Raw genomic sequence first — 140,533 nt, 5'->3', positions numbered from 1 at the left:
TCCAGACTAGAATATACACCTAAATATGCAATAAAACCATATTAATCTATAGCATACTACTATATGTAATATAATAAACTAGATCATAATTTTAACTGTACCATATTGTATTAGTTGAAACACTACAGTATACTAGAACAGTACTATACTGTACTAATAAATACTAGAATTATCTTTAAATCGACTAAAAATATTAAAAATAAATAAATTATATAATAATATAAATTATATAATAATTAAATTATATAAATGGAATAAATCAGAATAAGGTCAGGTATAAAAAATAAAGTAAAACAAAATACTTTGTAAAGCTGACAAGTCTTTAATCTTAGTTTTATTTATTCTTATTTATTCTTATTTCAGTCTCTAATGCTATGAACAGTCTTACATCAGTCAACAAAACCACACAGTTGTGTTTACATTACATTTTCATTTATGAATGTGGAATTTGGTCAAATATGTAAATAAAAGTGTAATTGCATTTAAGCATTTTCTTTTTTAAATGTTCAGTGAAGCCAAAAAGTAAATTTTTCAATAGAAGTTAAATATGTCTTTGGCACTGAATATATTAATTGATACATTTCTGTATCACACAACACACTATGAGTAAGGTAAGTTGCGATACTAAAATAAACGCAAGGTGGTTTCATGAGCTATTAGATAGTAAAGTATACTTGAATATAATATATGCTTCACTCTAAAATAAATTAAACGGTCTGTGGGTAATATGTTCCTGCTCATGAACTGTTATTAACGTTACGGTAAAACTGTTTACCAAAATAATTTTTTCAAAGGTTGTGGAATCCTATCGCAAGAAGATAATTTAGCAGGTAAATAAATGCGCACTTGATTTAGCTCTGTCTCTACAAGGTAAAGAAAATAGTACTTTGAATTAAAGCAGAGGAACCAGTTATAGTTGCACTGTTTTTTTTTTATCAGCGCTATTCTGGAGAATGACGGAATTGAGAAAGTTGGCTAACGCCGCTAGCTTAGCTAACATGAGTCTCAACACTCACCCATGAGAATTCTCATCTGTTTCTTTCCAAACAGCCTGCTAAAGATCGATGAGATGGTCAGGCCCATGATAAAGGACACAAATCAACTAAAACTACGGGATTAATCCTAATGTCTAAAGTTTTTTCGGTGGGATGCTCGTCGGGTGTCAGGAAGCCCTGTCGGCTCTGCGCTTGCGTGCCACGTCACGGCGGCGGCCGCGTGGAAGAAATGACGAAACGCCGCTTCCGATGAGATTTTTCAGACAAGCAGAAGAAAACAGCGCATCATAAAACAAACAGGTTCACATACTGTTGGAAGTTACTTAATAATAATGATGATGATGTTAATAATAATAAAATTATTATTGATATTTTATAGCAGTGTGGGCTTGTAATATTACATGTTTTAGTTGTAATAAAAGCCTGTCATTATGAAAATCTTGTCAGTCGAAGGTGAACGGATTCAAGATATGACATATTCTTCTGCTATGATTTCGTAAAGTATATATCCTAGCGATGCCAGAATAATTATGCACTGACAAAAATGTTTTCGAATCACATCCAGAAGCTTTAAAGTAAAGCTTAACATTCATCACTTGACTCTTGCAAGAAGTGCAATATCAACGTTTGCAAAATGTACCATTGATCTAGAAAGGTTGGGCTATTGAGGCCAGTGCCAAACTGTATGTTCTAATGTTTATTACAAATGAACAATGTCATTTATTTTGTGAAATGCAAGTTTTTCCGACTGGATGTACATGAACATGAAACGCTCAACCATATTATTCTGTCATAATGCGGTAATCACTGCCATTACATTACAAAAGTACTGGGCTAAGCCAATTTATTTTTGTTTTGTTTTTATCTGTGCATGCTCCCAAGAAGATATTTCGGCATTTTTCATGTTCATGAAACAACAAAATAAGATTAATTGGTCATATCTATGGTGTATTATTAAAATTAGTAATAACATGGTGTATTACTCAATTTTTAATAAACAGCGGTAGCTCTCATATACATGAATACAGATGACCCTAGTGGTGTTTAAAAAGAGAATTCACCCAAAAATAAAAATGTCCTGAAAATTTCTTTATCAGAGTATATCAATGAAAAAGAAGAAAAAAAACTGCATATGACATATCTATTCAGTTTTTATCAGATCTTTATTTTCTCACAGGGGTGGACCTTGTGGCACAGTTTGAACAAGAGTAGGGCTTTTATTTGCCACAGAAGGGAAGTGTACAAGATCAGAAGATCCTGCTCAGGAAATAAGGACCTTATTGGTGTACTGGAGTGTCCTATACAAAATTCTCAACTGAATGCACCTTAATCGCTGATACTAAAGGAGCCAGCTTACATACAGCCATTTGACATGAAAAGAGAAAAGAAACATGGAGCAGACTGAAGAAACATTTCATCCTGGTCCAACCCACAACGTCCATCCCACCTCCAAAAAATCAGGCAAGGTACGATGATCTGTTCAAATGCTTTCAACAAAAAACATTTACTTGCTTATTGTTCAACGGAGGTATTTAACATCAAAGGCGGTTAGAGATCATTAGGCTAATCAATCATATTGCTGTCAATACTTCATGTACCATTTTGTTCCAAAGAATCTGTTGGTGGCAAAGTCTCTGAAACAAGACTTGGGAGGCTTCTGCAACAAAAGTTAATGTGTAGCTTTGTAAAACAACCCCCTAGAATAAAATTAACTGCCATGAAATGGAATGTTCATGAACTGGGGAATCCTGCGACTCACTAGTCAAGTTAGGCAGCACTGCAACAGGGATCTTGGAGTGAGCGTCAACGCACAATGGCTTCTTTCTGGCATTTACTCGCTCTTAAGCTACAACTACCCCAAACTTGCACGAGAGGGACGCCTCGACCTGGAATTCCTCCAGAACTTCCTTTCTGTTGTGCCATAATGCTCTCACAGTTATCAAGTAAACGTGCAATTTAAGCATTATCTTAAAGTCATGAAAACAATCAGATTTTTTAAGGGAAAAAAATTAAAAGAACATTAGTAGGAATAGAGCATAGAAAAAGACAGATAAGATAGATTAGACATGATGCTGAACACTTGATAGCTCCTCCACATACACAAACACACTCACTCACTCAAGTTCTTCAAGAGAGTCTATCAACCCACACACTCCCGTCTTTCTAAAGTTCACACGCATCTCGCCAGTATGAGCAGGCACACTAGTGTTTGGAGAGCTCGTTTGATAACCAGTCCAGTCCTTCATAGAGTCCGGTACCTTGTGTAGCGCAGGTCGCTTGGACATACCACTGTGGAAACAGAAAATGGACAATCAGAAAGCAGTTTCAAATTTAAGCAAGTGGATGTTAGAGTCAGTTGAGTAAGTGTGTGTACCGTTCTACTGCGTAGACTCTGTAGCCCAAGTTTGTCTGTGAGTTCACTGACAGCCATGGCGTTAGGCAGATCCTGTTTGTTTGCGAAAACCAGCAGCACGGCGTCCCTCAGTTCATCTTCCTGCAACTGTATAAATGGAAAAACGTCCATAAATCAAGACATATATACATAACAGTGCTCAACAAGAATGGTCATGAAAAAGTGTGAGCTGTGGGCCACTGATTGCACATTAAACAACTAGTACGTTTAATGATAAAATGTATAAAATAATGCATGTATGGCGATAATACCGCAATACTATTGAGTAATCAATCACAGTGATCAATAACATTAACTAGTACTTTCCGGATGCTAGTCAAATGACTAGTTTCAAAATGACCAGAAAACACACAAGGGTTAAAAGCACAAAGCACAAGCGTCACAAACATATTACATTGACTTTTCTCAAGATTCTTTGAAAAGAAAATCTCCACCCAAAGCATAAATGCAAATGTAAATACATTTTGTAACTTGATCTCCATTCAGGTCACTGACAGGTTTTGAGTGCTATACAGATTTTATGTAATATCCAAAGATTAAACCTGATTAAACTCTGAAAACAGAGCAATTCTTACCATTTTAGAAAGCTCTTCTGCAGATTCTGCCACTCTCTCTCTGTCATTGCTGTCCACCACAAAGATCAGACCCTGAGGACAAAATTTTTTAAAAAAAACGCATGCTTCAAATGAATAACCACCACAAATGAGTTATAAAAGATCACCCCAAGGTGATTTTAAACCAGGATGCTCAAACAACACAGTTCCTGGAACTGATCTATTATAAGTTGCTTTGAATAAATGCAACCAGAAAACAGCTAAGTGGCACTTTGGCCAGCAAAACGTCTTTAAATAAAGACCATACCTGTGTGTTCTGAAAATAGTGTCTCCAGAGAGGACGAATCTTGTCCTGACCGCCGACATCCCACACGGTGAAGCAGATGTTCTTGTATTCAACGGTCTCTACGTTAAAACCTGTCCATGAGCAGAAAAAAAAATGCAGTTTTTAAAGAACACTTTACTCAAGGTGCATCATAACATCAAAATATATTTGACTGGATACAACAAGATTTGTGATACACAAATATCAGCCAGTCCAATTCAATTTGGCTGTTAAGAGATTATCAGCTGATGAATGTGTCAAATTGACCCTTTGGCCCCTCTGTTACTGCAGTTAACTAAGAAACAACGTGAAAGTGCACCTGAAATTCAGTTTTACTATACTGTCGATTATGATAATGTGGCAGACAGTGACAGTTGCTAAGGTAGGATTGGTCAGTGATGTTTTTTAAGGGAATACTTGATATTTTAAATTATTCTGACTTTTTTTTTTTTTTTTTACATGTATTTAATATCCGTGATTTATTTTTATTGTGTATAGTTTCAATTATCAATGCTGAAAACAGTTTCTGAAAGATAATGTAACACCGAGGAATGGAATAAATTACGTTTTAAAATATATAGCACAATAGAAAATTTACTTTCAATTTTTACATTTCACAATACAGTTTTTATTGTAATTTTGGCTAAATGCAACCTTGGTGGGCTTAAGAGACTTTTAAAAATAATAATAATTTAAAAAAAAACTTAATTATTTGACCAGTGTACATGTATATTTGTAAATAATAGTCACACACACAAAAAACGTTGTAAATGCATTGGCATTGACATAGGTCATAAAATTAGAAGATTCACATAAATCACATATTAAGATTTAATATGGAGCTCTTTACATTGTGAAGGAGTGAGTAGAAACTGGAGATCAATCATAGTGATGGTGTAATCTCACCTATAGTAGGAATAGTGGTCACAATTTCTCCCAGCTTCAGCTTGTAAAGTATTGTGGTTTTACCAGCAGCGTCCAAACCCACTGAGAAATAAATAAAAAAACATGTCAGAAAATACCTTTAGCTGTCAAATCCATTACAGACGTGAAATGTTATCTATTCATGCAAGCTCTACCTGAAGCTAGCAAGCTAACATTAGCCGCTACCCAAGAAATAATCACATTCATAGTTGAATTTCAGTGTTTAAGTTAATGTTAAAAAAGCAACTTATAAATAATTTCATCTAACACTCAAATATTATCCCTTTTGTCTTAAAAATTAATATTTACCACAGACGTACGTCAAAAAGACAGTGTAATGTGCTTGAAACACTCACCCATCAGTATTCTCATCTGTTTCTTCCCGAAAAGCCTCCCAAAGAGCGACGAGATGGTCAGACCCATGATGATTCAAAAGAAAACCCTAAACCCGAACAATAACCGAAACAGTTAAGAAAATGTATTTTAATGAATATTCTGTCTCTTTGTGCTCAGTGTCTCGCGGTCGTCTGACGCGTTGCCACGTAAGAAGAGGAGCCACCGTGGAAGACTTGGCATCACTTCCTGCTGCGATCACAATCCGGGAAGTGATGTCATAATTATTCATAACCTCCGCTATTTTCTAAAACGCCCACTTGCTTTTTATTGTCCGATAACAGCCTGCATTTAACATTATGATCAGTTCGGTAAAATGAAATCCCCTTATTCATGCCGCAACTGAATGTACTGGACAATCTTGTGTATTTATTTTAATCTTTTTTTTCTTCTTTTTTTTGTTATTAAATAAAAACAAACGTATAAATTCATAACAGAAATACATGTAACCTACTGTATTCTTTTGTTTATTTATTCATTAATATTGTTGTTGTTGTTGTTATATCAAATGAAAAACATACATATTTTTCATGGGTATTTTTTTATTATTTTTTTTTTTTTTTTTATTGTTGGTTTTCATTTTACAACAATCAAGGTGATGTGAAATTATGAGTTTTAGGTATTGTATTGTTGTACAAATTAGCTTTATAGCCTTTTCCCTGTTAAATGAATAAGAAAAAAACTGTTAACAATTAAATTATGATTTTTATAATGTTTATTAATGTCCCTTTCACCCACTATTTTTATATTATTTCGAAACTGACAGATCTATGTAGCAAATTAGGCAATGCTTAAATATATTTCTGTTTTATTTTTCTTCCTAATAGCCTAATAATGTGTGCAGTATTTGCACTAGGCAAAAATTATTTCTCTCAAACTGTTGTAAATTCATTTTTGACCAGTCGAGGGCATTGTATACTCATTTTAGTGACCGTGATGACTCAGTAAATTTGGGTCCAGACTCCGAGTTATTTGCAAGACCTCAACAACAACACACACACACACACACACATTCAGGTTATAGAGCAGGGAATTTCAAAGTCTCACTCAAAGGTCCAAATCTGAATATTCATAATGGGTTATCAACAATTGGTTATTACAAAACGTGTTTTAATAAACATACATAACATGAAAATACGCAGTAAAAAAATAAAATAAATAATAATAATAATAAAGCTCCATTTGCATTCAGTAGTAGTAGTAGCCTAGTAGTAGCCTAATTCATAATACATGGCTCAAAAAGTACCTTCTCAAAACAGTTCTGAAGCATGCTTTATGTTTATGTTTGCTGACAGACACCAGTGCTTCCCACAGACTTGCAAATGCAAATAAAAAATAATAATAAAAAAAATTAACGAATGATATATAAGTTTAACCTGCGTTTATAAATGTAGGAAATATAATTAGTGCTTTATATATATATATATATATATATATATATATATATATATATATATATATATAAAGTAGCAATCTAAAGGTGTTTATTTAAGAATGATGTATGTTAATCTGCTAATATTTATTATGAAGTGTTATCAAGGAGGTCGAGTTTTATGTTGTAGGCTATCTCCAAGGTGAAACATACCACACAACATCTGAACAAGCTCTGTAAGGTAAAATACACACAGTTCTACCCGCAAATACAGGGCTATATGAAAGAAATGAGAGGAGCGCAGGTGAGCCGACAGACGTCACGTGACCAGAGGTTCAAGTCCAGGTGAGAGCGGGAGTCAGTCAGACAGCTTCTGTACACGACAGAACACACGCAGCACACAACAACGAGCTGGCATGTAGTTCACGAAATAAATCTCTTCATCATGAATTCAAGCGGTGGACTGAATGAAGATAAGGTAATCAATCATTTCACAATTCATTATTCTTCTGAAGTCAACGAGAACACAATTTAAAAAGGCATATCTCATTATTTGCCATTGCACTGCAGATAGAGGTACTTTCATGACTGTCAAACTTCGACTTGATGGCGTCATTTATTATTAAAATACAGCATAAACTTCACATATTAATGTTATTTATTTATTTTTTAATTTTTTTATCTTGATTGCTTACACAGACTACTATTTTATCTTGGATATACGTCTCGACGTTGAGTTTAAGGTAAGAAATACTTTTCTCGATTAATTCGACTGCTGTGCGATCCAACATTGTTTGTTTTACTGTGAGCGCTTGCGATCTGTTGCTTTAATGGAACACAAAGAGAAACCATTATTTGCAGCTGAAGTTATGCATTTCATTTGAGAGTTATTAACCCGCCTAACTCGCAGTGTGACTTATAAAAAGTGAAGTAAGGATTTTAGGAATTTACCTGTGACATAATAGGAAAACACTTGGGGCAACCCAGTCTGTCTCCTGCAGGCTCCGTTGTGTTGAATTGTAAAAATCGTAGTAATTTAAAAGGAAATGTAAACATAGGCTACTATAATATTAATATTTGATGGGATAATTGATAATTTTTGCTATCATAAAACAATGATATTTAAAAGACAGTATATTACATATAATTATAAAACAGACATGTTGTTTGAAGTAAAAATATTAATTGTCTTTATAATTTACTGAAACAATGAGTCAGTATTTGTACAAATTGTATTTACAGTTAAAATTATGTTTAATATTGTTAAAAGAGGAGTCTATTTAAATTTAACACGGCACAAACAATCACATTAACATTTATAAGTTACTTTATTTTTGTTCTTATTCTTCCAAATGAATTGTTTCCTGTGGCATTTCATGTTGTTTATGGCAATATTGTGTCTTGTCTGTTAACAGATTTGTGACCAACCACAGCAATGTTTTTAATAAATGACTAATAAATTTAACCAGTGTGATTAATGTGGTAACATCAAAAATAATTGATGTTATTTAAGTCAAAAGGCCTATATGTAAAAACTTCCTTAAGATTGTTTCCGCAGCCTACTTGCCAATTTTTCACAGTGTAAGAGAAAAGGACAGGACAGAGACAGCGAAAGTAGAATTCTTAACTTGTGTCTCATGTGTGGTTGTTGTTCATAACATTTATCACATTGCTGCACTCAGTGTTAGCTGTATAGAATCTGGTTTAAGTATTTTAACCACTTTTTCTTTCTGTTGCAGTCTGATAGGTAGTTGTTCTGTCATTGTGGTCTCCATCATAAAGAGAAGGCATCTCAATGAACAGGTGAGTCTCGCAGACAGAGAAGAGAAAGAAATGCCTTATATAAATATAGAATCTAAAATTGGAGGGAGGGGGCGATTCAAACTTTATTTATTTTTATTTTTTTAGGACATCAAGCTACTAGCTGAAATAAACTTTTTTCTAATTTTTTGGTTCATGTACATTTTGTTTTAAGGGAAAAGCATGGTTTTAGATAGTTTCAGTTAGCTATAATAACCCTGATCTGTATGCAATAGTGAAATTCCATCTTGGGGAACAAATCTGATCAGGCCACCACGCTGTAAAAAGTGAAAAAGTGTTATTTTATACAGCTGTTTTGCCTGTATTTTGCTCTTGATTGCATTGTGTTTTGGGGTTAACAGAAATGTGCTTAGAAATACTTGATAATAAAACTACTTGCAAAAAAAATACCAGTACATTTTTTCAACAATGCATCCTCTTATCAGGCACATAAAATGCCTACTTGAATATTTCCATCAGATAATCTGAATTTTTGAGTGGACAAACCAACTGCAATGAGGCAGAATTTGATGGATCTACATTCCCCAACATTTAGAGTACATACATTCCCCACTATTGATGTAAAAGTCAACAGTGATGGTCAATATTGGCTAACTGTGGGCCAGTGCACTCAGGTATAGGCTGAGAATGAAAACTAAATATTATTGTCACTGCATTCAGCTCTCTCCTTCAGATTCTTTGCAAAGTTCACCAAAACATTCTCACTGAATGCAGCATGTTCTTCATGTTTTAATGTTTCTCTATCATTGTTCTTGTGTTACAGGCAAAGCCTCTTCTTCAGCTGGCACTGGCAGATTTCCTGGCATCGCTTGTTTTGATGATCACCGCCATTATTAATTTACCCCATGAAATCTGGTCGTTCAGTGGAGCGATGTGCAACTACGGATTGCCTTTATCTTTGGTGAGAAATCGCTGACACTGAAACATGAAATCAGTCCTAGCTGTTAGTTATCTAATCAACACGATTTAGGATAACCTGCAATAAAAGTCTGAAAGCAATTGTCAACATCTCAAACCGCTTCTGAGGATATTCACACTACATGCGCATATTCAGTGTGCAAAAACAAATATCTCTAAGGTGTATGACACACAATGCCCTGTACCATGCATTTGCTGAATAATGGCCTTGTTATGCAATGACTTCCGTGAGAGGCTAAAAAATGAACATCTCTGTAACAGTGAGACGTTGGTGAAGAGTTGCACACAAGATGTTTATTCAGTCCTTTTAGATTTTTTGCATTATTGTGTGTCGCCATAAAACAGTTGAAGGGCCACATGCATGCACATATTGTACAGAACACTGAGTCATGCTCTGCCCTGTAAAACCCTCATTTGACACTGAGCTGACACAGTAGTACAGTAAAAACATAAGTGTATTATTTACAGGAGGAAACCCACTGAGAGGTCACCACAGTAAAGGAACTGTTTATTAATACGGCTTAAAACACAGTCAGATGTTTGGGCACATATTATGAAATCTCATTTTTATATACACTACTAGACTAACACGGATGTATTTTTTATACTCAACAAGGCTATATTTATTTGTTTAAAACTGAAGTAAACAGCTGAAATATTATTACAATTTAAAAAGTGTTCTCTATTTTAATCTACTTTCAAATGGAATTCATTCCTCTAATACAAAGCTGAATTTTCAGCATTATTACTCCAGTCTTTGGTGTCACATGATCCTTCAGAAATCATTCTAAAATGCTAATTTGCTGCTTATTATAATCTTTAATGAGTAGAAAGTGTAAATAAACAGCATTTATTTGAAATGGAAATATTTTGTAACGTTATAAATCAATTTACTGTGACTTCTGATCATTTTAGTGCGTCTTTGCTTAAAAATATAAAATCATATTTACTCCAAACATTTGAGTGGTAGTATATATTTCATGTACATAATCTATTAATAATATATAATCTACATGTATATAAGACTGAATAAAATTTTATTGTTATATATTAAATATACATCAAATATTTAAATATTTTGGCAGAATTCTACAGGTATTCATGCACATTTCATTTTGTCAAAATGAATTTGAAGCAATGCAGCAAAAGCCTTTAAATTGAAATGTCAAACATTTTTTGTGTCCAAACACTTCACTGTGGAGCTGTGAGGAACTGCAGTAGTTTAAGCATTAACTCTCTGTGTCTCCTCAGGCCTTCTACTGCGTCTCGTTTCTGCTTGTCATCATTTATGCCTGTGAGTCAGCACATGCGTTTCAGGGATGGAGGGAAAAACCAGTGCAGGAAGCCTTGGAAACCCAGGTGAGCAGGGTTTCTGCTCATAAACATTCACTCTCCGTCACTGTCTCTGTCACTGATATATATATAAATCAAATCAGTGTCACTATTACCTAACATAACAGCAGGTATGAATGCTTGTTGACGTAGCAGTTTGGCAAAGTCTGAGACCTGTCAGGCTGTGCCACATTCCTCCCGTATTTTCTTTAGTCTCATACAATTATCTCTGTTCGGTGCATTTCGTAGAAATACCCCTAGAGTTGTTTCTTTCTTGACTGAACCCTTGAGATCACTAAAATCACTTAATATAACCTAATGTATTTCAGTCTTATTAAATAATAAATTCAACTCAAAACCTGTTCATTTCGATCAGTGAAATTACCAACTAGAACTAAAAACATAAAAAAACATATTTCTTTTATTTAAAATAACATTTTATTTTATTTCTGCTAGTCTCCAACATTTCTAAAATGTTGTTCTAGTTTATTTTTAAGTAAAGTAAAAATAAATAAAATTACTATATAAACTATATAAGAATATTTTAGAAAATAGAAAAAGTACTAAAAAACACTGATTTGGGTGATACCACATTTTAAAGTTACCTATAACAAAACAATTTTACAGTAAATGCTTAAGACATTAAGATGGAAAAAAATTGTGGAAATTTGGTGTTACAATATACACTACAGTTCAAATGATTGTAGTCAGGACATTTAATTTTTACATTTTTTTGAAAGTGATGAATACTTTTATTCAGCAAGGATGTGTTTAATGGGCAAGTGACAGTAAAGAGTCATATTATTAGAAAATATTTTAATTTTAAATAAAAACTTTTCTTTTTAACTTTTTATTCATAAACAAATCCAGAAAAAAGTGTGTTTCCAAAACACACACACACAAAAAAAACCTTGAAGCAGCACAACACTTATAATAAATCATATTATAATAATTTCTGAAGGATCATGTGACTCTGAAGACTGGAGTATTGATGCTGAAAATTCAGCTTTGAGCACAACTTTGAGCAAATTACATTTTAAAATATATTAAAACAGAAAACCAATATTAGAAATTGAAATAAAATCTCACAATATTATTCCTGTATTTTTGATCAAATAAATAAAGCCTTGAGGACCACAAGAGTTAAAAACATGTTAAAAACATAAAAAAATCTTTCTGATTCCAAACTTTTGAACGACAGTGTGTGTGTATATATATATATATATATAGATAGATAGATAGATAGATAGATAGATAGATAGATAGATATATTTAGATACAATATACATGAATATACACATGCATATATCTGTTTTCCTACTTATATTGTCCTATTTTTTTCTTGCATTCATTCAGTTAGCACAGTTAACACTCAGAAGGAGGAGGTTTTGTCTGATCTATGTCATTGCGTGGTGAGTAGTTCCAGTTTGCTTTCATTAATGCATTTAAATGATTTATGTAAAACTGTAAATATGATAAAGTAATGCTTTGCAGTGATTTTATTGCATTGTTTATGTAATGATCTGTATGTTTACTTATTATTGCTTTAGGTTTGTACCAATAATTGGATACTTTGTCTACATTCGTACCGTCCATTACATGGAAGCTACTGTTACACCAGCACAGATACCAACCGTCAGCAGTGGGCCCACCCCCAGGTTCTGCAACAGGTACAAAAAAAGAGTGTCGCTTCTGTATGTGAGCATCTGTATGTACATATCTGTGTCGTTTTACTTCATTCTCGTCTGATTTCTCTTGCAGCTGCATTCTCTTCCTGCATCTCATAAATGACTCTTGCATAACAGTGGTAAGAAAAGATTACAGGCCCCATCAAACCAGTTCAGCTAAATCATCTCTGAAGCTGTTCCCATCATGCTGTCTTTTGTCCAACAGGATGCAGCTCATGCTAAGTTCATTCAAATTTTCACACTGAGCAGTGTGTTGACGGTCATCATCGTCTGCACAGTGAGTGCACACAAGTTTATGAATAATACTAATCGCATCATTTGACACATATTTCATCAGTGTTAGTTACCATAAAATCCATAGGGGCTGCATGTCATGTTTGAAATAAATACCACATGGTTTGATATTTTAGAATAAATACTTTTGGTCACTGTAGGTGTTTTATGTAAAGAATCTCCTGTAATACGCTTCTCTCATCCTGTAGGTGGTGTACTGTAAGTTAGAGAGCTCTTATAGGCGCTATGAGAACACAAGTCTGATCACAAGGATACAGAGACATCCAGGTGGGATTTGGCCTTCGGCTCGATATATGATCCTTGTTATCATTTTCTGCTGGGCACCAGGTCAGTACAATAACACAAACATGTTCTCAAATGCCACACATATGCCTATATTTGCCTAAAAGTTTGTAATATTTTTATTGTACTAAATGATGTTGAATTTTTTTCAGCTCTGCTTCTCATCTGTCTGTCTTTCGCACAACCTAGGATAAAACATCTCTTCCCTCTCTATGTCATACAGGTAAAGCATGTTTTCTAAAGCAGAACATATGTTAAATAGTAATAAATGATGTACTATTTATGTAAGATTAAATATTAGTAATGCATCTTTTAATTAACTCTTTCTGTAGGCAGAAAAAAGTTGTTGTCGTTATCAATGAGTCACTGAATTGTGTACTCAACCAATTTAGTTAAAAAATGCTGATTCATTCAGGATCTAAATGAGTGATTTCTATATAAGTAAGTTGTTGAACTGTTCACTCAACCAATTTGTTCAAAAATGCTGATTGGTAAAGGATCGAAACAAGGGACTTTCTTTATGAGTAAGTGATTGAATTGTCAGTCAACTGATTCATTTAAAAACACTGATTAATTCAGGAATTAATCGAGTGACTGTATGAGTGAGTCACTGAATCATTCATTCAGTTGATTCATTCAAAAACTGGTTCATTCACTGGCCGAATGAGTGAGTCATTGAATTATTCACTTAACCAATTTGTCCAAAAAAAAAATAGATGTATTCTGAAATGAAGAGGGACTGACTGTACGAGTGACTCATTGATTCATAAACCTTTGATTTGTATCAAAGCAAAAAAACATACAATATTGTGTCTAAAATATATAGTAGTTATTTAATATAAACTTCTTGTATAAGATAGTTTGAGACTGATAGAAAACATATATAATATTTTCTCCCATGTGCTGCTGTACAGGCGCTGTCAGTGTCACTCCAGGGTTTTCTGAACAGTATCGTTTACGCATGGAGACGACGTAATTTCAGAGACGCCGTGCTGGGAGAACGTCTGCCTCTCATGGACTATTCTAAAACCTTCTTTGACCAATCATTAAATGAGCCATCATGAGATCACAGAAATCATGTACATGTGTGTAAAAACATAAGTTTTCTTTTACAAATATGTTTGCTTAAATGTTTTCTATTTATTTTTATAAATATATTTGTGATAACCGTTGATAGAAAATGTTATATATTTTGCTGCCCGCTGAACAGTAGTCTACTTAAAATTTATAAAACAATAGTTTAGATTATTAGTCTCGAAAAGACAAATTATTAGTTGATTATTTTCAAACCATATACAAGAGTGATATATAGTAACTGTATATTTGATATATAAGATGTTAAACTGCAGTTTTGTTCAATAAATATCTGTGTACAGCCATTAGCCAGTATTTCTAGTTCTTGCCTGAACACTTGACTGAAATGTTGCGGATTCATTTCTTACCTAACAATGACAAAGCAAAGTGTGCAACCGAGCGGTGCTAGTAAAATGTGTCCTGTGTGATATCATAAAGTTCTTCAGTGCAGGACAGGATGATCATGTCACATGTTGAGTCCACAGCATGAACCATCCTTTGCTTTCAGGTTTCACTCAATCCGATCCAAAACTGAAAGAATAATGAATAAAATCCAGATATATTTCAGTTGTGGTTGATCAGCCATAATGTGTTTAATGCAGCATTGCAAGGGCCATAAAATTGTAACGAGTGGAAAAACACAGGATCATGTGGTCTATTACATAAACGTTATATAATTTGTTGATATCAAAAGTGATAGCAAAATTGCTTCATAAAAACATCATCAAGCAGGCTAACTTTTTAAGTGGCAGATCCAAAGCCTCTCATAGATCATATTTACATGAATAAGGATTTAAACAGAATTATATTTTGTATTTGGCAGCCATGCTTGGTATTAAATGTATAAAACCTGAATGTTTATCAATCAAAATACAGTTTTAAGACACCTTTAAGCAAAGCATTTGGCTGTCTATATTGTTGAAAATAATGACAAATTACTGTTTTAGTGATCATTTGATTACAAAAACTAGTATGCACATAAAGTGTATTTATATGGGACCAGCCCTGGGATTTCCCTTTAGCAACTTCCTGACTCAAACAATGAAACTGACCTAATTTCACAAAGTTTGTCTGCGTTATTTCTAGATTTTATTGAAGAAATATGCTCAAATGAGGAAAGCATAGTATTTTAACTGTAGCATCATTATGACTTATTCACAGCAGCAGATTTATCTAATCAGTAAAAGCTTTAAACTTCAGATGACTGTTTCTGTAAAAAAACACTGGAACAAAGCATCTTTTAATGAATCACAAACACAGCCATTTTTACAGTCAAAAGACAATAAATCTATGCATTAAGGGTCTCATATACTGTATGTTTATTTATGTTCATTTTTACAGTCTATCCTGTCAAATATATGCTACTGTAATAAAAACAGTAAAAATGTGCATGTGTAACACAGGGCTCAGTGAGGCATGAAGAAAACAACTGGAGATTCACTGAATTTAAAATAAAACTCCACGTGACATCTAAAGTGTGACATGACAAACCATGCATGAATGGTCAAGATGACACTAACATGAGGGCTTCAGAATAAAAGCACATGAACATCTGAATTGTGTTAGAGAGAACCAAACGAGCGGGAAAGGGCATGGAATTTCTGTACAGTTTAATTTATGACAAAAGTTATTATGTCTACAGTCATAATATGGTCATAAAAAGTCCTTTGGCTGCACAGTGATGTCAGACAAAATCATTTATGTGGGCAGTTTCATGTGCATGTGAAAAAATCATTGAAGAAATTACTATTACACCCCAGTTTTCTGGTTACATATTTACTGTGTTTCTTTTATTATAAAATAATTGGCATTTTACATCATTAAAAAAATAAATGTCTAAGGGCTGTTTTTATTTGAAGAACTTCATACTACAATAAAAATTAATTAAACATTAAGGATTAAATTACAAACTAGAGCATGTGCTATATTGTGCATACAGTATGCAATATAAACATGCAAATACAGATCACATTATAGCATTACCTTGGGTTCCTTGTTGCTGTATAAAGAAGTTTTTTTTTTTTTATAAAAAATGTTAATGATATAAATAATATATATATATATATATATATATATATATATATATATATATATATATATATATATATATATATATATATATTTATTTATTTATTTATTTATTTATATATTCTATACTATATATATATTTGTTTTTCTTGTATTTAAAAGTTAATTCATTTTGTTGTGTTTTTTTTTTGGGGGGGGGGGGGTCATTTTTATTATGGTTTATGTCTATTTTTGAATAATTTTTATTTAAGGTTTACTTATTTTAGTACAAGTTGAACTAAATGAAAATAAGAAATAATTGCTTTGGCAACTAGCTGAAATTAATCTTATTTTTTATTTCAGTTAAATTTCCATTTTTTTTTCAGTTAATGTTTCAGTATAAAAAAATGGTTTAATGGTTGTGGTTTTAGTTTTGGTTTTAATTTACTTTAATAACCCTGTTTCAAGGGGCGGCAAAAAGGAGGTACTGAGAAAGACAAGAAAACCGTTGAAATAAAATAGTAAAATAATAAAAGAAATTCAAACATTTACAGCTATGTATTATATTATATCATTGAATTATATGACTTCCGCTCCACTCGAGAGTCCATATGAGGGAGCTCTGTTGGTCAAATAAAAAAAATAATAGCGAAAGTAGTCATTTCTGTTAAAAGATGATATTTATTTTCACCGATTGTGTTCATGTGACAATGCTCTTGGTAATCCCCACAAGGCTATGTCATAAACAGCACTTTAGAAATGACATACTCTCCTCAATAAACCTCAGTGAGCATTACACCTCTTTTAAAAACACAACCACATCATCAAACACCACAGCACAATCAACCTACATCAGATTAGATTGGTTCAAAGAGAGGGGAAAAGAAACAGACACAATCCACAGTCCTTTCTCCCATCTCTCCACACAAACTGTCTACTAATGAAATCATCCACAAGACATCGGACAACATTTACTTCACCAAGAACAATTCCTGATGATTTTTCAGTGGTTTTATCTCTACAACTCAATAATAACACCATAATTAAATTAAATGTCAGTGATGACAGTAAAGACATTTATGGTACAAAATATTTATATTTCACTACATCTTTTAAACTTTAGATTAATTAAAGAATCATGAAAAATGTATCAGTTTTCCACAAAAAAATATTAAGCAGTACAACTGTTTTCAACATTGATAATAATCAGAAATGTTTCTTGAGCAGCAAATCAGCATATTAAAATGATTTCTGAAAGATCAAGTGACATTGAAGACTGGAAAAATGATGCTGTAAGTTCAGCTGCGCATTTTGAAATATATTCAAATAGAAAAATGTCATGTAAAAGCCCAAAGCTTTTAATGCTAGTGTAAGTCACTGCATTAAACTATCAAAATGAATTTATCAGTAACAAAATCTTGAGCTGCTCATCATGAATATATGCATTAATGCCCAAATATTGAATTAGCAAAAAATTATGCAAAATGCCATTCCATGGCCAGTAAGAGATATTTAACCACTATTGGCAGGTGTGATAAACACTTAATTTCAGTCCTGACCTACATGATCTGGTTTTGAGGAATGAGAATAACACCAATAAAAAAAAATACTGGACTTGGCTTAAAATCAAGTATAGGCAGGGCAAAGGTTTCAACGACAAGAAAAATGTTGAAATAAAGTCATAAAATAATAAAAGAAGGTGTAGGCAAACATTTACAGCTATGCATTATATTATTGAATTTGTACACGGCAAGCCAAGTGTCAGCTGACTTCCGCTCCACTCAGAAGTCCATAGAGAGGGAGCGCTGTTGGACAGGGTTGGCATGATTACGTACCATCATCACGTTACGTCCACGGGTGATAAAATCATTGTATCCGATCTCCTCCATCACCCGTTCCTCCAGCCCGAGCTCCTCATCTTCCAGTGCCTCTCTCAGACTCTGGGCGCTGTAAGCGTGAGCGTGTGGGTCGTGCGTGAAAGCGTGCGAGCGGAAGGCGCTCCTGCGTCCGTCGAAGCTGCCCCAGCCTCTGGCCCCCACAACCGTACTCATGTCATCAGAGCCGCGCGAGAGATGATGCGCTCTGCTTGCCATGATGATGGAGGCGGCGCTGCTCGGAGCTCCACAGTGATGCTCGTGGACGCAGCGGGACACGCTGGAGGAGCGGCGGAGCTTCTGCAGACTCTCCAGCTCCTCCGACAGATCCTCCGGCAGCTCCGCTTCCCTCATGGAGAAGAGCTCGTACTGAGGAGGATCCAGCACCTCCTGCATCTCTGCAGCGCTGAACAAACCCTTACGACTCAAAACCTGCAGCAGACAAATACACATTAGCAAGGTAAATATTAGTGAATCATCACATGAATCACGTAACAAATATTAGGGTTTAAATCCTTAAAGTGAGTGCACAGTGGCATTAACACAACATTTTACTTTTATAATTATAAAAGGATATTCAAAGAGAAAAAAAAAGTTAAGAGGGACATGATTCAGATTTTTTGACAATCTAATTACATTTTGATAAGAGATCGCAAAGACATTTTTGTTAAAACATTTAAATAAAATGCTTAATAAACATGCACAATATGTGTGCATTAAGTATATAAATTGAGACCTTTTTAATTATTCTTTAATTTATTATTAATTGTAATAAATGGCTTTTTGGCATTATTATCCATGCTGTCATGTAAGGCTGCTTAGTCCAGGGAAGAATCATACTCGTGATTATTTTGGTCAATATTGAGATCACTGTTATCTATTTTTGAAATAGCATATTTATTAAACATAAAAAAAAACATTAAAAAGTTTAAAAAAACAAATCAAATAAAAAATGAAACTATTAAATAAAATACATAATTTTACATATACACATACACATACACATACACATATACATATACATATACATATATATATATATATATATTATTTAAAAAACTGAAACTAGGTATATTACTTAAGATTATTATTTATTTATTATAAAAATCAATTTTCAGTTTAATTACTTCTTGTTAATTATTATCTGGAGTTCATTCTCCAAACTAGTGAAGTCTTTTTAAACTGCAAAAATAAAGGTTTTCCAAAAACTTGCTCCTGCTCTTGGTCAAACAAACAGCACAAAGTCACACCAATGGCTGAGTCAATACGGCTGTGTCAGGAAACTCAAATAGACAAATGCACTGCTAATGCTTTGATAGCGCCACAGTGTTTGCTTTTTTCAGAAGAATCAACCTACAAATGGCTTATATTCGTAGCTGAAGAAAAGAAAAAAAAAACATTTATAAAGCTGAAAAAAATATTTAGAATCTCTATGTGTATTTCTGGCCCCTTTATGATAGGGGTCAGAAATTAATTTCTCCTCCTAAATGATGATTTTGATAAAGTCACCTTTTTTCTCGGCTGCTTCATCTGTATAAATACAGATATGATGAGAAGAAGCAAGACCACACCAGACGCCACTCCAATCACAGTGCTGTGAGTTTTACTCATGTGTTGGAAGAAGCTTTTAGACTTCTTTTCTGAGAGAGACAAGGACAACAAAGGCAAAAGAACGCAGAAGAATACAAGTGAGATAAAAAAAATGAACCTAAATGAGAACAATAATAATAAAACTGAATTCTGAAAATGTATTACTGCTTTAAATAACCAGGGTGCATGACGTTTCGAAGAAAGCTGGTTGAAAGACTGGCATGTGAGAGCACACCATACCTTTGCAGTTGTTCTCGTCCCAGGGAAACACACAGTTCTGAACACCATTACAAACCAGAGTGTTGTTGATGCACATGTTGCTGTGACAGAAGAATGTGTTGGCCGAACATGGAGCTGCAAAACAGAGTTTTTAATGAGATGCAAGTCACTTGGATGATGCAATACCAATGCAGCCCACATGATGGACCTCTCACGCAACAGGAATGAAATCTAGCACCGCTGGTCAATCTAACTGTGTTTGCCAAGCAAAACTACTGAAGCACAGTGTTCTGACTTATTTTGATAAGAAAAAAATAATTTTTTGTGTGTTACAGGTATTTTTTTATAGTTATAATGTATTCCTAGAGAAAGGATAAAAGATAAAGGAAAATTTCATTCAAAAAGTTTAAACATACAGAATGGAAAATTACATTTGTGAGCCATTTTTAAATCTCCTTTTGCATTCAATGGATAAATAACAACATATGGTTTTGGAACAATAGAATTAATGGCAGAAATTCCATTTCTGGATGAACAATTACTTGAATAAAAGTGCAGAATGTGAAAAGGCAGATTAGTGCTCACGTTCAGCAAAGACGGTGAAGAGCATACGGAAGCGGCTCAGTTTGCTGGTCTCGTCGGCCCACATTCTGACCACACCCACAGCGTTGTCAAGCGTGATGTCGTTGGCAACAGTGCTGCAGAACTTGGCCTTTAGGTCTTCAATGGCATTACTGCCTTCATAGATTGCAACAAAGTTCTTCTTACACTCATTTGAGTTCTCCAATTGATAGTCCAGAAAGCGGAGATAAATCTGTGTGTGTGTGACAGAGAGACAAAGAGACAGTTAATGCCACTGTAAGTACATAGTTTTATTCTATGGCTATCTGAAAAACTGTCTGATTCTGATCACTCACAGCATTGGGTTGCTAAATATTTTTATGTCAAGCCGCCAAACTGCATAATTATTCATTTTCGCAGGCCACCTATTTCCTGAATATCTGAGTTAGACTGATGGCTCTACAGTGACTTACTTCTTATACAATAAAATAATTTCTGCATTTAATTGTATTTATTTATTTATTTATTTGGTAAAAAAAAAACTAAATTAATTTAAATATTACAGTTAATCAATTTATATTTGTATTTATTATGTTTAATTTTTTAAATGCATGTATACATAAAATTACAGATTTTTATGCATATTAGTATATTTTTTTAAATGCATTGTATATATTTCTTATTATTTTGATTTTATTTGTTTTTCAGTTGAATAATGTTTGAAGATCAAGAGAATCCTTTGTTAAAAAAAAAATTCAATAAATGCACATTGTTCCAAAGTTAATAAGTAATTGTGGTAGATGATTATGATCTCAGTCTTTATCAAAATAATCACGATTATGATTCTTGCCAAAACAAAGCTGCTCTAAAAGCATGGATAATAATGGGGAAAAGCCATTAATTAAAATGAATAAATATTCAAATGAATAATTAAGAATATTTAAAGTGTACTCAATTGAAATATTCAATGCAAAAGCCAGTCATGATGTGCATATTGATTGAGCACTTTGATAGAGGGGTTTATTTAATGATAGTAACCAGCTGACTGCATGTTATCCTGTATCTTACACAACTTCATTCCAAGACTCGACATCAGTGACTGTACATGATCCCTTACAAATCTGTGAGAGAAACAGCTGTTTCAGCACAGCTGCATTACTAACCTTAGACATCGGTGGAGCTCGTATGGTCCAAATACAGTCCAGGGCTTCCCCTAATTTCACCTTGTTTTCCTCCTCAACTTGACTAGATCTGATTATACCATCTGATCCAGACATCTCAAACTGACAGTCTGACAGGAGGAGACAGTTAAATCAACATTAAAATATTATAACTATATATCTTTCAAGTACTTGAGAAGAGACCTGAGGCTCTCCAGACAGCAGCTGGGAAAAGTAATACTAATAAATTCTAGGGCACTAAAATATTCAGGAGTTTACATAACCGATGCACTAAAGATGGAATTTACATTTATATTTGTTGGGTGCAGTAACCATAGCAGCTAAATAAGAGGGTGTGTGAAATTTCATTCTGATAGATACCAATACATTTAGAAAAATCAAATCTAAAATACTTTAACAGCTTTAAGAAAAAGTATTTTTTTTATAAGAATGTGCTGCTAAATCAGGTTTAGATTTAGAACACATTTGCAATAGACCAGTATCATTTTTCAATTTTCAATTATTGAGCACAAATGTTTATAGGAAATGTAAAACCATAAAATCTATGATTCTTTAAAAATGCTATTTACATATGTAGTCAGTGCAGAAGCTTTTATCCAAAGCAGTAAGTAGACAAACACCCTGAAATAAGCACCACCCGCACCATACTACATACATACTGTAAGAATTTCTGTTTACCTGGAATGGGATTCAAGAGTCCCCCAATATGGAGATGAAAGTCAGGATCTGGACTCAAAAAAGGTTTTCGATAAAAAAAAAAAAAATTCAAATGGAAATGAGAAAAAGGGCATTCAAGTAAAAGATTCTAAGATTTAAATGCATGAAAAGATCTGCAAGATGCATTTACCTGCAGTATATGAATACTCCACCCTGAAGCCCAGGCCCTCCAGCTCCTCATCGCTGATAAACCTGATCCACATGAAGCGTCCGGAGGAGGTGACAATTCCTGGACTCTTTGCTCCGCAGTATCGATTAATCAAAGGAGAGAAAACAAACGGCCCATCACGGATTTCAATATTGTCAAAGCGGCACTCAAAGGACGGCTCGATGTAGTAGATGTCATCGAAGTCGAGCTGGATTCTCTTCCGTGGATGGGCTGAAGTGGATGAGAAACAGAGCATGAATAACTGTTACCACTGAGAAATATACACCACTGTTCAAACGTTTGGGGTTGGTAAGAGGTTTTTGAGAGAAAAAGTATATTATGTTTACCGTGGCTGCATTTATTCGATAAATACAGTACAGTAAAAACCAACCCGATCTCATGGCAATTCGTACATATTTTACAAGGTGGCTTATTTGTATGAATTCATAAGACCACACTCGTACAATTTCATATGATTTTTGCCAAATCGTATGTATTTTGTACGAATGACCTACACCTAACCCCTCCCAATAAACCTAACCATCAGACAAATCATATAAAATCGAGTGAGGTCGTACAAATTCATACGAATAAGTCAACTCGTAAAATACGTACGAATTGGTCGTGAGATAGCGTTGGTAAAAACAGTCTTATTGTGAAATACAATATGGTTTTAATATATTTTAAAATGCAATTTATTCCTGTGATGTAAAGCTGAATTTTCAGCATTACTCGTATGATCTTCAGGAAGCATTTCAATATGCTGATTCGCTGCTTTAAGAAACATTTGTTAACATCAGTTGTGCTGCTTATTATTTTTGTGGAAAATCATACTTTTTTCATGAATCTTTGATAAATATAAAGTTGAAAATACAGCATTTACAGGTGTTCGTAAAAGAAATCGTACAATATAAATGTCTTTTTTTGTCATAATTGATCAATTGAAGGAATCTTTGCTTTTATTAAAGGATTAGTTCACTTCCAGAAAATAAAAATTTCTAATAATTTACTCTCCACCATGTCATCCAAGATGCTCATGTCTTTCTTTCTTCAGCTGAAAAGAAATGTAGGTTTTTGACGTTAGCTTCAAAGGGCTCTTTATGATCCCAGCCAAAAAAAAGGGTCTATTTTAGCGAAACAATCTGCCATTTTCACAAAAAAACAAAAACACCTACAAAACTACTTTTTAACTACAAATGCTTGTCTTGCACTGGCACTGAGATGCGCATGTGTGTCCTCACGCCGGACATAACCATGTTGAGAAGGTCACAAATGCTTAGTTCTTCATCTGTGTACTTCAGTTTAAAAAGGTACAGTAGAGCAAAAAACTCCAACTTCAAAATCGTCCGACATCCTGGTTTTCCTTTTTTTTTTGTAAAGGGCTTTTGACTTTCTGACTTTCCTTTGTCACACATGATCTTTCCAACATGTCTACATAATGCATGAGATAGAACTAGTGAAAGAAGGTTAAAAAAGTCAATGTTTCATTAGATAAAACCCATATTCCTCGACTGGGATTGTGTGGAGCCCTTTGAAGCTGCATTGAAACCTCTTGGGTCCCACTGAAGTCCATTATATGGTTAACCTTAATCTCTTTTCGACTGAAGAAAGAAAGACATCTTTGATGACATGGGTGTGAGAAAATGATCAGGAAACTTTTATTCTGCAAGTGAACTAATCCTTTAATTCAGCAAGCACCCCAAACTTTTGAATGGTTCTGCAACAAGTAGGACAGGTATCTGTGGAAGCGAGACTCATACCCTCCAGGATGTACACACACTCCTTGTTTGGTGGGTAAGTGTTGGGGTAGTTCGGAGAACTGAATGAGCCTCCATTTGCCGTCTGGATCAGAGTACCGCAGTGAGCCGGTTTCTTATCCTCAACAGCCACATTCTGAGGCAAGGCTAACATGATACACACACACACACATAAGATGATCTACAATAAAGGTAATGTCATTAAAGCAAACCAGATGGGAAAGACTCATTAAATGTTCATTTCTTGTTCTGTTTCATTCTCTCTCACACACATGTGGCTTTGCGTGCGAGTTCCCACTTCAAACCAACCTTGAGTTTTCTGTGCCAGTGCGAAACCCTCCTCTATCAGGATGAGCAGAACCAAGGCTGCAAGAAAACAAAAATGGGGCATGTTTACAAAGTCTTGGGCATCTTGGAGTGGTCTTGGACGTTCAGTGAACGTTTCTTAACAAGATACACACTATGTGGAAATCAAATACAACTGCAGATATGTCGAAAATGTAAAAAAAAGTTTCGTTTGTTAACAAGCCTATTATTACTTGATCAATAATGCAGTAAAAAGAGAAATATAGTTTAACACTTTAAAAAATATTTTTGGAATGTAATTTATTCCTGTGATGCAAAGCTGATATTTTCAGCATCATTACTCCAGTCTTCAGAGTCACATGATCCTTCAGAAATCATACTAATATGCTGATTTGCTGCTATTATTATTTAATTGCTGTTTAAAACAATTGTGCTGTTTAATATTTTTGTGGAAACAGGATTCTTTAATGAAAAGAAATGTTTACAAACAACATTTATCTACCGTGATATTATAATTGTCTTTACTGTCAATTTTGATCAATTTAATGTTTACTTAATGAATAAAATGTTTCACTTCTTTAAAAAATAAGTTGAGCAGTCTTGTCTAAATTTACTTTTGACTTTTTTTGTAGGTTAGCTCTCTGTTCTGTTAAAGGACAGATACATGTCCTAGTAAATATAAATGCAACCAAGGTCTTAACGGTTTTCATAAAAATATGAACATTATTACATTCAAAGTTTCACTAATTAGTTGTAATTACTGCTCTACCTCCACATTGTTCATTTTACTTCACACCTGCTTATACTGCTATTTCTCTGCCCTTGGAAACAAGATGTTCACAGTGAGATGTGGATGTTCAGGTCACATCCATCAAGCCTAAAATAAAATTTAACAAGCTCCCAAACTCCTGATCCTCACATACAGAGCTGAAAATTCACAAGTTTTATTAAAAGGGAAAATGACACCAATCTAGGATCTGATCCCAGAACGTTTTGCAATCAGAGTTTAAGCTCAACGGCAAAGTTTTTCAAATTACTGCAGCACATGTTTGCCAATTATGTGATTTTCATGACATAAGGTATTTAGAGTTAGCTTATCAAACCAATTTATGTAATTTCATCAAACAGGATAGGAGTCAGACAAATCAATTGAAACCACAAAACAGAACTCTAAAACTTGCTTGAGTTTTTGATGTTGTTTCTCACTAAAATAAATGGGAATGATCCATCTGCATCAGCCTCTTGAAGCCATTAGAGATTATGACTTGAAGAATGATGTCATGAATGCAGTTCTAGGATATGTGGTTTTATTAAGGGTTTGTAGAAGAGCACCACATCTGCTCTATTTTCACTGACCAACATACAGACTGTGGTCAAAGCAGACATTCAACCTAGTTTGATATAACTTTACTAAAGGCTTTCTGGGCTGGCTGGTCAAACAACAGAGTGAATGCCAAGAAATAATTCTGTTTTGAGCTCTAAATTAAGTTATGAGCTGGATGTATGAAAAGCTAAATTAATTCAGATAAACTTTGATTAAAAAAAAATACTATTGTATTACCATGGTTGCATTAAAATGCTATGGTATTTTACAGTGACATGTAAATATAGGCCTACACTGTTAAATGTCAACCCATTACAATTGAAATCTTAAGTTCCATAGTTGCATTAATTTTTAAAAGCCATAAATTCCATTGAAGGTTATCTTTAGCTTTTTCCGCAAATGTTAATTTGATTAATAATGGAGAAAATCGATGTTGACATACGTATAAAGCTGATAATAACTGACAAATGATTGTGGCAAGTTGAAAAGAGGAAGACATGCTATTATGACAGTCATAAAAACAGTTATGATGAATCTGATACATCACTGTACCATGGTAAAAGCACAGTGCTTTACTGTAATGTGTACATTACATATTCTCAAAACACGTTTGACATTCGCGCAAATATATTGGCGTCAGATTTATAAAGACAAATGTAGCATTCATTAACAATGAAGCAACATCAATAATTAAAACATGAACTCACCCTCATGCATTTCCACTTTCAGTAAACACTTTTACTCTGGTGAGATTTTGTTATCTACATTATAAACGACATTAAGTTAGAGCGTCTCAATATGGCTCTGCAACAGATTTCATGAATAAAGAAGCATCTTTTTCCTGGAATAAATTGGAAAAAAATCCATTTGAAATCTAAAAAAAAATAGCCTATACGCCGAGACGTTTGCAGACTCCTGAGCGACGCGCTTCTGGAAAAGCAGTTCTCTTTTTGATATTGAGGAGGGAGAAGGCTCGCCGCATCATGAATATTAATTAATTCCATGACCTAAGCGCGGTATGTGCAATTGATTGGCTGATAGGCACTTAATCTGAACCATTCAACTGCTGATTAATGCTCATGAATATTAATAACGTCAGTTTTTTTTTTTACCTTATGTACTGATGCGAGGCGGCACAGTACACCTGAAGCTACACATATTGTACGAAAATGTGTATTTACACAGGCTTTTAATGATGCATAAACAAATTATAGTCGCAGCAGTATATATATATATATATATATATATATATATATATATATATATATATATATATATATATATATATATATATATATATATATATATATAAAAAAAATTTTTTTTAAATTAGAATATGTAACCATAATAAATAATGGTTTATGTTGCAGATATTTAAAATATATCGTCTTTAATCTTCAATTATAAAGTATAAATGTGAAATAATTAAATTATACATAAAAATATTAAACTATAAATTAGAAATTAAATATATACAGCCGCATTCAGACTGCTACATTCACTAAGGGCTGAGCTAAGTCAGAGCTGTAAGTACTATCTATTAGTTATTCAAAGGCAGGAAGGAGTCTGCACCGAGTTTTCTTAAGCTCTGTAAAGACGTCTTGGGATAGTGTTTGTCAATCCTGGTCCAGGAGGGCCACCAGCACAGCATGTTTTGGGTGTCTCCCTTACTGGACACACATATTTCAGGTCTCTAACCCTCTATTAATGAGCCGATTAGTTATGTTAGATTAGAAGGCATCTAAAATGTATAGTTCTCCAGCCAGGACCAGGATTGAGAACCACAGCTCTAGGAAGATTACAAAGAAGCATCCACATGACCTTAGTAATATTCACAAGCTAAGTCTTGATAGTGGGATTCATAATATTGCGGATGGGGTCTGCACAGCTGTTGGAAACAAGGGATTTGAGACTTAACACTGGTCTCTTGGAGGGGTCTGTCCCACCCATGAATGCTTGATAAGCAGTATGGGGACCGAACTGATGAAGTGTGTCGCAGAAGCTGATTACATGGATGCTGTAAGGCAGGATATGAATTCTAATAATATCTGACTTTCAACTCCAGATCACACAATGCATTGGCTGTCAAGGTTTGTCGCACACTACTTAGCAAGCATCACTATTATTATTGCTCATAAACCCTTGTATTAAAGAGGCTTGGACGTGGGGATTATCTTAGATCCATCTAAACTGGCAAATGTTTACAAATATTTCCCATAATTGTATTTTGAAAGATTCAATTATCATCTTCATTCTATGCATGTTAAATAAATGTTTGGTTAACTGCGATTAAGTTGACACCATTCAACTGTTGATTAATAAAACTTGTGAATATTAATTATGTCATGTGACTGTTACATCAGGTTATGTAGCAGAAGGGAGTCAGCAAAGAATATAAAACTATACATATTCTATAAAAAATCTACATGCAGTTTTTTTTAAATGATGCACATAAATGCAGTTAAGTTGCAAAAATAATGTTCAAACTTAACCCTAAAAGGAATAATTCACCAAAAAATATACATTTGCTGAACATTTACACACCCTCAGGGCATCAAAGATATAATTACATTTGTTTCTTCATCAGAACGAATTTAGAACAATTTAGCATTACCTCAGGTGCTTGCCAGTTGGTCCTCTGCAGTGAATGGCTGCCGTCAGAATGAGAGTCCAAACAGCATATAAAAACCATCACAATAATCCACAAGTAATCTGTACGACTCCAAACCATTAATACATGTCTCATATTGTTTGTGGTACAAACCTGAATGATGCTTAAAACATGCATCTCTAAGTGATTCAATTTATCATTTTTGACCATATTAAAAGTTTAGATGTGGGGCAATATTGCAAAACTAGCAAATATATTTTCCATGATTGTATGCTGAATGCTAATCATGCATAATCATTTTCATTCTTTATGTACAACAATATTTACTTAACATCCCAGAATTGTTTAACTTTTTAAAAAGTTTCAAAAGTCAACTTCTGCACTCTAAAATGAAAAAAAAAAAGTTTATCAAAACCTTTTAAATTAAGCTCCAAACCAGTTAAAATATATGCACTTTAAATGATCACAGATTAGTTATTTTCCATTCATGGCCCAACAAGACCATGCCTTCTGACAGCTAACATAAAAAGAGCTTTCATAAATAACTTAAGCTGCCAGTGAAGTATGATGGCACTTATTTGCAATTCAAATGAAGCTGAAACTCTCTTTCATCTCTGACAGAGAAGATGAGATCCTCACCTGAGAATAGAGATTCTGCCACATTCATTTACAATGGCCTAGATAAGGCAATGAAGCTACTCTGTGCTGAAGTCAGCCACTGAGGTAACCACTGAGGTATAGGATCTACACTTGGCCAGCTTTACCTACCGTGTGTTACTTAACAGAATACATGCATGAATGGATGGTTTGAAGATGCTTTCTCAAACAAAACAGGCAAAAATATTAATGCATGACATTTTTTTAACAGCTGCTACAGTTTGTGCAGAAAACTGAAAAGCAAAAACAACCATAAGGAGAACGTTTTATTTCATTATCATGTTTTATTTATTACTAAAGAATTTAATATCCACTTTCTAGGTGTTCTGGAAGTGGATCACGTTATGGAAGTAAAATGGGTTGTGACTAACATTTTTGCACACAAGTTGAATATTTAGCAATTTAATTATTTAGCAACTTTTAAATGTACAATTACTGTTCAAACGTGCCAAATCTTTCACTTTTAAAGGAATAGTTCACCCAAAAATGTTCTTCAGCAAAACATTGCATCACTTATTCACAAGTGGAATGGGTGAATGGGTGCCGTCAGAATGAGAGTCCAAACATCTGATAAAAGCATCATGATAATCCACATGACTCCAGTCCATCAATTAACGACTCGTGAAGTCTGAATTCTGACGGCACCCATTCACTACAGAGGATCCATTGGTGAGCAGTGAAGTAATGCTCCATTTCTCTGACCCTCTTCTGATTAAGAAACAAACTCATCTACATATTGGATTGTCTAAGCGTAAAAAAAATCCAGAAAAAACTATTTTTGGGTGTACTATTCCTGTAATATTGTGTAATGAGGTAATTCCCCTGTAATTCTGTACAAAATGTTATATGTAATATAATCTAAAGATGCAATTAAACATCTATATGAAAACACATTTATTTTAGATAACACTAACCAAAAAGGTCAAAAAGAGCATCAGTTAGGCATGGCATTTATCTGAAGCATCTAAGTTCATGACTTGTGTGTATTTGTCTTCATGTGATTGCAGATCTAAGTCAATCTTGCTGTCGCGTCTGGTTGAGCGTTGAAGGATTAAGAAAAGAGTCAAATCTTTTTGTTAATCTGGTGCTTTGTAGGGCGCGCGAGATAGAGAGAGAGAGAGGCAGAGAGAGAGAGAGAGAAAGGGGGGGGGGGGAAATTTGCTAGTTGATTTCCTGTCAGCAAACTTAATTTCAGAGCAGGAAAAAAATAATTCAGTGTTACATATGAGTAAAACAATGTGTGACCTGCCAGTGAACCCAGACATGTAAATCGTTTTACTTAATTATATTTATATTAATAAACATGAATATAAGTCATATTTAAACACAATCAAAATTAAACATTTAAAAGAACATTTACGTTTGTGTTTAAAAACTATACAGCATGCATGTGCTCAGCCAATTGAATTTTAAGAGTGGAAGAAAGACCATAGAATACGAGTAAACTTAACCCAAACACTTATGACAGCCATTTGGACACTCACACACATGCACATGCACACACACACACAGAGTGTATTACATCTTTTACATTCTCAGAGTAGCTGTTCAGCAGAGCAGCCAAATGTTTTGCATCCTTCAGATTCATCAACACAGTCTCATCCTACCGTAATCATTCTCTCTAATACACACTCCAGATGTAGTCCCATAATGCACAACCACAATATCCTCTTATCAGAATCAGTAACATCACATGCTTCATATATGATGCTTAATATCACCTGATATTTTATATGTACATATATATTTCAAACCCACAGCACAGAACACGTGGAAGATAAACCCTGTATAGCCAGCCATATGTGTATGTGATCTGAAGGGTTAAATCCAGGAAACACTCTGGATTAGACTATAGCGTGACAGGACACACAATAGAACTGATTCCAAGATGACACTGAAGAAACAAGCAATTTTCTTCATATATTGTAATGCATGTGTAATGTTGACATTGGTAATCTCCTCAGAAAGAGTGGTTCTCATAGCATTCTTTATAATCACATAAATCCTTATTGCCAAACTGTGTTATTTACTGAACTGAATTGACCTATCTATCTATCTATCTATCTATCTATCAAATTTTCTCTAATTTCCTAATTTAATATACAACAAATAATTTAAATCAATTGACATTTATATTAACAATATTAAAAATGGCAGTATAGTATCGCTAAATTGATCTATGTATCTGCCGTACTCAGATTTTCACAGAAAGAAAGAAATGAAGGCAGCTGGCCTCTGAGAAAACGTGGGGAGTGAGATGGAGAGAATCTTTCAGACTGAAGTCCTGATGTCAAGCAAAGTCTCAGCAAATCTCTCAACATCCCTCAGACTAAAAATAACCTCAGAAAAGAGGTCAGAAACACATATTGATCTTCACTGCTGCTAGTATAAAGTTGGTATAGGTAACTTTTTCTTTACTAGTATGACTATCCTGAAAATTTTAATCTCAAAACTTTTAAGTCATATCCTTATTTACAATGGACCACATCCGTTAGATGTTTGATCTTATAATCTTGAGATGAAACGTGACCTTGGTGGAAAGGCAATGATTTCTGTAGAAATCTCTATGTTAAATCTCAGTCTGTTACATCCTCAGACATATATATGGCTACACATGTGATCAAAGACACAATGGATAAATCCCAAGGCATTACCATTACACATGCTTTGAATGACAATGAAACTCTTATTTCTGGCTGGAGTGGTATCGCAGCATCCGCTGCATCTAAATTTTGATTTTTGAGCTTTTTGGCTTTACTTTGAAATAAAAGAAACATAAATGTGACCTCTTAATTGCCAATTTTTCCACATTAAGATTTATAGATCATCTGAAAGCTGAATAAATAAGCTTTCCATCGATGTATGGTTTGTTAGGACAATGTTTGGTTGAGATACAGCTATTTGAAAATCTGGAATCTGAGGGTCAAAATTTTTTTTTTTAGAAAATCTCCTTTAAAGTTTTCCAAATTAATTCTTAGCAATGCATATTGCAATAGAACATTTTTCCTAATTTCCTAATGACTAATGAATGTCCTAATTAAAAATTCATACAAAGTTATTTTGGCTATTGCTACAAATATACCCCAGCGATTTAAGACTGGTCTTGAGAGAACTGGAAAACAAAAACACGCTAGCACTCCAACTCTACTGTCTTTCCTCCGAAACATGTTTCTAATCATCTTAGAGTATTTACTTTCTGTGCAAAGAGCTTCCTCCGAAAAAGGACGAAAGAGCATGAAAATGTCATGACAGACACTGAGAGAGGAATCAAAATGAAGGGATTGAGAGTCTTAAGAGTGATAACAGCTTCATCACTGTCTCTCACACTCATTACATAAGCAGATAGCTCTCACAGCTCTGCAATTACTGCTTCAGCTGTACAATTACTGCTAGAAACAACAGCTGCCATCATCCACCGCAAAAACACAGATGCCTCACACACAAATATGTGAGAGATAACGATAGAGATGAAGTTGCATGAATATTTAAACTTAAAGCATAAACCAATGCTTTAATCTCAGGGTCATCAGGTTAATTTGTAAATAATAATAAATACATAAATAATCAGATTACTATTATAGCTCTATGTCTCCATCTTGTGGATAATTTCTTAAAACAGCAACAGCAAAATAAATTAAAAAATAAATTCACTAAATAAATAAATAAAATGTGCCATTATAAAATAAAATATTACAAAATATAGCCTGACTTTTTTTTGTAAAGTGAGTCTTCCTCATTTCTGACTCTGACATGGATTTACAGCAGCAGGATTATCGGTAGCATAATTCCTGAAATACTCAATACCATCAGTAAAATGTTTGGATCGTAATTGTAGCTATTTGTTGTGTCTGTGTAACTTTGTCAATGTAAACATGGTTATTAAACCATTTGTGCAATCAAAGAGGCAGAAAATGACTCACTTTAATCAATAGTTCCACATTTTAAAACCGGTGACGCTGTGCACGAGCGCGGTCAGGGAGTGTCCGTGTGGAACAAGTACATTTCCAACAGCTCTGTTAACGGAGTAGGTCAGGGGTAGCACTAGATCAGATTCATTTTACTGATTCGGTTCGTTTTAGTGAACCGGTTCAAAACTGATTCTTTTGAGTAAAGTTTTACTAGATTTGTGTATTTTAGCGGTTTTGTTTTTATGTATTCAAAATTATGTTAGTTTTAAATACAGTGTGCGAGTTAAATTGTTTTAGCATAGTCAAACTTGTGATTTGTAAATTCACAATAACCTGGCATGTAATGACAATTTTTATCCACCCAACGTGCATTAAAAAACAGTAGCTCAGACCAATGCAACTTCAGATTTAATGCACTCTGAATCCGCTTGTCTTTGTTCATATTTAGTGAAATGTTTTTTAAAAATTAGGTGTTTTGCCACGCAGATTTTCTTAACCGCTTGAAAAAAGCCGAATCAAGTTGGAAAAAAAAATCTGATCACATTTCTGTCGTCTAACTTTTCGAATCGGCTCAAATGAATCATTAAAAAGAATCAGTTCAAAAGAGTGATTCATCTGGAAACTGTGCATCACTATCTGAGAGTTTTCTCCTTTTGCACAGTCAGTCTCTCCATCCCAGATCCTGCCTCTGCTCGCGTTTCCACTCATTTACTGTTCAACGAAGGTAGGTTTTTACTTAATTACCAATTAGATTTGCCACGCATGCAAGACGGCAGTGTTTGCGTTTTGGATTAATACAAATAAGTATCTTGCTTATCTGTAGTCTCAGACTCTGCTTTGTCCTGTTGTCTCAGCTCTGATGCCACGTCAGTGGGGAAAATTATAACGGGTTTAAACTAACCATGTTTTTATTTATTTATTTAGCTTTAATTATTTAAAAAACTTATTTTGACAGTTTAAATTGTGCTTTAAACCTCTTTACAAGAGTGTGGTCCCCGACTGAGACCCATATTCAAAGGACTTAAGCAGCTGGAAGGTGTGGCCGAGATAAAATAAGAGTTTAAATGGTCTTACATATTAACTTTATAAATATATCTCAAAATAAATGAATATAGGTAAAATAATTAGACGTTTTTTTTCTTCTTCTTCTATTTAAAGTCCAGAGTATGCAAAATAAAAATATCTCTTTGTGCTTTTATTAACATGCATGCCAATGCAAGCTCTTCATGTCCATCATTGTGAGCTTGTTTCTCTTCCCTATTTAGTGGTCAATAAAACCACAGAAGAACATGATTCATGCTGCTTCCCAAATTTCAGCATCATAACTCAGACTTTTATCCAACATAGTTTTTCAAGATTGAAGAGATCTATAAAGGCTTATTCAGTTGTTTTTGTTACATGTTCTGCTGGCGATGTTTTGCATACAGTAAATATATGCAAAACACCCTGCACATGATACATATATGTTGTTAACTTTCTCAAATTGTGAAAACTTGAATAAGTTGAGAATTAAAAGTTGTATTTTTTTATTTATTTTTTTGTAATTTGTATTAATTTGTCATTCCTGATAAAGCAATTTCCTGTGGCATTCCTTTCCATTATGTGAGGTTTTATACTGTTTCCAAAACAGTAATCTGTATCTGTAGACTGTTTCTACAATATCTGTAGTCCAGTTTATAGTCGGAGAACTTCACCATGAAAATTTTGTTCTTGGCCAAGTGAGAACCTATTACTTTGTTCTCCTAGTATTTTAGAAACTAGTTAGACTGGTGTTGTATAGCTACATAAAAAGTTGTGTGAGTTGGCTTTAATAACTGTGATGTATCTCTATTGCAAGGGGCCAGAATGGGAGCAAAGCTCAGTCAGAAGAAGAGTGAAGCAGAGACAGTAAGTCCAGCTGTACAAGAGGGCTCACCTGTGGCTGAAAATGCAGAGCAGAAATCTTCTGAAGTCGAGGTTCAAGAGAGCATGCCTGCAGAAGAGAACACCGGTGGGTCTGGCTCTCCAAGCAGTGTTCTGCAGAGTCTTACACAAGCTGTAGGAGAAACGGTCAACGCAGTCACTGAACAGATTGCTGCACCGGTGGAAGATGTTGTAAACAAAGGTATTGAAGCAGTGGAGACCGCACTGGCATCCATCAGCCTGATTGAGAAGGAACCTGAACCTGAACAGAAGTCTGAACCTGTAGTAGATCTCGCCGATTCTGATGTTCTCCAAGAACCCAGCCTCTTGGATGACCTGCTGAAATCTCCACTCTCAGAAGCCCTCATTTCTGGAGTCACTATGGTGAGTGAAGCCATGACCAGTGGGATGGTTGAAGACAAAATTAGCAGTCCTGCACCAGCTGAGAACAAGGATTTGTTGGAATGTCTGGAGAAGGTGGAGACGCCCTCACTGGACCCTCTGGACTGTAAACTGACCCATGAATTCACAATCCCTAACTCAGATCCATCATTCACTTTGGAAGATATGGGACAGAATGCAGTTGATGCAGTCAACCTTATATAAACCACGACACTCGCCTCTAGAAAACAGCGGCTGGAAGATCATTACGTGCAATCATGTCGTAACAATATTCAAGAAATTAATGAACTTTTTTTTTTTTTTTTTGGGAAATTCAAGTAAATTGAAGTTTAAAGAATTTCTTAATCCTTTTTATCAGAAATATTGCCTTATTTGAAAGTTTGGACCACAGTTTAAAAAGCCTTGATGTTTGAAGATTATTATTAGTCAATGGAGCCAGTTCTTTCCTTCTGAGTTTTACACAACCGTGTCATGAAAGTGACATGTAAAACCAGCCAACTCATGCCTACCAATTATTGAAAAGCAGCAAACCAGCTGTCTTAATATCTTTTCTCGATGGTCTATTTTCTTCCAAGCTCTTGGTGATTGTGTATGAACCGTTCAGTCTCCCATTGGGGAAGAAGTAGAGAATGTATTTTAAATAATGATTGTAGTAAAGGAAAATAAAGATTGTAACACATCACAATAACATTGTTCCTTGATTTGTATTTTGTATTTAATCAAATATTGTTCGTGGTATGCATTCCTACAGTATCTTCTCAAACATCTGAGCAAAACATCAATATGTGAAAATAGCTTGATTCAACATTACTGCAATGCTTTTGGTGTTAGAAATAAAAATCTAAACAGAAGTATACGAACAATCCCAAAACATGGGAGTTTTCTGGGAAGATAACATGCACCATCTCCTTCAGTTTTCTCAGCAGAGCTTCTGGGGAGAGGGGCAACATTCTTTCCAGAGGAAAGGGGTCTCATGGGACAGGTTTTTTTTTTCAGGTTAACTTTCTGGCTCTTTTCCCAAGAAACTTTTTTAACTGAGTATTCAGTGTTGAACATGTATCAAAGTTTTGGATGAAATTTTTAGCTGCTTCCGTTTGTTGGAATCTCAAGGAAATGCCATGCCTCATTATCCTTGTATAACAGAGCTTTGTGAACTTCAGCCATAAGAGGAATGAATTTAGATGACATAGCTCTAGGGAATCTACGGTTGCACAACAAGTCAACTTTATTCAAATATACACACAGTATGAACTCCCATGCAAATAAAGTGGATTTGACAGAAAACAAATAAATGGGTAACTGATACACATATGTTACATTGGGGAAAAATATAACAACATTTAAAACTAAATATTTTTTTTCCTTTTCTCTTTAGTGCAAATGAAGCTATTATCTAACACATCACCTCGTTGTACAGCAAAATAAGGGCAAAACTCTAGGAACGAAAATATGCAATACATAAATAACAAATAGTGATTGCTGAAAATGAGTTAAACTGGTGATGTTTTATTTGTCTCCTGCCCCGTCAGATCCTTTGGCAAAGCTTTGGCTTTCTGTCAGTAAGAGAGAAAAAACCCAATCAAGATTCTGGACGATCAGTACTGGGGAAATGAAACAGGAAGCAAAAATATGAAATGTTCTTTTCTTTCACAATACAAGGCTAGATTGCACGACAAAGCCATGAAGGCACTGGCACGGCAATATAACTAACATCTGAAGGCCTCTAGATCTCATCGAGCCATATTATATCTGTCATGTTGTTCTTTTGAACTGAGAAAGACAACCAGAAGAACAGATTGTGTTATGCAAGTGTGACGGTGACACTCCATAGAGGCCACAGTTTCTTTAGCATTTCCTCTTAGTGAGATCATTCTTTCACTGGGAGTCTAATATCGGGTTGTTTAATCATTACTATTCACTTTGAATCAGTACATGGGAGCAAAAAAAAAAGGCTTTTTACCACAATAAAATACACTACTGTTCAAAAGTTAATCATCGCTTATGTTTAACAATTCTGCATTTATTTGATCAGAAATACAGTAAAAAGTTATGACTTGTTTTCTATATTAATTATATAATTAAATTGTGAAATTTAGCACTCTTCCAGTTTCTCACCACTGTAATGTAAATCTCAGTTGAAGCATAAGAGTGATTTTGATGTAAAATATTTTGACAGCCTTTGTTAAATTTACACACAAGATACAGTATTCAGGAAACTGTTGGTCATGTCATACCTGCATGTGTTGGTACTTCTTGGCCAGGTCTACATTGGTGCGTCCGGGCTGGAAGGGATACGTCCAGAGGATGGAGTTCCAGGAATGGCCAAACCTCTTCACACCAATTTTGAGGTACTGCAACTCATCAGCAGAAAAGTTCCGCCTCTCTCTCTGTCTGCCTGAAGACTAAAGCAGAAAACCTTCACAAATTCAAACATTTAGATAAAAATGGGCACTAAAGAGGATATGCATTATGCTTATGAGTGCACAAGTATGAAAGGTTCATAGTAAGTTTATTGTTTCAGAGGAAGAGCAAGTTCATCGATTTTATATTAGCATTTGCTTTGATTATCCTCATAATGTAATAAACCTGGGCATTGGATAATTGCCTGTGCAATTAAATTTTTAAAACAATATAAGATTTTCCAAGTTCAATGCAAGTCACGTTAGTGTGAAATCATGGTATATAATTCACCTAATACTAACAGTACCATACCAAAGTTTTCTTGAGATGGCTGTTATCCATGTTCTTTTTTATGCCTTGGCCTGAGAGAAAATGAAAAGAGAAAAATAGAGGAAGTGGAATTAATGAACCAAACCATACAAAATGTGTCCCTGCTGGTAACAGCAATACAAACGGAGAGACTTGCACAGACAGCAGGGAGGTTTATTGATCTTTAGAATGATTTAGTGGGCAGTCTGTGAAACTGCACACATAGTGCTGAACCCTGTACTAGTATCCTACTGAACAAATACACAGTGTTCTTTAGCAGGACATTCCTCTCAGCATGAAAAGCATTCTTATAACCTGGATCTCTACTTTTATCAAATGTATGGTGTAGTTTACAGATGTTTATTGTGGCACAGACATTATGAATGTTAAGGGAAAGAACACTTCTCTTACTGTATATTCCTCTCAGTCTTCTCAGGGGTGTGAGCCTAACACCTAAAGAGGGAAACACTGAGAATTAGAGAACAGAAAAGACTAACCAAATGCACTAAAGATACCATGTGAAAATGTCCTGTTCTTAAAGATTAAAGAGGCTTTTTTCTATGCAATAACTGGGACGTAATGCATCATAAAATCTCAATTCCACAGACCATTTGTCACATACTTTTTGTATTTTAATCATCTATCTGAACAGAGTTCCTATAAAACAGAATATAAACAGATCATCAGACTTTGGATGTTATTTTAAATTCCCAACACTTTCCAAACATACATTGTTGCTTTGGACTGAAGTATTTGCAAAAGGATTAAATGTAAATCATAAGGGTGTGTTTGTTCATATACAGTACAATACAGTCACATTGTTCCATCAACAAACAAAAACCTTTGTGTGGATGCAAATTCAGTGTGTGAACTTGTGTATTGTGTACACACTGATCTTGTTAAAGTGAAAGAGTTTGTGTGCTTGTGTCTGGACATATCCTCAGTCCTAATAACTAGAGGTCAGAACACACACTATAATCTAGTTAAGCATCTTCCCTACACATATGCTCCAACCATCTTCCTATGTAACTGTCTTTCTCTAACACACACACACACACACACCATTCTCTGTCATTAACTCGTTTCCTCCAGGCATTAAGATATCTAAAGTAATAAAAATACAAGTTAAAAATAATAATAATAATATAAAATAATTATTTTTTACAGTTGAAATGAAATAAAGCCAATTAATGCAATTAAAAAATGTAAAGTATCCATTAAGATAATCATAGAGTTACAGTAACAAATAATGGCTGCCAAATAAAAAATGGCTACTTTTACATTAGCACCAATTAGAATTGCTTATTAGTGCCATATTTTGACTAATAAAAATGTAAAGTAAAAATCTTGATTGGATTCCTGATCACCCTTTCCAGGTTTGATTATGGATAATGACTGGATGACAATGCATTACTCTTTACTTTACAATTATAGTGAGAACATCTCTAAAAAGTTCAGTAAGTCTTGAGGTTACAGGAAAAAAGCCACATCGGAACAACTGAACAGCACTCAAGAGACCACAACTCGGCAATAGCGGGAATGGAATGAGTGAGACTGAGGGGGAAAAGGAGGACAAAAGGAAAAAGCTGAGCACAAAGATGGAAAGACATTTCTGCAACATAGACAAAAGTCAAAAGCACAGACGAGTCTTGTGTTACATAACTACCTTATTCAATAATACAACCTGGCTCTTTGCACGCAGATCCACCGTTCATCAAATGTATGGGGCAGTTTGCAAGTTTATAGTGGCACAGACATTATGAATGTTACTTCTTCCCTCACCTCTAAACTGAAATATTATCTGAGAGCTACAGTTCTCCTTTGTCCTGAAATGGAAAGAAAATTTATCTTACTGTATATTTCTCTCGGTCTTCTCAGGGGTGTGAGACTAACACCTGGAGAAAGAAACAGAGAATTAGAGAGCAGGAAACAAGCACCAATGAACTAATATTGCAAATATAGCATGTGAAGATAAGTATACTTCTTTGCAATAACTGGGACATAATAAATTGTTAAATTGCATCTTGATTCCACAGACCATTTATCACATACTATTTGTATTCGATCATCTATCTGAACAGAGTTTGTATAAAACAGAATGTAAAAGGATCATAAGACTTTGTAATTGTATGTAATATAAAATTTCCAATTCTTTCCCAACATGCTTTGTTGCTTTGGATGAAAGCATCTGCTAAATGAATAAATGTAAATCAATAGGGCGTGTTTGGTTCTCCAGGCCTTGTTCTATCAAAGCTGCTTTTAAACATTTGAGGTCGGAGCAATTCTTCAACACTCCCAAAGACATTCTGGAAGACTATGTCGACGCCATCTCTTACATCTGTCTGACGGTTGGTGACTCAGCCTGTGTTTTTCCCTCTGGCTCCTCTCTGTATCCTCACTAGTGCTCTTTCTGTGTTTGTCATGTGTGTGTGTTTGAGTGTGGCTAGTCCTCTTTAACTGCTGGCTACTCCTAAATCGATCCTCAGCCTCTCGTAGCACCCGGTGAAAGTCACACTGAAACCTGCAGCTACGCAACACAGTGCCAAATGAACGACTGTCCATCTCATTCATATGTTTCACACAACCTGAGAGGGGGAAAGGTGCGTGTGTGCACATGAGAGGAAAGAAAAAACATGGAGAGTTCTGAACAACCAGAAAGTGGCAGTATAGTTTTATTATCTAATGTGTACTGTTTTTGTGTGTTTATATAGACACACACCTGCACAGCGTAGATCCCTGGGTTTAGAGGCAGAGGCCGGCTTCACAAACTTCTTAATTTCTCTGTCTAACAGCTCAGAGCACAGAGACATCTCATCTGAAAACAACAGAAAAGCAAAGAACTAGATTATTAATTAAAAAAAAAAAATGTGTAGGTGAAGAGAAATCAAAGGGTTTTCTGTGACTTAGCACAAAGCAAGCGTGATGTTTTATTAGGATTTACCATCAGAGCGAGCGTGTGTGCAATGGTTTCTCTTCATGGGATCAGGATGTCTGAAAATATCTGGGCTGAAACCCAAGAAATATAAAACGAGAGAAATGTCACTCCCTCGAGGGGAAAAATTTACTGACTCTGTCTTGAAAAGTCATTGACATGAAACGAATTATGTGTATCTGGATTTAATGTAAACATTCTACTCCTGAATAAAACTACTAGGTATGAGAAAAGCAAGAATAACTCCTACTATACTATCACATTTTAAAAAAATCTATTTGTTAACTTTTTTTAGTGTATAATATATTTTTGATAGAGATTTATTTGAACTCTTTATTCACCAAATTACATGTATTTTAACAGTGTGTTTCTCTAGCAAACTGTAAAAGCAAAACATTCATTTAGTTGGTTTAGGGTTTAGTTCCTCTTTAATGTTTACCCCTGTGTATCTCTGCCGCCCTCTATTGGCGTGCTGCAGTGCTGTAGAAGTTTGTTGCCATCATCATCTGAGTCTAGATTCATCATCTTGAATCTCTTTGCCACTCTTACAGACTGAATTTTCCTCTCCATGTCTCTCTTTTTCACATCTCCCTCCTGGGTGTCACTCCTCTCATTCTCTCTCATTAGTTCATGCTCTCTCTCGTTGCCCTTTTCACAGCTAGGGTCTTTGAAGTGAGTGACTTGGGAAGGATTCAAACACTCTTCAGTGCAGACAGACTGCTACTTACAAACACAAAACTAACAATTAACACAAACATACTCTCTGTTGTTGAAACTGCTGTAAACTGATGCAGAATGCTTAAAATTTACATGTCATTCTCACCGAGTTCTCTTTGTTGTATGGTATTTCGTTTGTGATTGGTCGTTCTAGAGGTCCTGCAAGGGTTGTGTGTAGCTCCCCACATACTCGATGGTAACCTTTGACCTTTCGCATCACGGAACCCTCCCACCATGCCTCATTACATTCCACAGATGAGGCCGACCTCTGATTGCTGCTCTGCTGGATTTCAGTGTCTTTTCCCCAAAGTTTCACACCATTCTTAAAATCAAAATACAAAATTAGGCAAATAAAGGAAAGAGGAAGAACTTATTCACAGCACAATCTTCCTTTTCCATGAAATGTAAGCTTGACTTAAAAATTACAAATCACCATAGGATTTTGGACTCTAAATTACTCACATACTTTGTCTATGGTGTGTTACAACAAATGGTTAAATTTTGTTTGTAAAGACTTAAGGTATTATGCACTAAATAACATAAGAATGCACTTGGAATTATTAAAGATTAATAAAAAAATTAAAAAAGAACTCAGATGCACTCAAAAACACTAAAATCTCTGTCTCATACATGTTATAACATGACTTTTACAGGGAATAACTTGGTAAAATATATAGGGACTAAGGGTGCTTTCAAACTTGATCAAACGAACCTGGGTGCACACCAAAAGCGATAGTGTGAAAAGCACCCTAAAACATCATAATATACATTCACAAACAGAAAAACCTTTTTCTCAAGGAGCTGAAGTCTCTGGAGGATTTCTCCAGCAGACCGCCAGTGACTCTCCATGTCACTCTCCTCCTGTAGATCCATAGGTGACAGGCCTGTGCCTAGTGATTCAGCTGGGTGGAGAATTAAAATAAATCTCAAATCCTCATGTGCCAAAGTGTCAGTTTAACAGAAGCAGGACATTAAAAGAAGAGTGTTGTTACTAAGTGCTGTGATGTGGTGAACTTAAAATTAATAGCATATAGACTTGAACTCTCCTGAAGAAATATTTTATTTTTTCTGGATTTTTCATTAAGAAATATATTTGCATTATTATATCAAGAAAAGATTTGCCACTACTTATTGCACTGTGAACTTTGTTTCCTGGCAAAGACTATTTTGAAATAATTTCTGCATGCTACTACAACCATATAGTGTGAATATGTACAAATATGAAAATAATTAACTCACTGATTCCCTTGCAGGTGTGCAGTACAAACATGGCTGCCTTTCTAACCTCTTCATCACTAGCTTCAGTGAGCAGTGAAATCATAATAGACAAACCTCCTGCCGACAACAACTGAGACTGATGCTCTACTGCACAGACAGGGAACAGACTAATTAAAATAATATACAAGATATGCATTTCCCAGAGGAAACACCAGTGCTTCAGATAGCAAAACAGTACAAGGTTATTTACAAGGTTTATTTTTGGTGAAAGAGATGCATGAAATAGAAAAATTTTAATTTAGTATATTATTTTAAATCTCTTTAAACAGCACATTTATTAAATTTAGTATATTATTTTAAATCTATTAAATCACATTTATTAAATTATCTACAATACAAAATTTGAATGGGACCTGTAGCTTAAGTGCATTGGGCTAAATAGCAGAAGAAAAAAAAAATAAGTAGCAGGAATTTGTCTCAAGAACATAATAATTTTTAGTGCAAATTATATTATTATAAATATTATATATTTACTACCATCTGGTACCCACACACTCACCAGAGGCATCCGTGAGGTGTCCAATTGTCAAAACCACAGCAAGCTGGTCTTGTGGGTCAAGGTTCGGGCTGGACAACAGACACAACAGCCCTGGAATGACCCTCAGCTTTGATAAAGAAGATACTAACTGCTCTGAAACAGGAAGACAAAAGAAATGGAGAATCCAATACAGCCAAGTAGTTCTCTTGGAGTGTGTGTGTGTGCATGTGTCTTACCATTGTTAGAGATGCAGGCAGAGAGTGTTTTAGTGATTACTGTAGCCATCTTACAAGCAGGAGCACTGTGTGCTGACTGAGACAACACTCTGGTAAGACTGTCTGAGAGTGAATCCAGGCCTCCCACTGACACGAAATACTCCTGAGCACAAGCTGAAAAGCACATATTTACATGAGAGCACTCCATGTGGCACTATATGTTAGTTTGTTCTGTTGTTGTGTGTGCTCACGATTGTTTGCAACAGTCATGCCAATAAATGAGCATATAGGCTGAGCCAGCTCTGCCCTGGGCAATGCCACTTCCTGCAGCCAGGTCTTCACCAGGGGAAACACATACATGCATGCATTCTGATTCTCCTCTGTCAAAAACAATGCATTGGAAGATTTTTCAACTGTTTATTTGCATGTGTGGAAATAAAAATGTTTCTCTCAATATCATTCTGAACAGACATACAGGATTTAGTGATGGTAAAGGGGTAGAGAAGGGATGGAGAACACAACCATACCATTTTGAGGGTTGTTGACAGAGCCGCAGAGAGCACTAGACACAGTGGCCCACAACTGCAGCTGCTCATGAGATGCGTTAAGATCTGGAAAACTATGCCTGAGAAGTTGCAAAAGAAAGAAAGTGTGTTTAACTGAACTTCCAGATTTTCCAGATTCACTTCAACAAAACACCAGACATCGAGTTTTAAATGTTCCTTCTTCACCAAGTAGGGGAGCATATTATGTTTTTTGTTTTTCCATTTATCCAAGATATTGTTTGTGATAGGTTTTCCAAGAAAATTCTATTTAAGTTTTTTAAGTTCAAAATCTCATGTTTAATTCAATACTTCTATACGAAATGTGCTTTTCAGTGTTCCAAACCCGTATGACTTTCTTTCTTCGGTGGAACAGTGTAAAGTCACTGAGGTCCAATATTGGCCAAAAGGTTGTTATTATATAAAGAAAAACAGTTTTAACATTATTAAGAAATATCACACAGAAGAAAAAAGTCATAAACAACTTATGACAGAATTTTCTGTGTTTGGCTAAACAATCCTTTTAAGCAAAAAGCCAGTAATTTCCAATGAAGAATACTTTAGACAATACATTTTCTCCATAAAACAGGTTTGAAAATTATGTGATCTTTTAACTAAAAACTGTAGTCCATCCCTTTCAGCCTTGTTTTAAAGGATACAAATAAAGGCAGAATAACTATGCATGTCTGAACAAACTTTATGCGTGTACCTGAACAAATTGAGCAAGGTTTCGATACACCTGGAGGTCTTAGCAAGAGTCTGTCCAGATCCTGGAACGGGAAACATACATAAACAATTTGATTGTGAATTGCCAACCTGTTCTTCCCCCACAAACTCTGCAAAAGCACAGTATCAGCACAAGAATGGTCTCATTGGACTAAAGTTTTATGGTAAACCTAACTGTTGTTGGCAACCAATACAGACAGCATGTACACCGCAACTCTTTTTTCCGTCAGAGGCATTTTCTCTTCCAGATGCTGTGCTAAGTCACGAAACGTCTCCTCTCTGCACAGTGACTGTTTACAGCTCTCTGCAAAGAAAGAATATGTATAAAGTCAAAAGTTACATTTCAAATATTAACTATTTAACAACACAATTATAAAACCACATGCATATATAATGTAAACTGCATACACACCATGTAATTCAGCTAAGGATGCAAGTGTAAACAGAGCAGTCTCTTTAACCTGAGAGAAAGTGCTGGACTTTGACAGGTTATAGATGAAGGAAATTCCTCCAATCTCTCTGAAGAACTCCACATACTGACCTAATACACAAAGAATCATTAAAGACAATCAAAAGGGTCATTAAAGCTAAATATTTTTTTTTAGGTTTGTATGAGACAATGTCAAATGAGTATGTTCTGAGCTTTAAATCAGACCGTTCTGTTTGCAGATTGAAATGATAGTGAGAAGAGCTTGTTTCTGTGATCCAGGCCATTTCATCTGGTATTTCAGACATTCCAGTAACAGACGCAAATCTGTCTTGGTAGCTGAAACGTGAAGACTGTTAAGTTCGTTAGCTTAGAAAGCAAAACTTGTACTTGAATCTATTAAACAGATGAGTATTGCGCAATAAAAAAACAAAACAATATAATATTAATGTTATGTTTCCACTTAAGACCAGGTACATTTGAACAGAACACAACCAGAGAAAGACTTGACGTCATGATATCATGAAAAAAAATGACATCATGATAACTGTTTACAGTTCAGTTTTGCACATCTTAAAGTTTCAAAATATTTAAAGATGCTTAAGAAAAAAGTTATGTAACGTTAATAAAAAATTTTATGATATAAGTTAAGTTTTATATGGTTACCAAAAATAAACTAACGTTACACATCCTGTTAAGATAAAAACTTTTTTTTATGCTCACCTTCCATTTTTTATTGTTGTAAATTACTCCTTAAACCATCCTTTCCACCAACACTATATCCCAAGTTATACTATATCCTGCAAAACAAAAACTAATATTGTTAGAATATGGCAACGTAACGTCAACAAATAACGTTAACAACTAAGTTATCAAATATTTCTTCAAATTCGGGGAACGTAACAATATTTACCTTCCTGACTCAGTTTGGTTATTTTGACTTATATCCACGACCCAATCCTAATTTTTTTACAGAATTAATTAAAAAAATTGTTGAGGAGGCCAGAATCGATGACACGAAAGACCAACGACATTTCAACGAAAGAGCCTCCTAATCCCGCTCCGCTCGTGCCGCTTTTTTGAATCACGTGACGTGATATGGAAAGACTGCATAGTTAATTAAATTAATTAATTAGTCATTAAGTAATTTATATTATTATATTATATATTTTTTTTTTAATCTGTGTGTATAATATATCATAAATGATTTAATTACTAATGAATTGCGTTTTTATATTACATTTCTATCTGAATGTTGGCTACACACGGCACTGTAGGGGGCGCTCTGAGCTCAATGTTTGCAACATGCTACGATGGAAATGAAAAGCAGAAGAAGATCATTCAGCGAGCTGGGCCAGGTATGTGTCTGTTTGACTCAGCGTTTACTTATATAAAAGCTGATATATTTAAAGAAAGTTATTATACAGATAATTCAAGAATAGGTGTTCGGTTACAAAAATTAGTAGAGAAACATCACAAAATATGAAAATTAACCATTACATTTGCCAATTATCACGAAAGCCATGTTAGCTTGTAAAGCCTTGTAAAGCTAGCACGTTTTACACTAAAACCATGAAGTAAACCGTGTTTATATGAATATAGATTTATGTCTTACCCCGAAAGACACGAGAAAGCCTTGATGTTGTATTTATTACATTGCAAAGGAGGCTAGATTTATTCTTTGAAGATTTTGCATTATGATAATTTTAACATTTAATAAGTGTTATTGGTTATATTACTGACGTGAGGCTGCTAAACTCAACTATTTCTGCAGCTTTTAATCGGCACGATGTCCGTTTGCCTGTGATTAGATCAACTTAAGACTGCCTGTTATTAAATATTGTGATTTCACATTGTGTTTTCCCAGATGCTGGAGTGTAGACTGCTTTGATAACTGCATCCAGGCAGTAATGTCTGGCTATTTGCGTTCAGGGCTTCTCCTTTACACTGGTGGAAGACATCTGACCAGTTTCTTCGCACCCAGCCACTGTGTTTTACCAGATACTCTGTGGAAAACCTGCCCGCTCCCTTATCAAGCCCGGAACTTCTCCTCCCGTCGTGGTCGATCAGATGGAAGGTCAGGACAGGACGGCGAAAACACACTGCGTGCTCCAAGACGTGAAATGGACTTCCAGCTGAGCCGGCTGCAGATCAATGCAGTTCTGTGTGCTAATGAGCAATCGGTTAGCATTCCAGAGTTTGATGGCCGTGGTGGTCCCAGTCCAGTGCTCAGGTTTGAAAGCAACCAGCTTTCAGCCAACACTCCGCTAGAGGACCGACGCAGCAGCACAAGCTGCCTCCAGACCCGTGGCATGCTTTTTGGCATATTCGATGGACACGGTGGACATGCATGCGCTCAAGTGGTCAGCGAGCGTCTGCCTTATTACATAGCTGTATCGATGATGTCAGAGTCTGTCCTGGAGGATCTAGAGGCCGCCATGGAGACCCTACGACCTGTGCCGCCCATTCTACAGTGGTACAAGCACCATAACGACTACAACTACAGGGAATCAGCAGCCCTCTACATTGATCATTTGCGTGTTTACTGGCAGGAGCTTCTGGCGAGTGAAGAACACGGTGATGGCATGCGTCCGGCAGATGCTCTCAGCTATGCGTTCCAGCGACTGGACACAGATCTTTCTCTTGAGGCACAGGTGCCGCTCGCAAATGACCTGATGCGGAACACGGCCATCCAGGCCGCCTTTGCTGGCTGCACGGCTTGTGTGGCTTACGTTGGACCAGAAGGTGTGCATGTTGCAAATGCAGGAGACTGTCGTGCAGTTTTGGGTGTCCAGGAGCATGATGGGAGCTGGAGTGCTTTGCCGCTCACGCAAGACCACAACGCTGCCAATGTAGCCGAGGTGGAGAGGGTAATGCAGCAGCACCCAGCTAGGGAACGCCCAACCATAATCGTAGACGACAGGCTGCTTGGGGTCCTGATGCCGTTGCGCGCGTTTGGAGACGTTCGATTCAAATGGCGTCGTGAGCTCCAGCAGAGTGTTCTAGAGAATGGAGACTCCGATTTAGAAGCATTAAATCTTTACCAATACGCTCCACCTAATTATCTCACCCCACCTTATTTAGAGGCCACACCAGAAGTCACCTACCACCGGCTTCGACCGCAGGACCGGTTTTTGATTTTGGCCTCTGATGGCCTCTGGGACGAGATGACCAATGATGAGGCGGTGAGGCTTGTGGCAGAGCATCTGACTGGTATTCATCTGCAAGCTCCTGTTTCAGCCAGTAAGCTCAATTTAGGACAAATGCACCAGCTGCTGCTGCAACGACGGGCCAGAGCAACACCTGCTTTGGATTTGAATGGAGCCACGCATTTGATTCGTCATGCACTGGGCACAAATGAGTATGGAGAGATGGACCAGGAGAGACTGGCAACCATGCTGGCTCTGCCTAGTGATTTAGCACGCATGTACCGAGATGACATCACTGTCACAGTGATTTATTTTAACCAGAACTTTAGCAAAACTACTAATCAATAAAGAACAAAATTTTTAAAGCTTCATATATCAGATTATATTTGAAGGATTGTTTTCAGCTTTGAATTTTTCAATGCTTTTTTAAAATGCGTTTTTCTTGTTCCTTGTTGTCTTTTATATTGTTGTGTACACTTAAAAATGCCTACAGCTGACTTTGAGTTTGCAAGCGATGCTTGCATTTCATTTAGGAAAAGGTGAATGCAAACAATGAGTAGAATTCATAATGGGTGACTCCCTTTAAAAAAAATTTGTGGGTAAAGTGAAGGTAAAGTCTTATTATGTTCATGTAGTTCTTTCAGCAGCAGATACAACTAACATGTAAATCAAAAAGCATCTCTATAATTAAGGCCAGTTATTTTTTCAGCTTACTTCTCTGGTGGGTATAGACCTGTTCTTGTGCTTTGGCCATTTTGTTGAAATGAGTGTGCGTTTATTTTGTTTACATCACTAAGATTATAATAAGGATAAAGATTCTACTTCTAATTTATTCTGTATATGTTCCATAAGACCTAAACTTTACTTGCATTAAATTTAATTTGTTGTACAGCCTGAGATTTTCATGAATGTAACACTTTGCACTTTGTAGCGACTGCAGGTGTGTCAAACTGCTACGGTGAATTACAAAAATACTTATCAATGATTAAACTGATATTATTTGCAGTGCAAAGTATGAAGGTCATAGGGACCAATTTTATTGAAGGCTGTATTATAAATTGCATTTTACATTAACGTTACATCCACTCGCAAGTACATTTCGAAATAATTTAGCTTTGTCAAAATTGCTGTTCTGTATGTGGATTTATGAAGTAAAACTGGTGCAGCCCAATGGTGCAAACAATGTTTTCCTTGTTTACATTTCTGTTATTTGTGTCTATATTCTTACTATTTGTTCTGGTCTAATGTGAGTGACAAACCTCAGAAACAATTTTTTGGAAATTTGGGAACAAAATAATATATTCACTGCAGAATTTTTTTTTTTTTTTTGTCTTCATATATCTATGATGTCCATTATAATCTGCCTCTTTGGTTATAAAAAATGTTTAATACAAATGATCTGTAGAATCAGAAGAGCTTTATTACCAAGTATGTTTATACACACAATGAATTTGACTTGGCGACAGGAGCTTCCAGTGTAGAAGAAAGTACAACATAGCGCAGAAATACATAGGAATAACAAAGGGATGTAATATAACAATAATATCAAAAAAGTGGAATCAAAAAATTAATTTGTTGATATTTCAGAATGCCACAAAGAAAAAAGCAACAAGGTTTTTAAATAAAATTATGCAAACTCACCTTAAAAGGATTCATATCAATTTCTTTGCCTGATCTGAATTCTGTGTCACATTTGTAGTGTAGAAAAGTTATTTGCTTTCTTATGAGAATGTGGATTTTATATTTATTCATTTGGTAGCCGCTTTTATCCAAAGCGACTTACATCTGAGGAATTTAAGAAGCAATTTACCATTAGATAATGATAATAAGAGAACAGAAAAATAAAAGGAATAGATTTTTTTAAATCACTTAGATGCTCACGGAAAAGTTAACGGATTTTGCTTCAGTTGATTTCTTAAATGTATCCGTTACAAAACATCCAAAGACAAAACAGGTTAGTATTATTGTTTAAATGTATGTAAATAATCTCTTTATTTTTATAACGCTGTCAGCCCACTGGAGGGCTCTGGAGAACTTGACATAAGATAATGCTTTGCGCCTGCGCGGGGTGCCCGCGGAAATTCAAAAGCTCGAGCTCAGCTGACAGTCACAGACGTTTGAAAAGTCCACAAACTGACACGGTTATTTTACTGAGGTAAGAAAGATATATTTTAACACCTAAACCGACGAAAAGGACTTAACATATTTAAAAGAATGCCATAAAATTTGAATCTCTACGATTCCGACCACTTTAGATTTCGTATTCTGTTTTGTTTAACAATCAATGACTGCTAACGTAACTTAGCTAACGTTAACTAGCAGCGCTTTGGCCTCACTGTCTCCGTAACGTTATGTGAATAACGATATACGTTATTTAAATGAAAAACTATTCCCGACGTATCAAAATAAAGACGTTGATATGAACATTTGGATTTGAAATGAACCCATTCAAATTGTTCTACACTGTGTAAACAAAGTTAGTAACACGTCTGTATGGAACAATTTTAATTCAAAGTCAGTAACGTTACCTATACGTAACCATAATCTTGATTTATGACTTAATTAAACATAAGTTCGTTGAATGTAAAGCTGTGTTTCTGCTGACAGGTGTTAAGATGGAAAATCAAAAGAGACCGAGAGATCCACTGGAGGAAAACATTTCAGCCTCTAATGGTAGGACTGTGTTTTCATCTGTCAACGCCCTTACTCTTCAAACAGACAATCCATTTCGGAGTAACTTATAGTTATTTGTCAATTGTTGTAATGTATAAGATATGTCAGCTACATTTGTAACTGAGCTTTATTTTGTATGTATACTGTTTAAGATTATATGCCATTGTCAGTTTAACCATTAATGCCACATCACATCAGTGTGAGTTATAAGTTACAAAATGTTTTGCAGAACTTGAAAATGTGTTGAAGAAAAGGCGGTTGGCAGCAGGGGGTGAGGAGAACCTGGACCCCAAGAAATCCCCTGCCAGGACACGCTTGAGATTGGCAGAGCTGGAGATGAAACCAGACACTCCTGCCATATCCTCCATCCGCTCCAGAGTCCAGCAACTCAGCCAGAGACGAGATGGTAGGAATTCAAATTTATCCTTTTGTAAAATCCCTCTGGCAATTCAAGTATATTTTAAACTTTATTTATTAATTGTTTTTTTGTTTTGTTTAGTTTTTGCTATTTTTCATCCAACCCCATGTCTTAAAATAGCAAGTTGATTTTCTAGTACATTTCAAATTAGTTTTGCTTAAGGTTTTATACTTTTTTCTTTTTTTTTTTTATATGTAGATTTATGCAGTTAAACTGGTACACAATGTTTCCTGATAGTAAACGATGTTAGTATTGTTGATGCTAAACTTTTAATATTTTTGTTAATGTCTGTTTTTTTTGGCCGGTTTGAGTCACAACCCAACCCTTTCTTTTTTGAAAATTTAGTAATGTACACTATTTTCACTGCATTTCTCTGCTTTTGTTTTTTACTGATGTCCATTATAATCAGTCTCTCGTATTATTAAATGTTGCCTAACTCAAATGATCTTACTATTACTATTTCGAAGCAGCATAAAAAAGAAGCAACCACTGCCATATTTGTTGTCACTGGACATGGAAATATGTTCGTTATGCCTATTTGTTATAGCAAGCCTACTACATATACCATTAAATATATTTAACAAACAATGTAAGCATATTAAATGTATCTGTTAATAACACATAGTTCTAAAACTTTAGAATTAGATTTTGTTTTTGTATAATCTAGTAATGTAATACTATTATTCTTCTTCTTCTTCTTATTCTTATTATTATTATGCATTTTGTATTTTGGATGGAGGCTACATAAAATGTTTGTACAATTAAAATGTAATTTGTCCCAATGCATGGCTATTTAAGGGAACTGCAAAAAAGACAAACTTGTGAAAAACCAATTAAATCATCTACAATGTGCACTTTTCCTAATATATATAATAAATATATATAATAAATTCGAATATAAAATAACTATTCATTCTTTCATATTGCACTTTTACACTTCGTCTAAGGGTGGAGAGAGTTTCTTTCTTTTTTCTTCTTTTTTAAAATAAGCATTTTTATGTAATGTTATCATATATCCAGAGTTTAGGAATGAATAGTCTTGTTTCTGTGTGATCAGTTGGGACTGGCTTAGTCCAGCGCTGCCTGTCTGACCCCGGGTCTGAGGGTTGTACCGGCAGCATGTCCTCGCAGATCTGTCGAATAGGTGAGAATTTACTTGCACAAAGACTTCACAACTGCTACTTCTTTCACTGCATTCTTTATTAAGGTTTGAATTGCAGCAAGCTGAATGTGTATTGTATGATAGGTGAGGGAGAGTTTAGCTCTCGCCTGCAGCGCTTCAAAGCTCCAACACCACTGAACAGCCCCAGTCTCTCCACCCCCTGCACACTCAATCTCTCCAGCTTTGTGCATGGCATTCAAAAGCAGCTGAACACTGCAGTGACACCCAGCAGTAAAGAGGCCTCCCGTATTCGCCAGGTAGATCTGTCCCACCCATCTGACCATCTTTTTTCAAACTGTTTCTGGAACAAAGAGAAAGATAAGTTTTGTTACTAAATCTCATCTCATTAACTGTCTCAAATGTAGGCACGTGAGAATGAGTTGAGTCAGTTAAAGGTTCAGCCAGTGGCAGAAAACATGTGGTTGAAGAGGAGTCTGTCTGACTCCTCCCTCACTGAGGTGAGCCATTTGTCTGTGTTTTTTTTTTTTTTTTTTTTTTGAGCATTTAGAAGTTTAGTCTCAAAGTAAATAATCCTCATTTTCTCAGAGGGCATCTCCATCCACATCCTCTCCCTGGGTTTACAGGAAAAATCGAAAAACCCAGTGGCCTCCATTACAGCCCTGGAGTGTGAGCATGTATTTGAGACAATTTATTGAAGTGTATTTGTCTTCTCAGCTTTTATTTTTGTCCTACTTTCTCACCCTTGGTTTTGAGGTTCACTGGGGCAAAGTGATTTGTTTGCACAGACTCACTTGGGGAGAACTGTTTTTTTTTTTGTCTTTCACGCAGTTTTATTTGTGTATATTGGGCACAGCCTAATTTCAGCTTTTGTCTGTTCTGCAGGATGAGCTAAAGGGAACTGAATTCAGCTCCTGTGAGCTTGACAGTAAAGTATTTGATGGAAGCCTGAACACCACACCTCCATGTTCTGTGGACATCCATTTCCCCAATGAAGAACTTTATACATCTACAGGTCAATGTGCTTCCTAAAATCTCTTGAATCTAACTTAAAAGGATAGTTCATCCAAAAATGAAAATTCTTCATTAATTACTCACCCTCATATCATTCCAAACCCTTAAGACCTTTAGGTCATCTTCAGAACATACATTTTTAATATTCTTGATGAAATATGAAAGCTTTCTTCATCCTCCATAGACAGCAAGGGTACTTCCACAGTCAAGCCACAGAAATATAAGGACATCTTTAAATTAGTCCATGTCTCATTAGTGGTGCAACCATAATTGTATAAAGCTACAAGTATATTTTTTTTGTGCACATCTAAGAAAAACAAAAATAACTTTATTTAATGATTTCTTCCTACATTGTGGTACCCTCAATAATGGCATTGGACTGTTATTTTTGTTTTCCTCTGTACACAAAGTATTCTCATAGCTTCATAAATTTATGATTGAACCACTGATAGTTTGACAAGGTCCTCACTACCTTTCTGTGAGTTGACCGTTGTAGTTACCCTTGCTGTATATGGGGGAACTATCCCTTTAACTACCATATTTACCAAAACAGAACCTGGGACTTTGAACACTTCAGCTCTGATTGACAAGATGTTTGAAGATGTCCTGCAGCATGCAGACAAGGAAGCTGAAAGTGAAGATGGAAATAAGGAAGAAGAGGTGGAGAAAGATGAGACCAATTCATCAGAGACTGAAAAGGAAGACAAAACAGAATCAGACACAGCTGAAAAGAAAGACAAACAGGAACCAGTCACATTAAATGAGGATCTTCTTGACCAGAGTGAGATGAGTGAAGAGAATACTGAAGCCAATTCTTCAACAGATAAAGAGAAGGAGCTACAGTCAGTTGATGACGGAGAAGTAGAAATGAAGGAAGAAAAGGAGAGCGGCACCATGGGTGATGAAGACTTTCTAACCCTGCCGCCCAGCTGTATTCTCTCTCCTCTCAGCAAATCTGTGGAGGCTGTTGTCACACCACTGGTATTGGTCTTATTTTTAGAGATTTTAATTGTACATCCAGTAAATCGGAGACTTTGCATTAAGACTTTGTGTGATCAGTGTATATGGTTAAATTTTATGTTGCCAATGAAATCCAAGTGCTTGTCAAAAATATTTTGATCAGAATGCCTTTTAGCATGATTATCCCCCTACTCATATGAAATTAAATGACAGAATTTACACAAATATAAAGATACATGCACATTTTAGTTACAGTGTAAGAGTGTAATGTATTACATAGATCTAAATGTATCAGTTGGTTAAGAAGACAATAAGTGTATTTTTCTGAATGTTTCTACAGAAGATTGAAATCACTGTGTCTAAGCCATCAGTACAACCACCCTCACCTGAAGAAATGACAGCTAGTCCTGCTGACAGTGTTCCACCTTTATACAGGTGTGCTCATTTAAATAATAACAATAATAATTTCCCTAGAGCCTTCTCATTTTGTATCACTGTGTTTGCCTAGCTTGGTATTTATTAATGGTAGTACATCTTTTACATTTTTTTTTTTTTTATACTAGCAGTGATCGACTAATAAATCAGCCATTTATTTAATAAATAAATACAGTAAAAACAGTAATATTGTGAAATATTATTGCAATTAAGAAGTAATTTACTCCTGTGATGCCAAAGCTGAAATTTCAGCAACATTATTCCAGTCTTAAGTGTTACATGATCCTTCAGAAACCATTCTAATATGCTGATTTGGTGCTCAAGAAATTATTCTTATTGTTGAAAATATTTTTGTGGAATCTTTGGTAATTTGTCTCAGCATTTTTTGATGAAAAGAAAGTTCATAACAGTAATTAAAAAATTAGAAATACAATTTTGTAACATTCTAAATGTCTTTTACTGTCATATTTGAACATTTTAATGCATCCTTGTCAAATAAGTGTTAATTTTTAATATTTAACATATAAATGTATATTAAATGACACCAAACTTTTGATTGGTAGTGCATGTCAGTATTCTATTGATCAAGAGCAACTTAGCTCTCTATGTATTCGTCAACCACTGATATTTACCTTTTTAATTGTTTTTCATACGATTGACAGCATTGACTCCTACCGCTCACAAAGGAAGATCCACCCCCTTTCTACTCAGAGCTTGACCCCTGGAGTTCAGAAGCAGGTTCCAAAGAATACTTGCTCAAAAAAGCCCATCAACATCAAGGAGAGAATTAAGGTTTGAAACTTAAGCTGGGAGCCTTATACTGTGGTATTTTAGGAGACTTCATGAATTCAAGATCTGATGCAGGTGATTGTATTTGGTCCATTAAGGCTTTAAACGAGGAGGCAGCCAAGTTGCAGACAATCATCACACAGACACTGCAGGCTCTGAGCTGTTGCAGTGATGAGGAACATGGAAAAGGTTCCCAGCAGGAGGCCGAGGCTGAGAAACTCCTGCTTGTCTCCAGTAAGTTGAGCATTTGTGAGCAAAGTGCATTTCTCTACTTGAACCTCCTGCAAATCTTTGAGACTGCATGCTCTGATTTGGCTCTCATTTGTCTGTTTCATGCAGGTGAGAAGCGAGCAGCCTTACTGGCAGAGGTTAGCAGGCTGAGAGAGGGTGAGTCTGGTGAACCAGTCTCCCAGAATGCACCTCCGCAGCCCTGCAGAGGCACAGTCAGCATCAGCAGCATCCAGCTGCCCCTCAAGGTGGAGTTTGTGTGCTCTGCTCGCACAGGTGAGCATTTATTTGTATTTATTAATGGCAGAAGATGAAAATTCAGGTCAATGTTCTTACACAATTTGTTATGGCTTCTGTCTCTATAAAGGGCATCCGACGCACTACTTCTTCGTTTTGATCCGTTATGGCCCATGTAATATTGTGGCAACGCCTTTGGCTACAGCTGCTGATGCCCAAAATGGAGACACCATCACCTTCCCAACTTCTGTTACACTGTGAGTCCACATTCTACACACAATGATTCTATGATGTCAGAGTTTAAAACTGCACAGTGCTTAAAGTGAAGGTTTTTAAATGCAACGTTAGTGATTTACACTGGCATGAATATTTTCCTTCCACAGACAAGACATTCGCTCAAGTTTTGAGATTGATGTTGAGGTCTACAGTTTGGTAGGTAGAGCTTGTGCACAACCAAATATGTTTTCATGAATTAAAAAGATAAGATTTTTTAACTTACATTTTCTAGTTCATAATTAGGTGTTATGTATTCCACTGTTTTTTAGTCCAGTACTCGGAGTAATACCTGCAGTATGAATGCTCAGCAGTTCCGCAGCTCAACAAAGTCAAGGGTTTGTAAATTTTTCACACATTATGCTGAGAAAACGGAGTGTTTTATTACTTTTGGCAATGCACAGTTGTTTTAAAATGTTTGTGTTTGTAGGTGACACCCAAGAAGATTCTCCACAGCATCACAGTATGTATCTAATGTCTGTATTTTCTGTATTTTTTGTTATGATGTTCAGAAAATTACATATTTTGAATTGTCACATAAGACACAGAAGAATACTTTCACCAACAATTCAGAAAGTCATTAATGGGGCACATTGTGTGTTTTTATATATATTGAATGTTAGATACCTTAAGCTCATTTAAATGTTTATTTTTGTTTTTCTAGAAATCTAACCAGAGTGTGACTTGTGAGTATTCCTCAGTTACTCATCTAATCACTGGCTGATTGGTGGTATCAGACACTGATATTTCTTTTCCATCTGTTATAGCTGCTACACTGCCTGGTCTGAGTGCCCAGCGCTCAAGTAACTTCACATTAGTGGGGTCTCACAAGATTACCCTGAATTCATTGGGACAGAGCAAGTTTCCTCTGGACAAGGTATTGATTCAGTAAAACTTTGTTCACATTAGTGAGTGTCCGTGTTGCTGTCCTCACCTTTTTGCACACTTGTTGCAGCATCACCCAGTTTTTTTTTTTTTTTTTAGTATTGTATACACTTTTACACGTTTAATTTTCAGTTAAGTGAAGGAGATCAGTGGTTGTTCTATGTTGTGTTTGCACTGTGGTGTGGTTCTGTAACTGGGTTTCTGTCCATCTCTCCTGTTTCTCTCCACTCAGATGAAATTTGAAGGCAAAATCAGGCGACTCCTCGGAGATGAGTTTCAGGAAAAGGTGTCACTCTTTCCACCATAGTCTCTGTTTCTGCTTCATTAATCCCCTGGCCTGTGCAATGGTCAATAAAATGACAATGGCTTGATTAATGACATTCATAACTTGCTTTAGGATAAATTAAACCGATATCCCCACAATTACCCTCTCTTATTCTCCAAATGTTTTGTATTTTATTATGGAGATATGGAATTTTACCTCCAGACCTATAAAATGTAATAAAAATGTATATTTTTAGTAATAAATTTAAGTAATTTAAAGAAATGTAATACTTTTATTCAGCAAATATGTATTGAATTGACCAAAAGTGACAGTAAAGACATTTATAATATTACAGATGATTTTTAAGTAACTGCTGTTTAATATTTGGCTAAAATATTAATAAATAAATATTAGTAATTTAAATTTTAAGCATTCAGAAATAGTGGCTGTTCTAGAGATTTTTTTTCTTAAAGCTTTACTGTAATGAGATTTATCCATTACTAAAAATGTGTACAATATTGCTGATTTTTTTAGTGCACATCTGTTGTTGTTTTTATCCCGTGTCGTGACTAACCTATTCATTACATTCTGTAGGTTCCCTTCCTCTCTCCTCTAGAGGGCCACATCTATCTGCGGCTGCACAGTGAGGGCCACTCTAACGTCCAGCATCAGGGCTTTTTGGTGAGTTGGTGTGTATGATTTCCAGACACTGACCAATGTTTTATTTTTAGCTTCTTTTTTTTTTTTTAGCACACGGAAAAGGCACTTACCATATCTGTAGTCCCCTGACTAATTTGTATATAAGCAAAAAATGTGAAAATACAGTTGCCAATACATATTTGCCATGCAGATATGTGAAAGACGTTAGCAGTTTATCTTCATAGTCGCAGTCTGATCCATTTGAATGCAAGTTTGAGAACTGCTTAGGGCACAAGAATATAAAATGCTGAATAGTAGAGCTGCAACTGGGTCTAACCGGTTACATTAGTACTTTATTTTAAATTATTAGGTTTGTCTATGATCTCTCAGTTTGTTTTTAATGTATTTTTTTCAAATTTGATGTGCTTAATGAAGTGTGTCTATAGGAAGCGTGCTGTGTTTTTGTGAAATTCAAGCTGTAACTTTCTTTCTCCTTCTGTAGACCATGTTTGAGGATGTGAGTGGCTTTGGATCTTGGCAGAGGTTCTACTTCCTTCTAGAAGGAGGACACCTGCTCTACTGGAACTACCCGAATGAGATGGGCAACAAGGTGGGGTTGTGTAATTATGTGTGTAAATATGCAGTCTCCTTGTAATATATATTTTTTTAATAAGTACCTTCTCTTCCAGCCAGCAGATGGCAGTCTCTCTATCTTTGGCTTCTGCAGTGTCAGGCCTGTGGAGCGAGAGTGCTGTGCACGGCCTTACACCTTTGAATTAGTAGAGACTAACACCCTCCAGCAAGAACACAGCCAGGCCTTGAAGAAGTAATGCATCCATGAATTTACTAAAAGAAAGAGTTCGGCCAAAAATTTAATTCCACAATATGGAAGAATGATCTGCTACTTCTGTTTCATTGTGATTTTAACATTTAAGTATCAGTTTGCAATAGGAGTATTGGTTTTAATTCAAATCTAAATTATCTTTTGTTGTTCAGGTGCTGGTTTTCAGCGGACACACGGGAGGAGAGGTCTGACTGGATGGAGAAACTGAATCAGACCTTACTGGACTCTGTAACGTGGAATAGGAAACCAGTTTCTAACGATAACATGTCCAGCACGTCCTCTAACACCGGAAACTCTCGTGAGAGTATCCTGTAACACAACACACACGTGAACCCTCACCATGCAACACTAAGAAAGGAGATCTCAGAGAACATCATATATGGCACTAAAAAATACATGAAGAGCTTCTGAGAATAGAAGTTGCCAAACAGAATGGTTTTGCATAGTAGTGCATCAAAATCTACATAAATACATACTACTTTGGAAGAAGCGTATATTATAGTGGCTTATTTGTTGAGATTTCTGATCTCTCATTACCTCTTATAGATTGTGCTATATTTTAGAATGGTTTACCACACTGTAAGGATAGATTGATTCATTTTCAGTCTCCAAGTCTCCAAAGTGCCTATCTGAATGTTTATTTATCTCCCGCCTTATTCAGACAGTTGCTTATGATTGAATGATCAACTGAAATGCTTTACATTTTAAATGCAATAATCTGTTTCAGATTATGCTTATGTATGAGAGTGTCCTTAATTACATGGTATAGTTAAGTTTACTGCATTAGTAGGGAAGCACTACTTGTCTGCCTTCGTCTAAAACTTTTTATGTTTATCGCTTTATCAATTACTCTGGGTTTAATATATGTGACTGTAAAACTTTATTATTATTATTGGAACGTACAATATATGAAGTATGTCTCGATTCATACATCTTATTTTTCTCTGAGGACATTTTCATGTTCATAGTATGTCTCCTTTGCTTTTGATTTTGAAAAACATTGATTGTTTACTACATAGTACCTGGCCGTGCACTATATCCAGTGAGGTGTATATTATATTTTTAGGACACAGTCTGGACAACATAAACTAAACGATTGCGTTTATACCTAATCTGATGGTCGTTTGGGGGTTCTTGGGTTAAAATCTGGAATATGCAAGTATACGAATAACACTACAGAGCTGTCAGTCTGAAAATGTCATGTGATAATTCATGCAGGGGAATAGAGAGTGATGTACAACCTTATGACTACTTTGAGGTTTATTTGAAGCTTTTTTGCAAAAGTGTTTACACCCTAGGGACTGAAACTGATCGGAAACTTTTCTGTGTCATGTCTATCCCATATATGTGTTTTTGCCAAAGGGTCTCATACTATCACTATGTTTAACTATATAAAACCATATGAAATATACTGGTAAAGGTACTATAAAATAAATATGCCTGTTAAAGTGTTTGTTTTTCTTTTACACTTGGTGTCGGATCGTATAGTTTGTCTCAATAGATTTATTACAAGACATAATTTAACTTACATGTGCAAAGTTGTCTGGTTAGAAATTGCTTTAAACAATAAAGTCATTAGTTGTTTTATCCAGTAAGTTTATACGATTCAGCAGATAATTAGCTTTAGAGTTAGTTCACCCCAAAATAAAATTGTCATTCTTTACCCATCCTCATATTATTCCAAACTTGTATGCGTTTCTATTTGTTTTAGACAAAAAATATATTTTCAAGAATGTTGGTTACCAAACCGTTACTGGTAGCCATTGGCTTTCATAGTGTTTTTTCATACTATAGAAGTTAATGGCTACCAGCAACTATTTGGTTATCCACATTCTTCAAAATATATTCTATATTCAACAGAAAAAAAGGCATATAGGTTTGACAGAACATGAGGGTAGGTAAATAATGACAATCTTCTTCAATCATTTTTGGATTAGCAAGCCCTTTAATTATGGATTATTACTAGCAAACTCACCAGATGTCATGCTGCCAGTGTTGAATATTATGTGAACCTATTTACAGTTTATAGAACATCTCCAAAAAAAGAGAGAAATTCTCATGAAGTCATTTTTCCATGTTGACATGGCAGTCACACTTTTGTTTATCTGTTTACCCTAAGGCTTGCTGCATCAAAGCACTATAAAAAGCCAGCTTTTTATTATAAAATGTATAATAATAATTTATTTTGTAAATTGTTTGTAAAACTACTGTCATGACATCTATGTATGAAGTTTGTTAAAGCTGACTTTGAAATTACTCTTACCAGGCCAAAGTCCCTAGTTCCTGGGTAAAGTTCCTGTGGTGGAAACGTGGCATCTATTACTTTAGGCTTTTAAACATGCCCTCATCTGTTGGTAATATCATTGTCTTCTGATGTGTTACCGTCGACACCTTTCCATAAACATGCAAATGCACACGCACACACCCACACACACACACACACACTAAGATCATACTTTACAGTACAGCTGGGGTACTGAAAAGGTAGCGGACAATACACAGAGAAAACATTTCTCATTCTTTTTATTGTTCAGTATTGCTGTGAAGATGAGATTCACTCATGGAAGTTTCACTTGTGTTTTGTGTCTGGTAAGTGTTGTTTAATGCCTTTTTCTTCTCTTTTTGTTTTATAGATGTTAATGTGAAGATCACACTGTCATCTGTGTTTATTTTGGTTTGCATTTTAGAGTCCAGACAATAGATCTTGCGTAATTGTAATATAAATATAGAAATTCTTTAATAATTCGCCATTGTGTAAATTACTGACTATAAGTTATTTAATAGTAATGGTTGTAGATTTTATTGCACAAAGGAGAAATAAAATGAATGCATCTGAATTAATATTTATGTTTTCCTACTTCACATTAAGAAATTGAATGCAACTTCATTAATTATATTTTTTCATCAACGTTATAACAGATTATCTTAATTCATGGAGAGATCGTACCAGAGTACTTATCAGCCATTCAACAGAGACCGTTCATGTTTGATGAGAGAAACAGCAGTGCACTTGGACAGGTACTTAAATTACACCATTTATAAATGCTTTCAGAATTCCCTGATTATTTCTAATATGTATAGTGGCCTCAGCAAGTACTTGGACATTTACATAATTTAAATAAAAATAATTTCAAAATCAAGGTGCATTTGCAAACATCTAATTTAAAATGTATCTTATACACAATTGCAATTACATTTAACCAAATTTTAATGTGTGTGTGTGTGGATTCAAGTCAGTTTATGAACACAGATGTAGTTCATCACATTAACCAAACTCAGGAAAAATTATATAGAAACAATTTTCACTTTTTATTTTTTTTTTTTGCTGGAATTTTCAAAAGTAATTACAAAGAACCAGCAAGTAACATTGAATTAAACGAGAAACTTTGAAGTAGAAAGACTGAAATAGTTTCTTGTAAAACTGCTCTTGTATTATCAGAACCACATTTGCATGATCAGAAGAAAGAGGGACTGGTTGATTCCCCATGTCAGCGTTCCAGAAAATGATAAAGGCCCGTTCCCAAAGGAAGTGGTGAAGGTGTCTTGTTTTTTTTCCTTTTTGTTTTTAATTTGCATGTTATTGTCCTGTTTGCTCCGTCTTCGTTTTAACATTTCACATTGTAAAGTTCTCATCTTTGTTTTGATGTGTTGCTCCACAGATGAAGTCCACCGCTGCTGGTTCCATGAGGTTGATTTATAATATCACAGGTGCTGGAGCAGATCAGCCACCCGAGGGTCTTTTCACAGTGGACAAATATACAGGCATGTTAAAGGTCACCAAAAGCCTGGACAGAGAGGAAACTGAAGAATACATTGTGAGTGACATGCAGTCTTCCAAGAACCTGGATTTTAAACCACATGCTAAATCATTTTGAGTTTACTTTCAAATTTACAGAAGTATTTTGTGTTGATAAATGCTGTGTCTGTGTGCAGCTCACAATTTATGCTTCAGGAATCGGATTGAATGACAGCTTCAAAGAAAACCCAGTCAAACTCACCATCAAAGTTATTGACCAAAATGACAATAAACCCTTGTGTACCCAGGATCCTTTTATGGGTGAAATCCCAGAAAGGGCAAAAGAAAGTAAGACTGGAGAGTCTTCTGTTTTTCTCAGACTTTACATTGCTTGACATGATATAAAATACTATGTCTTATGCTCCTACTGCAGATGAGCCGATCATACAAGTGACAGCAAAAGACATTGATGACCCAGAAACTGCAAATGGCATTGTGCATTACAAACTGGTGAGACCCAACGGTGGGTTGTTTCACATAGACCCGGTCAGTGGAGTCATCAGCCTGGCCACTGTTGGCATTTTAGACAGAGAGGTACTAAATCTGTGTTTGTTTACATAAAGACTTTTCATTTTAAATTAAAATTTCGATCCAATGCACTGCAGAGTTTAGCTCCAACCCTGATCAAAGTCACCTGCCTGTGATTTTCTAATGATCCCAAAGACATTGATTGGCATTGATTAGCATACTCAGGTGTGTTTGATTAGGGTTAGATCTAAACTCTGCTGGAAGTGGATCTCGAGGTCCGGATTTGAGGATCCCTGCCATAGAAGAACCTTTTTATGTTCCTCTAAGAACCATTCAGTCAAAGGTTCTTTAAATAACCATCTCTTTCTTACCTTTTTATAATCTGAAGACCCTTCTTTTGCCACAAAGAACCTTTTGTCAAACTGAAAGATTCTTCAGATGTTAACGGTTCTTTATGGAACCATTACAAAAAGGTTCTTCTGTGGCATCATGAAGGAGTGTACCACAATCAACGCACAGAAATGTAGCAAGGACATCAGTAAAATAGTTGTTGTTAAACCTAGCAAAGCTGAAATAAAATATAAAATTAAAACCAGAATTAGAAATGTTGCTTTGACAGCTAAATGAAAGAACTAAATGTACCTAAAAATAAACCCAAACTTAAATTGAATCTGAATTGAGGCAGCAAACAGAATGCAAAATTGCAATTCAAATTTAATTTAAACTAGAATTATAATAATATTAAGTTTTTTTTTGAAAAGCCTTGTTTAAAAGTGCAAATGTTTTAAAATTCTCATGGTTTGCAGTCCAAATCCAATTCATATTCCAGGTAATGAAATGAAAGGGAGCCAAGTCTTCGATTTTAAATATTGGCCAGATTCATGCCAAGTATGTCTAGAAAAGCGTATTACTCCAAATGAAGTTTGTTTTTCCACAGTAATTTCACACGTCTAGTACACATTTAGTCTTGTTTCATTAATACAGTGTATACTTGTTTCCCCCGGAAAGAATGGAAGTGAATTGTGTTTATTTGTGTTTGCACTCTTGAGAGCGTCAGTGTTTCTATTTAGAGCAGTTTGCAACATTGAGGAATGTGGCAAATCAGAGACATATCTATTGATTTCTTGAACCCAATGACCAAAAAGTGGTATTTGAGTAAGTCAGAGTCCACTCAAAACACCTGACTTTTTGTGTTCAATCCTGAGTTTTGCAAGCTACTTTGATTATAACAAAGCGTAGGCAAAGTGTAAGAGATTGATTGTGTTGTGTAGAGAGCTTCATTGATTATAACAGAACTGTGTGAGATTGCAATAAACTGACTGACAGATTTCAGCGATTATAAAGGGAGTGTTCTTTGCGCTGTATGTAATACATTCAGAATCTGAATAAAAAACATAAAAACTCTGATGCTGTTAAGTGGACCAGTGGCCACACACTGCAAAGACACCTGCATGTAAAAGTGGGGTTTATATGCAATGGAAATAGAAAGTTCAAAGAGCAACATTATGTACATTGTGGTCAATTTAGCAAAATTATTAATTTAAACTTTTTTTAAAAATGTAACACAAACATATTGACCTCAACCTTTTGAATGCTGATATTATTTCAGAACCAACATCTGAACATGCCTGTCTTTTTTGTGATCTCTCTGATAACAGAATCAAACTGTGTATGAGCTGGCTGTTGAAGCAGCAGATATGTATGGTCACGGTCTTTCTTCCACCTGTATGGTCATCGTCAAAATTACTGATAGTAATGATCATGCCCCTAGGTTCAGCCAAAGGAAGGTAAATTCATTTTTGGTTTCAGGTTAGATTTCCCAGACACATCTGATGTTGAGTAGCTCTGAAATGGTCTGTTTGTGTGTGTTTTGGCAGTATGCAGGTACAGTACAAGAAAATAAGGCTGGGGCAATTGTTGCAAGGTTGGATGTCACGGATAGAGATGAGCCTTTCACTGCAAACTCAGTGGCAAAGTTCATCATCATTCAGGGCAATGAGAAAGGGCTCTTCAACATCAGCACTGCCCCCAGCGGGATGGAGGGAATCATCATGACATCTAAAGTGAATATGCATTCATATATCAAACTGAATATGCAACACTTTTTTTCTGCAAGGATGCATTAAATTGTTTAAAAGTAATAGTAAAATACATTTTATAATCCTATAAAAGATATTTATTTTAAAAATGCTTTATAATTTAAAAAGAAAATCTGGGGGGGGGGGGGGGTGTTATCATGGTTTCCACAAAAATATTAAGCTGCAAAAATGTTTTCAACATTCATAAGTTTATATATTATATATATGAATAAAATTAATAAATATCTATATATATCTATATCTATATATATATATATATATATATATATATATATATATATATATATATATATGTATGTGTGTGTGTGTGTGTGTGTGTGTGTGTGTGTGTGTGTGTGTGTGTGTGTGTGTGTGTGTATATATACAGTACAGACCAAAAGTTTGGACACACCTTCTCTTTCAAAGATACAAAAAATTGTAGATTCACACTGATGCATCAAAACTATGAATTGGCACTTGTGGAATTATATACATAACAAAAAAGTGTGAAACAACTGAAAATATGTCAAATTCTAGGTTTTTCAAAGTAGCCACCTTTAGCTTTGATTACTGCTTTGCACACTCTTGGCCTTCTCTTGATGAGCTTCAAGAGGTAGTCACCTGAAATGGTCTTCCAACAGTCTTGAAGGAGTTCACTGAGAGATGCTTAGCACTTGTTGGCCCTTTTGCCTTCAGTCTGTGGTCCAGCTCACCCCTAAACCATCTGGATTGGGTTCAGGTCCGGTGACTGTGGAGGCCAGGTCATCTGGCGCAGCACCCCATCACTCTCCTTCTTGGTCAAATAGCCCTTGATGCCTTCAGAAACTTTTTGGTCTGTACTGTATATAATATATATATATATATATATATATATATATATATATATATATATATATATATATATATATATTGAAAAATCTATTTGTCCATACATTTTTAGGGTCTGGACTTCGAGCAGACCAACAGTTTTGTTCTACTGGTGGTGGTCAAGAACGAGGTTCCTTTTGCTATTCCTCTGGTCACCTCCACTGCTACCGTCAGCATCACAGTGCAGGATGTAAACGAGCCGCCTGTCTTTGAGACTGCAGACAAACAGATCGTGATTCCTGAGGACCAAAAAGTGGGCAGCACCATTTCCAAATACACAGCCAATGACCCAGATACTGCTAGGGAGCAGAAAATAAGGTTTTACATGGATACACACACAAAAATTATACTGTCATATCAAAAAAATGTGTATTACCCAGCAGGGTATTTATCATTAAAAGTATTAGCCCATTCTTATTACTTGAAAAATACAGCTGAAATAAAATACAAATTTAAAATTAGGCGAAAAAATGTGAAATGTTACCAAATAAACCAAACTTAACTTAATAAACTTACCAAATTGAAATGCATACAAACTAAAAAACACATCCAAACAAAATCACGGTATTGCTATTGTAAGAACTAAACTTTTTTTTGTTTACTATTGTGTATTTGGAAAGCACCACTGTGTCCATCATGTGTTCATTTCTGTCACCTATTTGTGTGTTGTGATGTCAGATATAAGTTGCAGCAAAGCGCAAACTGGCTGGAGATCACAGAGGACACTGGAATCATCAAAGTTAGGAGCTCACTGGATAGAGAGGCTTCGTTCATAAGAAATGAACAGTACACGGTCTTAGTACTGGCATATGACAATGGTAATTTAAATAAAGCTTCCGGTGCCTAAAGACTAGGAAAACTGCTGAAAAGTTACTCATCCTCAGGACATCCAAGATGAAGATGAGTTTGTTTCCTTATCAGAACTGATTTGGAGCAGTACAACACTTGCAGTGAATGGGCGCCGTCAAACGAGAGTACAAACAGCTAAAAAAACATCACAATGTTCTGATGAAGAAATAAACTCATCTACATCCTGGATGGCCTGAGGGTGAGATCCTGCAGATATTAATTTTTTTTTTAATCAAAGTCTGAGGCTAAAAAACTTGTGCCCATCATATACTATGCGATTTTTCTGTGAAATCTGCAGACTGAAAAACTCAAGCAGTCAAGTAGTGCATTCAAGCCTTTAGAATAGTTCACCCGAAAATAAACATTTGTTATCTACTCGTTTTTGTGTTATTCAAAACACATCTGATGTTGGGTTGTGTGGACTGCTGTATTTATTTGTTTCTGTAGATGACGATCCCGCCACAGGAACAGGCACATTAGTGATTAAGCTACAGGACGTTAATGACAACGCTCCAGTGCTGGAGGAGCGCAGTGTCCTGATGTGTCTCACTGAACCGAAACCCGTCCGTCTGACCATCACAGATGCAGACGGCCCAGGAAACGGCCCACCCTTCATTATAGAGCTGAATACAGAATATCAAAGAAACTGGACCATCATCAGCAACTCCAGCAGTAGGACTGGTTTAGCTCTCATTAAGTATTGTTAATCTGTTGTAAATTTATTGGATATCTCCCACTTCTGCTCTTCCCTCGTTTCTCAGGCGGTGTGGTGTTGCTGAAGACGCTCAGACCTCTGGCTCTTGGTGAATACAGCCTGGTATTGCGCATGTATGACTCCAAGAGTTTATTTCAGGACAGTTCTATAATAGTGGAGGTGTGTAACTGTAAGGGTGATGATGTTACCTGCTCCAGCGGCATCGCGGGGTCTCCTCCTAACGTCACTTTTTTCATCTATGTCCTAGCGGCCATCTTATGCTCTCTTGGTAAGCAAACAACTGCTCATTATTATGAGAATGTATATTTATAAATATTATTTTATATTATACAGTTATTTATTAGGGCTCAAGCCTGGAGGGCGAGGGCCCTATTGTTTTCCTTAGGATTATTTTTTTTAATTTTTTTTATTTTTATTCTTCTAATTTTTTTCTAAGGTTTCGGGGGCTTTTGGGGTCCTTAACATGCTCAAAAACTCTTGAAAATTGGCACACACCTTGGAACCTGCGGCCATTAGGGCCGGGCAGAGTCTGATACACGGGCGTGGCACAGGGGCTCTACAGCGCCCCCTGTAGTACCGATGGCCATATATCATGCATACTTGCACGTATACATATTAAACTTGGTACATATATATAACTCATCAAACCAAACAACTTTCACACTGCATGTCATAAGCTCCGCCCAACAAGAAGTTGGCTATTTAGGGTTTTATGAAAAACACATGCTCTGGAATTTGATATACTCCTCTGAGGAATTCCAACACAACACAAAACTCGGTGAAGACGATCTCAAGACATTGGGGATGCTAAATTGCGAAGAGATTTTTGATATCTCGAACGGTTTGCCCGTGGCGAGGCGTTGAAATTATGGCGAGAAATGAGAAACAGGAAATGTATAATAACATCCACATACATTTGCTGAATTTTATCAAACTTAATTGGTTTGTTCGCTGTATGATACCGATCGTATATATGTGACTATTAGGAGTCAAAGTTATAGCGCCACCAACTGGCAGCAGGAAGTGAATCATTTTCAGAACGCTTTGAATTCAGAATCTTATTTTTACTTGATTTGCTTCAAACTTCATCAGAATAATGACAAAACACGGCCGAAGAAAATCTGTCGTGGGGATATTTATATCTAATATAGTGTTGCCATGGCAACGTGTCAAACTTGAATGTTCTGTTCTGGTGATTTTTAGGCAGATAACTAGCTCAGATTTACATGAAACTCGAAACAGATATCAGTATTAAAGGTAGCTAGACCATGGCAAAAGCTTTTAAAAGGGCGTGGAAGAGGCACTCTATAGCGCCACCTTTTGTCAAAAGTGGGGGGGTTAGTTTTAGCTACAGACACCAAACTTGGTACTTAAATTGTTCTTATCAAGACGGACAACTTTCTAATTCGCAGTCATAAGCTACGACCAACAGTAAGTTGGCTATTTTGACTTGAATATGGATTTTTGGGAATTTTCTTTTGTGAATTAATGCATACTCCTCCCAGGGGAAGTACACTATACACACCAAACTTGGTCTACATTAAGAAAAAACATTGAGGAACTTAAATTGCGAATGAATTTTGGATAGCTTGAACGGTTTTGTCGTGGTGATTTTTTGAAATAACAGTAAAAAGTTAAACATTAATCGTCTTGTATTTTTTTTTTTGCAGCTTCCAAACCTTTAAAAAACATTTTTCATTTAGAAAACCAGTGATTCTGAGGAAATATGCATAGTTTCATGACTTTACAGCACTGTATGATTAAAAGAAAATTAAAAAACTGTCAGACATCTCAACTAACTCTGTCCCTCTGTTTGAGGAATGTATGTGTGTGTGTGTGTGTGTGTGTGTGAGTGTGAGTGGGGGAGAGGTGTGAGGTGAGTGGCAGACAAGACAGGGAGAGAGAGAGGGACTTAAACATCTCTTTAATCACCAGAAAAAAAATATTATTTTAAATTGTTATTTTTTTGTTGTTGTTGCTAATTGTGCGGTTTTCATTACAGCTTAAGAAATATCTTAGGCCTTATCCTTTTCTGGCAGTTTCAGGGATTAAAAAAAAAATTCTAAAAATACTTATTTTAGCTGCAAATAATAATTTCAAACTTATTTGATACTGACCTCTGACACGAGATTTATTTGAATTTACATAATCTCATGGATGTAACAGTAAAACTGTCAGGATCTTGGCAAGGAGGAACTCAGGTGCAGATGGGATTTACAACACAAACAGGTTTATTTACAAAAAGGGGAAAATAAAAACCCACGAGGGGGAAAACAAGGACTAGGGCAGATACAAAAAATAACTAAACAGGACTGATAAGGTAAGATAATCAAAGGCTCAAAACTAGAGAACACGGACTACAAATAAACACTCACGGTATACAGGACACAGTATCTTAAAGGGGTTACCAGGGTATTATCACGAACCACAATCACAATTCTTGGGGAACAAATCTCAATGAACCGACGCAAGACAGAGCACACTAGGAAAGCTAAATAGGGGGAACAATCAAGACACGACAGGTGGCACAGATGGGACAATCAAGACACGACTAGGTTAACAAGGGGGGCGGGGCAAGGGAACGAGACAACACAAGCACATGGCCCAAAGGCAAGGCCATGTGCTTGTACACAAAACACGGGTCTGTCATGATCCTGCCTCAAGACTAGGAAAAATCAAGGACACGAGGGCAGAATCATGACAAAAACTGTTCTGCTCACAGATGAAGACTAAGCTCTGATGCAAGCAGAACTATTTCACAAATGCTTAAAGGTTAATGAAATCATAACAAAACACTTTTAAATTATTTAAGGATTTGGTAACACTTTAAGATAATGTCTCAATTGTTAACATTAGTAAATGCATTGGTAACACTTCATAATAGCTGCACTCCTAGCTAAGCATTAGTAAATAGCCAGTTCATGCTTTATATATCCTTCTCCCAAAATTAATATTTTAGTAAGCATTTTATAAATACAGCTATAATTAAATTGTTCATAGTTTATATTCACATTTATTTTGAGGAGATTAAAGGCTGTTATCTTCCAAAAAAAAAAAAAAAAAAAAAAAAAATACAAATAAACAAACACAGAACTAAAAAGGGAATCATTAATTGGCTTGTATTTTTAAATTGCAGCTTCCAAACATTTCAAAGCATTTTTTCATACAGAGATCAAATCATTCTGAGGAAATATGCATAGTTTCACGACTTTACAACACTGTATGGACAACAGAAAATTTAAAAATTGTCAGACTTCTTAACTGACATGATCTCACTCTGGCCACCCTGTCTGTGTGAGGGAAGGGAGGGGGAGAGGGAGGGGGAGTGTGAGGGGGTTGGTGACTGACTGCATTTTTGGTGACTGACAGTGTGTGTGAATTGTAGGGAGGGGAGGGGCTATCTGGCAGAGAGAGAGAGAGAGAGAGAGAGACCTAATCATCTCTTTAATCATCAGGGGGGAAAAAATCAGTATTTTAAATGTTTATTGTTTTTGTTGTTGCTAATGGTGGTGTTTTTTTCCCCTTTCATTACAGCTTAAGAAATATCTTAGGCCTTATCCTTTTCTGACAGTTTTAGGGATTTAAAAACATCCTAAGAATCCTTATTTGTGCTGCAAATAATAATTTCAAACTCATTTGATACTGACCTATGACATCCTATGACGTGACATGACATATATTAATCTCATGGATGTAACAGTAAAACTCTTCAACTGACAGATTAAGCTGCAATGCAAGTAAAACTATTTCACAAATGCTAATAGGTCATTAAAATAATTTAAAAACACTAATAAATTATTAAAGGATTTGGTAACACTGTATAATAATGTCTAATTTGTTAACATTAGTAAATGCATTGGTAACACTTTATAATAACTGCACTCATTAGCTAAGCATTAGCAAATAGTTCATGATTATAAAGCCTTTTCCCTAAATAATAGACATTATTAAGCAGTAATACATCTATAAATACATTGTTCTTGATTTAAAAGCACATATATTACAACGGAGATTAAAGTCTCAGTAAAGTCTCAGTCTCATGCAATAAAAAGGAAACTGTACACTTGAAAAGGTTTTGAGCGATTCTTGAAGGACTAGCATCACCTCCACTTGTACGATGGTTTAAGGAATATATCTTCCAGATAGTACCGCCACTCCCTATATGCAGAGTATGCAGTCTTCGTAGAGCACCAACTCCCAGAGGGGGCACCATCCCAGTTGCTCAAAAAAAACAAAAAAACAAAACAAATATGCGCCATTCTCCCATCCGCGCTCGCGACCACTCAATAGCATTTGAGAAGAAAGATTCAAAACAATTGTAATGTGTTCATATAGGTGTCAGCTACAATGCACACCTTATAAATCTTTTATAAATTTTAAAATAAAGTGTTACTAAAGTTATATATATTGTTCTGTGTATGTGATTTCAAAGTCTAGATTGGTCGGATTAACCCATTAACTGCCACATCCCTTAAAACTTGATTGTCAGAGGGTTACTGTAAATGCTTATGCCCGCTGGGCACAGTTTTCCTGATGCCACCAGGGTGGCGTTACACTGACGGCTTGAGCCCGACATCGCTGCTTGCAGCTATATTTATTATTATTTTTTATAACATTTTATGTTCACCGAAGGCTTTGTTTAATAAAAAATATATTAAAGTTGTATTTTAATGTATTCCTGTTTTAATCAATTTTAAAATGTGCAAAGCTGAATAAAAAAAAAAAAAGGATTATTTGATAAATATAAAGTTCAAAAGAGCAGCATTTATTTTAAATAGTCTAGACTTTCACAGGTACTAAATATTTCTGTCACCTCTGATCAATTTAATGCCTCCTTGTGAAAAAGTCTTAATTTATCATTTCTAAAAAGTATTAATCCATAAATGTTAATATAAACCAAAAAAATAAAACCAGTTATAAGGGTCAATTTTTTCGAAATTGAGATTTGTACATCACCTGAAAGTTGAATACATAAGCTTTCCATTGATTTATGGTTTGTTCTGACAATATTTGGCCGAGATACAACTATTTGAAAATCTGGAATCTGAGGGTGCAAAAAAAATCTAAATACTGAGAAAATCTTTAAAATTGTCCAAATGAATTCTTGAAGTTTTGCTATATTTACGTTAGGAAATAAAAAAATTCATTCGTTAAGTAAATGATTCTTTACTTAATATCCTAATGATTTTTGGCATAAAAGATCATTTTGAACCCATACAATGTATTTTTGGCGATTGCTATAGAGTAAATATACCCCAGCGACTTAAGACTGGTTTTGTGCTCCAGGGTCACATACTGTATGTGTGTATTTCTGTGCCTCACTACTAATAACAGTGGTTATTTGTTCTTTTTTTCTATAGTGCTGTTTCTGTTGCTTATTCTCCTGAAGAGGAGATGTGGAAGAAAGGTTCAATGGGGACAGTTCAAACATAAAGAAGAAGACAGGGACAATATTATATGTTACAATGAGGAAGGAGGAGGCGAACAAGACCAGGTGCACAAGCTCTTCCACATATCATGTTCAGTTAACTTTACTTTTGTCAAGTCTTATCAGTGTTTATGTTGTGTATGTACTTGCATGTTACAGGACTTTGATATGGTCCTATTGTGCAGCGGACTGGATGTTTTCTCTACTGATATTGCCCCAATGGACTCACCAACGTTCTTCTATCGGCAACATCCAGACGAGAATGAAGATATCATGAGCGTCCTTTATGAGGTATAGTAAGAGTGTTTATGTGTGTCTGCATAAGAGTCGACATGATTTCTGAAAGTTCAACATGCATATTGGGCCTTGAGTTTGGATCTACCAAAAACCCTGAAAAGCTTCCACAACAAAATCACCACCAACAAGAGTTACATGCATGTGTTCAATACTGGACTCTGTGTTTCTGTAGAATTTGTGCACAGCAGATGATGACCACTTTGTGGCACCGTATGACTCCATGCTGGTGTTTACTCATGAGGGTGAGGGGTCTTTATCCGGATCTCTCAGCTCTCTGCAGTCGTCCATCGGTGATGGAGATCAGGACTTCCAGCATCTGCAGAACTGGGGACCTCAGTTCAGAACACTGGCTGATATGTTTGCTGGAGAAGGAGAGTAATGTGTGCTCTGATCACTATAGAGGAGTGTGTATATAAAAGCGTGATGTGAAATGTGTTTCCAAATATTGTGTAAGTCATTAAAGGAATATAGTTCTCCCAAAAATGAAAATGTGCTGAAAATTGAGATGTAGAGAAATTCTTGCTTCAACAGCAAAGAAATTTAGCTTTCCATCACTTGCTCACCAATGGAGCTAGTGAATGGGTGCCGCCAGAATGAGAGTCCAAACAGCTGATAAAAACATTGCAATGGTCCTCATGTAATCCACATGACTTCACAAGATGATAATTAATAAACTGGAGTCGTGTAAAATAAGCTCACTGCCACAGTATGGTGGATCTTGTTTGTTTGTTTTTTTGACACATTTTATATTTGCATTATGCAACTGAAGCTGTTGAATTAACTGAATGTAAGACAAGCACATGTATTTTATTATTTGTTCTGCATGAGTTTACGTAAGTTGTTTACTGAAGATTTTTCTTTCATTTAATACAGTACTTCATCTCATTATATTGTTGTATTTGCCTTTTTATTGTATAAAATGCATAGTTTATTCAATTATTAATAAACACTGCTTTAACAATATATATTTGGTATGCTATTTTTACTTTGTTTTATTTTTATTATTATAAATTTACATTTATAAATCTTACTTTACCTGATAAGATTCATATCAGCCAATATGGAACTATGACTCGAAACAACCTTTGATCAGATCCTGACAAATCACACAATAGGACTCTCCCTATTGGGCGGGCTTTAAGAGCAAGACCCAGAGAAAGAACTTTGACCCTGTACTTCACGAAGACGGAGGTTCATCTTAAAGTGAATCCATATATTTGAATGTGTGTTGACATAATTCGCACTAATTTATAAAGACATCTTATATACAGTATAATGCCTGAGATTCCAGAGGTAAGTTATACATTACTTCACTGGTAAATCCATACAGTCTGTGGTAAATCTATAATAGTCACTATAGACATTGTCAGTGATCAAGCATGACTGTAAATGCTATGGTATACAGTATGTATGTTAACCGATTAGATTAACTGCCCAACAAAAAAATCTAAATCAAATCTAAATCGAGTCCATTTGTTGTGGTTGCTCTCGATGTCACTTCTGTTGTCCGCAGAAGACTCAGAACATGTTTCAGGAGGGGCTACATCAGGTGTTTTTTAAGGTGCGCCCTTTGCCCAGCCCTGTTCCAGCGGACGACTCCACAGCTGGAGAACTGATGGAAGACAGACTGGTCCGCTGGTTTGGGAAAATGGTCAACACCCGCCTTCTCCTGTCTGGGGTAACAAAAGTTTAACTGTCATAGATGCCCAACAATCACAATAAAGTTCAGATTTACATACACTCACAGGTCTGCTTCACCTTTAGTTTTCAGTTTGACCAAATCTAAAACCATAGAAAACATTCCAATTACTTAAGAAAAAAGTAAAAGTTAATTTAAATAAAATAAAAACAATTACAATTATTCTATTTCAGATTCTTACCGGGGCGGCATTTCTCATTTTTGTTTAGTTTAATATGAAATACTAAAACTAATAAACTTAAGAGAAACATTATAGACATTAAAAATCTGAAAAGTTTAAAGAAAATATATTTATATATATATATATAATATATATATATTTTTTATAATAACTTGCTCAAATGATTAACACTCAGTTTGACAAATTATATCAGTGCTATATTTTTTCAACTGGACTGCCAAAAGTTGACACAAAGATAAAAAAAAAAAAAGAATGCCACTTGCTTTATTAAACATATATTATGGCAACATGGCATACTAATATTTGAAACATTTATTATTGCATATGACTTACTTTATTTTGACCAATTGTAGGGAGTATATACTGTAACCCATTTCTTGCTTTTCTCTCTCTTTTCTTTGTCTTTCTCTTTCAGATTGTTCAGATTTTGAGTGCTGCCTTCTGTATTCTTTCCACTTTCTCCTATACTTGTTTGACTTTCAGCTGTTCTGCGTCTATGACGGCTCCGATATGGTGTAGCCTTTTTGTAAGTGCTCCAGTTAACATTTCTGGTTCAATAAATAAGAACAAATCGAGGATCAGTCTGACACGCTACTGTACAGTTACTAATTAGTTGTTTTCTGTGTTATGTCTCAGTTTCTAGCCACGGGGTCACTTGCAATTGATGTCCAGAGGAAACCCCAAAAAATCAAAGTAAGCTTGTTTTATGTAATTTTACTTTTAAATCCACTTTTCCTTTCGTCTTCTTTTTGAACAGTATCTTTCTTAACGCCATAAACATCTTTCTGTAAAATACCTAGCTTTGAAAATGTGTTACTTTGAAATGCATGTCACTTGGTTTGATATTTATCCAATCAAATGTTTTTTGTGTAGTTTGGCTACATCCTTGATATATCATGTTAATAAGTGTGATCTGTGCTGTTGTAGGTCATGACTCTGATGTGCCTGAATATCTTCAGCTTACTGTTTGCAGTTTGTTCTTTTGTCACCTTCTTTATTAAATCGTCACTCATGGAAAAGGCCACCCCTCAGCAGGTGCGTGTACAGAGACACTGCCACTCAATAAACCAGTAGAATTGACCCCTGAAATGAGATCATGGTCTCTTTTGCAGCGCATTGGTGTGTATGTGCTGAAGGGCAGTGGTTTCATGTCCATCATCCAGTGCATGTTAGCAGCCATATACATGCTCTTTCTGATTTGGAAAGGTATCAAGTCTTACAGCACCCTCTGCAGACCGGACTACATCAGCGTAATACAGGTACAACATTCACACACTAGGAATGCAGTTATAATACAAGGTTTCTGCGAGCAATTCCCCAAATTTACGAATTAAGGCCTAGAAAGGTCTTAAATTGAGAAATGCATGGCATTAAATGTTGAATGCTTTACTACTGATGAATATCTTCCTCAGTATTTTTTTGGTTTTCCTGTACAAATGTATAAACATTTTTATATCAGTATGCATTTGAGATGGAACATAAAACTTTGTAAGAAATTTAATACAATCGCTTAAAACTCGAACAAATGTGTTTTAAGATATGAAACCTTGTTTTTGCTTTGAATCAAGTTGAATGTTCTGAGCCAATGGGCAGAATTTCTCTGAAAAAAAAAAGATTTCTTATCTTATGTGTACATGTACCTTGATTCATGAATCCTCAGAGGTAACATACAGAGGAAGACCATTACTTTTTTTTAAAGAAGAAGTTCTGATAGATCTGTTGGAACTTGTATTTTCATTTGTATTTCTGTTGTTCTCCCTGGATATTTACATTTATAGAACATATCGTGTTCCCTAAAGTTTATTCCTTCATTTTTCTTTAAAAGTGGTCTTAAAAAATGTTCATGCAGAAACCTTGTAATGTTTTTTTTTTTTTTTTTTCATTTTTCTTAGAAATCAGATGAGCATGCAGATCCACTGCTGGAAAACGAACAGTTCAGCATTTAAACAGTTGGTGTGTGGAATCAGGAAAACTTATGCAAAAAAAAATGTATGGCTTATTTTATTTTATCAAGAGAATAAATACATTTTAAGCATTTACACCCAGGTTTACTATGACAAATAATAGTGATATTGCAAAAACCTGATTACATATTTCAGTTTGTGCAAATCCCAAGCAATAAATCTACATAATTTATCTTACATTTAATGTATCGTTTATATACATTCAATACATATTCATGCCATTTGTGAAAATAACATGGACCCCAATCAATGATTTTGTATATTTATATATTTATGTACAATTATATATGGTTATTAAATTGTCTTAAGATGTCCTTGTTGTGCTATGCTGAAAGTCAACAAGACAACATTAGATTAAAATTGACCATGTTCACGTTCTTAAGTTTTTAAAGGGATAGTTCACCCAAGAATGAATATTTGAATATTCTGAAGAATGTTGGAAACCAAACAGTTTCCGGTAGCCATAGACTTCCATACTTGATTTTCCATAGTATGGCTACCAGCAAATTGTCTTTTTCTGTTTAACAGAAGACAGAAAATCTAGAGGGTGAGTAAATGATTACTGAATTTACATTTTTTGGGTGAACTATCCCTTTGGGTGAACATAATTAGGCAAATGATTGCACATTAAAAATGTAATAACTTTATCCACTTCTGCCTCAAATGACTTTAATGCATAGGCAGGGAAAAATAAAATCAGTAATGTCTTAACCTACTTTTCTACAATCACATACCAATGGATTTGTTTTCATTATTTCCTCATAAATATTCTGTTTTACCCAGGAGTATGTTATTACATATGCTGTTTCACATTGTCTAATACATATCATTTAATGTATCTTTGTACATCTTGCACAAGATACTGAAAATAAATGTGCTTCTGATTATTAAGAGATACGATTTTACCAGATCTACCTCAGACTTTCCCCACATACACAAACATGCACACCTATGCACAAACTACTGAATATTTCTGTATACAAATGCTCACACACAGCTTCATTTCTTCATGAGTTCAGCATCTACGTCCTCTTCGGGTTTAAGGGCGTGCCATTGAGCGATGGGTCTTCTCGGATTGGCTAACATATCTGACCAATGGCGTTGCTCCGTTCCTGTGCTGTTCAGTCCTATGAAAACCTTTCCAATGGCATCATTCTTCCCAATTTTGTCATAGTCCAGGACTGTCACCACAACCTGAACTTTCTAAAAGGAGACAGAAGAACAGTCCAGAACCGTTAATGCCTTCATTTTCAGAAGACATGCAGAAATGAGACTTCACCTTTACCTGAATCTGCTCAGATGGCACTTCAAAGCTAAACGATTCGTTGTAATACGGGTTCAGTGTGTTCTTCTTAATTGTGGTTTTCTTTTTCTTCAGCCTTTTGCCGTTCTGCATCAGGTGGATTTTTACATATGGGTCTGTAGAACCGATAATGTCTGAATTACTGTGGTGAAAAGGCATTTCAGATCTGTATTTTGAAATGTGTCAGTATATAATGTCACTTCACTTTTTCCACTCACCTGAGAGGCCACCCACATCCATTTTTTTGAGGTTTTTGGCCTCTAGAACGACAACCGTCAGCTTTCCAGCAGTCGGTACATAGCGCAGAGACAAGCAAATATCACCTAACCGCTCGTGCTGTTGAGTCAACATTGAAAAGTCAGGTATTATTTCACTGTTACATGCAGGTACAGTGGGGTAATTCATGGTTAGATATTGAAATGGAATACATATAGAAATAACTCATTTCTAAGGATGTAGATATTCGAAATATAAAAAATTGATAGAGCATAATCAGTTGTTGAACATGTTTTTCAATATTAGTTTCTGAAAAACTTGCATAATGTATTTAATTTGTATATTTTACATGCATTATGTAAATATTAATATGTGTTAGTCAATTTAAGATCAGTATAACTAAATCTAAATAGTTATCCTACATGTATATAATTTCAAGACTTAAATTATAAACATATTTAAATATTACAGTTTGTTACATTTAAATATGTAAATACTAAATTAACACTGTTAATATGTCTGATGTGAATATGTATTAATATTATTTTCAAATGCATTATAAATAATATGTAAAATTCTAATAAATATTATAGTTTTCATGTTTTATTGCTTTAGTGTTGGACAAAAAAAAAAAAAAACTCCCATTGTTTGTGTTCATTCCAGTTCACCATCAAGGTTTTTTCCCTTCCTCACTCGTACCTCCTCTTTCTCTGCTTTCTGCAGATCTCTCCACTCCTCTGTAAGCTGACTGAAGTCCACTTTATTCATCTGCACCCTCACATCCCCAATAGCATCATGTTTGGAGAAACGGTCAAAGTCATACACCGTCATGACCAGTGTCTTTCCTCCAAGCTCTGCATATGGAACCTGCAGACAGCATACATATATGAGAGTATCCATACATCTGACACACATTTTAATGCAGTTAAATGCATTATTTGCCCAACATTATGTTGTCAATTTGTATGCTGTGACCTCTGAAGGATTTTTAGTGCAAGTGGATTTTAAGTTGTACCTTAAAGGTGAAGTGCTCATTAAAAGTTGGATCTAGTGTTTTGCGGTGAACTTTCGTCTCAAACTTTTTCTTCTTGTCAGGGAGGAGGTAGACTTTCACATATGGATCCGAAGTGCCGCTAATATCCATAGCAGCAAGACCTTCTGCCTCAACCACACCTACAATTAACTGGACAAGAAATGATATCATATTCATTCAAAATGATTCAGAATTGTAATTTTTAAATGACGTTCTCCACATTGCATTTCAATAAAAGCCCTCTGCAGATAAAAAAACTAAACAAAAAAACCCAACCCTGCTGAAGCAAGTTTATCTCGTTAATATGGATATTGGTGACTGGTTGCTGATTTGTATTCATACTGCGCTGTCAGTGAAGTTGTAGTCAAGGGAATAGTGAAGTTTTCCAAGTTTTGCAGCCTCTTTAGACTCAGAATCCTCTTCCTTGTGATCCGAATCAGTGTCGTGATGAACAGCCTGTAAATATAACCATCAAAATGGCAATCATTTTTACCATGGACATGCCCAACAACATGATGTATATACAGGACACACACACTATAAACACACATCAATAATTAGTACCTGTTTTGTTCCATCCTCTTTCACGTTTGATAGGTGAATGTTGTTCTTTTCATTTTTCTCTTTCCCGCCCTTTTCCTTTTTCTTTTTAAATATCATCTTCTTGCAGAAACAGAGACAGCAGCTGAGTGTGATGAGGACTGTGAGGAAGCCAAGGGCCACCAGAGCCCAGGATGGTACTGAAACAACACACACAGAAACGACCATAAATACACAGATGAGTAAGTGATTATGTGTGTGAGAGAGACTGCCTACTCACATGGGACTTTATGAAGCTCATTCAGAAACTTGCTTCTGATGCTATGAGCCAAACTCTCTGCGGTTGTAGTCGGAGGATGAACAGCCGTGGGTGGAGAACTCGCAGCTCCAGGTATCTTTGATCCATTCAGTGCTGGAGATGAAGAAGGACCAGCCAGCAGAGCATCACCTTCATGCATTCTGAGGATATGCAGTGGAGATGTGCATTATCTTAAGAGTTGCATGACTTTATAAAGTTTTCAATACTCTAATAACCTTTGGCATTTGCACAGATGATAGTGAGCGTAATGCTGATGCTCTGGAAGCTCATTATAGGGTGTAAAGGCATAGGCAGGTTCACATTCAGAGCACACAGCAGGTGATATGATGCTCCTTAACCTTGGATTATTTTGAGAAATGCTGAGTAGGGATTTATTGATTTTCTCTCTATTTACAGTGAAATGAGACACAGAAAGCCAGTGACACTGATACCCCTAAGACACACTGATACCCTGACTCAAACTTACACCTGTATATCTAACACATATAAAAATAAGCATGCATTTATATATACACAACACCGTCAAATAAATCCTAATGCAAACTTCAGAAGCTGTCATATAAAAATATTCAAAGCATTGTTTAGTTTATATAAAAAGCATGGACATAGTCTCAGATACAAAATGTGTTTGTATGCACAAAAAACATTGTTAAGTATATGTAATTTAAGGATCTTTAAAAAAATTATGTACTATAGGCTATTTGAGGAAGAAGAACACTTACCTGCAGCACTGATTTGAGAAGTGCACTTGACAGGCAGCTTATCTGAATTACTATAAGGAAAATACTGAAAATTAAAGACAGAAACTAAGGTAATGAGATAAAGCTGTCTTGTGTGTCTTGGCAAGACTATTCTTTTAAAAGAAAGAAGATATAAAGATGTTTGACTGACGCTGCTAGAGAGACAATGACAGAGGGAGAGAAGACTGAGAGAGAAGCATCCAATTGCAAGCTATGCAGCAGTGGGTGGAACCATATGGACATTATGACAAGGTTTTAATGAGGGTCATAGAAGGGCTCACATTAAGGAGCCAGTACTGGTTATTTCATTCATATTTGGGGGACATAGATAAAAAAAATGTCTTAATATGCTATCTGCATCCAAAAAATATAATAAAAAACATTTGCAATCTTGTCTTTAACAAATAGGTTTGGCTCATGTTTTTATTTATTTATTTTTAAAAATTAATTTATTTATTTTTGCACGCACTATATTGTTTTTAGAATTGTAGCATAAATAATAATTTATTTACTAAATATTATTTATATTTTTTGTATAATTTATGTTATAAATTATAATATAGAATTCATCTGCATTATACATATTATACCTTATGTATCATTTTAAAACCTTAAAAAGTGTAATTTAATGGTCTGATTCACTCAGGTTTCAAGGTTTATTTAGCAGATCTTGTTGAAGCTGAATTAATGGAATGCACCAGTTTTTATGGAACGTTTGGAGTTTCTTCTTTGAAAATATATTAAAAGTTGCATTAAATACATATTTCATCCATTATTAATAATTGCATTATTAATACAAGACTCTTCCACTGTCTGTCCGGTAGGTGTCAGTATATTCCGCTATGTTTACAGGGAGAAAAACTGGATGACGTTTGAGGATGTTATCGTTTCGAGGTCATTTTACACAGTTGTGTTGGGTTGGGTTTGGTTCAGTTCTTTGGTTTCATGTTTTTCTTCTGTATATCCAGAAGTGTAGTTACAATCAAAGTCATATTACTGTTTAGACAAATGCACTCAAGTTTGCAATTAGCCCTTGATGCCTTCAGTGTTACTCTACAATTTTCACATTGTAAAAACAATTTTTACAATTTGTGTTTAGTTTGTGGAGTAATCACAAATGTGATTTCAAAATTCAAAACATTAGCATTTATTTGAAACAGATTTTTTTTGTAACAATGTAAAAGTAATTAAAGTGACTTTTGATCAATTTAATGCATCCTAAAACAATCTTGCTGTCTCCAAACCTTTGAAATATAGTTTATATATTTGTATAAATTTACAGTTGTGCTAAAAATTTTACATACACATTGTATTATCAGCAACATTTTATTTTACCAAAATAAGAGGTGATCATGAAAGAATGCATGTTATTGTTTATTTAGCACTGACCTAAATAAGATATTTAACAAAAAGCATTTACATATAATCCACATCAGAAAATACAAATTTTATTTTCAAAAAAATCAGTGTTGTTACCTGGAGCATCCACACCATTTTTTTTTAATGGCTGTTGAATAGTTAAACTGCCTGCTGTTCTTCAGAAAAAGTCCTTCAGGTTCCACAAATATTTTAGTTTTCCTGCATCTTTAGCATTTGGGTGGGAACTTTTCATCGGATCATTTTTATAAATGCAACTATTATTTTCTCGTATATGGACTATATGTAAACGTTATATGAAATATCTCATTCACGTCAGTACTAAAAAAAAAAAAAAACATACATTTTGTATGATCCCTCTTATCGTTAACATTTTGCAGATACTGCAAAGTTTATGCAAAATTTTGACTACAGCTGTACATGTATATAGAGATCTAAAAATCCTATTAAATGAAGTGTTTTAAAATATTTAAATTTTTCAGGATTATAATGTGGATTTATCTGGCATTTGTTGGACTGTGTGTGTGCAGATGCTAAAGCTACTGCAGACGACACAAAATCATTCATTCTCCTGCTGGCCGCACTTTTATGAGGAATTCAGGACTCTACACATGCGCCGCAAAGGATCTTGGAGCATCCCTAATCTTTAAAATCTCACTAATTGCCTGTTGGCTGTGAGCAGGGAGGAATTGGACGATGTCGTAACACACAGAATTACCCCATATGCCTCATTGTACTGTAGTCACCATAGTTACAAACGAGGGCAGCGTTCTTGTTTTGTTGATTGGCGGGTATATTTCTGGAAGAGTGGGGATCTGCAGGCGGATGCACTGAAACGAGTCCTGTCTGAGTTCTTCCATCAAGTCAATCGAGATCAAAACGCAGTAGAAACGGTCTCATTCATACATTCATACGCCTGTGACCGGGCTTCCTATTGGCTGTTCAGAGGTGATTGAAGTCCTTGTTGTGACTTGTGATTGGTCAGTGTGGACTGAACCAGCAGGAACAGTAAAAGCACCTTACAGGTGCATGTGGTGCTATCGTCCGTGAAGCAGCCAGAAAGTGTGTTGCAATGGGTTCGATTAAACCACATTTCTCTCGATTCGATTCATCCTTTCTTTCAAACATCAGCACTGTAGAAACACTCTCTCATTCATCACTTCAACACCTCCTGATGCTCAAGTCCAGTAGACATGTGCAACTCAATGGGCATATATGCGTGTCTGGGCATGTTTTCACACACACACACACACACACACACACACACACACACACACACACACACACACACACACACACACACACACTATCTGGTCAGCTATCCTTGTGGGGACTCTCCATAGGCGTAATGGTTTTTATACTGTAAAGACCGTATTTTCTATCGCCCTACACCAACCCTACCCCTAACCCTAACCCTCACAGGAAACTTTCTGCATTTTTAGATTTTCCAGAAACTTCATTCTTTGTAATTTATTAGCAAGTCCCCATGAGTCTGTGTGTATTCAGGTTTAAGTCCCCACCAGAATAGAAAAACAAGTACACACACACACACACACACACACACACACACACATTTGTGCACCAGTGCTGGGATTGCTTGACCAGTCTGTGTGTGTGAGCCTAGGTGTGTTTGCAGTGCTACAGAATCTGTCTGAAAGCTTCTGTCAGACACTGGCATCTGACCAAGCAATCGCAGAGTCCATGTTCGGACCAATCACAAAGCATGCTTTCATCGCAAGACCTGTCGAGGGGAATTATGCATGAAGGAGGAGTGCTTCCCGTTGGAGGAGTATTTGAGTTCTTGCTACATTACTTTTTTTTGTTGAACGAACGTAACTCTAGTAACCCAGAGAGCTTTAGGCTTTTTTCGGCTCTTATGTGTAGGGCCTATTTTGCACACATGCTCTCCATTATGCACTGGCCCTCAAACACACTCTGAGGAGGAGGAAGAGAAGCCAGAGCGTTCAAACTCCACTCAGTCAACAGATGCATAAGTCTGTAATATTCAGCCATCTGCTATATGTTTACCTCTGATCTATGTTTACAGTGGCCCTAAAAAGAATTTGAACTTAAGTCATGCTTAAAAATGACTGAATGTCAAAGCATGTCAAATGTCAAAGCAAAGTAATTTTTATAACACCATCGTAGAATATACAAATTACTTTGAACTTTTAAATATAGAATATAAACACATTCTATAATTTACTTGAATCAAATTAGGGTATTTGTAATACAGTTATATGTGCTTTATACATTCTAATTATTTAAAACAAAAGTTCAAAATCACTGTTTTCTGAGTTTTTTATTCGTAAAGCCTGACATTTATTAAGTCAATGAAAGTAGTGAAATTTACTCTTTTCAAAAGCTTGGGATCAGTATGATTTTCTTTTATGATGATGCTGAAAAGTCAGTTTTGTTTCACAGGAACACATTTTAAATTGTATTTAAACAAGAAAACAGTTTATGATTTAAATTTGTATTAATTTAAATATAATATTGTAATAATACTTCACAATATTACTGTTTTTACTGTATTTTGATCAAATAAATGATGATGATGATGACGAAGAAGAAGATATTTCAAAAAGATGAAATAAAAGATTTATAAAAATAAAGATTTGAATAAAAAAAAAGAAATCGCAGAATGGTTAATGAATAGCAAAGAGTTTATCAAAATTGTAAGCGGCCTGATCTTGTCTCTCCTTCCCTCAATAGATGTCCAGCCGATCCCAGAAGTCACAGAAATGGTCCCTGTCCCCGTGCTGTGGGTGTGAGGGTAGGGTCAGGTTCAGGATGGGCCAGTCCTCTAAAGCAGTGTATCGAGACCAAACCGGCAGCCTCTGCTGTGTGCAGAAGTGCGTCTGTTCACTTCGAGAGTTTGGGTCCCCCGTGTGGGCAAACGTTCCCCAGTAACACGCCATCCGATTGGCCAGAAGGGCCTCTTGAGGAGTAAGTGTGAGGTTAGTGCTGGGGGCGGAGTCAAAGAGAAAGGGAAGCTCCGCCCCATGGCAGGTACGATTGTAGCAGAACGGAAGCCCCGCCCATATGTTGTTATCAGATGGAGCATGGTCAAATACATACAACCAAACGGCTCCACCGTCTCTCACTCCAGAACGAGCAGAACATCGAGTAGGACACAGAAACATGTAATCCGTGACAATCTGCAAAACAGGTTAATTTTATAAGATCAAGATGTGTAAGAACACATAAAGCCTAACCTCTATTTTGTGCTGTCTGTCTTGCAGTTGTTTTATCTGAAGAATACTGATGTCTTACTTGTGAAAGCATCACTCTTCTGTCCTGGTTTCGGTAGAAAGGAATATATTTGTGCAGAATTTTAAGCGCATGTTGCTTAAAAATGGCAACAGTGTAGAGCACACAGTCTAGTGTTGATACGGACCGGTTGAAAACGCTGTACACAAAGGTCACGCCTTCCTCAGAGGTTGTACCTACAGGACAGACCAGAGGAGAGCTGACTGAGGAAAAACAATGCTATAATTGATTTTAAATGAACATTTACTGAAATTGTACTCATCCTCAAACTATTTGAGTTTGTTTGTTGGAACTTGATTGGAGAAATGTAGCATTACATCACTTGTTCACTAATGGATCCTCTGCAGTGAATGGTTGCCGTCAGAAAGAGAGTCCAAACAGTTGATAAAAACATCACAATAATCCACAAATAATCCACAGCACTCTAGTCTATCAATTAACATCTTGAGAAGCGAAAAGCTGCATGTTTTAAGACACAAATCCACCAATAAGACTTCTTTACTTCATCACTTTTGGCCAATATATGAGTCCATATTATTATGCACAGAGAAGCAATGGAATGAACTTAAAAATGTCCTAACTATTGATTTGTTTCTTAAAAATAGCTTTTTATTTCACAAGACATTAATTTACGGACTGGAATGCTGTGGATTACTTGTGGATTATTGTGATGTTTTTATCAGCTGTTTGGACTCTCATTGTGACGGCACCCATTCACTGCAGAGGAACCATTATTGAGCAAGTGATGTATTACTACATTTCTCCAAATCTGTTCTGACAAAGAAAATCATCTACATCTTTGATGACCATGAGGGTGAGTAAAAATTTTTTTTGTGTGCAAATTTTCATTTTTGGTAATTCCTTTATGTTCTGTTGTAGTCAACAACATGTGATAGCTTAGCTTATTTTTAACCCAGAATATGCTGATGTTGTTGTTAAAGCACAAACCAAGTATAACAGGCTTGTAACTCTGCCAGTGGCCGGTTTGGAAGGCTGTGATTGGCTGTTCCTGGATCAGCTCTCCGTCAATGAATGGTCCCCATGTCTCAAAAACCTCCAGGAAACGGAAGGGGTTGATGATCTTAGAGCCTTCAAAAGCACAGAATTCGATTTTAGCTTGTTTCACAGTGTACATGTTCTATACGTGTATGTCCGATGTTTATTGCCAGCCGCATCATTCTGCAGTCAGATATTTTATTAATTGTTCACTAAATTATATATTTGACTGTTCCAGTCCCAGATAAACATATATAACTCTGTATGCTTCTTTTTTTCACTAAAATTATCATATTTATCATTCATCATATTTATTAATTTTATTTATTTATTTGTATTAATTTATTTTAATAGTAATTTTTAAGTTGTAGTAAGGTTAAGCATTTGGAATTTTTATTAGTAGTTTTAATATTTCTCTCTAGTTTGAGTTTACTTTTATTTCAAACCATTTAAGTGTTATTGATATACTATTATAGTTTTTGGTAATATTTTGAATTTGAATTTATTTTTTTATTTTGGCAAAATTTAAGTTTGTAAATTTGTTATGTTTTGTCATTTTTATTATTATTTTTAAATATGTCTATAGTTTTTAACAATGTTTTTTTTCTGATACATCAAGTATTTAATAATTTCCATCTAATATTTAAATCTTATTTTACTTCAGAATTCTTTAAATTAAAAAATGTATTAATTTCAAGATTTGGTTATCAATAACACTGATGTGATGTGTATGTACCTGATTTAACCTGGGCATTGAGCACGTCGTGTGAGCTGAGAGAGCGCAGACAGGGCAGATCAAATGCTGAGCAATTAGTCAGTTTAGCAAAGTCCCAGCCCAGTTTCATCGCATCCCATCTGCAAAATAATAAGCACCATCAGCAGCAGCATCAGCTTCATCATGCTTTCATTGTTGATCTATAAGCTAAGGCTCTGTTCCAAAACAAAATGAACTGAAAGGCTTTATGGCATAAATGTGCAACCAATGCAAATGGTAAGCAAAATTACACAAGATACCTCGTCTTGCTGAGATAAAAACAAAAAAACAAAACTGCATTATATTTATTCTTCAGAGAGAAGGAAATCCCAGAATGCACTGCACCAAGGCATAAATCCAGGATAGCAGTCCAACGGATGAGGTGAGAAAAATGTTTATTAAAAAGTATTAAAATAGTTCAGCTGAATCAAAATGAATTATTTTACCTTATATTCGTATGTGTTAAATGTTTATTAGCAAAAGGTTCCTTTCAATTTATTGGCTCCAGGCCACGAGGCAGCTTGACCAGGTTTTGAGACAGAGCTTAAAGGGTTAGTTCACCCAAAAATTTTAATTCTGTCATTTATTACTCACCCTCATGTCATTCCAAACCCATAAGACCTTGTTAATCTTTTGAACACAAATTAAGATATTTATCGCATTCTGGTACTTTCCTGGTAATGAAGGTGACTTGGAGGAGAAGAATTGTTGAATAATGTTGTTATCTTTGTTTTTGCCCACCAAAGGGTATTCACGTAGCTTCATAAAATTACGGTTTAGGTCACATGGACTATTTTGTTGATGTTCTTTGTAATTTTTGTGTGCCTTGATCTTGGTAGGACCCTTGCTGTCTATGGAGGGTCAGAAAACTCTCGGATTTCATCAAAAATATCTTAATCTGTTGTCTGAAAATGAACGAATGGTCTTACGGGTTTAGAATGACATGACGGTGAGTAATTAATGACAGAATTCTTGGGTGAACTTACTGTTTTATATGTGTTTTACCTGGTTTTCAGTGGCAAAGAGAATGGTAAACTCTGTATGGCTGCATGTCTAAACAAATGCTCGCTGCTCTGCATCATCAGATGAAGACACACTGATTGGGCTCCAGCGCTCTCGCTAAACAGAGTAACCTACATACACAGATATAATATACTGTAATTAGATGTTCACACTGTCGTCATTCATCCACCCCCGTGTTCCCTGATACCTTATTTGGGTCTCCTCCAAAAGCTGCAATGTTTTCTTGGACCCAGCGCAGTGCTGCCTGCTGGTCTAGAATCCCATAATTCCCCACTGCAGAGCTCTCGGGATCTCTGCCTGTGACTAAGAAGCCAAACGCACCTAAAAATTGACCAGAACATCTTAGGGAGTGGATCAGTCAGATGTCTTCATGCACACCAATATGGAAAATAAGTTTGACTAACCAAGACGATACTCCATGTTTACAACTACTGTGTTGCTATAGTTACTGATGAAGCGGCCGTCATATAGAGGTTTGGAGGCGGAGCCAGCGATGAAGTCACCGCCATGAATCCACACCATCACCGGCAGGGCTTTTACCATCGGCAATGAGAGGTTGACGCTCACAGGAACAAAGACGTTTAGATACAAGCAGTCCTCGCTAACCTGTGCAAATGCAGACATTCATGCATTCACATCCACTGTATCGTTTCTAGAGTGTTGCTAGGTTCATTATTAGGAGTTTGTTAAAGTTTCTTTCTTTGTGTTTATTAGTGTGCTGCTGTGTGGTTTCTAGATGGTTACCAGGGCATTGCTAGGTGGTCTTTCTTAGTATGTTGTGTGATATGGTTACAAGGGCATTGCTAGGTGGTTACAAACAGGCCCAAGTCAACACAGCCCATATTTGGGCCCTTATACAGTATATGTCTGTAGTACAAATAATAGGGCGAATTACATTATTAAGTTTAATAGTATTGATAAACTTTAAAAACACGCACCTGTAAGACTGAATTTTTTTTTATTGTTGCCCAGGACATTAATTATGTGAATGTAATACTATCATTTTCTAAATGCACTGTTTTAATTTGTGGATGGTTTGTAAATGGGAGTGTTTCATACCTTAGGAGGACACATCCGAGAGAACTCGCCAGCACACACCTGCATGCAAGCAGGACGGGGAAATGTAGCATCATATGTGTACGTCCAAGGTGACACGTGTGAAGGAGGAGCCCAGCGTTTGTCCCCCACAGGAGGGTCTGCATAAGGAATCCCATAAAACACATGAGCTTTATCCAGAGTACGGCCACGAACTCGCCCGAGATGCGTAATGACCACTGGATCTCCACTAGAGGTATCTTTCAAGCCATCAGAGGAGGTGTTATCCAGTGAATTAATAATGCATTTATCATCACATCCCACCTTATTCAACTTCTCATCAATCTCAGGCTCCTTGTGTACAATATTTTTACCGTCACGTTCAGTTCTGGTTGATATGGAATCAGCTACTGAATGCATATCAGTCGATTCAGCCACAGTTTTTCTTGAAAATTCGTCAACAGCAGCATGAAAGTCTAGACTCCTGAATGGGTTTAAAGCGGGTCCATCTAGAAAAACATCATCCGAGCTCTCTTCTTTATGTTCAGTGTTTGGGATGTGGAAAATCATAACCTGAGTCTCACTTTTCAGTCTTCCACTCACAATTGGCATGATTGAATGTAGCGTGACCACAATCAGTGTAGTCCCAAACAACACCATGATGGCTTTTCAAACCTCCGAGTCAATCAGAACAGAATTAATTCCACTTACTTCAACAGGAGAATCTCAGCTGCCTAGATCCACAAACAGATGCTTGCAAAAAGTTTTATGCTGTAAAATCTGTCATTTATCTTTAGTCAGCAACAGCGAGTGTAAGAGTGTAGAGGAATCCGACTCTGGCTTGTGCGCTTGTTGAATTTCTCGTGACATCAATGACACTGGCCTGCATTCACACACATTTCTCTCTCTCATACTCGTTACAAGGACGCTATTGTGAAACAAATCCGATTACTGGCAGTGAGAGTTCAGGGTACATCAGAATCACATTGAATTGATTACGAAAGCATGAAAGCAGTTTTTTCATGTATTTACATATATTTTGCCTCCGTTACCTGTTTGTGCTTTAACTTCTTCAGCTCAGTCAGACTAGTGTTATTGTTGACAGTGTAGTTCTGTGTAACGCTAACTCACAAAGGCACAGGAGACAAGAGTCCAAGGAAGGTAATCTTTAATACACAAACTAACTGAAACTAATAGAAACTAATGCCAAGGATCAGAGGAGAAAATAACTAATTCACAAGCGCTGGGGAGTAACTAGTTACATGTAACCGAATTACATAGTTTAATTTCAAAATAAATATAACTGTAATCTTTTACAGTTGTACAAAGGCGATGATTACAAAGGCAGCCACATCTGAAAATTTTCACACACACAGATTTGATTGATTTCATTCCAAAATTGCATCGACTGATCTAAAATATGAGACAACTGACCAATGTTTCAGCAGTTTAGGACACAGGTTTACTTGATAATTTTCTATTTGGGTTTGTGTATATGCTTTATTTTAAAATTAACTTTTTGTCCAAGGCATTGTTAGATGCCAGTGTTTCCTGTCATAGCTTTGCAAAAGATTTAATTTAAAAAAAGTGTCATATTTATTTAACTATAAATGTTCATGATTTTAAATCTTTATTTAACCTCAGAAAGATTTCAAAGTAAAAAGAGAGGCTAAAAACTGATTTTGTAGTTCTAAAAACTTAGAAAAGTAAACAAATGTAATAAGTTACATTACTTTAATAAAGTAATTGTAATAGTTACACTATTAAATTTTATATAGGGTAACTTGTAATCTGTAACCTATTAAATTTGGAAAGTAACCTTCCAAACACTGGCTAGAAGAAATGACTAACTAGAACATACCAAAGAAACTGAATTAAACAGAAATACAAACAATAAACATTTGTCTGTGATTTTCTGGTAAATGCTCTTCTATCGCTTCTATGATATGATCAGCAGGTTTTAAAGTTCTGAATTAAAAATCATTTTGAGTTTTAGTTTTGCATTTATAGGTTATTTTAAGCTCTTTAAAAAAGTATTTTGGAACAAAACAAGTCCATGTTTTCAAAATTTAAATGCAGTAACCCCAAGAATCCTTTATGATATTCATGACTCAAAATACTTTACTTATTTTATTTAATTATGTAGATGTGTACTCTAACATCTATTCAATGTGTCAGAAATATTTTATTGATTTTTACTTAACTGGACCATCATTAAATGACTTCAATAATAAAAAATAAAAATAATAATTCAGACACCAGTGGAACATTTTTATGAAATGTTTTTGCCTAAGAACTTGACTCATGCATTTTTAACGAGATTCTTAAAATATTTCTCAATCTCTTCATCTCTGTCATCCTCATGTGTCATCATTAGCCCAGGTGTACATGCATCCTAAAATAATGACACATTACTCATGCACTAATAGAGCACTGCTGATCGATTACTCAGAAACATAAACACACAACTACTTCAAAACATAATTTGTAACTCGTGACTCATAGCTGTTCTCACTCACGGCCTACAGTGTGCTATACGTACACCCGTTTCCATGGCGACTGTAAAATCATCAGGAATATGTCGTGACTACGTTGGTTGTGTGTGTGTGAAACACACAACAGCTGAATTCACAGGCACTGTACTGATGTGTATCTTCACTATCACACACAGTCATATTCACGCTTCATAACCCTGAGAGGTTGTAACACACTTAGAAATGAGATTTAGTCTGAAGCCTAGAAAATCACACATGAGACCAGCAATAAGAGTATAAAATATCAACCCAGGTTTATTCAACTAGCACTTTTATGATGGCAATTCTTACAAGCAAAATGAAAATTCCAGTTTTCTAAGTGCATTTACAGACCTACTGTGTCTATGGAACTAAAATAAAGGATTTACACACAGCAGAAAAGAAAACTATACATGTATATTTAGAGAGATTTCTTATTATTATTTCAGAGTGACTGCAAATTTAATATCCAGCCATAATGAAATTATGGAGAGATGCAAATTTTAAGGTTCAAGTTTGAGACATTAGGGAACAGGTTCACAGGATGACATTAATGTGTTGCATAAAAGTGGAGTAGCCAGCAAACTCCTAGTAGACACGTTCCAAGATTAGTCAGCCAATAGGAAACACTGCAGGCTGAAGAGGGCGGGCCATAGTCCCACCCAGGGAACCAATCATATCCTGTAAAGAGACATCAAAGCATATCTGAGCAAGATGTAGTTTTGAAAGACGTCATACTGGGAAATGTAGGCAAAGTGGATATAAATATGGAAATAATAAATTCAGATAATAAGACATTTTAAATATAATCATGATTGTCTAAAAATCTACTTAGTCCTATACAAATAAAATTATATTTTGTAAAATAGTCAAAAAACTTACTAAATATACTGTGAATTTAGTTACATTAGTTAATTAACTGGTTTATTCAAGTCAATATATATTATTTAATATGTCTTCATAAAACTGGCTACACTGTAAAAAATGATTAAAAATCGATTTTTAAGTATGTTTTACAATACAATGCTATTTTAAATTGCACATTTAATTCAAAGTTACTTACCATTTCTTTGTAATTAATTGTGAAATTTACTAGTAATTTCTAAATAAAAATTGTTTTTACACCATTTTTTTTTAGATTACACAAAAAAATATATATTTTAAAGAGTAGGATCAGGTAGACATCCTGTAGCTTCCCTGTACGGTGAATAAGAACAGTTTTTATTGAAATAATAATATAAATAAAATATTATTAATAATAGAAAAAAATATGATTCATATGAAAATGTATATTATTATTTAATAACAAATGTTATTGTAATGTAAAATAATTATGTATTTATTTTATATATATATATATATATGGTGTGGAAAGATACATTGTGTGAGTGTTATTGTGATGTTTAATTGTGAAAGCTCTTACTACAGACGTTGTCTCTGCAGATCACTGACCCACAACCGCTGCAGTCCACACCTGCTACATATGGAGTAATACCATGAACGTGTCCCCTGTAACAGAGCATGATAGAATAACTTTACTAAACATTCCCACAAGAGGCAGACAGTAATATTTTGACCTGCGCTGAACAATACTATAAATCGAGCAAAAACTATTTTACAGAGCGATCCATGGTCATAACCACCATAGATACAAAGTCAACATGTTCCCATTATATGTTAAATGTTAAATATATACAGTACACTTTTAAAAATAAAGGTTCTTTACTGGCATTGATAAATTCATTAAGAAGCTTTAAAAATTGGTTATTTATAGTGAAAAAAAAAACTTCTTTAGATTATTCAGATGTTCTAATGAAAAAATGGCTCTTTAAAGTAGTGTTTGCTGAAAGGTTCTTTAAGAAACGCACAAATGGTTCTTCTATGGCACTACTGGTTTCTAAACAAAAACACACAAAAACTGGATATATTTTTTTTTATTTCTAGATCCCATTGGTTTTGATCGTTTGGCTGCATTTTTGCAAATATATAAAGTCTAACTTACGTATCGCCATAGTTGCACACAAAAATAGTGGATTCCGGGTGAGAGGAGAAGTTTTCGATTCCTTTAGCGCACACATTTACAGCACAGCCCAGCTTGAAGCTTGTAGACCACATTAACTGAAAAGCACAGTACATGCACAAATACATGAGGCTGAGAAACCTTTGATTTTCATTCTTGAAAAAAATGCACAGCTGAACATACCTGTGCATAGTGGCCACATAAGCGTGAGCAGTTGTTATTTTTGAGTGAGTAAGCACCGCCTTTGCTCCATCTGTGTATGGCGTTCTCCACCGAGAAGGCTGAAAACGGAGCCCCCAGCCAGATGTTCTCACCCATCCACCCAAACAGCGGGTGTCCAAAATGTGCCAGCCCTGGCTGATGAGAGGCCTTGCAGTGTCTCGCTCGGTCTCTGGCACCTTTGGCCAATTCATTGTCCCAGGACTGTGAACAAACACACACACACAATACTCTACATCAATTAAATTACAAAACAGATATGATTTAAGATATAACTGACAGGATTAGATGAACAAGCACCACTAAAACGTACAACATTCTCACCAAAGAAGATGACTATTTTAGTGTCCACACCAATGAAAAATATCATCCTTTATTCTAATCGTGTACTGCAGTTTTGTTATCCACCGATCTAAATTCTCAAGCTCTTTAAAGCAGGATGGAGTTCGAATGGCTGGCAATGTTTTTATTGTTCATCTTAAGTGATTCCAACATTTCTCTTTGTGTTTTTTGTTATAGTTATGATGGGAATGTACCTATTCTCAAAGAATTAGAACGATTATTAAAACTTTGGTTTGAACAGGCCAGAACATTTGATTCTGAAACACTGTACTGTGCTATAATATTTCACTTATTTCAACCATTTCACCCACAGTTGTTTGCTTACATATTACTAGAATGCTTATATCTGCAACATTAAAAAAACAAAAGGTTATTAGATCAAATAAATAACACATTTCAAGGATCAGCGATGAAGAGATATCTGAGAATATCTTTCCAGAAGACTCTTGAGGCACCATCACAATCACAAAAACCCTTTGTTTTCTTTTCATTCTTCTATTACTGCTAAAACAACAACAATCCAGATCAATACAAACACAATAGGGAGCCTTTCCTTTCCACTCATACAAAAACATCTCTCAATTGCCATGGCAACCAGAATTATGGTTGTGCACATTTTTTTTTTATAAAATCCAAACACTGAGGCAAAAACAAAATGACATGCTGTTAGTATAGCTTAGATATGCTACCACGAGCGTTTAAAATGTGGAACATGGAGACAACGGGTTCCTCAGACAAACACGTAAACACACAAATGTAGATGAGCATGAGTAAACAGGATGAGCAAATGCGTGACTGATTATGAACTCACGCATACTATCAGGAATGATTAATCTAAAAAGAAACATGAAATACCTGCGTCCTGAACACCTGTCTTACCATTGAGCGCGCGCTGGCCGCAGGTGGACCGGTGCGCGAGCGCTGCGTGTTATGCGCCTGCACACACCTGCGGATGAACTCGGGCTCCGTTATTCCCGGTAAGAGCGCCTGAACGCAGCAGGAGCCGCACAGAAGCACTGATACCCGCAAGAGGAGACCGCCGAGAGAGTCCATGGCAGGAGACTGTCCTGAGCCGCGCTGCTGCTTCGCTCTGGATAAATGAGTCAATGGAGCATCACTGCAGGAGACGCGCTGACCTGTGCGTCATGGTGCCGTGGATTTGCCCACTCTCTACCTCTCCCTCTCTGTCTGTCGCTTTCTTTCTGTGTCTGTCTGTCTGTCTGAATTGGTACAGGGGCTTTTTAAAGGACTGAAACTCAGCCGCCCACCATGTCACGAAAAAATAAGATGCGCGGGGCTCTTTGTCTTCTCCCCTCACGCCCGAGTTCACGCGCGCGCACACGTTGCCCAATTGTAAATTAAAGCGTGAGACAAAAATGGCCATCTTGTCATAACTATCCCGCTAATATTTAGAATGTCTATTTAAAAAAATACATTTATAATTATTTTTGTCCGCCAAATACATTCGTTTAAGTTAATTTTGTATTAAAGGTTTTAATGAAAGTTATTTAAATTCAGTAGAATAATAATGGTTGTTCTCAAGGAATATTGTCTTTAATCATAGATTTATTTAGTAATAAATTATTTGATTTGAATATGCTGCGCTTTTATTTATTTTTTCATTCAATATTTTTTGTTTATTTATTTTTTGATAACATTTAGGTCTTTTTTTTACGTCACCATGCATAGAAACTGGATAGGTATACTCTAAATCTGCACATTTTTATACATTTGCGTAATTACATTTAAAAATGTGGGTCTTAGTATCAAATTTTATTTTACTACATATTTTTCTATGTTTTGCCTACCTAATTATTTCTCATTCATTACCATAGTCTTCATAAATGCATTAAAAGGGTATTTGTGCAGGACGTTTTAGACTACTTTACCCACAATCCTTCTTTGAGCACTGTCACGTGTGTTGGGTTTAAAATCACCACAGCAACGCGAGCGCTGACGTGAAACCTGTTAATTTAAACAACCATTTGCACAACTGTTTACATAAATAGAGCACAGAACCACTTATAATGAAAGCAAACGTCAAATCTTCACCTTTACAAAAAAGTGTGCAGCAGGTAAGTGCGTAATGCCTGTAATGGCTTTTTAAAACGAAAAGGTGTAACGCTATTGTCAGTTTACATGTAACTGTTAAGGTAACATTACGTTCTATTTATATCAAAAGACAACGATAACTGGAGCAGACCGCGGGCCGAGGCCAGAAGGGTACGTTTAGAGAAAGAAGAAAAGCTCACAAACAAATATAATAATTATATGTAGAACCACGAGTTGATCATTAATTATTTATGCAAGTTATTTAATAATTAAAACTGTATCTCACAGAGTTCCAGCGTTAAAGTTAGAGACCCTACAAGACACGGAGGAGGAGGTGGGATAACGAGACATGATCCTGTGTAGTTTATTAACTTGAGTATGAATACTAGTGGATTTAATGGTACTGTACATGTTATTTTGAACAGCATTTCCCCATAATTCCGAAGGATGCTGCTGGAAAGACTGTCTTAGGAGATCTGACAGGGCTCTCCATGAGCTGGGGCTCTCCAGCCTCCACACAATCAAAGCAGGTGCTCATTTAAAATGATCTGAAATCACCAAAAAAATGCAATTCTGTCATGAAATACACCTTTTCTCTCTCTCTCTCTCTCTATCTCTCTCTCTCTCTCTGTGTGTGGAACAAAGAAAAATGATTTTGAAGTACTGCTATTTTTTTTCACCGCAATTACAGTGAACAAGGCTTTCAGGCTTCAAAGCTTACAGTCCTCACATAAAGCATGCTTCTAAAACATAGTTTTCCTCAACATAATACATGTTATATATTTAACTATAATTCAGATACTATTATAGTTTTTATTAATATTTTGAATAGTTTTCTTTATTTAGTATACAGTAAACCATATATAATTTTTAGATATATGGTTTTTGTACTTTATATGTTTTTATTTCTCTATTTTTAAACACGTCTGTTTAGTTTGTAGAATGTGTTATTTCAGTTTTAGTGTGTTATTTTATAGTAAACGTTTTTTACTATAATTTTATAGTAATCAAGCTGATTTTCACTTAATTAATTTTTATTAATTTCAAGTAAGTTTTTTATGGTTTTAGTTACCTATAATACCTCTGCTGTATATAAATATAACTGTATATAACCTCAGTGTTTAGGTTAAGTGTCTTGTGCTTTTCCCTCCCAGTGTTTTGTGAGCGAGATGAAAGACTCTGCTGTGGATAATGGAGAATCACTACAGCTGAGCTACAGAGTCCAGACACAGAGAAGTCCTCTGTCCAGTCACAAACCTAACCTAGATTCATCCCACTTAACCTGTAAAATCACAGCACAACACAACTACAGCCAGACCAACACTGTACGACCAAACAACAAGATGAGGGATGCGGTGAGTTCTGCAAACGTTAGCATTGAAATAAGCACAAGAAGTCAGTATAGATTATTTTCACCTTATAAGTAAATTATATACGTCACCCTAACATCACTGACACACTTTCTGAAATGTATGGTGATTTAATGTTTACAAAACAATTAATCCTACCTGTCAGTCCACAGTGAGTGTCATCGTACACCTGTTTAATGCTAGTGATTTATTTTATTTTATATTTCCACACAAAAGCACTTTATGATAATTTTTATTTTATAATTTATTATTTTTAATAATTTAATAAACACATTTTTCATGTCATGTTTCCACACAAAGGCAGTTTATAACAAATGTAATTTTATTTAATCCACACATTTATCATGTTCCTTCACAAAAGCAATTTATAACCATTTTTATTTTATTTATTTTTAATATAGTTTTCACACACATTATTATGTTTCCACACAAAAGTAGTTCCTCGGACAGTTATGACATCTACTCTGCTGACCTCTGTTCAGGCCAAACATCCCCTGCTACATGTTGTTGACCAGAGATTGTTGTCTCCACCTGGAGGAGGGTGTTTGTTATGCTCCAGAAGCCATATGTGAGCACATAATGTGATTGGATGATATATTTATGTGTTTGTGAGTAGGAGGAGCTTACGGAGGACAGGAAACTGCAAGCAGTAATTGAGCAGGTTATGGTGGATCAGCTGTCGAGGTCAGTGTCTCTTTCTCTCTCTCTCTCTCTCTCTCTGTTTCATTTTTGTTCTCAGTTTGTGGTGAGTAATAACATCGTGAGGTCTCTCTGATGCTCACGCAGGGCTGTCATTAGCGATCCGGAACAGAATGCTGTGTCTGTCAGTCCCACGAGTGTCCCACTACGCTACAGGAGAACTCTTCACCACACTAAGTAAAACCCACACACATACATGACTCAGATACTAAACGCTCTCTCTTTTTTTTCTCCCCTTCTGTCTCATACTCATGGATTTAGAGAAGGTCACAGTGGTTACTTTCATTTTTATTTTGATGTTTTTGTATTTTTATACATAATAGATGTTTTTGCTAAGGAAAGCACCACTCTTATTATTGCTCAGACTGATTTAAACAAACTAATACTAATCTTAAACTTTGGCAGCCACATACTGTATCTGCATGCAAAACATCACTCTTGAAACCTACACGACCTCATAGCAACGCCTTTGCAACTACCCACAAGCACTTCATAATCGTGATGGCCAGCCTGGCAAGAACCACATAAATTATCTTTAGAAAATATAATGGCATAACAGCATAAAAGTAAAGTCATAAGTTAGAATCCTGGAATTGTGTTTCCAACACACGGAAGAATATACATTTCTAATATAATCAGTTTTAGTCAGTTTACATAAAGATTTTACTACTTCAGATAAAAGCATCTGCTAAATCAGTGTTTTCTAAACTTTGGGGATTTGAGAGGGAACTACAAGGGGTTAAAGAGTTAATGAAAGGCTAATAATTAAATAATTAAAATATAAAATGTTTAAATGTGTTTAAAATAAAAAATTTTTTTTAAATAAACCAAATATAAACATTTACTAAAAGATACAATTTTATATGTTTACCTGCAGCTCTGGGACAGTTAACTGACATCAGAAAACTGTGAACATGCAAATGTGTTGATAAATTATTGAAATATTAACTTAAAACTATTTATTTTGAGTATTTGAGGTATTTTAAGTATTTTGGGTATTTTTTAGTAAATATTTTAGGTCGACAAAAAAAGTTTTAGAGCAATCTGCTGAAAGAAAGAAAGAAAGAAAGAAAGAAAGTAAGTATGTGTTTAAAGCAGTGGTTTTGAACCTCAGTCAATAAATAAAAATTACACTCATTTTCACTGGTCCTGTCTTGATCCACCAACAGATCATTTTGCAAGACTGCTGTTTGTTTGCAGTTCATTGCAATTATCTGCTTCTCGAAATATCGATAACTCATCTAAAAAAAAGAAACAAGTTACATTTACAGTAAGAAATTGAAAAAAGGAGGGTTTTTGTTGAACCCAAGGTGGGACAAAGAACTATTCTAGTTAAATCAATAGTTCAAATTTGTCACCACTTCACAAAAAACACCCATTCATAGGCTTATATTTTGCTTTTTTTTTTTACTGTGATTTGTACTGTTTAGGTTTTTGTTTTATGTCTACAGAGTAAAAACTCAGATGTCTTTAACAGAGAACATCTTATCCAACAAGCTCTGCTTTCAAGCCAGGATTTTATCAAGGTAATCACGGCTATTTACTTTTAACTTTTTTTAGTGTTTTTTTCTTTGTAATTTGCATGTGTTTCGATATATAGGTGTGGACGTGAAGCAAGTCGAAAACTGATTGGCTTCTTTTTCACATGTGACCAAACACTGACCGTGTACGAGTACCGAAATTTTGGTAAAAACAGGTAAAGCTTTTATACAAATAGAACTCGCACATCTTTTTCCTCTATATTTAGGTGTCTGAAAAGCTTATTGTTAATCAAAACTCTTTCAGATGGAACGCACTGCCCTTTATCACGCGTGGTGTGTATTTGAACAGAGGGAGGCCTTACTGCCTGCAGGACATCTCACAGGTTCGACACACTCATCATTTGTCACACACACACAGACTAATATTAATTCATTAACACTCTGCCTACATCACCCAGGGTGCCGAGCTTCGTTTCTGTACAGACGGCCCACACCTCCCCCAAAGTCTGAGACAGCAGCCGTGCCTGACCCTCAGAGTTACTGATGTGGATGACACAGCCAAGAGAGCCTTGCTGTATGTACCACACACACACACACACACACACATTTGTTTTAGTGAAAAGTGGGGACATCCCATAGGCGTAATGGTTTTTATACTGTACAAACTGTATATTCTATGGCCCTTCACCAACCCTACACCTAACCCTAACCCTCACAGGAAACTTTGTGCATTTTTACTTTCTCAAAAAAACTCATTCTGTATGATTTATAAGTGTTTTGAAAAATGGGGACATGGGTTATGTCCTCATAAGTCACCCTCTCCTTGTAATACCTGTGTCATACCCATGTCATTATACAGAGTTGTGTCCTGATATTTCACAAAAACAAGAGCACACACACATTAACACACATACACACACACACACACACACACACACACACACACACACGTGTGTGTGCGCAAGTGAAAGGGCTCAGAGTGTTTCTTTTACACAGAACTCAGTCTGGGGAAACTCTACATCATCTCTCTGAAGAGGAAATCAGTGATCGAAATACTCTTAAGGAAATTCAAGGTTAATACTTAACACAAGCCTTTCACTTACATGCAATCATTTCTTATTGAAATGCATAGATATTCATCCAGAATGTTTCTTACCCACACAAACCTGTTTATAAGGTGATGTCATATTCAATGTTACACATTGATCAGATTAATTACATGACAATTAATCAGTTGATAAGGCTGGTAAGAATATTTTTTGTTGTTTTTAAAAGAAGTTGCTTATGGGAAAAAAAAGTAGTATGGTAAAACACTACTGTAAAACAGTAAAAAATGGTAATATTGTGAAATATTATAACAATGTAACTGCTTTCTTTTTTAATATATTACATTTAAAATTAAATGTATTCCTGTGATCCAAAGCTGATATTTTCAGCATCATTGCTCCAGTCTTCAGTGTCACATGATTCCTCAGAAATCATACTAATATGCTGATTTGCTGCTCAAGAAACATTTCTGATTATTATCAATGTTGAACATACTGTAGTTGTGCTGCTAAATATTTTTGTGGAAACATTTAATCAGGATGAATAGAAAATTCAAAAGAACAGCATTTATTTAATATAAATATTTTTAAAAAATCTTTTTTATATAGAAAACATAAATATATTTATTGACACTTTTGATCAATTTAATGCATTGATGAATTAATGTATTAGTTTCTTTTATGTTTGTAAAGGGACTGTCAAATTATTTAATTGCATCAAAAATAAAAGTTTGTTTACATAATATTTACGTATGTGTGTGTTTATGTCTGTATGCATGTGTGTGTGTGTGTGTGTATGTGTATATATATATATATATATATATATATATATATATATATATATATATATATATATATATATATATATATATATATATATACACCATACACACACTTATATTATGTAAATGCAAACTTTTATTTTGGAAGCGATTAATCAATTTGACAGCGGTTGTTTGTAAATATAATTTTGCATACAATTATATGCACAAACCAAATCTAATTTATCAATCTGGTCTTGCACCTTGAGAGTGACATTTTTAAGATGTCCTGTGAAGATAAAAACACATACTGAGTCACTTGAAATTACACACTTCACCCTAAAGTTACTGTGTACTCTTAGGGCTACATTAATAATAATTCATTAACCAGCCACAGAATGCTTTAATTGGAATGCAGCGTTCTAATTGGTGGATGTTTTGCAGGTGCAGTGCGTGATAGGCTGAAGGGTCATGCGGTCCGAACACTGATCAATCTAGGAAGAGATCTGCAGACCTTACATCAAAAGTCTGATAGTATTCAGCAAAAAGAGCTGCTCAGACGATCTCTGATGGAGCAGCTGTGCCTCACTCAGCAGGTTAAGAGAAATAAAATCATTCATCATCAGTTTTTGCATTTCCCTATCTATCTATCTATCTATCTATCTATCTATCTATCTATCTATCTATCTATCTATCTGTCTGTCTGTCTGTCTGTCTGTCTGTCTGTCTGTCTGTCTGTCTGTCTGTCTGTCTGTCTGTCTGTCTGTCTGTCTTGACTGTCTGTCTGTCTGTCTGTCTGTCTGTCTGTACTGTCTGTCTGTCTGTCTGTCTGTCTGTCTGTCTTGACTGTCTGTCTGTCTGTCTGTCTGTCTGTCTTGACTGTCTGTCTGTCTGTCTGTCTGTCTGTCTGTCTGTCTGTCTGTCTGTACTGTCTGTCTGTCTGTCTGTCTGTCTGTACTGTCTGTCTGTACTGTCTGTCTGTCTGTCTGTCTGTCTGTCTGTCTTGACTGTCTGTCTGTCTATCTGTCTGTCTGTCTGTCTTGACTGTCTGTCTTGACTGTCTGTCTGTCTGTCTGTCTGTCTGCACAGCAGAAATGATGATGCTGTGGGAAAGCAGCAGGCATGTTGATGTAGGACATTATGTAAGCGTGTTGAGTCGCTACATTAGCGTGTGCCGTGTGTGACAGGACTTCGAGGCGGTGTGGAGGATTGTGAGTCGGCGTGCGGAGGGGCGGGTGCACCCCGATGATGTGATGCGTGCCGTTACCGGGGAGATGAGCGAGAACAGAAAAGCCATCTTCCTGAAGGTAACAGACCAGCTGGACTGCTTTTGTCCTCCAGAGGACGCCGTTGAGCTATGTGACTTCTAGAGTTTCCATTCTAGCCATTTGCAGCTGTTTTGAATGTTTGTATCTTTCTCTTTTTTAGGTTTATGTAAAACTTGACCCAAATAAAACCGGTTTCATCTTCCTCAGTGATGCTGAAAAATTCTATAGAGGCAAACAAGAGTCTGACGCAGCACTCGGTGAGCCACTGATCACTTAGTCTCTTGCTCAAAGACAATAGTATTTTAGTTGTTTTTATTCATCATAAATATTGAGTGTTAAACCTCTGGCACTTCAGTATTGATTTCCAAAAAGGCTCCATAGAGGTCATTTTACAGATACACTTATCTGAGATTCACTCTTACAACACTTACAAGAGTAATATTACTGCATAGGCCACATGGATCATTGATTTATTAATTTATTACCATTCTTATGTGGAACTGTTGACAGAAGCCAATCTGAACCCTGACTTCCTGGCCTTCGTACGGGAAGCAGGAAAGGTCACCAAGACCGTGTCCTACGCTGATTTTGAGGACTATTATGAGGGTCTGAGTATTGAAATCCCCGATGATGAAGAATACATCAACAATCTGAGAGCTATGTGGAGTATCTGAGAACATCTGCCTTGTTTTTGGAAGGACACTGTCTGAATATGAGTGAAATACTGAGCTAATATGTTTGTTAATACTGTCTATCACTATATATTACTCTTCATATTATATTATTCATAGTATGCAGTGTTCGTATAGCACAGTGTAGAGTCCAATAAAAAAATTCAGGGTCAGTAATATTAATACTTTTATTTAACAAGGATGCATTCAATAGATCAAAAGTGTCAGGAAAGACATTTATGATGTTACAGAATAAATGCTGTTCTTTTGAACTTTCTATTGATCCTGATCAAATGTATCATAGTTTTCACAAAAATAGTAAGCAGCACAACTATTTTCAAATTTTATAATAATTGTTTCCTGAGCAGCAAATCAGCATATTAGAATGATTTCTGAAGGATCATGTGACACTGAAGACTGGAGTAATGATGCTGAAAATGTAGCTTTGCATCGCATAAATAAATTACATTTTAAATGAATTGAAAAAAGAAAATTGTTAATTGAAATTGTTTTAATATTTCACCATATTACTGTTTTTACTGTATTTTTGATCAAATAAATGCAGCCTTGACTGGCACATGCTAACCAGTTTTAATTCATAAATAAATGTTTAAAAATGTTGAATGACTGTAAACTTGCATAACAATTTGTATTGATTTTATTTATCTATCATAAGATCTGTACATATACAAACCTTAATATGAAAGGCTATGTAAAAAAGAAAATTCACAGATGAATCATGTGTCCAATATGGACATATATGCATGCATGGCATCAAAAGGCATGTGTCTATTTGTGGAAAGGCTTCCTCTGTGTCAGTGGCCATTAGACAGTCCGTTCCCAGATCCATTAGAGTAGGTGTGTGTGTATTCTTCCTCAGAACCCTCCTCATCCTCATCTTCATCACTGCGCTCATCGCCCTTCAGCTTAAGAGAATAAAAGACAATTTATCTTGTGCATTTAATCTGCTTGTGTGAAAGTTTTTACAAACAAACACATTTACTTTTTTTAATCTCATTTTATTGCTGTTTAATACGTGAAGGAAAGTCCAACCACTCATCAACTTTAGTAAAATCACTAAAATGCACATACTGCTTTTTTTGTTGTTTTACATGAAGAACAATGAATACTCACTTTGCCGAAAATAAACTTCTTGACCATGCGGAGAATCAAAGAAGCCCAGAACACGTGCAATAACAGCAGCACCACAAGCATGACGTTAAAGAAATAATAGCCGAAAAAGGGTTCAAACTGGTCCAGAGGATACACCCATGTACAGTGGATCAGCCTGTACACACGACACACACACAAACACACACAAACAATTTAACAAATGTAACCCTAAAATCTCCCACTGATTTACCTCTGTCACATAACTTACCAGAAAGGAAAAATGATGAGTCTGGTTACCATGAAGACCAGAGCGAACACCACAAAGATACTGTTGCAGGTCGTCTCCCATCCAGCATAGTTAAACATCTTAGCAGACTTAGAGAAACAGAAAAATGAAAACCTTTAACACAAAACATATAAGTTTGGGATGGGGATTACTAGAAAAAAATAATATCCTAGTATAAACACAATTATCTCCATACAGGTTTGTGACAATGTGAAGGTAAGTAACTGAAAGATGACAGAATTATCATTTTTGGGCAAACTATCCTTCCCTTTAAAACATGTTTAACTCTTCTTTTACTGTTCATCTCTCTCTCACCTCGAGCAGGACATCGGATGTGTCGTGCACCAGCATGACCAGTGTGCCAATGCGGATGTAGTTGGCACACCAGGAGAAGGACAGCAGTGTTAGTGTGGCCCAGTGATGGACCAACTGCTCTCTAAAGTCCTGCAAATTTACAGAGAGAAACAGAGCTCCATAAACATAGACAGACATATCTCTCACAATATGGCAAATTCATCAGTTATTTACAAATTTCTCCAAAGGCATATTTTTTAATGAATGTAAAACATCCATTCATTGATTTATCCTGCATTCATTTTTGCTTGTTGACTGTTTTATGGCATTATTAGCAGTGCTACCTGCAGACTAGTTGAATTGAGACTTGTTTTTTTGTTTTTTTAGAAAAAATGAAATAATTATGATTGTTACCTTGCGTTTTACATCTGCAGCCACACTGAACAGTAAAGAACCATAAAAACTCATCTCAATGATGTAATACCAGTATTGAGAGTCCAGCAGTGACTGTACACACACACACACACACACACACACACACACACACACACACACACAAAACAAACATTTAAAAACCAACGCCATAAAAACAACATGCTTGCACAAACACAACCCTCCCAGAACAACATGCACATTTTCTTTTTTTCACTTTACTACGTACCGTATATTCGTTTTTGCTTTTAAAATACTTTCTTTTTCTTTTTTTTAATGTTACATTTAACTTACTTGTTTGGGAAATCCGGCCCACACTTCCCGTAGATCATAAAACCATGGTTTCTGTGGCACAAAACAATACAATTCACAGTTTATTGATTTATTTTTAGAACCAAATAACACAAAATAAAATAAACACTAAAGTATAGCAGTCTGTGTTGAGGAGTTTTCAGAGTTTGTTGCATCGTTACGCCAGTAGGTGGCGTCAAGTGAGTGAATCTTTGAATCATTCGAATCATGAAATCAACCGATTCATTTAATAGGAATGAAACACTGCTCTGTGATACTGGACGATTGATTGAAACAGTTCACTGGTGAAGCAAAAATATTCAGACTTAACTGTCAATACTGTATCTAAAATGTAAGTTACTCAGCATTACCTTCTTGTTTACTGAAGACTGTTGTGTAAAATCAATATCGTGGTGTGAATATCTTCACAGCTGTGATAACCTGCACGTTTGCTCTTGTGAAATTGTTTAATTATAAGTTCTTCAAAACAACAAATTGATTTATGTGTTATTAAAAACCCAATTCCAATGAGTCCACCCCATAGACAAATTCTCTACGTACCTAAACCCTTAATATGATGATATGGGATTACATGCCTAAATTTAATAAGTTAGTATAGTGATAGTGATGCTTGTCTTAACAACAAGTTAATGTGTGTGTGTGTGTGTGTGCAGGGCCTGTTCATGCCTGTTGTTGTGCCCGTTTGTGGATCTTTCTATCAGGCTGGCGGAGTTCACAGGTGGGAAAATGTTACTAATTACCCCTCAGGCATTTCTCACAAACACACATGCTGATTTAAGGTATCTCCTGAGAATCTTTGCATCGCAGCTGTTTGGAGGTCATTAAGATGTCAGATGCAGCTTGAGGTTTGTATATACATAAAAAATCACTTACATCATGTAAAGCCAGCACTCCTCCGAAAGACGAACACAGATAAAAGGCAAACCGCCAACTACAAAGAGGAAATACTATTGTTAATAACAGACTTACATGTTTGGCAATGGTTAAAAGGTCAAATATGGCCAAATACAAATGAGTAAATCAAGAAAGATTGTTTAGTGTGTGTAAATATACCTGGCTTCTTTGAATTTCTTCAGTAGTCCTGGTCTGTCTTGGTTCCTCCGTCTGCGGAACCAGCGCTCCACCTGCCTTTCCGACCAGCCCAACTTTTTACACACACCTTTTATATTTGCCTAAGTACATGGCATACACAAATATTACTAAACACATAAATCTCAAATGTCAAAATGTACTGGCCCTACAAAACATCTGTTAATTTGTTGAAGACTACTTACTTATACAGTATAATGCATTACAAAGGTACACTGTAAAAAAATGTTTTTGAAATTGTAAATAAAACAAGAATTATTAGAGCATTTTTTACAACAAAATGTGTTTTCAGTTTTTAAGAAAGTAATGTTTAATTCTGGGTGTTGTTTGCTATTCTTTCTAAATATTTGTGTTATTTCGATCAATTTCTTAGTGAGAATCGTTTCAAAGCCATTTTTTTCAGTGTTTGTAATACCTTGCATATTGTGAGACATTATATATTTTCATAAATAACTGAACTACTATTATAACAACACATTATAGTATGTGCATACACTCAATTTAACTCAAACTTTATTTATAAAACACGTTATTTATAATACACATGGTTCCAAAGGAGTCAAATCCATTTTAAAACATAATATTTCGTTTTAATAACGTTTTAATCACTGTATATAAATGACTATTTTTGAGGGTCAAAAACATGGCATATATTACTTGCTCATTATTCTTAATTGTGATTAAGAAAATCAGTCGTTCAGAAATGTTGTTTATTATTATTTTTATTATTATTGATTAAAATAAGCCTAAATGGACGTTGACAAAGATTAATATTTTGGATGAAATATGCTTAATTTCAAAACAATACATAATGTAAAAATTTATATTTATATATTTTTTTATTTTTTTTATTTTTACCACCATATTTATTTTTCTTCTGATTAAATGCATTATATGAATGCATTAAAAAGCATGTTTCGGTTTTACCTGTGTTGGATGTTTAGAGTGTGTTTTATAGTATTTTTCCAGTACAGGGTTTTGTGACGCTCTCTTGTGAATTTTGTCTTTAACCCCAAGAGCCTTAGCGAGTGGCACCGCGATCAGCCTGTTGAATGAGGGAGAGGCAGCGAGACAGAGTCACACCTTCATCTGCCGTTAACCAGAGACGTTCACTGCACTGCAGCAATTATGAGAACATATAATACAAGGTGTTTTCACCAGACTTATTAATAAGCTTAAGCAGCTTCCTTGACCAACTGGCTTTACCAGCTGAGCTCAGTTTTCATGATGAACAGCATGAATATACAAATTTCACCAGCACTATTCAGCAAAAACCAGCATGCAAATACATGCTAATGTAAGCTGGTCTATTCAATAACATTTGGCTTGTGTGTGTACCTTTCATAGAAAGCTCTTAAGCCTAGCAGCAGGACTGCTACAGGTAGAGTGATGTACAAATGGGACACACGGGCATAGACACGCCCCTCACTGTCCTGTAGGTCCGCCCATGTCACCGTCCTCGGCAACCACAGCCGATCCCACCAAAACCACTCACTAAGCATCGCCCTGTGAAAAACAATCAAACACAGCAGCAGCATTTACGTGCATTAATTTAGCAGATGCTTTTATCCAAAGTACCTACTTTTAATATAGAAGAAGAAACAATGGAAAGCAATGTTGTGAGTTGTGTGCCATTCAAATATCAAAGAGATCGCATTTCATGTTTCTCAATTTGAACTGGAAATGATGCAGAATTGGAATTCAAATCTGTCATTTAAATGTATTACATGCAAATGAACTCATGTAACTGTAATTTTAAACTAGAAAAGCAAAGTTTGTCAAGACAGATTTTTAAAAGACTTTACAATCATGTAATTTGTAGGCCATACAGATAAAAAGAGATGGACATGAATAGAATATTTTTCCAGGCTATCATAGTCTTTTGCAGTAGCTCCTGTATTGGGATACGTACAAATGAACACAGACCCCTGCTAAACTTTCTGTTTTCTAGTTTCTGTACCACTTCAGGACCATAAGTTTAGTCCTTTAAAATCCAGAGGCTTTTAGCAACAAAGACTTGTTTAACAATGTCAGAAACATAAAGCGGCAAACTTTATTAATAAAATATAATTGACATGCAAATACTGAAATCTACTATAGCATGCAGAAACTGATGGTGGAGAAAGAGTTCTAAACATGTTTGAACAGCTCTAAACAGAGCCAGTTATGAGTCTCACTGGGAGTATCCAACTGCAGTACGCATCTGGACTTATATAAAGTCCTTCAGACCCACTTTAACAATAGTATCTAATCAATCTTGTATTACACATAAGACAAAAGCAAAAAACTGATTCAAGTAGTATTTTGTTAGAGTGAAAGCAGAGGAGCTCAAGTTACTGCATGCATTCTTATAGTAAGTAGTGACTATTTATTGCTACCATGAAAAACAGACATATAACCTCACAAAGATTGACTGAGAAACATATTTCAAACAGAAACAAATGCATCCATACCAGATTTGTCCTTTCCTTGTTTGTACACACTGTTCTCTATCCTCCTGTTTCCCTGCTTTCTCTGTTGTATTTAACACCTTTAAGTCGATCCTCCAGAGTTGTGCCCAGTTCTGATGAATCCACTAGGAAACTCTCTCTCTCTCTCTCTCTCTCTCACACACACACACACACACACAAACACACACACACACACACACTTTCACTGCATACCTCAACCCCCCACAAAGAGCTCATTGAACTGCCTGTGTGTGTGCCTTGAAAGGGGGCCAGAGAACTGGATATGTGGGAGGGGCCACAGTCACCTCAGGTATAGTCAAAGAAAGGCAGAGTTAGAAGGACAGAGAGGACGTGAACCTTGAAATATTGCATGCCCTAAACAGGTTAATAACTCACCGGTTGAATAAGAGAAATGTTCTTTCTCTTTGTTATGGCTTTCTTACTTGGCAGTGTTTTAGTTCTTATTTACATTTACGCACCTGGCTAATGCTTTCATTCAAAACGGCTTACAGTGCGGTCAAGCTTTAGGTTTGTTTTTTTTAATCAGTGTGTGCATTCCGTGAGAACCCAACCTGTGACCTTGGGGTTGTTCAGGTCATGTTCTACCAGCTGAATTACAGGAACACTGCTACGTGTTCTTGGTAACTTGTGAGTAATTTGGTATTCTGGCTTAAGCATCTACTTAAATCAGAATATTACAGGAATGTTTACAGGATTTATGCTGGATCATAATTTGGAACCAACTGAAAATTATACTACTGATTTATTTATTTATTTTATTTTGTATTTTTATACAGGCCCATGTAATTGCATTTTTAAACTCCTACAGCGCCCCCTGTGGGATTCTTTATTGTACATTACCAAGACATAGTTCTAGTGTTGCCCCAGTCTTAATGTTTAAAGAATTTCTTTGGATCATAATTTGGAACCAATTTAAATAGATTCCAATGGAACTTAACCAAACTGAAAATCCTACAGTATCCTTGATCACCAAATGGATATTGTGTAATCTTTATCAGAACATGTTGTACTACTAGATAGAGAAAGAACAATAGAAAAAGGGAGATAAAGATAAGGAAATCCTACTACTCTTTAAATTCCTTTTAATATCCCACACATACATATTATTCTACTGATAATCAATCATAATAGTGCTGTTAGCAACTAGATCTAGTTTTTCATTTCAATTGGTTTATGTTAAAGTTGGTTCCAAATTATGATCCAGTAGGAATCCATTCTTATAGGATTTCAGCAACAGTAATGCTTTTTCTATTTATGTTTAGACACTTAAAAACATTGGGAATTTGATTCATGAGAAAAAAGTTTTATTATATCCTGGTTTTATTTTGACATTTCCGTAAGATTTTCAACTAGGGGAAAGTCCTGTAAATGGTAATACAGGATTGAGAAATGTTTACTTTATGCAATATTGTAAAGGTGTGAATCAAAGGCTCCGCTTGCACTTACTAGACTGTGCATGACTTGATTCTGACAGTCCTTTGTCCTCAGTGTCTTTTGGTGTACAGTAGGTTTGCTGTCTCCATCTTGTGGTGGTCGAAAATACAGGATTTAGAGAATCAGTGTACAGTAGAGATTCAAAGATGCATGATGCAATAATCCCCTGGTGGCAGTTGTTGTAACTTCAACATTATGAGGGATAAAAGCAAATTTTTCCATTAACACAGGTTCAAAAGTAGCAGTGCATTCTGACAAACCATGCTATAACAAACAAATAAAATAAGACAAACTTCTTCTTTTCCACTTTTTAATATGAACGGTAGTCATATTTTTTCATTATAATATCAAAATATTGTCAGAGTTTCTCAAGACCTCTATAAATAACATGGACGTGAATGCTCTACTTGACTTCTGTTTGTAACTGTTCTTAGCTAATTGATCCCCAATGCATATCATACACACCTGCCATGCCATATAGACCTGAATACACAGAGGCCAGTACCACATTGCAGCTAAATACAGCTGTCAACTCTAGTTGTTTTAATAGTTCACCCCAATATTTGAGTTTGTTTGTTACACAAGCTGTCATATGGCTTCAGAATATAGCATACGAGTCGTCTGGTATTCTTTTATGGTGCTTTTTGTCTTTTATAGAATTTGTAAAGTATAACTTGCCATTCACTTTATTACATCAAAGAGAGAAGCCTAGACACTCAACATCATTTCTTATATTGTGTTCCAGGGATGAAACAACCTAATATTGGCTTGAGCGACATCAGGGTGAGTAAATGATGTCATTATTTTCATTTTGGGTGGATTAATCCCTTAATCCTGCTCTGTACACACAGTTTGTTTATTAGTGACTACTAATGACGCATTAAAAATTGCCAGACGCGAATACATCTCAGTACGCCATATTAGTTTGCGAAAAAATAGAAAACGCCAAACAGGCTAAACTGTTGGCATGTATCTTTACAGCTGTGAGACATTAACTATTGCTTGTTTGGAGTTGTAGGATTGACACTTGTATTGTGTACACAAATGGAACGATTATTTAGCTATTCATTTCTGCAAATAAATGCATTTGTAATTTCAAAAACTTGGCAGTGTGAACGTGGCCTGTATGCATTCTTACCTTTCGTCCCCTGTTAAAGTGACGATTGGTAATTCCCTGAAAACCTCTTCATATTGAATACATCATGCTTTAGCTGTGCTAGCATAGTGCTAAATGAGATTATTTAAAATACTACAGTGTATTTGCAATGTACAACGTAATTGGCTTTGAATCCATTTCAACATCACATTTCTATATCATGAGCGTGCTGCCAAGCTACGTGCTAACTTGCCATATGGATGAGACACTACAGATGTTGCCACCAAAGACAAAGACAATTTCACAAACAAGTTGGCTCATTCTGAAAAGCTGACGTATTGTGTTAATAAGTTCACATTTAGTTATTATTCTGGTTAAGTACAAGTTACCAAAACTCATGAAAGAACACATTACGAAATGAAAGTTCCACTTGCTGAGTAACAAATCGTATGGACTGCAAAGCCCTTTGGCCCATATTCCTAAGCCTCTCTCTTTTCTCACCTGTTCTGGTTCAAGATGTCAGGTTAATGAGATTTGGTGTGTGTATATATCTGCGTATGTCTGTACAGGAGTTATATTTGAAAGAGAAAATGGCAAGTCACAGTATAAGACAATGTTTAAGAGTCATCGAGCCATGTCAAATGGCTCCAGAAGAATACCCAGAATGCACAAGTCTGCACTCGGTCCTCCAATAAAGTTGGTGATTCTGTGCAAAAGAAGTCCCCGTAGTTAACCAACCAAGTGAACCGCCACCAAGCCATCAACAATTGATCTACATGCAGAGTTAATGAAGATGCTCGTTCAGTCACCATTGAGAAGTCAAAGATGAGTTGTTGATGGCATGGTTTGCCTGGCACTGAGAATGGTGATCGGATGCAAGGTGCTGAAAAGGTGGAGTGTTGTTTCACACTTCATCTTGTCCCACTCTTATTGGAGTGTTACGTTTGAGATCACTGGGTGAGGGAGGGAGCTGTTGACTGAGGTGTGTGAAGGTGGTGGAGTGACTAGGTCGGGTCTTCATCTCTCCAGAAGTCTCTGTGCCTCTATACTTTGGAGGAAGAGTCTGGCACCGGCCCTTAACTTTCGAGCCTGGATCACAAGGTGGAAGCCCTTTCGTTGTGCTTCCCATCAGCTCTGGTTTGGAGGGAGGCCGTGGTAGTCCCGTTGACTGGCTGCTCACAAGCTCTGGTTTCGAAAGGCTGCTAGCAAGCTCCATTCTGGATGGCGGGCGAGGGAGCGCTATTGAATGGCTGCTCGTGAGCACTGAATCCAGTGAATCGGAGACAGACATTTGGCTTTCAGAGGGCTTGGTTTTAGATGGTCCTCTAGAGACCATTAGGGTGAGCTCACTAGTGGAAGGAGGAACCTTCTGATCGAAATGTGTGAATGTTGTCGAGTGGCTAGGTCTGGTTACATGTGCTTCAGCTTCTGGTCCTCCGCGTCTTGGCGGAAGGGTTCGGCAACGGCTCTTAGCCCTGGAACTTGGATCTCGAGGTGGAGGTTCATTCGAGTTGAACTCTTGGTGTCGTGATAGTGAGCCGGTTTTGATTGAATGAATGGACTGGTTTGAACATGCTGTAGGTGTGGTGGGTGATTCATCACGACAGGCTATCTTAGACAGGGACTCTGAAGTTGTATTGAGACTTTCACAGGTCGAAGGTCGAGGCCTGTCAGGCACATAACTGGTGGATGCGATGGGTTCCTCTGCTGATTGTTCCTCAAGCTCTTCCTCCTCTCCACTGGTCACCTTTAGTTCTTTCAACTCTTCATATGACTGGCTTATCATTACTCCACTGCAGACAGGCAGCTCCTCCAGTGATCCTAAATCATTGTTAGTAGTTGTCAATGTTTGTGACTGGGTGCATTGCTTGTCTGCCTCCTCTCTGAGCAGAACATCCATCAGGAGGGTTTTCTCTCTCTTCAGCTGCTCCTTCAGAGAACGAGGCACGTCTGGGATCAACCATGCCACCAGCATACTGAGGAACATGGCCAAGTTCTACAACACAACAACATACAATCAAACATCCAGTCCTATTTTACAAGAAAACTCTGGGAACTTAAGTTTTAAATAATTTGGATTTGTTTCTCATAAGAGCACAAGAAAACCCTTTTACAATAATGCACTTAAAAACTAATTTCAAGGTAGAACATTCATTAAAACATATGAGCTTTTGGGGGGATTTTTCATCTATATGCTATATGCATAAGGATTTCTTAAATTAGCATGTTCATCTAATCTTTCAATCAGATTTAAGGTTAATAGGGAACTGCTGCTTTTATCACTTAGGTGACAGTTCTTCCGGCATCCCCCGCCTTCACTTTATATCTAATATTTCAGCTCTGTTTTAATCTCCTACTAGAAGTACAAAGGCTGGGAAATTAAAGCTTGAGCCCCCTCAATGTAGAATGAAAGCTAAATCTGCTTGCCTTTATCACGCAAAGATTATATTGACATATGAAGTCATTAAAATGCTTTAGAGATATTTACATTACAACCCTTCTTTGTATCATTGCATGGATATCATGTAAATGAGACCGGATGACATGGCCTTGACTTTATTATTTTTTTAATGGTAGAGAGAGCTAAAGTTGTATTTAACTTGCAGTGTTCATTGAACAACAAGAAAAGCAGTTTAACAAAGACTGACCTGGAAAAAAATGACAAAAGCCAGGCGTGCAGCCAGCACAGACCAGTACTGTTTAGAAAGCTGATAAGACTCAGGAGACCAAGGTGGATCTCGATAGTCTTTGTACCTGTGAAGACCAATTGTTGTGGAGAAAAAACAAATGGTATCAGATGAAATAGGTGAGCAGAGGTTATGGGTTATGATGCATGTGTGCCGCGTGCACCTGCAAATACGGAGTTGTCTGTCAAAGTCGGTGTCATGTGGAGCAGTGCCAGGTTTAAAGTTGCTTGTGTTGAAATAAGCCAGTGTGTGGTTGGTATAACCATGCATGGTGCCCGTCTCACTGTACAAATACTGATACACCATCCGAGGAATGAACTCAGATGTAAAGGAGATCACAAAAGCCTTGGAGTAAAGAGACGGAAAGAAAAATCTTAAAATCTCTGCACACAATGAGATAAATCATATTAAACACAGCCAGCAACTACATAAGTCAAAATCTTAACACTCACATTTGTAATGACAGCAAACTTGCTGATTCCACTCAAGATGTTGTACCATATGCCTGGGAGAGGGAAGAGAAATATGTGACAGTGTGAACTAGATTAAGAGTTATGTTAAGTGTAACCATGAGTAAGACATATCTGCTGCAAAAATTCATACCAATCTCTTTAGCGCTGACTGCATCAGGCCGGCGTATTTCAGTGACGAATTTTGCCGCATCTAGTCGGATTTCAATGACATTATTAAGCAGAGCAAAGACTGGTGCCAGCGGGAAGGAGGCCACAAAGAGTGTGACAAATCCATATTGAATAACTGCAGACAAGCAAACACACACATACACCAATGTCCTCAATCAAACCCAATTCTTCAAAGTCATCGCAGACATACTTAAACACCGTCGCTAAACCTCTTCAAAGGAAAAACTAATTATAGTTTGTATAGAGCAGATGTTGGCATTCAATTTGATATTTTTGATATTTCTTGTTAATCACCAATCCACTAGTGCTTCCCATACGGCCGTTTGACGACAGTGAAGGATTACATACATTACATCCATCTCACCCTGGAGTTGGGGAAACAGAATCCAACAGATGGATTGCTCCCAAATATTTCTGATACTTGGAGGTTCTGGCTTAGTGGTAGAGCATTGTGTTAGTAGCGCAAAAGGTTGTGGGTTCAATTCCCAGGGAACACATACTGGTAAAAATGTATAGACTGAATGCATAAATCTGCATTCTGTTAAATGCATAAATGTAAATGAACGTCTCTCCATATTGGTTGGGGAACAGTTTCTTGCTCACTGTTGGATTCTGTTTCCCCCATGTGTCTAATACAAGGAGGTTTGCTAAGCGAAATACATTAAGTAGTTGTTTTATGCAACAGCAGTGGCTCTAGGCAATCACAAATCTTAATAAAAAAAAAATATGGCAAAAAGCTTCTGGGGTATAAAGTCCATAAATCGGTGCTCTTTGTATGCAGGATTTCTAAATTCATCCAAAAATGAATCACTCCAAGGCGTATTTAAAAAAGAAAAGAAAAAGACTTTATTCACATGACTTTAAAAGCCAGTAAAAGCAACACATAATAAAGACTGATGAAGGCTTGTTAGCCACAACGCATCGATGCACTTGTGTGTTGCTTTTAATGTAAAGCCATGTCAATAAAGGCTTTTTTCACTATAATTTCGAGTGCCTTGGAGTGATTAGTTTTTTGCACAAATCTTATTAGTTGTGCAACATTTTTCATAGTGTGATAGAAAATTGATTTGTGATGGTCTGAACATATGAATTAACAGTCATTTATAAAAAATTAAATCATTTATTTTTACAGAACATTTGCACTGAATGACTTTATTTTAAATGTGCATATACTTATAAAAAAAATGTAAATGTAATTTAATAAGAACCAGATCTTGATTTCAAGATCGATAATTTCTTAACATAATTTAGACGCAACACAGCTTCGTAGCTAACTAGTTGTCCAGGTAGAGTGCAAAGCCTAAAATTAATTATGATTGGTCAGTAGCAGCCAGAGAAGAAGTACATCATGGTGATGTCAAATGCCTTAAAATTATATTGTATGTTATTTCATTATTACAGTTATTAAAGCCAACTTTAAACAGCATTCACATTGTCCTTTCGAAATTCAATGGAGCAAATCATACATTTTGAAGAAATCTTTGGAAGAAAAAACACTGATGAATCATTGAAAATAAGACCAGGAATGTATAATAATAATAATAATTCAATATAATAAAATAATAATTAATAATGTATAGAAAATCGATTTATAATTGACTATAAAGAGCAACTCAAAAAAAAAAAAAAAAAAAAACATTTGTCAAGCCACAACACTATCATTACAGTAAAATAAGGTTTTCAGGTTGCTACAAAGCCAAACTAATTGTGTTTTGGGGGTTGTAAGGTACTTAAAAACAAGTAGAACAATGAAAGTGATGCACCAAACGTTGCTGACATTTGAGTCTATTGTTCAATTTGAGCATGTGGTACTCACCCATCTCCATGTACTCTGGGCTCAATCCCTCATATGGCTCCAGATCATAGTCCAAATCCCAGCGCTGTGGTTCTCGTTTAGAATCTTTGTCTTCCTCTTCTGCCGATCCATCTTTCTCCTCCTTATATGTGCGATACATCTTCTTCAGCTTCCTGTAGTGTCAATAGATTTGGCCGTGTTATTTTAAACATCTCTTCCATCACTCAATGTGCACTGTGTTGGTAATGTTAAACAGTGTGGAGAATTAAAATGTAATTTTACAAGAGAGTTAGGGGCTTCCTCTAATAGACTGGGGGTACATTGCAGAATCAAAGAAAATTAGCAGAGGGACCACGGGGAAGACTTTGGATGTGTGTGCGTGTATGCAAAACACTTACGGAATGGCAATTTCAAACACATTATTCTGAATGAGCTGCTTTCCCAACATAATGATTCCCAGCTGAATACACACTTCAATAAGACAACCACCTGGAGAACACTAGACCAGAAACACATGTACATGCAAACTGTTAGTTGCACTACGCTAAAACACTGCAGACAAACATATTAGCATTTTAATAATTACCTCTTCCATGCGGAAATCCTTAAAGACATAAACATAGTCACCTGGACGACCGGCAAACCTAAATTAGCATAGTTATGAGAGATATTTAACAAAAATGTCAATTGGATTAAACAATGTAACCCAAAAATTCAGCTCTAAACTCTAAAAAGCATATTACACAGGGACACACTATATTGTTAACATAATGTACTGTTCAGCAACACAACACATATAACACACAGACACCACAAAACAGGTACTTATAGAACTGTAATTTGCATATTGAAATTTAGACATGAACTCGTAAAAAGTAATACATTAATAAAACGTAAAAAAAAAAAAAAAGTAAATTGCAAAAAAAAAAAGGTGTATAAAATAATTTTGGTAAAAATGCATTCTTTCATTTGTACAACATAGGGCTTGTATAAAATAATTCTATAAAAGAGTATAATATATTTATAAAAATTAATAGAATATAATATTTTGGCTTTTGAATGCACCTTACAATAAAAACCCAGCAATTAACGTTAGTTAATGCATTAACTAACAATGAGCAATACTTTTGTTATATTATTCATTAATGTTAATAATACTGTTTTTTACTAGTTAGGTCCATTGAATAATATATATAAAAAAAAAAAACATTTCATTTGTAAATGCAACTGACTGATTTCTTCAATATATTAAGTATATGTTGAAATACACATTAACTTGGATTACTAAATGAGGTAACACTGTACAGTGTAATTATATGTTTAAGTACTGAGTAATATGAACTAACTACATGTACTTACTGCATGGTAAGTACACGGGTTAGGATATGGGTTGACTGCATGTAATTATGCATAATGTATTGTTATTATAATAGTAAGTATATGTAACATGTAACAAGGACACCTTAAAATAAAGTTATTTTACATTGTTGGTTCATGTTAACTAATGTTTTAAAAATGGAACCTTATTGTAACCTTATTGTATATCAGCATTGCATGATTTCTGTCTCACTCTCTCTATATATATGTAAATAAATAAGTGTTTTTATGAAACAAATGGCCACTGCAAAGTGATATATACATATAAATATATATATATATATATATATATATATATATATATATATATATATATATATATATATATATATATATATATATATATATATATATATATATATATATAAATAGATAGATAACATTCTCAACAATGGACTGCACAGGACAGACACACAACACTACAGTATACAGTATAGACACTAGTGTAGACACAACGCAACATACAAACACAATACTACAGTAAGCACATGACTACACTGCAACAAACTGGACACGAAAAACAACAACAAACTACATTACCGTAATCCAATTATCATTGGCAACAGAACGTCACATTAGTTTGGTTGAGATGCCAATTTACCTGCCCTTAAAGAAGGCCACATAGAAGACAGGTGCGAATGCATTCATGCTCTTCAGCAAAAAAGCTTTCAAGATCACATGCTCCTCAAATGTTGATTCAGTCTTTGGAATCTCTGCAAGTATGACATCAACATCATATTCATAATAATCATCGGTAATGCATGATCTTTTCTTCGTCAGAGTCACACTTTTATCAAGAAAACAAAAACATTTAATATTTTCTCATGTAAACACACACACACACACACCAAGCTCTGTAATCCAGGCCGCTATAGCGCCGTAGATCTCATCCAGCACCAGAACCACCAGCAAGTTGATGATGACAGCGGTGGTTGTCACGGTTACACGCACATTAGCCTTGGCCTCGTGATCAGGGTTCATTGACATAACAGCAAACACAATGATGCGGTAGAGAATCACACCAGATACAGCAGAGAACGTGACCCCAACCTGAGAAAACAGATAAATGTGAATTTGAACTGTAAAAACTATGCAACAAATGCCGTTATGTGGAAAGGTGCCTACCATAAGGAGGATAGAGGATATGTTGATGCAGTATCCTGGCAGCCTGTCTGTCCATGACAAAGACTCCGAGGCAAGCTACAAGAACAACAGGATGTTACTTCATACTCACCATATCAGCTGTGAATACACTAGCTACTGGAGTACCACAATCACATTTTGCCTGATACTGAGAAGCAGTGATTATTTGTGACCCGTGCTGGCAAAATGAGTCAGAATGCACATGGGCTGATTTTGAGCTATTAGATCTGTGCATTAAAGTAGGACTTAATATATAGGCTGACTGTCACATTAATATTAATCGAACAATAAAAGAAACAAAGGAATCACTCAATGCTTTTGATTGAACTTTACGTTTTTTTTCTCATTTGTATTGAATACAATGAAGTGATTTTTACATTTATTTTTTCTTGAATGCTTCTTCACTGAAAAAAAAACATATTTTTTTTAAGGTAAGTGGTTGCAAACAATGTATTTTAGCTTGTGATTATTAATATAGTGGTTATTATCAAGAAAAAAAGTGGAGGAAAAGATACAATGTTGAAGGTGATAGAAACCTTCAGAAAACATTCAGACTTCAAACACGTGTAGCTCAGTCATTTTTTTGTCTGATTCCAACAAGTCATAAATCAATTTGCAGGTTAAAATAAAATAAAATAAATAATAATACAAATAACTTATTATTTTTTTGCTCAATTGTACTCATTTTGCCAGCACAGGTCACATTTATTTAGTATGGCAATAACCGATATGTTGGCCCATACTATAAAAAGTACTATAAAAAGTAAATATTTAGTCAATTAAACAGAACATGAGCATTGCTCACACTCATATCTATTCTAGAATTTTTACATGCTTCAGGTCAATCTGTGCATTAGGGCTGTCAACGAATATTCTAAAATCGAATATATATTCGAATAGTTTAAAAAAAAAGAATTTCGAAGGTGAAAATTAATATTCGAATAAAAAAAAAAACAATTTGGAAAAAAACGCCTGCGGTAGTAGAGGCGTGGTTGGCTGCTTGCCGAGTGGGCGTGCTAGTGTGCCTGAGGGTTCAGGGACAGGTCACAGGAGTCGCACTGTCTGGCACAAAATCACTGCTGAAAGTTGACTCGTCTTCATGGAAGATGGCAGCAAGTGCAGGGCCCAACTTGACCACAACAGAGAAAGTGAGGTAAAATTGTTGACCCGCGAGATAAAGTTGTATGCAAGCTATTTAAGATACAGCTAGCATACCATTCGACCACTAGCAACATGAGGTCACATCTCAAAAATAATCATAATGTGTGGAACTCCAGCTAAACAATCACGTCTTGACACTTAACATTACTTTGCATCGCCCACCACAAGCTCTTTGTCTGCAACACGACAAGAGGCCATAATGGATAAATTAATTTTGTTCATTTGTAAGGACATGAGACCGATCAGTATCGCGGATGGGACAGGCTTCGGGGAGTTCTGTCAAGCAATGAAACCGAGGTTTGATTATTTATTGTTTCATGTCAAGGAAAAGTTCCATGTTTACCACAGCACAGCTTGCTCGGAGCAATCAATGTCAGTTCTATATGCTGTAAAACTTCAATTAATATTAATAATATTTGTTTCAATCACTGAATGAAGCCTTGGGACAACAGTCACGACCTTAAATTGCTTGCACAAAACTCTTGATCAGCACTCAAAATTAGTTTGTTCATTTAAACCGTTATAAGCAGAGACCGTGAGGGTGAGAGAGCGTGAGGTCTGCAGTCTTGGCCATTAGTTGATTTCCTTGTTTTTGTGTAGGTAATACGTTGTCAAATATGTTTAAACTTAAATATACTACCTATACAAGTAGTTATGTCTCTTTGTATTATTTTGTCCTGTTATTTACTTAATGCACGTCATTGACAACATGCGCAACCAGATGTTCGAATAGTTCGAATATTCGTGTTTTTTTAGAGGGACTATTCGAACGTCATTTTTGAGGAATTTTGACAGCCCTACTGTGCATATACATATGCTATATAATATTATTTATGTACATTATGTACAGTTGAAATATGATACTTTTGGGGGGAAAAAAAATGATAATAATCAAATAAAATATGGAAAAAAACTGAAAAAAGAAAGAATAAAGTTCTGTTCATGCCAAAAAAAAACTATAAAGATAACTAATGATAACTATATTAGTGTCCACATCAACGTTTGATACGGTTTGCTTATCATTAGCGTGCTGCAGTTTTGTCATCTGTAGCTTTAAATTCTCAAGCTCTTTAAAGCAGGATGGATTCTGATTGGTTGTCAATGTTTTTATTGTAAAATTTTATGTTAAAAAAGCACCACAGAATTGAAATTTTTTTGGTCAAATTATCCTATTAATTGCTTACTTATACTTAAAAAAACGACATCTTTAAAAAATATGCTAATATTGACCATTACCAGTTTGGCTTGGCTTCCAGTTATTCAGTTAAATAAAACGTAACACTGTTAAATATTACTTTACAAAATCTACGGCTTTGTTTATCATAACAGGAAACAGTTTTGGATTTGCAATGAACTAATCATTGAAACTAAATAGGGCTGATTTGATAGAAGTGCTAAAGTTAATGCACACGTTCAACCCGCCCCCAGACGCACACTCATCAAATCTGAATTAAACACTACATTCTCTCAGGTACTCACACATACACACTGAACATGTGTCTTTGATTAGAGGAAGGACACCACTCTAACTTGCGTGTTTTAATCCCGCTCTGACTCTAATCCTGAATAATCTAGTGTGGAATACCCAGAGAGGTAATCTGCTTTGAGTGCCGTGTGTAGTGAGTGTGTATGCCACAGATAGTGTTTGAGCGCATACGTGTGTTGTGTGTGCACGCCGCAGGCCTGACACTGCGCACAAGGGCACAATGACGGTAACAAAAATCTGCAAAATCACATCAAGTGAAATTGCGACCAAACTGCTCATTTCAAAGGGAAAAAGCGCCAGCATTATCCACCGGTCTGAGTAATTCATTATCGAATTAATTCAATTGTCAGAAAGACTGAGAAGAAAAAGATGAGAGTGCTAATGCGGGGTGTGATAAGAAAGAAGACGGATATGAGCCGGGTGGGCAGGAGGGGTCCGACGGAGGTCAGGGCGGTGACCACTCTGTGATTGACAGCTGAGAACTAACTGCATTATCCCTGAAACCCCGCCTCTTCTTGTTAAGTTGATTAGCTTGTTCTCTCCTAGACAGACACCCAGTAAACTCCCAAATTATCTCCCCCCTCCTCACCGGCGACTGTCCTCCTTTAGCAGACAGTAGCTTCTCTCTTCCTTTGTCATCCGTTCCTGCGTCCGGCTAGAATACAGAGCAGAGATTAAAAGCACTGCGCACACACACTTCAATCTACGTGGAAAAATCTGCGTGCTATTCCAGGTATTTCAGCTCAGTGCATTTTTAAGCAACAATTACATTTAAGACTTCACCATCATATCTTGAATTGATAATAGTGAGTAAAAAGAACTTTAAACACATATATTTATTAAACAAAATATATAATGAAAATATGTATTTATTGGGATATCTGTCATACTGTTCTTTTTAGTAAACGTAATTTATATTATTTAAAAAAATCATAATATGAATTTAATAAGAAATGAATTAAAGTTCCAAAAATGTGTAGTTCCAAAATGTTCAATAATAATGAAAATTAATGTAATTATTATACATTTTAAAGATTTTTATACAAATTATTAAATTAAAGTAACATTTCATTTCATGAGTTCCTTCAAATAAAATTAAATACATCCCTTCAGAAATTTTGCAAGAGTATTGTTTTAAGTTATCGTTAATGTTGCTGCATATTCTGATATTTTTGAAAAATCAGATCTAATATTTGCATGATATCAGGGACTTGTTATTTACAAAGTTTGAAAAATCATAGAAATTATTCAAATTAAGGCAAGGCAAGAAGACATGATATTATATGATTTTTTTTTTATATATATTTGCTCTTAAATAGTTTTTTATAATTGCAATTGTTACTCTTTTGGGATTAAAATAAATTTTTACAATTATAATTATTACTCTTTGTAAGTACAATCTTTATAAACTTACTATTATTCAGTAATCACAAACATTTGAAAATGTTATGGAGAACTATGGAAATTCATTCAAAACATAAGAAGCTAATAGTTTTGTACATAATGTTTCAGTTTACCTCTTCCTTCTTCTTATTCTTTGCCTTCTTCTCTTGTTTCTTAAGAAGAAAGTCCTCATATGCTGGTCGTAGCTCATTCTGTGATACACACACACACACACACACATCAAGCTCAGTGATCAAGGACTCCAAAGATGTCAAAAAGCAGCAAATCCCACATCAGTTCCTTAGACATGCATAAGCAAGTCTCCATAGAAACAGGATCCACAAACACATGCACAAATAGAAATAATTATCTTGTTCCACATTAAATCATTTTCTTGTCTGGAGGCAAAGACGCTAGTATAATACAAAACTGCAAGTTCATTAAAAAGCACGTAACCCACAGGGCTTTTCTGGCTAACACGTTGCTTTAGTAGACTCAATCTATCAGACCAATATCCTCTATAAGAGTGCTGTATAGTTCGTTGAATGCTTAAGATGATATATTTATGACACAAAGTGTGTTTCAGCCAGACAGGTAGCATTTACAACTTCACAAATAAGGTTGTGAGTATCTGGCAAGAACACTGTGGTCAGGATTATGGCATCGAGGTTAATGGTGTAAAATCACAGGAAAGGATTCTTTGACACAGGTTACTACAATGTTAATCCAATATAAATCTCCCCTCTTCGTATGAATTCAGGGTTGATTCATCAAACAGCATCACCATACACGGCGATGCAAAATTGACCCTCCTGCTGCGCAGAAAAAGGCAAAGGGAGATGGAGCGATGATGAGGGTGGGGGAAGTGTGAGGGATGCGGAGAGAAATATGGTGTGCGTTTGAGCATGTCGGGAACCATATAGAAACAAGAGATTGAGAAAGAGAGCAGGAGATAGGTTTACCTCAGCCCTTTCCTATCGGTGAGCATGAAAGCAAAGAAAACATAGCATTAGACACAGGTTTGCACTAATAAACGTGGTGCAACTGAAGTTCAGTATCGTTCACATTAGCATGTCGCTCATGATCTCCATGGCATCCTGTTGAGAGCGCAGACCTTCATCCACTCAGCTCAATGCTTTAAGCAGAACACAATCTCATTACTCACACATGTCCTTTCACACACACACACCATCGTCTCCCACCACTTACACAACACACGTTTAGATTGAATCAGCTCCCAGGTGAACGTTTCAAACCCTCAAGAACAATGAAGTCTTGAATTTTATCTAGAGAAATCTGGAGAGAACTAGCTATTATTTTGGATTATGTTTAGCAATGTTTCATGAACAATGTTGCTGCGAGTTTGTTCTGATGCTCATAGATGAGATTCTGAAGTGGTTTTTAAGAAGGCAGCTATATTGGAGGTTATGTATAACAATCATTATATTACAGTTAGGAAGTCATGCTGGATAGAGGTGCATTGAGGTTGACCTATATGCTTATTTTACTTTTTTTTTCAGCAAGGATGCATTAAATCAATCAACAAAGAGAGTTCTATTGCAAAACAATTCTATTAATTAGAAATGATAATTGCTGTTTAAAAAAAAAAATTATTCATCAAAGAATCCCGAAAAATGTATGCATGCATTGAATCAGTGTATTAGAATGATTTCTGAAGGATCAGACTGGAGTAATGATGTTAAAAACTCAGCTTTTCATCACAGGAATAAATTATATTTTAAAATATATTCAAATAGAAAATAGTTGTTTTAAATTGTAGTAATATTTGACAATATTGACACGTTGTGACAGGTTTTTGTCCAATCCACTGTTCTGTGCAATGAGACAATGAGAATGTCCCCTTTTTACTACAGACTGCAACCAACTAGCAAGTAACAAATCTTTGCTCATGGCTGTGCCTTATTTATATATATGTAAAATAAGGATTATTAGGATAGAACAATATTTGGCCGAGATACATCTATTTGAAAATCTGAAATTTGAGGGTGCAAAAAAACCTAAAAACTGAGAAAATCTCCTTTAAAGTTGTCCAAATGAAGTTCTTAGCAATGCCTATTTATAATCAAAAATTAAGGTTTGATATATTTACGGTAGGAAATTTACAAAATATCTTAATGGAACATGATCTTTACTTAATATCCTAATGATTTCTGGCATAAAAGAAAAATCGATAATTTTGACCCATAGTTTTTTTTTGGCTATTGCTACAAATATACTGACTTAAGACTGGTTTTGTGGTCTAGGGTCAGATATATATACATATGACCCTTTATATATAAATTTACATATATATGTTGTGCTGTCCAAACTCCTGTTTTTTTAAAAATCAGAATTCTACTCTAGAGAGCAGAATTTTTTAAATGATGCAGTCAGCAATTTAACATCTTTGAAAGTCTGATTTTAGGGCTGCCGCTATTTGATAATGAATATTAGATGCGTTCTGCGACTTCAAACATGTTTCTGGTATTCTGAAATGCTTGGGACTTTTCTCACCTCATCGTCTTCCATGCCTGTCAGATCCCAGCTGTGCTGTAAACATCGCTGCCTCCTCTTCCAATGCTCTAGAAACACTGCCGCTAAACACACACACACACACAATTATCACAACACTATATATTCCTCTTTACACCACCTTATTTCTTCTCAATATATCATAAATGTACAGTTATCACATAGTTTATCATCAAATGCACATATTCATACAGCTCATACCCCAGAGGGACATAAAGATGGCGAAGCCCACGGTGGCGTGGTTATCAAACAGATAGCTGGTCCGCGCCGTACTGCAGATACTGCTCAGCTGCCAGTAATCACACACACGATCACATAGAGGACACATGGTGAAATTAAGACGCTCATCACACATCTCTTGACTGAAAGAGAGGGAGAAATTCATTACTGATTATATCACAAACATTCACTGCCAAAAACATTTATTTTCTTTGAAAAAGAAAAAAAATATAAAAACTCATAAAACATCCCTGGAAAATTCAAATATAAATATTCCAAAATACATATTAGAGTTACTGTTGGTTTGATCTAAAGCTTATATTATGGAAAAAATAACAATTTCAATATTAAGGTAAATAGCTTAATAAACACACAAAATAAAGTTTTAATGAAAATCTGTGCAGGTCATATTCAGAATCATTGTACAGAAAAATATTTGTTTGTTAAAAAACATCAGAAGTTAAGGCAAAGACCTCATCATGATAGAAAAGCAAACGTGAATGTGTTTACCTGGGCACATTGGTGTCTACGGTGAAGCAGCCGTACAGGAATACCGCGACTCCTAAAGCCGAGGCTGGAATCAGCAGCTGTGTGTACACTCCCAGCCAGGCAAAATACAGGCCAATCTTCTCTCCAAAGTACTTCCTTTAGAATACAGGTAAACGGGTTACAGAACGGTTATGCATTTGACAAGGTAAACCACCTCTGAACACCAGCACATTCAAAAAAACAATGACTGCACAGAATATGAACCTTACTATTGAAACTGAATGCCATTCACAAGTTTTTCTCATCCTCCAACTCTTGTATATTCATTTATTCAAATATTTTGGCTATTTTGGTTATGATTTCAGCAGCTACAGTCTGTTCCAGAGCTTTTCCTCATATTTAGCTTAAAATATTTCAGTTTGCAGACTCCATATGAGCCAAAAGATAAGTATACATTTACTAAATAGTCTTAGTATTGTACTGTCAAAGACATACTGTCTGCTATTCTCAGCATGCAAGCTGTACAGTGGGCATGTTTTTAATATTCATGATGTCCAGGCGGGCATATTAAATTCACCAGATGCAAAGTGTCTTCTTTTAATCAAAAAAAGCTGAATTGTAGCAAGTTGCAGGTCATTTAATAATGTTTTATTATGCTGAAAATGCTTGTTTGATAAGGATTCTGGGATAGACAGAATGAGACTTTTTTTCAGGTGCTTTGTGACCGGCCAGCCAGGTGAAATCTTGAAAATGAAAAGAGACACATCGCTCCTCAACGAGCCACGCGATTTAAAGTAGAACTATTTACAGCAGGCCACAAAAATAAGCACACACACACACATCTGACAGTTCTCAGAAAAGAGAACCAGTTAATAACCATCTGTGTGCTGAATTGCATCTTTCACAGAACCAGATGGTAGGGATGAACATCGTGTCTGATACCTTATAAGGTCCATTGGCTGATATTTGCAGCAAGCACCATAATTGGCCCATTCCTCATGCAGCATCTGTAATACAACCAAATATCACTCATTAATAGGGATATAACGATATCAAAATCACATGATACGATAATGTTGCGATATGAAGTCCACGATACGGTATTTATTGCATAATTTAAAATAAAATGAAGAATTGGGGGAAAAAAGAAAATTTTGTACATTTTAAAGTTAAACGATTCTATCTAATGTTGAGAGTTCAACATTAGAAGCTGCAACACATGTTCTTAATTAAGAAACTTAAATTAGAAAAAGGTCAATGAATTGTCTTGTACTTGAACTTTAAAGGAGACTCAACCCTCTTTTTATTCAATATACTGTCTCAGTCTAAATTACATTCACACTGGTGTTTTAGGAAGCAAATCAAATTAGAATATAATAATAATAATAATAATAATAATGACAGTAATAGCCATATATTGTAAAACAGTTGCACTGTAAAATAAATTAAAATTAATATTTCATAAGTATATTATTTTTGCTTTACACTACAGTAGGGAAAATACAATACTTCTTTCCTTCTTTCTACACTTGAAAGAAATATTTTGAATTAGGACTTCAGTTAAACGGCTAGCTGTCAGCAATTCATATTGGACTTTTTTTTGGAAATGATTGTTATTGATTGCAATATTTCGATATTGATAATATCGTTGCATCCCTACACATTACAAATCCTTTCCATCTTCTTAGAGATGACACACACAAGTATATGTTACAGTAATAAGAAACCTTATTATCATTTTATCAATTGAATGAAAATAAAAATCATAAATGTCACCGTGTGACAGGACTCACCTGTCTGTCGTTGCGATTCTCTTTATCTTCTGAGCTGTCAAAGTCTCCCTGCAGCAATGACAACACACAACCCAAACCACATTACATATTAACACTGAACTAACAGGCGAATTATAAATCAGCTGTATTAATCTGGGTGCAATGCAAAACTTACATCATGCAGAGGGAAGGCAGAATCATAAACCCCTTTAGCTAGCAGTGATGAAATACCTGAGGCAGAAAAGAGATAACAAATTGTCAAATTGACAGTTTGACAATCCAATTTAAAAGTGTATGGTATTTGCAGATTTGCCATCTCAAGGAACATACCCATAGTTTGACAGGTCTGTGTGCAGGCGGTGCGCCTCAGAATTTCATAAACCTATGCAAAAGCGTGTTCGCAACACAATAACACATTAAAAAAACAGTCATACTTTAACACAATAATAGCACACGCAAAAGAACATTTCATCTATTACTATCTGGGCACTATTTCAATATAATGAATGTGGACTCCAAAATTACTAAAAAGCACCATGAAGTGTCATAAAAATGGCTCATATGAAATGTGCACTTAGTCATAAGATATATATTGAAAATTACCATTTGCATCAAATTTTCTCCTTTTGTGTTCCACGGCAACATTAACCATTAGAACAACATAATTGTAATTTCTGGATGAACTGTTGCTTTAAATCTGTTCTAATGTGTCCAGATGTGTATAATCGTCTTGTTTTATTATTACTGATACTTACAATTCGACCTCGGATTGCATTGCTGAACAAGCTGTTTTTCGACTTTATATCAAATCTGCAAAATAAAAGACAACCAGTTAGGCCAACACATGGGCTTGCTATTTGTGAATGCTCTTTTATGACACTCTGGCTGTCTACGAATGCTGGCACTCACAGGTGTAGCTTGTCTCTGCTGAACGGTTGGGATAGCACCCGTATGCGTGGGTCTTGGGGCTCTGGTACGCCTGGCTGGAATGGCTGATTGATCTTCGCCCAAAACGAGCTTATTACACCCATGAGCCCCGTCTTCTCTTTCAGCTGATATGTCTGGAGGAAGAACAACCAGAACAGAACTGAAATTAAACAGAGGTTAATCTATTTATATCGAGACGAGACACACTAGAAGTCAGGGTCAGACGATTTAACACCACATGTGTGGAATGGAAATATATCTTGTTTTGCAGGCAAACAAAGCACATGGGATGTGGGTCCATATGTCTCAACAGCTAATCCACCATCATCAGATTATATCATTCAGAACAACTCACCACCTCAAAGAATAAATCATTCTTTCAGGATGTCACTCTAAGCCAAATTTAAATTTATGGGAAAATGTGACGTTAACAATCATCTTAGTATGCAGCATATGACAAATGCCTCTTGCAGGAATTTGAAAACATTTTACAAGTAATCGGCTTGTTGACCGTGTAATCAGATCGCTTTTTTTCCTCTGCAGTGTTCAGACTTTGAGAATTGACTTTTGGCATTACAACTGCCCTTAGACTACACCAACCCAGAGCACTTACAAAGATCATCGTGGAGCCAAAGCGCTTAACACCAAAAACATGACACTCTTGGGCTGTGCCAGTGTCCACAGTGACTGCTGAGTCTCTGAACAGCTTGGATTGACACATTGGGCTCTCATTTGAACAGAACTGTTTCTAATCATTGGCATTTGTTTATTTGTCAGTGCAGTCTGTACCAGTACAACACTTGAGGAAAATGTCAGGTCATACTTATTATACATACGTGTATAGAAAATATATAATGTTTTAGTCTTCCAGATTTGCTTTTATGGTTATTGAATGGTGTTAACCTTCACAGTCACTAATCGTGGTCTAAATATTGGTCTAGAAAGAACACTGCATATTTTAGAATAGAAGGAAAAAAATGACTTTTATAATTTGAGACAAAAGATAAAATAGGTCTGTGAGGCGTAATGAGTTGATAAATTAGTAGGAATCTATTCATTCAGTCGATTCAATTTATATCAATAAATGGGTGAAAATACATATGATTTGTTTTTAAACAAGTCTCTTATGCTCACCTATGCTACATTTATAAGATAATTGTAAAATATTACTACAATTTAAAATTACTAATAACAAAATATATTTCAAAATGTAATTTATTCTTTTGATGCAAACGCTGAATTTGCAGCATTATGACCCCAGTCTTCAGTGTCACATGATCCTTTGGATATCATTCTAAAATGCTGATTTGCTGCTCAAGAAACATTTCTGATTATTATCAATGTTGAAAACAGTTGTGTTGCTTAATATATTTGTGCAAACCGTGCCACTTTTTAAAAAAGATTCTTTGATGAATAGAAAGATCAAAATAATTTATTAGAAATAGAAGCATTCAAATGTCTTTACCATCACTTTGGTCAATTTAATGCATCCTTGCTGAACACAAGTATTAATTTAAAAAATAAAAAGTTGACTGTTGATTTTAATGGAAGCATTTTAGTTTTAATACACTAGCAACACAAGGTTGTAGGTTTGATTCTCAGAAAACACATATAACATCTTATTAAAGATTCTGACAAATGCATGCAAGTAAACGGTGTATCCTTGTATTTCTTTCTATGGTGTTGTTAAACAGAGTCAATGGTAAACAGAATCAGAACATGATGCAGACCAGACTCAAACCTAGGTCCCTGGGAGCTTTATGAGCCTCACAGATCACCCACCACATCAGTGCTCTGACACATCTTTATATTTTATTCTCAAATGGCAGCCTTTTCATGTTTCTTTTTCCCTTTTATGGTAACTCACCTTTTTAGTCGGCACTCTGATCTTAAGAAGTTCTGCCTCACGACTGAGAACGGACCAGGGAACATGGAGACGGGTAAACCGGACCGTTCTCATCTTGAAAGAGAATTGGAGAAAAAACACAAGAAAATTAGTTTGAAGAGTAAAAGCGCCACTGAATAAAGCAGTCAATTTGTTTGCAGGATGCAACTGAAAATTTGGTTCAAGATAAGGTGATTGGTGCACACTCACACACACACACACACAGAGAGAGAGAGAGAGAGAGTTTAAGAAGCAGCTGTTACTAAAATGGTCTTATTCAGCGTGGATGAATGACACACACACAAACACGTCAAACACAAACACCTCTGGCAATGAGGATCAACCATAATCTGCCTTTAGGCTAGAGACAGCGGCACTCAAATTTAATCCACACACCCCCAACAATCAAACGTACACCCACTTCACAGCTTCCACTCAGGATTTCACTCTCACCAGTCAAACTTTATGCTAAAATAAACCCTGGGGTCAATTTCAGATCTGTATAGACATCGGACATAGGAACAATGCCTTTGCATCTTAGAATTAATTTACTATTATAACTATATATGCAATATCAAAAAACTATGTTTTTCACTTACAAAATTATTTAGAAATACACAACATTGTATTAATTTATGCAGTTAATTCAAAACACTGAATTTAAGCATATGTTTTTCATTGCATTCATTGCATTATTATTATCAAGTAAGCAAAAACTAATGGTCCTAAAAATATGCTTTATTCTCTTTATGCAAGATATAATTTCTTTTAGGTTGAAATATCTAGTTGTTTCTTAATGCATAAGCATGTAGTTTATTTTAAGGTATATTCAGTCCTGCATAATAATAGGAACTCTATTTGGATTCACAAGGGTATTGCTTGAGTATAAGCTTTTTTTTGTGGAAAAAAGCTGCATGAGTCAACCAATCTACTCCTATTCAGAAATACTAAGCTCTCCCTGCTTCAACTTGGGAAAATCCATGATGCAGGGGGAACCGATCATCCCTTGTGACAACCACAGTTGCATCTGTCGCAAATATATCGCTGGGGGCCACCACTGCAGCATTGCAGGAAAGCAAAGAAATGCTTTTTGGCATCTGTTAACAAGTATTAAACTATGCTGCATTGCTTAAAAATAAAAAATAGCTCCCCGTTCAAAAAAGATAGACTTTTCTTGGTGTGGGAGGGTTTGGGCTTTTTCTAAACTGGGTCTCCAATTCTTAAGTTCCAAGGTCACCTTGGGAATCTCTTGACTGTGTTTATTCTGTTATTATTACACTCAAAACTGAGCTCATCCCTGATTATTCGTGGCTCAACACATGAGACAATGATACATTCATGTGTTTGCCAGAAAAATGATATAGAGATATGCATGGTCGAACAAGAACACACATAGGCTATGTTCAGAATATACTATGCTACTCAGACTCATTTTGAAATATGCATTTTTGGATTATTTTAAGCACCATTTTTGTTATCTGATTAGACTGATTGAATTAAGGACTTTTACAAAAAATGGATTTTGGCATTACAATGGATTTAAATAAATGCAAAACAACCCCTTTTATTTTCCAAAAATGGTAACTGTGTCAACAACACATGTGAAATTACATACACAACTGTTCAAATGTTTTGGGTCAGTAATTTAGTTATTATTTAAAAAAAATTAAAACAATTCAGCAAATTATTCAGCAACGATGCATTACATTTATCAAAAGTGTAGTAATGTATAGTGTAATAATGCAAAGTCTATTTGAAATAAATGACAGATTCTTTTAAATCAAATAATCCTGAAAAAATGTATCATGTTTTTCACAACCACAACAACAACAAAACTTTCTTGAGCAGCAAGTCAGTATATTAGTATGATTTCTGAAGGATCATGTGACATCATGTGAATAAATGATATTACAAAGTATATAAAAATTAGAAAACATTTATTTAAAATTGTATAATCATATAATTGTATAATTGTATAATTGTAATCATATTTATTTTTACTGTATTTTTGATTAAATAAATGCAGACTTGGTAAGCATAAGAGAGTTTCAAAAAAATTTAAACAATTTTTAACAGTAGTGTATAGATATAAGCAGATCATATGACAATTTACAGTTTAAAATGCTGCATAATGCATTGTTTCTTACATATTTAAGAACTAAAAATAGTAGGCAGTACAGTACTTAGTTGGCTAACATTTTAGCAATCGGAACATAACTATGCACACATCAACACAAACCTCTTTGTCATGTTCAATCTCCAAGCCTTCCTCCTGAAGTCCTCTTTCAAATTCCTCCCTTATTTTATCCTGCAGTTTGTTGGCGGGTTCCATTGCAAGCCCCGCCTCCAGGACTGCCTCCAAAATATCGCCCTTCGTACTCCTGCGTGAAGGGGTGGGGCTTTGAGATGGCACGTTGCCGTTAGAGACAACAGAGTGGCGGTGTTGGGACTGACGTCTCTTGCAGTGATAAACAAGAACGTAGTCCACTCTTCTGCGGCCGTCTGCAAAACACAGCCCTCCTCCTGGACCAGGACCCGGCTCCTCCTGAAAACACACACAAGCATTTTTCAGCTCAGTAACATCTAGACACATCTGCATGGCTGCACAGTGAAAGCTGTAATTACAGATTCCTGGAGCTCTCTCAAAGCTGCATAGCGTGTAGTTGGCACTTTCAGCAAAAAAATTTGGATCTGGGTCATCCACTGATTGGCTGGTGGTTCAAAGCTTTTAGATGTTTCCTGTCACACTCATGTTTGATTTGAATTCTGCTTTTGAGCAAGGTGCATAACTAGGACGGTCCCTGTGGTTTGCAAATTAATGCATAAAACTGTTACCTGACATTGTGTTTTTCATAATATTCTCTTCACACTACAAAATGATCCCGAAAAATTGTATAATTAGAAAATAGTTCGAAGATAATATATTTTACCCCAAATAAGAGCAAATGAAAATGCATATTTAGCAAAAAGACATTTACAGACTTGCATCCCATTTCCCATAAGCAAAATTTTTTTTTTACTATATTTGTTACGGTAAAGCAAAGAACAACAAGTTTATTATATTCATAAATATTTAATTTATGCATATAAGATTTTTACAAATATTTTCTATTCTAAAAATACAAAATATATAACTAAAAGGTATTTTAAAAGTTTTTTTTTTCCTTATATATGAGTTTTGAAGAAAAAATTAAATAATAAAAAAAAGTTTTAGGGGGAATATTTACCAGTGTCTGTCCTTGGGAGAATTTTTACTGTATGTTAAAGAACTTTATAATAAATATTTAACTGATGCCATTTAAATATTTTTTTATCAGCGGTCGATGCCAATATAGAGATTTTTTTCCACTGACTCCAACCCAAAATCTTTGTGTAACCAGCTTACAATTGCAAAATCACTGCATTTTCTTATGTAACCTTACTTGACCCCTGCGGGGTCTCTGAAGCTTTTCCAGAGGGTCCATTGAGAAGATGCACATAATTAATTATTCTATACATTATTTAATCTAATAACGTCAATTAATAATTTAACATAACATGCTGTAAAAATAATACCTGACTTTGAGCATAAACAACATTTCATCTTTAAGCCTGCATTATACAACAGAAATCACACACCGTATCCTCAGCAATGTCGTTGGCATCATGCCCGCCACCGGCCATACCCTGCTGGCCCAGTTCAGAGATATCTCGGGCAAGACAGCGTAGTTTCTCGCTCTGTATTGAAGAGGACTCACTCTTCACAGCGGAAACACGCATGCGCTCAGGGGCCCCGTTCCAATTTTCTGTTAGATAGAGATATTGACAAGTTAATTTTGATGTCTAATGCTATCTTACTGAAAGTCTTTTATGGCATTTTTCTCTTATGTCAGTTTCTTTGTGTGTGCTTTGACAATATTGCATGCAAAACTGAAATGGAACTGTAAAATAGATAGCTAGAGAGAGAGAGAGAGAGAGAGAGAGAGAGAGAGAGAGAGAGAGAGGGAGAACGCATCCATTTAAAAGTAGAAACTAAAAACCTTTCAGAACCAAGGACAGCGACATAATTGAAGGCTGTGTGTCAATGCAATGCTCAAAACCTGTAAAACTGACCCTGATAACACAAACAGCGGGACTTACTTACACCTCTAGGCTTTCTAAAAATGTTCACACCTGACTAACGCGTCACTTAAATATGCCTCATGCCTTCAGGTAAACAAACACAGGGATTCATGACTCTTAGAGAAAGCTATAAGCGCATTTACACCACCTGACCAAAGCATGCCTCACACCACAGTCTATTTGTGCATTTATTTCCCAGTGCTTTCATATCAAATAATTATATCGACAATGTCAAAAGAGAAAAAAGATTATAAAGTGTGTTTGATTGTTATGAGAAAACAACACATGGCGTCAGATTGCGCTTGAAATAGATCCAGCTTATTGCCCCAGCTAATTATACAAACCCCCTCCGACACACTGAGCCCTCTCATTGTTTTCCAAAGCAAAGGATGAATTCTAACACAATTAGTTACAACGTTAGCGAGTGTTAAAGAGTGGCAGCCCATCTGAAGGGGCAAATAATGGCGTGTGCCTCATTGCAATTAACGTCAACGACCAGTTTGGTGCCACTCAGATATTCAGTTTTCACCACATCAGACTAATGATATAAATGCATGAGTACATAAATGAGTACATGCATTTGCAACAGTTGAATATAAAACGATAACCAAACAAGCCAATTTATTTAAGTGCCAGTTGCACAGACATACAGCAAATGCATTTTCCCGTTGGCTCGCACTCAAACAACAGCATCAACAAACAACATCCACCGGAGTGCTAGGACTGGTACTCACCCGTGGCAGAGGGCGACCTGTTCAGTGCCATGTTCATGCTCCCGGTGATATGGTGGACAATCCGCTCGCGGCCCCGCGCAGCTTAACGCGCTCGTGCTGCTGCTGTTAATTCCGTGGAGCGCTCGAGACGCTCAAACTTCCAGCGCGCGTGCACCGAGAGAACAGCAGTGACACAACCCCACCCCCTCCCCTTCACACACACACACACACACAAGGTACCTCTTACAGACAGACGCTAAATGAATAATACTAATTATTACGAACTAACAGAGGACAGTATTTACAAATATTAAAAAAAGTGTTTTATGATCACGTATTATATAATAAATAAAATGAGTTTATAAAGTAATGAAAATACTGTCATCATCTACTCAACCTCATGTTGTTCCGAAAATTGTTTCAATCACTTTTTAAAAGATTCATGTAGATCCGTTCACTGATTCATTCAGTGACTCCTGCAGGTCAGATGGAGGCGACAAGTGTCTTTCTTGAGAGGTAGTGAATCATTCACACAACCGATTCATTAAAAATACAAGGTTAACCAGGACTCATGGTCGATAATTAAATATACAAATCTATAAATATAAAAGAGGCCCCTTTTTTACATAAATAGCGATAACCTTACAGTCGGCCTGGAAATGAATCATTCACTTGGTTCGTTCATGAACAAGATGAATCCTTTTATTCAGTTTGTTTGTGTCATGTTCACTGTGCCGCTCCACTTTAAAACGTACTGTGACAAAATTCCTGTTACTTTTATAGAAATACCATCTTTATTTATTGAAAAATTCACTTCTTGATCACTGATGAAGGATATTCCGTATGCAGATAGTAGCTACCTACATCCGCCGCCCGTTATTGTGTTAACAAAATAATTTACTTTGAAAGAGAAAAAAAATCTCGGTACATTTTCATACGTTCACATGGCTCTCTGTGGTAGGCTAGCAGGTGCATAATTCTATTTAACGCCATCCATTTATTATTTTCCTACTACTATTCAAATACTGCATATTTGGGCATGCTACATATTTTTTGTACTGCTTTTTGCATGCTATATACTAAAGAACACGTGGTTGTCTTCATGCATCCTAATTGAATATGCATATACAAATATTATTTGAACGCTGTAGGGCAGGGGTGTCAAGCTCATTTTCACTGAGGGCCACTTCAACCTTACAGCTGCCATTCAAAGAGCCGTCATTACATTACCTTAGTTAAAAACTTCAGTAGCACGATTTTTTGTTTCTGTTTGGCATGTGATTTATACGCAGAAATTTACTTTGGCGTGCATATGATACGCAATCAATGCTTATCATAGAAAAAAATAAGTGGTTGTACTCAACCCCACTCCCCCACCCATAAATAAATAAATACAAACTAAAGTACAAAAAAAAGTACTTTTTAATTTTCATAATTAACAATTAATGTATATTGTTACAATAAATAGATACTTTAATAATTGTTTCCAATTCTGTTCACATTTATTTGTATAGCACTTTTTATTGTACACTGTTGCAAAGCATCTTCACAGAAAATTAACATTTCTACATTACATTTAGCAGTTTACAGCACTTAAAAAAATTATATATAAATTATTAAATTATAAAGATTATATAAAATTATGTATATATGGGGCCTTGAGTTTGACACGTGATGTAGAGAAATACTGAATATAGCACATGAGTCGTATGGACTACTTTTATGACACGTGTGATGCTTTATTGTCTCTTTTAGAGCTTTTTATATTCATTGTATTGAAAATAAATGCAGCCACATTGTGTTTTAGGAAGAAATTCCTATGGTGTTGAAAGACATGAGGGGGAGTAGATGATGACATAAAGTAAATTTTTGGTGAACTATTGATACATGCATTATATAATGAAACAATATTTAATAATTTTATTAAATGTAGCTTAATGTAATTATACAATTTTTATAGTGAGTTCATTGTTTATTAAGATAAAGAGTTATGATATACTAAAGGCTGTTGACATTTAAACTGGGTCAGTCCCTATTTATCTTATTCTTTTTATGTCCAAACTAATTTGTAGCCTATTGTCTGCTTGGATAAACCTGAGGTTATGTGCTTTGTTTAAGAGCACACTGACATTTCCTTTGAGTCATATCTTCACAGAACTGAACCTGCAGTTGTGTGTTAGCAGCTCAGAGACCTAACCGTTAAACAATCACTACTTCAGCACACTCAGTTTTGTGTATTTTACATTGCTTAATCAGTCAGTTCATTTAAGAGAGAACAATAAATGGTCACAAATGAAAAAAATAAAGCAATCATTTAGCCAGCAATCTGATCACTAATAGTGTATTAAATCCCATCAGAGAATGCAAGGACTAGTCATGCACTTTCATAATTACCTTCAAAACACATCATAATAATGCAGTGGCTCACTGGGTTTAATGAACAGACTTTCCGACATTATTTCCAGATGATTGTACAGTTATTATTAAGGTCATGGCAGCTGGAATTGAGATTAATCCTTTTCTGCACACGACAAATGATTCCCGTCATCATTTAGTTACAAACCCAAAGCGTTTTAATCAAATGTTATTTAAACCCTATGGGAAGTGATAATGTCAGAGAACCACAGATGTGTGGAAATATGCAGAAATGTCATAAATGAAGTGTTTGTTCTTGATATTGCTCAATATTTCATGAGGCCGACAAGTATTTAATGTGTGACTCATGTGTGAATTGTACCCTTCAACACCCTTCACAACTAATTGACTCGGCATTCTCTGTGCACACGAACGCTCACACAAA

The 140,533-nt window shown here is 35.6% G+C and overlaps 17 protein-coding genes and 1 long non-coding RNA gene across 29 annotated transcripts in view; 9 read left to right on the top strand and 9 right to left on the bottom strand.

Annotated features, from left to right (window-relative positions):
* Positions 1-1,222, bottom strand: part of LOC127977751 (ADP-ribosylation factor 4) — a 15,547-nt gene extending 14,325 nt beyond the window's left edge. For both annotated transcript variants that reach the window (XM_052582866.1, XM_052582865.1), the window contains exon 1: positions 1,017-1,222. In XM_052582866.1, the coding sequence (XP_052438826.1) occupies positions 1,017-1,083 (67 nt within the window). In that variant the 5' untranslated portion in view covers positions 1,084-1,222. The remainder of the gene's footprint in view (positions 1-1,016) is intronic.
* A 917-nt stretch (positions 1,223-2,139) lies between these two features.
* LOC127977752 (ADP-ribosylation factor 4-like) lies at positions 2,140-5,816 on the bottom strand. Its single transcript, XM_052582867.1, has 6 exons — positions 5,568-5,816; positions 5,194-5,274; positions 4,270-4,379; positions 3,984-4,055; positions 3,370-3,495; positions 2,140-3,284 (listed from the first exon to the last, which is right to left on the bottom strand). The coding sequence occupies exons 1-6, from the start codon at positions 5,632-5,634 to the stop codon at positions 3,198-3,200; spliced, it is 543 nt and encodes a 180-aa protein (XP_052438827.1). The 5' UTR covers positions 5,635-5,816; the 3' UTR covers positions 2,140-3,197.
* A 1,485-nt stretch (positions 5,817-7,301) lies between these two features.
* si:dkey-30c15.2 (uncharacterized protein LOC558938 homolog) lies at positions 7,302-14,690 on the top strand. The gene is made up of 12 exons (XM_052581602.1): positions 7,302-7,454; positions 7,676-7,719; positions 8,716-8,779; positions 9,561-9,698; positions 10,967-11,074; positions 12,404-12,459; positions 12,598-12,717; positions 12,809-12,854; positions 12,941-13,012; positions 13,218-13,356; positions 13,464-13,534; positions 14,226-14,690. Exons 1-12 carry the CDS (start codon positions 7,422-7,424, stop codon positions 14,373-14,375), a joined length of 1,041 nt encoding a protein of 346 aa, XP_052437562.1. The 5' UTR covers positions 7,302-7,421; the 3' UTR covers positions 14,376-14,690.
* Positions 14,691-17,053: 2,363 nt separating this feature from the next.
* Positions 17,054-26,948, bottom strand: neto2b (neuropilin (NRP) and tolloid (TLL)-like 2b). Of its 2 annotated transcripts, XM_052581670.1 has the most exons (10): positions 26,777-26,948; positions 24,749-24,805; positions 24,443-24,586; positions 22,665-22,913; positions 22,496-22,543; positions 21,800-21,927; positions 20,661-20,889; positions 20,097-20,210; positions 19,776-19,906; positions 17,054-18,698 (listed from the first exon to the last, which is right to left on the bottom strand). In XM_052581670.1, exons 1-10 carry the CDS (start codon positions 26,784-26,786, stop codon positions 18,174-18,176), a joined length of 1,635 nt encoding a protein of 544 aa, XP_052437630.1. In that variant the 5' UTR covers positions 26,787-26,948; the 3' UTR covers positions 17,054-18,173. The 2 variants fall into 2 exon arrangements, with proteins under 2 accessions (XP_052437630.1, XP_052437629.1); XM_052581669.1 differs by lacking the exon at positions 26,777-26,948 and having other exon boundaries at positions 24,749-24,847.
* Positions 26,949-33,818: 6,870 nt separating this feature from the next.
* si:dkey-238c7.16 (uncharacterized protein LOC559078 homolog) lies at positions 33,819-36,237 on the top strand. Its single transcript, XM_052583129.1, has 2 exons — positions 33,819-33,969; positions 35,083-36,237. Exon 2 carries the CDS (start codon positions 35,091-35,093, stop codon positions 35,751-35,753), a length of 663 nt encoding a protein of 220 aa, XP_052439089.1. The 5' UTR covers positions 33,819-33,969; positions 35,083-35,090; the 3' UTR covers positions 35,754-36,237.
* Positions 36,238-36,751: 514 nt separating this feature from the next.
* On the bottom strand, positions 36,752-46,631 carry terb1 (telomere repeat binding bouquet formation protein 1). Of its 4 annotated transcripts, XM_052583125.1 has the most exons (22): positions 46,487-46,631; positions 46,297-46,373; positions 45,802-45,912; positions 45,559-45,687; positions 45,322-45,450; positions 45,130-45,190; positions 44,406-44,503; positions 44,130-44,258; positions 43,900-44,052; positions 43,685-43,816; positions 43,147-43,272; positions 42,694-42,809; positions 42,014-42,229; positions 41,630-41,910; positions 41,200-41,264; positions 40,978-41,073; positions 40,595-40,843; positions 40,112-40,153; positions 38,670-38,711; positions 38,262-38,311; positions 37,784-37,951; positions 36,752-37,102 (listed from the first exon to the last, which is right to left on the bottom strand). In XM_052583125.1, the coding sequence occupies exons 2-22, from the start codon at positions 46,301-46,303 to the stop codon at positions 37,040-37,042; spliced, it is 2,463 nt and encodes an 820-aa protein (XP_052439085.1). In that variant the 5' UTR covers positions 46,304-46,373; positions 46,487-46,631; the 3' UTR covers positions 36,752-37,039. The 4 variants fall into 4 exon arrangements, with proteins under 4 accessions (XP_052439085.1, XP_052439088.1, XP_052439086.1 ...); XM_052583128.1 differs by lacking the exon at positions 40,595-40,843; XM_052583126.1 differs by lacking the exon at positions 43,147-43,272.
* Positions 46,632-46,834: 203 nt separating this feature from the next.
* On the top strand, positions 46,835-49,910 carry pdp2 (putative pyruvate dehydrogenase phosphatase isoenzyme 2). Its single transcript, XM_052582951.1, has 2 exons — positions 46,835-46,931; positions 47,441-49,910. Exon 2 carries the CDS (start codon positions 47,484-47,486, stop codon positions 49,068-49,070), a length of 1,587 nt encoding a protein of 528 aa, XP_052438911.1. The 5' UTR covers positions 46,835-46,931; positions 47,441-47,483; the 3' UTR covers positions 49,071-49,910.
* An 849-nt stretch (positions 49,911-50,759) lies between these two features.
* On the top strand, positions 50,760-60,950 carry si:dkey-30c15.10 (uncharacterized protein LOC559353 homolog). Of its 3 annotated transcripts, XM_052583107.1 has the most exons (24): positions 50,760-50,877; positions 51,330-51,395; positions 51,625-51,801; positions 52,871-52,957; positions 53,060-53,232; positions 53,341-53,433; positions 53,522-53,602; positions 53,819-53,948; positions 54,501-54,928; positions 55,248-55,342; positions 56,005-56,134; positions 56,230-56,365; positions 56,471-56,635; positions 56,727-56,853; positions 56,980-57,028; positions 57,142-57,207; positions 57,300-57,332; positions 57,534-57,555; positions 57,637-57,746; positions 57,987-58,040; positions 58,614-58,700; positions 59,161-59,268; positions 59,348-59,484; positions 59,655-60,950. In XM_052583107.1, exons 2-24 carry the CDS (start codon positions 51,338-51,340, stop codon positions 59,815-59,817), a joined length of 2,709 nt encoding a protein of 902 aa, XP_052439067.1. In that variant the 5' UTR covers positions 50,760-50,877; positions 51,330-51,337; the 3' UTR covers positions 59,818-60,950. The 3 variants fall into 3 exon arrangements, with proteins under 3 accessions (XP_052439067.1, XP_052439069.1, XP_052439068.1); XM_052583109.1 differs by lacking the exon at positions 53,522-53,602 and having other exon boundaries at positions 50,761-50,877; XM_052583108.1 differs by lacking the exon at positions 57,987-58,040 and having other exon boundaries at positions 50,761-50,877.
* A 440-nt stretch (positions 60,951-61,390) lies between these two features.
* Positions 61,391-74,851, top strand: LOC127977082 (B-cadherin-like). Its single transcript, XM_052581769.1, has 15 exons — positions 61,391-61,396; positions 62,422-62,520; positions 62,942-63,040; positions 63,162-63,317; positions 63,436-63,586; positions 63,672-63,832; positions 65,425-65,553; positions 65,644-65,829; positions 66,785-67,029; positions 67,390-67,529; positions 68,008-68,232; positions 68,322-68,543; positions 73,636-73,769; positions 73,863-73,994; positions 74,173-74,851. The coding sequence occupies exons 1-15, from the start codon at positions 61,391-61,393 to the stop codon at positions 74,377-74,379; spliced, it is 2,292 nt and encodes a 763-aa protein (XP_052437729.1). The 3' UTR covers positions 74,380-74,851.
* Positions 74,852-75,151: 300 nt separating this feature from the next.
* On the top strand, positions 75,152-78,622 carry si:dkey-30c15.13 (uncharacterized protein LOC558731 homolog). 2 transcript variants are annotated; one of them, XM_052581595.1, is made up of 7 exons: positions 75,152-75,293; positions 75,517-75,678; positions 76,296-76,406; positions 76,517-76,573; positions 76,808-76,915; positions 76,993-77,139; positions 77,773-78,622. In XM_052581595.1, exons 1-7 carry the CDS (start codon positions 75,276-75,278, stop codon positions 77,824-77,826), a joined length of 657 nt encoding a protein of 218 aa, XP_052437555.1. In that variant the 5' UTR covers positions 75,152-75,275; the 3' UTR covers positions 77,827-78,622. The 2 variants fall into 2 exon arrangements, with proteins under 2 accessions (XP_052437555.1, XP_052437554.1); XM_052581594.1 differs by having other exon boundaries at positions 75,514-75,678.
* A 101-nt stretch (positions 78,623-78,723) lies between these two features.
* On the bottom strand, positions 78,724-81,813 carry syt1b (synaptotagmin Ib). The gene is made up of 8 exons (XM_052581592.1): positions 81,217-81,813; positions 80,961-81,136; positions 80,739-80,852; positions 80,379-80,546; positions 80,063-80,230; positions 79,366-79,483; positions 79,130-79,263; positions 78,724-79,047 (listed from the first exon to the last, which is right to left on the bottom strand). The coding sequence occupies exons 1-8, from the start codon at positions 81,392-81,394 to the stop codon at positions 78,844-78,846; spliced, it is 1,260 nt and encodes a 419-aa protein (XP_052437552.1). The 5' UTR covers positions 81,395-81,813; the 3' UTR covers positions 78,724-78,843.
* A 2,070-nt stretch (positions 81,814-83,883) lies between these two features.
* Positions 83,884-85,027, top strand: bbs10 (Bardet-Biedl syndrome 10; the record flags this gene model as incomplete). Its single annotated transcript, XM_052581768.1, is given in 8 exon segments — positions 83,884-83,978; positions 83,980-84,129; positions 84,131-84,186; positions 84,189-84,279; positions 84,281-84,387; positions 84,390-84,470; positions 84,473-84,599; positions 84,997-85,027. Coding segments are annotated over 8 exon segments (738 nt in total), but the record flags the coding sequence as incomplete, so codon positions are not given.
* A 628-nt stretch (positions 85,028-85,655) lies between these two features.
* On the bottom strand, positions 85,656-91,520 carry si:dkey-30c15.17 (cAMP-regulated D2 protein). Its single transcript, XM_052581576.1, has 9 exons — positions 91,506-91,520; positions 90,478-91,381; positions 89,823-90,024; positions 89,606-89,739; positions 89,401-89,528; positions 88,378-88,496; positions 87,594-87,734; positions 86,649-86,821; positions 85,656-86,533 (listed from the first exon to the last, which is right to left on the bottom strand). The coding sequence occupies exons 2-9, from the start codon at positions 91,111-91,113 to the stop codon at positions 86,081-86,083; spliced, it is 1,986 nt and encodes a 661-aa protein (XP_052437536.1). The 5' UTR covers positions 91,114-91,381; positions 91,506-91,520; the 3' UTR covers positions 85,656-86,080.
* A 1,696-nt stretch (positions 91,521-93,216) lies between these two features.
* On the bottom strand, positions 93,217-96,864 carry glipr1b (GLI pathogenesis-related 1b). Of its 2 annotated transcripts, none has more exons than XM_052582897.1 (5): positions 96,403-96,864; positions 95,170-95,409; positions 94,969-95,084; positions 94,390-94,475; positions 93,217-93,647 (listed from the first exon to the last, which is right to left on the bottom strand). In XM_052582897.1, the coding sequence occupies exons 1-5, from the start codon at positions 96,598-96,600 to the stop codon at positions 93,517-93,519; spliced, it is 771 nt and encodes a 256-aa protein (XP_052438857.1). In that variant the 5' UTR covers positions 96,601-96,864; the 3' UTR covers positions 93,217-93,516. The 2 variants fall into 2 exon arrangements, with proteins under 2 accessions (XP_052438857.1, XP_052438858.1); XM_052582898.1 differs by having other exon boundaries at positions 96,427-96,864.
* A 641-nt stretch (positions 96,865-97,505) lies between these two features.
* Positions 97,506-105,859, top strand: caps2 (calcyphosine 2). Of its 2 annotated transcripts, XM_052581530.1 has the most exons (16): positions 97,506-97,622; positions 97,730-97,770; positions 97,888-97,933; positions 98,025-98,129; positions 98,754-98,954; positions 99,586-99,653; positions 99,756-99,845; positions 101,120-101,194; positions 101,269-101,364; positions 101,454-101,532; positions 101,608-101,723; positions 102,146-102,222; positions 103,401-103,552; positions 104,144-104,263; positions 104,385-104,481; positions 104,735-105,859. In XM_052581530.1, the coding sequence occupies exons 1-16, from the start codon at positions 97,575-97,577 to the stop codon at positions 104,896-104,898; spliced, it is 1,575 nt and encodes a 524-aa protein (XP_052437490.1). In that variant the 5' UTR covers positions 97,506-97,574; the 3' UTR covers positions 104,899-105,859. The 2 variants fall into 2 exon arrangements, with proteins under 2 accessions (XP_052437490.1, XP_052437491.1); XM_052581531.1 differs by lacking the exon at positions 101,120-101,194.
* Positions 105,536-111,090, bottom strand: cers3b (ceramide synthase 3b). Of its 2 annotated transcripts, XM_052581532.1 has the most exons (11): positions 110,875-111,090; positions 109,760-109,927; positions 109,349-109,466; positions 108,386-108,504; positions 108,206-108,263; positions 107,315-107,365; positions 107,003-107,095; positions 106,610-106,738; positions 106,277-106,383; positions 106,030-106,183; positions 105,536-105,821 (listed from the first exon to the last, which is right to left on the bottom strand). In XM_052581532.1, exons 2-11 carry the CDS (start codon positions 109,921-109,923, stop codon positions 105,711-105,713), a joined length of 1,104 nt encoding a protein of 367 aa, XP_052437492.1. In that variant the 5' UTR covers positions 109,924-109,927; positions 110,875-111,090; the 3' UTR covers positions 105,536-105,710. The 2 variants fall into 2 exon arrangements, with proteins under 2 accessions (XP_052437492.1, XP_052437493.1); XM_052581533.1 differs by lacking the exon at positions 107,003-107,095.
* Positions 107,479-108,600, top strand: LOC127976942 (uncharacterized). The gene is made up of 3 exons (XR_008158046.1): positions 107,479-107,663; positions 107,986-108,050; positions 108,409-108,600. It is a non-coding gene; the product is annotated as an uncharacterized LOC127976942 (long non-coding RNA).
* Positions 111,091-112,619: 1,529 nt separating the features above from the next.
* Positions 112,620-137,913, bottom strand: LOC127977262 (anoctamin-1). The gene is made up of 27 exons (XM_052582046.1): positions 137,755-137,913; positions 136,538-136,704; positions 135,159-135,464; positions 132,902-132,994; positions 131,017-131,168; positions 130,863-130,917; positions 130,438-130,489; positions 130,283-130,338; positions 130,129-130,176; positions 129,278-129,342; positions 128,357-128,491; positions 127,829-127,989; positions 127,610-127,692; positions 126,058-126,069; positions 125,230-125,307; positions 124,302-124,367; positions 121,048-121,122; positions 120,771-120,972; positions 120,524-120,635; positions 119,132-119,189; positions 118,944-119,044; positions 118,567-118,718; positions 116,713-116,865; positions 116,562-116,614; positions 116,273-116,454; positions 116,071-116,176; positions 112,620-115,418 (listed from the first exon to the last, which is right to left on the bottom strand). The coding sequence occupies exons 1-27, from the start codon at positions 137,789-137,791 to the stop codon at positions 114,327-114,329; spliced, it is 3,852 nt and encodes a 1,283-aa protein (XP_052438006.1). The 5' UTR covers positions 137,792-137,913; the 3' UTR covers positions 112,620-114,326.
* Positions 137,914-140,533: the final 2,620 nt, after the last annotated feature.

This window comes from Carassius gibelio, chromosome B18 (genome assembly GCF_023724105.1).
Source record: "Carassius gibelio isolate Cgi1373 ecotype wild population from Czech Republic chromosome B18, carGib1.2-hapl.c, whole genome shotgun sequence".
Classification (NCBI taxonomy): Eukaryota; Metazoa; Chordata; class Actinopteri; order Cypriniformes; family Cyprinidae; genus Carassius; species Carassius gibelio.
Note: the sequence above shows the minus strand (reverse complement) of the source record. Positions and strands in the feature narration are given on the sequence as shown.

Coding starts and splice junctions, on each gene's coding strand:
- LOC127977752 (XM_052582867.1), bottom strand. CDS start 5,634: ATGGGTCTGACCATCTCGTCGCTCTTTGGGAGGCTTTTCGGGAAGAAA. Junction 4,056..4,269: donor ACTATTTTCAGAACACACAG/GTATGGTCTTTA, acceptor TTTTGTCCTCAG/GGTCTGATCTTTGTGGTGGA. Junction 3,496..3,983: donor CAGAAGAGCTTTCTAAAATG/GTAAGAATTGCT, acceptor CCATTTATACAG/TTGCAGGAAGATGAACTGAG.
- si:dkey-30c15.2 (XM_052581602.1), top strand. CDS start 7,422: ATGAATTCAAGCGGTGGACTGAATGAAGATAAG. Junction 9,699..10,966: donor ACGGATTGCCTTTATCTTTG/GTGAGAAATCGC, acceptor GTGTCTCCTCAG/GCCTTCTACTGCGTCTCGTT. Junction 13,535..14,225: donor TCCCTCTCTATGTCATACAG/GTAAAGCATGTT, acceptor GCTGCTGTACAG/GCGCTGTCAGTGTCACTCCA.
- neto2b (XM_052581669.1), bottom strand. CDS start 24,830: ATGCCCCATTTTTGTTTTCTTGCAGCCTTGGTTCTGCTCATCCTGATA. Junction 22,544..22,664: donor GGAGTATTCATATACTGCAG/GTAAATGCATCT, acceptor TTTTGAGTCCAG/ATCCTGACTTTCATCTCCAT. Junction 18,699..19,775: donor TGAAGCAGCCGAGAAAAAAG/GTGACTTTATCA, acceptor TGTCTGCTGCAG/GTTTTGAGTCGTAAGGGTTT.
- si:dkey-238c7.16 (XM_052583129.1), top strand. CDS start 35,091: ATGGGAGCAAAGCTCAGTCAGAAGAAGAGTGAAGCAGAGACAGTAAGT.
- terb1 (XM_052583125.1), bottom strand. Junction 41,911..42,013: donor CATACAACAAAGAGAACTCG/GTGAGAATGACA, acceptor GTTTGTAAGTAG/CAGTCTGTCTGCACTGAAGA. Junction 37,103..37,783: donor AGAAGTACCAACACATGCAG/GTATGACATGAC, acceptor TCTTACTGACAG/AAAGCCAAAGCTTTGCCAAA.
- pdp2 (XM_052582951.1), top strand. CDS start 47,484: ATGTCTGGCTATTTGCGTTCAGGGCTTCTCCTTTACACTGGTGGAAGA.
- si:dkey-30c15.10 (XM_052583107.1), top strand. CDS start 51,338: ATGGAAAATCAAAAGAGACCGAGAGATCCACTGGAGGAAAACATTTCA. Junction 52,958..53,059: donor CTCGCAGATCTGTCGAATAG/GTGAGAATTTAC, acceptor ATTGTATGATAG/GTGAGGGAGAGTTTAGCTCT. Junction 57,029..57,141: donor ATGTTGAGGTCTACAGTTTG/GTAGGTAGAGCT, acceptor ACTGTTTTTTAG/TCCAGTACTCGGAGTAATAC.
- LOC127977082 (XM_052581769.1), top strand. Junction 63,041..63,161: donor TCCCAAAGGAAGTGGTGAAG/GTGTCTTGTTTT, acceptor GTTGCTCCACAG/ATGAAGTCCACCGCTGCTGG. Junction 63,318..63,435: donor AGGAAACTGAAGAATACATT/GTGAGTGACATG, acceptor GTCTGTGTGCAG/CTCACAATTTATGCTTCAGG.
- si:dkey-30c15.13 (XM_052581594.1), top strand. Junction 75,679..76,295: donor CCCGCCTTCTCCTGTCTGGG/GTAACAAAAGTT, acceptor TTTCTCTTTCAG/ATTGTTCAGATTTTGAGTGC. Junction 76,916..76,992: donor AAAAGGCCACCCCTCAGCAG/GTGCGTGTACAG, acceptor TCTCTTTTGCAG/CGCATTGGTGTGTATGTGCT.
- syt1b (XM_052581592.1), bottom strand. CDS start 81,394: ATGCATGAAGGTGATGCTCTGCTGGCTGGTCCTTCTTCATCTCCAGCA. Junction 79,264..79,365: donor GGATGTGGGTGGCCTCTCAG/GTGAGTGGAAAA, acceptor TCGGTTCTACAG/ACCCATATGTAAAAATCCAC. Junction 79,048..79,129: donor TGCCATCTGAGCAGATTCAG/GTAAAGGTGAAG, acceptor GTCTCCTTTTAG/AAAGTTCAGGTTGTGGTGAC.
- si:dkey-30c15.17 (XM_052581576.1), bottom strand. CDS start 91,113: ATGGTGTTGTTTGGGACTACACTGATTGTGGTCACGCTACATTCAATC. Junction 87,735..88,377: donor CAATGCCCAGGTTAAATCAG/GTACATACACAT, acceptor GTGCTTTTGAAG/GCTCTAAGATCATCAACCCC. Junction 86,534..86,648: donor GAAGAGTGATGCTTTCACAA/GTAAGACATCAG, acceptor CCTGTTTTGCAG/ATTGTCACGGATTACATGTT.
- glipr1b (XM_052582897.1), bottom strand. CDS start 96,600: ATGGACTCTCTCGGCGGTCTCCTCTTGCGGGTATCAGTGCTTCTGTGC. Junction 95,085..95,169: donor TATGTGGCCACTATGCACAG/GTATGTTCAGCT, acceptor TGTGCTTTTCAG/TTAATGTGGTCTACAAGCTT. Junction 93,648..94,389: donor CTGCAGAGACAACGTCTGTA/GTAAGAGCTTTC, acceptor GTCTCTTTACAG/GATATGATTGGTTCCCTGGG.
- caps2 (XM_052581530.1), top strand. CDS start 97,575: ATGAAAGCAAACGTCAAATCTTCACCTTTACAAAAAAGTGTGCAGCAG. Junction 101,533..101,607: donor GCCTGCAGGACATCTCACAG/GTTCGACACACT, acceptor TACATCACCCAG/GGTGCCGAGCTTCGTTTCTG. Junction 101,724..102,145: donor ACAGCCAAGAGAGCCTTGCT/GTATGTACCACA, acceptor TCTTTTACACAG/AACTCAGTCTGGGGAAACTC.
- cers3b (XM_052581532.1), bottom strand. CDS start 109,923: ATGCTTAGTGAGTGGTTTTGGTGGGATCGGCTGTGGTTGCCGAGGACG. Junction 108,264..108,385: donor AAGAAATTCAAAGAAGCCAG/GTATATTTACAC, acceptor TCCTCTTTGTAG/TTGGCGGTTTGCCTTTTATC. Junction 105,822..106,029: donor AGAAGTTTATTTTCGGCAAA/GTGAGTATTCAT, acceptor TATTCTCTTAAG/CTGAAGGGCGATGAGCGCAG.
- LOC127977262 (XM_052582046.1), bottom strand. CDS start 137,791: ATGAACATGGCACTGAACAGGTCGCCCTCTGCCACGG. Junction 119,190..120,523: donor GTGGCCTTCTTTAAGGGCAG/GTAAATTGGCAT, acceptor ATGCTAATTTAG/GTTTGCCGGTCGTCCAGGTG. Junction 116,866..118,566: donor CCCAGAGTACATGGAGATGG/GTGAGTACCACA, acceptor GCTTGTCTGCAG/TTATTCAATATGGATTTGTC.